We start from the raw sequence: 137,786 nt of genomic DNA, 5'->3' as shown, positions 1-137,786 counted from the left end.
TCCTCTCCACGCTCTGTCTGGCTGCTCCTCACCTCCCGAAGTGCAGACCTTTTGTGGCTTCGGTCGTCCCAACCAGTTAAACCAGCCTAGGAGGCCGGCCCAGCCTGCCGCTGGGTGGGGCATCTTCCCGGCCTTGGACTGGGTGGGGAATCTTTTGCTTGGGGTGGGGACTCTTGCTGTGGGCTTTCGTTAAAGGAAGCGCCGTGGGCCTCCGAGGAGAAACTTGGCGTAAAACTCTCTGTCGGGACCCTGCGAAGAATTCCTAAAATAGGTGTTGACAGGGGCCAGCCCTTGGTGCGTGCCGGGCTGCGGGACTGCCGTCTTCCGAAGCCGCCCTCTTTGGTTCAACGTTGGCAAGGGAACACCTGAATTAGCACTGTCCAGCCGCATGCTTAGGTTGCAGAGAGAAATAACAATCGTGGGGAAGGCTGAAAATAACTAAATTTCCCCCCAAGAATCCTAAACTTGAAGCTAGGATTCTGCTAATCCATGGCCGGAAATCGGGTCTTTTGAAGCGTTCTTGGTTTTTTTTGTTTTTTTTTTTTAATATTTTTATTTATTTCTAGGAGAGAGAGAGAAACAGCGTGAGCAGGGGAGGGTCAGAGAGAGAGAGGGAAACGCAGACTCTGAAACAGGCTCCAGGCTCTGAGCCGGCAGTCAGCACAGAGCCCGACGCGGGGCTCGAACCCACGAACCGCAAGATCATGACCTAAGCGAAAGTCGGACGCTTAACCGACTAAGCCACCCAGGCGCCCCTGAAGCGTTCTTGTTTTATAAGAGTTGGGTGGTTATTAGGGGAAAGACCGGATTTGGGATAAATGTCCTTCCCAATCACTTACATTCCTGCGTGCAGTACTGTCTTCAGAACTTCATTGTATAATGTAGACGAATCCATGTAATCTGTCCTGCCCTCTACCTCCCAGATAAACTGACAATAGGTCTCTCCCTTGTACACCGTGTTTTCTACTCAGTAAGGTTGAGCCCCCTCAGCCTGACTTTCAAGAGACTCCCACAGTTAGGTACCAGCATGGTCTGTGGTACCCATTGTTTTCTGGCTGCTTGGGAAGCTTTCTTCTTGCCCCTCTGGCAATAGAAGGGTGTCCTCTGACCACTGAGATGGATGGGCGTGTTACAATGTCAGTTAAATACTTTTCTAGCAGCACTGATGAGGCCAAGGGGTAGGCACTGAGCTGAGTTGGGCATTATTGAGCCCTTGTTTGAAATGGCTACATGGACAAAGAAAAGGGAAGGAAAACTTCCCTTTATTGAGGTAACTGCCGATGGCCGTATTCTTCATAACATAAGGAGCCTTTTCTGCGTTACTAGTGATGAAGCCAAAACAGGAGGGGAGGGTGGGATGGAAAGAGAAATCAATTGCTACAGCAGGAAGACTGTGGTTTTAGTTTCAGAGACCACTTCTTCTTTAAGTGCTTTGAGCATATGAGCCTTACTGGAGGAGCCGATACAGTTATTTATTTATTCTTAGGGCTAATTTGTGTGGCTGTATAACATTTGTTGGTTGCCTCCTGAGCATTCATTCGTCCCATTTAAGCCATACAGCAGCACCATTCCAGAACTCTGGTAGCTCAGAGTTTCTGAGATGGTCATGTAACCCAGTCAGAACCAGTGAATTCCACAGAGACCTGAGATGGATCTTCTAATAAACTGCAGCCTCCTTGCTCTTCTGGTATAGTGTTAAGTATATGAGGTCTGAAAGTGGGGCAAGTGTTTTGTTCCTTCAAGGGGAAAGCCTGAAGGGATAGCATTTAGGGAAAAGGCACCAATAAAGCATGAAGATGAAGTCAATACTGTCAAGTGAGTGCTGGAGGAGAACCATGTGTTTAGTGGCCTCATTAGAGCTGCACTATCAAACCTTGCCCGTCTGACTCTACTTATAAACTGTCCTATAGACTGTTTAGAATTGTGAGCCACAGGGACGCCTGGGTGGCTCAGTTGGTAACCGACTCTAGCTCAGGTCATGATCTTATGGTGAGTTCAATCCCCACTTGGGGTGCATGATCTCATGGTGAGTTCAATCCCCACTTGGGGTGCATGGGATTCTCTGCCTCTCTTGAGCCCTGTCTTTCTCTAAAAAATAAAAATAAACAAAAGAATTGTGAGCCATACATTTCCTATATTGTTTCAGCCAGTTTGGGGGAGGGGGAGGTTCTGTGACTCAAAACTGTTAAAGTCCTAATTTAGGTTGGATTTCTTTTACATGTCATTGAAAGGTCCTCATACAGGTCTTCACTTAAAAAGAAACTATGGAAAGGAGTGCCTGGATGACTCAGTTGGTTAAGTGGCCAACTTTGGCTCAGGTCATGATCTCGTGGTTTGTGAGTTTGAGCCCCATGTTGGGCTCTGTGCTGACAGCTCAGAGCTGGAGCCTGCCTCAGATTCAGATCTCCCCTTCTCTCTGCCCCTCCCCAGCTATCCCTCTGTCTTTCTCTCTCTCTCAAAAATAAATAAACGTTTTAAAAAACGTTTTAAAAGAAAAAAGAAACTGGAAGAATCAGCTGCGGCTATGTGACACAGTCAACAATTCCTCTGCACACAAAGCAAGTATATAATGGGACAAAATTGTTGAAAGAAACCATTTCAAGGCACTTGAAATCAAAGACAACAATTTGAGAAATAACAATTCTTGAAAAACTGCTAGAAATTCTAATAGAGATAGTAGATGTCTGTGACTGTCTCATCTGAGGCTGCTTCTGTCCTGCCTTGCCCGTTGCTCCAGAACTCTAGTTTTTACTGGTGTGGACTGGGCCAACCAAGAAAACTAGTACTTTTCTCCCAGAGGGGATGGACTTCATTCCTTCTAGGAGGTAAGAAACCCATGGCTTTGCCAGCTGGAGGGAATATAAAATGGTGCATCTGTTGTGAAGGACAGTATGGTGGCTTCTCAAAATATTAAACATAGAATTACCGTTTGATCCAGCAATTCCACTTCTGAGTATATACCCAAAAGAATCAAAATCAAGGACTCAAAGAGCTATTTGTACATCCATGTTTATAGTAGCATGATTCTCAATAGACATAAAGTGGAAGCAACCCAAGTGTTTATTGATGGATGAATGGGTAAATAAAATGTGGTATATATATATATATATATATATATATATATACACAAAAGGAACATTAGCTAGCTTTCAAAAGGAAGGAAATTCTGATACATGTAAAACAAAAATTATGAGAACTAAAAGGATAAATTTACAATTCACTTGTGGTTAGAGGTTTCAAATTCCACTCTCAGCAATGAAGACAGAAAGTCAGCCCAGACATAGAAGACCTGCAAACAGTATCAATCAACTTGAAATATTTGAAATGGAGAAAATTCCAACAGCCTAATACATATTCTTTTCAAACAAATGAAACACTATCCAGAATAGATCATATATAGTAAGCCACAACACAAGCCTCTCTAAATTTTAAAGGACTAAAATGTACAAGATGTGTTCTCTTTCTGTAATAGAATTAAATTAGCAAAAACAAGTATGAGAAACCCCAAATATCTGGAAGTTGACACATTTCTAGGGGTACCTGAGTGGCTCAGTTGGTTAAGTGTCTGACTTTGGCTCAGGTCATGATCTCAGTTTGTGAGTTCAAGCCCCGCTTCGGGCTCTGTTCTAACAGCTCAGAGCTTGGAACCCACTTCAGATTCTGTGTCTCCCTCTTTCTGCCTCTCCTCACTTCGTGCTCTCTCTCTCAAAATTAAACATTAAAAAAATTTTTTTAATAAATAAATAAATAACTCATGGGCCAACGGAGAAATCACAAGGAAAATTAAAAAATATCTGGAACTGAATGGAAACAAAAATACAACATATCAAATTTAAGGGAAGCAACCAAAGCTGTGCTTAGAGGAAAATTAATAGCACTAAGTGCTTATATTAGAAGGAAGACCATAATCTAAGCTTCCATCTCAAGAAGGTAGCAAAAGAGAAGTGAATCAAACCTAAATTAAGTAGAAATAAGGAAATAAGATAAAAATAGAAATCAATGAGTCAAAACCAAAAGGAAATAATGAAAAAGACCCAAAAGCAGGTTCTATGAAAAAATAAAATTAATAACCCTTTAGCTAGACTAAGAAAAAAAGAAAGGCATAAACTACCAAAATGAGAAATGAAAAGGGGTGGACAACTCTACAGACCTTACAAAAATGAAAAGTATTATAAGGGAATATTGTTATGAACATCATAATTCCAATAATTTTAAAAACAGTTGATGGGTGCCTTAGTGGCTCAGTCGGTTGAGCATCTGACTTCAGCTCAGGTCATGATCTCATGGTTTGTGGGTTCAAGCCCCACATCAGGCTCTGTGCTGACAGCTAGCTCAGAGCCTGGAGCCTGTTTCCGATTCTGTGTCTCCTCTCTGCCCCTCCCCCACTCATACTCTGTCTTACTCTGTCTCTCAAAAATAAATAAAATGTAAAACAAAAAAATTTTTAACAGTTGAAAATGGAGGCATTCCTAGAAAGAACAAATTACTAAAACTAACAAAAAAAAGAAATATGAATAGACATTTATCAGGGTAAAAGTCTTGAAACAGTAAATACAATTCTTCCACAAAGAAAAGCCCAGGCCAAATGTCTTAACTAGTGGATTCTATCAAATATTTTAAGGGAAAAAAACCCTAAATCTATCAATACCATTTTAGAAAATAGATGAGTAAACAACACACCACAATTCATTTTATGAAGCCAATATCACTCTGGTACCAAAACCCAACAGCAACACAAAAACATAGAATATCCTTCATAAATTGTACACTTTAAAAGGGTCAAGGGGCACCTGGCTCGTTCAGTCAGAAGAGCATGCAACTCTTGAACTTAGGGTCGAGTCCAAGCCCCACACTGGGTGTAGAGATTACCAAAAAAATAAATAAACTTTAAAAACAAAAGTAAAAGGGTTAGTTTTATGGTACATGAATTATATCTCAATAATGCTGTTAGTTTTTTTTTAAGATAGGAGAATTGAATTAAATATTTAATTGTAATTTGCTTGGATAAGCAAAGTAGAAAAACCCAATGTTGGGGTGCCTGGGTAGCTCAGTCTGTTAAGCGTGTGACTTCAGCTCAGGTCGTGATCCCACAGTTAGTGGGTTTGAGCCCCACATTGGGCTCTGTGCTAACAGATCAGAGCTGGAGCCTGCTTCGGATTCTGTGTCTCCCTCTCTCTCTGCCCCTTCCCTGCTCATACTCTGTCTCTCTCTCTCTCAAAAAATAAATATTTTTTTAAAAAAGGAAAAAAATCCAATGCCTATTGCCTGTATCCTTAGGACTGGCACCTAAACAGTTCATTGGATCATAGCACTATTACATGGTTGAAATTTCCTATTTTTATGTTATTAAATACATATCAATTAATTAATAAAATAATAAATATATCAATATATTAAATATATATTTAATAATATAAGTGTTATAGTTTATGTGTCATATAAAGATATAATATTTACAGCTCATGACAAAAACAGGTATCAGAACTATATAAGCACTGAAAAGAATTTGTGGCCATTTATTTGCAATCTATGACAAGCACTCTTGAATCTCCTTGGCTCCAAAAGGAATGATTTTATAACCTCCAAGGTCTGTAAATTAACGTGAACTGACAGCTTTTGGTTGAAACAATCATAAGCCAAATGTAGGTATAAACTGCATTCTGGTGTCCTCCCTCCTGTCCTCTAATCCTAAAGATTTTCTCAGAATAAATAAACTACACAGCTGACTCAGATAAAAAATGTACCTTACAAGCTTCCATCCAATATAGCAAAACCATTTCCATTTCCATCATATGCTGTAATGACAGTGCTTTGTTTAATCATTTCTGGGGGAGAAAGGGTAAAATTTATGTCATAAATTTAAAGTATAACATTTGCTTTTTAAATTTATCCATGATAACACCGAGAATATTTAGAATAATAATACTTTGGATCATGAGCTTATGGATCATAGTTTTGCTCTAGATTAATCTAGACATCTAAAAGTATTCTTCTGCTTCCTAGTGAACTGGAACAAAGGACTGCCCTCCACCCCCTCCCGCACCCCCACTCTGTGTTTCTGGGATCTGCAAGTAATAAATCTTGTGATTTACTTCTTTTTACTTTTTTATCTTTCTTTTTTTTTATCTTTTTTTTTACTTATTTTTACCTCTTTTTACTTCTTTTACTACTTTTACTTCCTTTCTAAACATTAAATCTGTGCTTTCAATCAAAAGGACTCCAGGTTTTCTCTTTCCCAAAGTGGGAGCTCAAATGGTGAGGGAGTTCCCTGTCAACCCTGTGTAGGTGGCTTGTGCCTCTTCACTCAGCAGGTCATAACCTGCATATTCTTAATTTAATACACTAGCTATGGCCCTCCCCCCAACACACCTTACACATTTTAAAGTATTTTTTTCTATGCTGACAATTAGCTGACTTGATTTGACCAAGTACAGATTATAAATCATTCTTACCTCAGAATATTGAAGACTTGGCTACAATTCTCCCAGCTTCTAGTGTTGCTGTGGAAAAAATTCAATGCTATTTTGATTTTTGGTCCTTTGTAAACAAACAAACAAACACCTTACATTTTCCCCTTAAGAAAAATTACTTTTCAATTCTCTATTTTGCCCATGGCTTTATGAAATTTCAGAATGATATGTCTTGAGCTGGGATTAATATTATTCTTTTGTGGTTCAGGCACTGCACTTCATAGACCCTTTCAATCTGGCAACCCAAACACTTCAGTTGTGGGATCTTTTCATGAATTACCTCATGGGGACCATCCACTTCTCTATTCTGTATTCCTGTAATTCCTACCATTTGCTGTTGAATCCTTATAATGCTCCTCTCCTTTTATTGTCTTTTACCTCCTATTTTTTGTCTCTTTGTCTTCTTACTTAAACTTCTGGGAAAATTTCTTCAACTGTATTTTCAACCTATTTTGAGGTCTTTCGTTTTGGTTTCATACTTGTCATTTCTCTTAAAATGTTCCCCTTAATTTTTTTTATACAGCATCCTATTCTATTCTTGGAGATAATAACCTATCTTTTCTTCCTGAGCCTCGCAGCAGAACCTATATTAAAAGTTTTCTTCTCCTTGAATAATCTCTGATTCTTCTTGGGTTGCAATTTGATGGTTTTGTGACCATTGTTCATGTTTGTTTCAGTCTCTGATTTTCAAATGAGAGATTTTCCTCATGTGTTCTGTGACTCTTGGCAGTCTAACTATATTTGAAAGTGTGAATCTAAAAAGGTTGTATACGTAGGTGGGGCTTGGGACTTGTCGACCTCGCTCCCTGTTGTGTGGTCTGGCTGGGCTATTTTGTTGAGTGTGTTCCACTGCTAGTTTCCCCTAAAAGATGTTTCCCCCGGAAGGAGTTAACTAACCTTATTGTGATAATGATTTTGCCATGTGTACATGTCAATAATACATATGTCATATATATGTGTCAATAATACATGTCAATAACACTTCAGTAAAGGCGGAAATAATTAATTCTTATTTTTAAAAAAAGGAGTTTCCCCCTTTTCCTTTGGCACATGAGGTACGATAGTGGAGGCATGTACCTCTTAGATCAGGTAGGACTGTAGGGACCCTAATTGATCGATGGTCCCAGATGATGTCCACCAGATACATCACTGCATTCTTCCCAAGGCCACACTTCCCACATTGGCTGCTCCCCAGTCAGTGACTAAGAGTGGCAGGAATACTGAGACAAGCCCATTCCTGCAAGATGCAGGATTCCTCTCCAGGGTGTATTTGACTTGAAGACACTCCTAGCCTTGCCAAAACTTTCTTAGAAGCGCACTGTAATCTATGGACATTTCTTCAATCTTCCCTCCTTCCTTCCTCCCTCTCTTCCCTCTCTTTTTTAGAGGGATCATACATATGTCATGATGATAGCTCTTCCAGGCTCCTCATTCTCTCTCATGGTTGTTTCCCCTAAGAAATCTCTTGCACATCTTATCCCATGCTGGCATTTGCCTCTCAGAAGACCTAGAGTGTTGCAAATGGTACAGAAATTGGAGTCTGAGAAAACAGATGGGAAGATAAGATTTGGAATGTATTGACTTACCACTAGGCAGGTGTTTAAAATGCTATCCTGGGGCGCCTGGGTGGCTTAGTCGGTTAAGCGTCCGACTTTTGCTTAGGTCATGATCTCGCGGTTTGTGGGTTTGAGCCCCGCGTCGGGCTCTGTGCTGACTGCCAGTTCAGAGCCTGGAGCCTGTTTCAGTCTGTGAATCCTTCTCTCTCTGACCCTCCCCTGCTCACGCTGTCTCTCTCTCTCTCCTAGAAATAAATAAAACATTTAAAAAAAAAATAAAAATAAAAAATAAAATGCTATCCTGAGTGGTATGTGGCCACAGATATGCCCAGCATGAGGTTGTGACCCAGTAGCTAAAGACTTTACCAATGGTGACCTGGAAAATTTTCCAGGGAAAGGAGAACATTCCTGCAGATAAAACGATTCAGGAATTAGAGAAGTATGAGGAAAACCATGTCTCCCAGGACAGTTGAATTAGATGGTTGCTGATAAATTGTGTTAATACCCTGCAGACGGATGATTAGAGACGGAGCACCATTAACAAGCAGTTAATGGCCAAGAGTCATAGGCCCTTCTGGTAACATACAGAGAGGCCCCCATCTCCTGTAGTAGACCAGCAGACATAGATGAGCTCCAGGGAGGTTTGAATTCTCAGCCAGAGGCCAGTCTGCTATGCTAAGGTCAAAGTCCTGGTTAGGAAAACCTGGGACTCTGAAATTTGGAATAAAGACAACTGGATGTATGCCATTGAGGATGCTGACTCTGCAGACCCCTCTTAACCCTATGACTCCCAAATGTTCCACCCTTTCCTAGTAAAAGCTGATTATTTCTGCCATGCTGGAAATCATTACAGACTACCTGCATACAACGGGAATACCCCTCAGGAGCTGCTCCACCACGTGTCCTGGGTGCTAGGCAATAACCCGGATGGGGGCATGCTGGGCCCTGATGATGGAGGAAAGAGATTCTGCCAAAAGAGTTGCTTGAATTGGCCGGCAGTGGAATAGGGCAGACTCGGTGCTCAGGCAGCAATCTGCAATCATTGCAAAAAGCATTGACCAACATTCAGGGAAGCGGAAATGTCTGAGTTTCCCTGGCAGATGGGAGAGGGAAGAATAAAGAGGCTGAGGGAAGGGGCACCCGGGTGGCTCATTCGGTTCAGCGACTGACTCTTGATTTTGGCTCAGGTCACGATCTCACAGTTTGTGAGTTTGAGCCTCACATTGGCTCTGCACTGACAGCAGGGAGCCTGCTTGGGATTCTGTCTCCCACTCTCTCTACCCCTCCCCACTCGTTCTCTCTCCCTCTCTCTCTCAAAATAAATAAAAATAATTTATGTTTGTAAATTTCTTTTATAAATTTTATAAAATTGTATAAAAATTGTATACATTTATTTTATAAATTATTTTAAGTTATAAAATAATATAAAAAATTAAAAAGGTTGAGGGAAGCGGGCATGTTGGAACAGATATATTAGGGGTGGCCAGAAGACCCTCCAGAGGGTTTTGGTCCACAGGAGGGTCCCAGAACACACCATTCACCAAGGCCATTGGAATTGTGCTAACATTGTTACAGGGGCACCGGCAACACTAAGGGGTTCAGTGATCTCTGCAGGCCAGGGATGGTGGTAAGAAAGCACAGAGCCAAGCTTATCAATACTCATGAGGAAGATGGGGCCCAAAGTAAGAGAGGCCAGGTGGCTGCCGTTACTATAGTGACCAATAAGGTCAAAGGAGCTCAGCTGGGGTGACTGTGGGACGATCTTTACACACAGACACTGAATTAACAGGTAAATGTGCTATCATCGAGACCACAGCACTCTGACACATCTATAAGAGGAACACTGTCAAAAACCTTGCAAAATTTGTACACACAAGGAGCAGGTATAATTAGACCAGGTGATTGGGTACTAATTATTTGGAATCTGACAGAACTGAATTTGAATGTTGACCCTAATTCCTACTGTATGTCAAGGTCGGCAAGTTTTTCTTCAAAGGCCAGATAGTAAGTTTGCTAGGTTTCCTCGGGCTACGTGTTCTTTGTTAGAACCACTCCATTTTGCTGGTGTAACACACCAAAAAAGCGGCCATAGACAATATGTAAACAAATGAGCGTGGCTATGTTCCAAAACTTCTTTATTTAGAAAAACAAGGGAAGAACTGAATTTGGCCCTTTGGCTGTACTCTGCTGACCTCTGTTCTATGAACATATTTTCTTAACTCAATTAGGTGAAAAAAAAGTTAGCCTAACACTAACTACTCTGTAAGGTTGTTCTGGCACCTATATAAAATAATATGCTAGCTCTTAACACTTGTCATCCCAAGAAAAAAAAAATTGTAACTCTGTGTGGTGATGGGTGTTAACTAGACTTACTGTGCTGATCATTTTGCAAATAGCAAATCACCTGAATAGTTGTACACCTGAAACTAATGTAATGTTATATGTCAATTACATAAAAATAAATTTCTTTTTAATCTGGTGGACAAAACGAACCAAGACAGTGATATGTGCCCCGAAGTCCAATAAATTTGGGACCAAGTCTGGGGTTTGTTGCTTACAGATGGCCCTGTGCAAGTTTCTAAACCTGTCTAAGTAAGCTCCATGGTCTTGCTGGATTGGACCGAACCTGAAAAGCATAATTTGCACAGGGTTGTTTCGTGGAGCAATGGAATTTCTGGTTCACTGGTATATCTACAGTTCTGGCTCTGGTTGTAATGACACCAATATGCCATTTGTGACTCAACCAAAAACATTCACTTTAGTTCGTCGTCTTTCCAAAGCACTTAATAGTTTTGTTTTGTCATTTGGTCAAACAGACCTTAGGTCGCTAAGCCTCCTACCCTCCCACGACTTCCCCTGATGCCTAGCATAGAGCTTTCTAAACAAGAGGAGAAAGGTCAAGGCTTGTTGAATGAATGCAGCATCTCAGCCCTGAGGGATTCAGCTATACTTGTGGAAACATGCTTTTAATGACTGAAAATCTAGTTTTCAAGCAAAGGAATCAGGTATTCCATCATTTTATTGAAGTTGAAACAAAAAGAAAAGAGCTTTAACCAAAACAAGGCTTTGAAGTTTGCCATCAAAAGGATTTCCTTAGAGTGGCTGTTGAAAGCTTTTAAAACTAGACAGGCTTTTAAAAATAAAGTGGGTTACCATCTCCTGGGAAGTTTATGTGTGGGTCTAATTACAACAAAGGAGTATCAATTGAAATAACCTTTATAGTCTTTGATTGAAATGGCTGGAAGTCTTTCTGGTAAATAAAGGATGAGAAATGTCCCTCCAATGAATATTTAAGAGTTCCTTTGTTAAATATTTTACTTTGCAAGACAGGAGTTGCAGGTTTCTGGAAGCCGAAGGAGTAGCTAAAAAACTCTTACACCATAGGTGGAAATGTAAATTGGTACAGCCTTCTAAGAGAGAAATTTAGGGCATCTAACAAAATTTAAAGTATGCATAAACTTATTCCCACATTATAATAGGACAAGTGTGGCATGGACAAGAATATTTATAATATTGTTATTTTTAGTAACTAAAACATTGAAACCTGAAGGATCATCAATAAGGAATTGATTAAATAAATGATGGTATATCCACTGCGGTAGAATACAGTGTATCTTTTAAAAATACTATGTATTTTTATTTTTTGGCATGAAAGATGTCCATGATATCCAGCAAACAGCAAACTTAGTTATCCGGACAGAATATGTATGAGAATGTGTTCACTGTCTCTGTATTGTTTGAACTATTTATGAAAACTATGCATTATGAAGGAGGAAAATAATGATGCTTTCTGTTTGGGAAAAAAAAAAAAGCAGCTGTGATTTGTGTTCTCATTGCTCAGAAGACAGAGCAAAGAGCAGACCATTATGCTGCACAGATCTATGGTCATCCTATCCAACTCCTCACATGGGATATAAATAGGAAGACAGTTATAAAACTCCTCTAATATAATTCTTTACTTAAAAATACAGGCAGTACAAAAAAAAGCAGTACATCTTTTTTCTAAAATGTGTTGTTGAGGACTGTGGTACAAAGTAAATGACATACTTTTCAAAGGAAATAATATAATAATTTATTCCAGCATCAAAAGGATTACAGAGGTGATTAAAGTTATGTCATAAGTTTAAAAGGACACACATATAATATGTAAAGGTAGAATAGTGTCATAAATCTGAACTACCCAAACTGAAACAATTAATATTTAATAAATGTCTATTACTTAGTAAAATTTTGATTGGTGTATTAGAATTTTGGTGGAATTAGGGGATGACTTCTATAAATCACGTTGCTAATAAACTTGTCCACAATCATTTTAAAAGACACTTCTTCTTTTTTAGTATTTATTTATTTTCAGAGATGAATAAATAAATATTTATTTTATGACCAGGGAAGCATCAGAGAGAAGAGAGAGAATCTGAGCAGAGAACCCAGTACGGGACTCAATCTCATGAACTGTGAGATCATGACCAGAGCCAAAATCAAGAGTCAGATGCTTAACCAACTGAGGCACCCAGGTGCCCCTCTTTGTTAGTAAAGTTTATGCAACTAATGGACACATTTGAAACTTTATTAATGGAAACCTTGCCTTTATCTTTCACTCTTCTCTATTTCTCTCTGTATCTCTTATCTGAGACATCTCTGGGTTTATACTGGATTTATACATAAGAACTGAAAAGACAGATGTATCTGGCATTGAGTAATATTTCCCAATATCATTTTCATTAACAAACTCCTTTAACAATAAAATATATCTCTAACCCCATTAGGATTTTTGTGTGTATTTTCCCCAAATTTTTTAAATGAAAAATGTTGCAGATACAGAAAAGCTGGGAGAATTATACAGTGATATACCCACTACTGGACTCTACAAGTATTAATATGTTGCTGTATTTGTTTGATCGCAAATCTATCTAGTCTTCACCCATGTATCTATACACCTACCAATCCATCTTATTTCTTAATGTATTTCTTTTTTTAAGATTTTATTTTATTTTTATCATTTATTTTGAGAGAGAAAGAGTGTGTGCATGAGCAGGGGAGGGGCAGAGAAAGAGGGAGAGAGGGAATCCCAAGTAGGCTCTGCACTGTCAGCTCAGAGCCTGACATGGGTCTTGAACTCACAAACCGTGAGAGCATGACCTGAGCTGAAATCAAAAGTTGGATGCTTAAACGACTGAGCCACCCAGGTGCACCTAAGATTTTATTTTTTCAAGTAATCGCTATACCCACTATGGGGCTCAAACTTACAATCCCAAGATCAAGAGTTGTGTGCCTCACTGACTGAGCCACACTTTTTTTTTATGTATGTCAAAGTAAACCACAAGCATGAGTATGCTTTATCCCTGAACACTTCAACTTGCATATATTTAAGTGGATCTTACTATTTGCTTATAGTTCTTTATTCTCTTAAGAGAAGTCTACATACAGTGAAATAGACAAATATTAAGTATACCACCATTTTATGAGTTTTGAGAAATGCAACACTCAATCCAATCCTTAACTAGCTCTGTCCTCATTTTACACACCATAGATTAGTTGTGCCTATCCTAGAACTGTGTAAATGTGCAGTCATTCAAGTAGTACTATTTTGTGAAAGCTTCTTCAGCTCAGTGTACTTTTTGAGAGTCATTCAAGTTGTTTCACCAGTTCATCCCTAGTTATCACTGAAGGATATTCCATACTGTAAGTGTATCACAGTTCAGTTCATTCATTCTCCCCTTGATGGACATTTGGTTGTTTCCATTTCAGAGTAATTCAGGGAAAAGGCTGCTGTGAACCTGCCAAGAGCTGTGTGGGTCTTAGGTTTTATCCCACTTGCATGATACAAACTAGTCCAACACAGTTTCAGGGATGCTGGCAGAAGATGCGAGATTGCTAAATCAGACACAAAGGGTTTTACTGCTCACAGCAATGGCAGTACCCAGAGTATCAGCATCCATACCACTTCCCTAAGCCCATCTCCGGGGGTGACATCCAGGGCCAAGTCACCCCTACAAACAGGTCTTATGTCACAGGGGACAAACCTTGAGCTTGGAGAACTTAAATCTGATGGTCCCGGCAGGAGACTTTATCTTCCAAGGCTGTTCTCTACACGAACGTAGCTCAGAACAAAAGACAGACAGCCAGTGTTTCGCTCACAAGCCTCACGCCATGCAAAACACCAGAGACCCATGGAGAATGGTCTCGTTACAAAACATTCCTGCACAACCCTTTTGTGAACGTGTTTTTAATTTCCCTTGGGTAACATCCTAAGAACTGAATTGCTGAATCATAAGATAGATGTTTGTGGAACTATCAGAAGTTTTCCCAAAGTGATTGCACCATTTTATACGCCCACCAACAAACAATGTATGAGAATTCCTGTTAGTTCAACTCTCCCTGTGTGGGTGTGGTTGGTGTTTTAAATTTAGGCCATTCCAGCTAGTTGTAGTGGTAAGTTAATTGTAATTTAATTTGCACTTTCTTGGTAACTAATGATGTTGAACCCTTTTTTATTTGCTATGGGCCATTAGTACATTTTTCTTTGGAAGGCGTCTGCTCAAATCATTTGCCTTTCCAAAAATATAGGTTTATTTGTTCTATTAGTGAGTTGTAGGAGTTCTCTATATATTATGGATGCACAACCTTTACTAAATACATAATTCACAAATATTTTCTTTTTGTTTGTTTATTTATCTTTTTAACTGTGAATTTCAGGGAGTAAGATTTTAAAATATTTGCTGATGTCTAATTTATCAATGTTTAATTTTATAGTTACTACATTCTGGGTGTTGTCTAAGAAATCTTTGCTTACTTCATGGTCATGAAGATTTCTTTTAATGTCTTATTCTGGAAGCTTCATAGTTTTAACTCAAGTCTAGGTCATGATACATTTTGAATTACTGCATAAGGATTAGGTACAGGTGGTTCATTTTTTCCCCATATGAATATCCACTTGTCTCAGCACCATCTTATGGAAAACTTTTCCTTTCCTCACTAACCTGCTTCAGTAAAAATCAAATAATTGTATAAATATGGGTCAGTTTTGGGGTGCCTGGATGCCTCAGTCATTTAGGTCTTCAACACTTGATTTCCTCTCAGATCATGATCTCACAGTTCATGGGTTCGAACCCCACATTGGGCTCTGCACTAACAGTGCAGAAACTGCTTGGTATTCTCTTTCTCCTCTCTGACCTTCCGTTGTGTGAGTGCTCTCTCTCTCTTTCTCTCTCAAAATGAATAAATAAATATATATATTTTTTAATGTGGGTCAATTCTAGGCTCTCTACTCAGTTCTACTGAATTGTCTATCATTACATCAGTACCACACTGACTACTATAGCTTAATAGTATTCTTAAAGTCAGGTAGTATAAATTCTTAAATTTTGTTATTCTTTTTCAAGATTACTTTGGGTTTTAAAAAAATTTTTTTGATGTTTATTTATTTTTGAGAGAGAGAGAGACTGAACACAAGCAGGGTAGGGGCAGAGAGAGAGGGAGACACAGAATCCGAAGTAGGCTCCAGGCTCTGAGCTGTCAGCACAGAGCCCAATGTAGGGCTTGAACCCACAAACGGTGAGATCATGACCTGAGCTGAAGTCGGATACTTAACTGACTAAGCCACCCAGGCACCCCAAACTTTGTTGTTGTTGTTGTTTTTAATATTTATTTATTTATTTTGATATTGGAGGTGGGGGAAGGGCATGTGTGTATGAGTGGGGTAGGGACAGAAAAAGAGGGAGAGAGAGAATTCCAAGCAGGCTCTGCACTGTCAGCACAGAACCAGATGTGGCTCGATCGTGACCTGATCTGAAATTAAGAGCAGAACACTTATCTGACTGAGCCACCTAGCCACCCCTTCAAGATTACTTTGGATAATCCAGGTTGTGTGCATTTTCATAGAAATTCTAGAATTGGTCCTTGGAATATAGATAGATGATTGATAGGTTGATAGACTGACAGTTATTTAATTTTCTTATTTTATGTGATAGAAATGTTATTTTAAGTATAATAGGAAAAACATTTAAATAACCACATTATTTTTTTAAATGTTTACTTATTTATTGAGCGAGAGGAGTACAAGTGTGAGCAGCGGAGGGAGGGAGGGAGAGAGAGAGAGAGAGAGGGAGAGAGAGGGAGAGAATCCCAAGCAGGCTCTATGCTGTCAGCACGGAACCCAACTAGGGGCTTGAACTCACAAACTGTGAGATCATGACCTGAGCTGAGATCAAGAGTCAGATACTTTACTAACTCAGCCACCCAGGCACCCCTAAATAACTGCATTATTATTTTATATTTCTAAATCCATGTACATAAGGCAACTTTAAATTTTTTTATTTGATAGGTTATAGATGCCATGTAATTTGATGAACATTAATTAGGTAAGAAAAACATGACAATATGATGTGTTTGTTTCGACTTTTTAGAATAGAATATTCTGATTAGTCTTATTGGACTGATTAGATTTGTCCAATTAGAATAGTCATGCTCTAGAAAGAGTAAGCATGAGGGGTGCCTGGGTGGCTCAGTGAGTTAAATGTACCATTGTGGCTCAGGTCATGATCTCATGGTTCATGACTTCAAGCCCGGCCTGAGGCTCTCTGCTGTCAGCGCAGAGCCCACTGCAGATCCTATCTCTCTCTCTCTCTCTCTCTCAGCCCAAACCCTGCTCACATTCTCTCTCTCTCTCTCTCTCTCTCTCTCGCTCTCAAAAATAAACACTGAAAAAAAAGAGTAAGTACAAAAAAATTAAAGAACAAATGAAGTAGTCATTGTGCTGTTAATTTAATTACAATACACATTTAAATCTCCTATTTGTAAAAAATTTTTAATGTTTATTTATTTTGAGGGAGTGAGACAAAGAGCAAGTGGGGAAAGGACAGAGAGAGAGGGAGGCACAGAATCTGAAACAGGCTCCAGGCTCCGAGCTGTCAGCACAGAACCTGACGTGGGGGTTCAAACCCACGACCGTGAGATCATGACCTGCGCCAAAGTCAGATTTTTAACCTACTGAGCTATCCAGGCACCCCTGAAACTCCTATTTAAAGTAGGATTTCTAACTCAATAATTCGTTCTAACTAAAGAATTACAAAACAAAATAGAAGAGTGAAATTATGGAAAGCCTTTGAAGAATTATCAGGAGTTAAACATGTTCTTTTGAAAGTTTAACAGTAAAAATATCTGAAAATCTTGAGAGAGATAATAGGCTAATATTAAAAATCTATTATAAATATCAAGCATACAAACAACTAAAGTTGGCTTATCACAAAGCTGATCTAAATATAAAAATTAGAAATACAATGTTAATGCAATTTTTTTGATTCACTTATACTGTTTAATATTTATTACTTTACTAAAGTTGCTTAATGCATATTTCCTCCCGTGTCACCTTAAAATTTCCATCATGAAAACAACAATTCATTTGCCTAAGTTTGAAATAGCAGACTTCTTAGTTATTATATTTATCTTATTATTGAATAACACTTATAGCCTCATGAAGTGCTTTTGTTATCTTAAAAGTTTCTGGGGATTTTGATACATTAACAATTCACTTTTGCTATCTACAGAATGTTGTAAAATGCGGAGGTAAGAAATCATGGCCTCTTGACTACAAAGCTTCTAGTACAGCAGGTTTAGGGTGATCTTTTCTGTCAGAGAAACATATTAATGGAAAATTGACTTGACTACTGAAAGGTCTCTTCTGCCATCTTGTAGTGCATGGCAACCTTTCGTGAAGAGGAGTTTCATGAATTGTACTGGGCCAAGGAGTATATATGAAAAATATGAATAAGGAAAATGCTAAAATAAACAGACATACTTATTTATTTTGGAGCAAATGATAAGTCAAGTTCTCCCAGCATTAATTTTAAATTATTTTCAATTTAAAATGCCATATACAGTCAGCCTACCAATTGAATGAGAAAGTAAATTAAGATATTTGCACACATACAGGAATTTTTAAAATATTCCTCTCACATACTCCTTTTCAGGAAGTTCTTGAGATGAAAGGAAAGCCAAGAAAAAGGAAGATGTGGGATAGGAAAGAGTGAAGCTGACCCAAAAGCCTACTGAGAAGAGGCATATTTCTTTTTTTCTTTTTTCCTTTTTTTTTTTTTTTGACAAGATAAAAGAAAGGCACTTAGAATTTCCAGAAAAAACAAAGTTGTACAGGATAGTCATGGTTCAAACAGGAAGCAACCTAGAAAGTAGCATAATTTTGAGCAATTGGTAGAGTATTAGGAAAGAAAATCTTTTTTGCTTTATAATCCTAAGAACATTCTTTCCAGTGACTGGAGTGCTGACATTGACCATGTACAGAAGGAAATAGGATCCTAGCATTTTTAAAATCTCAGAGTTAAAAATTCTACATAGCTATAATAATGTATAAGCTGTTTAATGGCTTTCAACTTCTAAAAATAACCTTTAGACAATCCACAGAAGACTTAGTAAGAAACTTAATTTGAGAGGTAAAATTTAGAGAAGAATTCTAATTTTACATCCCGGAGAGACAAGAAATATTGTATAAAATTACTGGAATAAGATATAGAGGTCTTGGGCACCTGGGTGGCTCGGTCTGTTAAACGTCTGACTTTGGCTTAGGTCATGATCTCACGGTTTATGGGTTCGAACCCATGTCAGGCTCGGTGCTGACAGCTAGCTCATAGCCTGGAGCCTGTTTCAGATTCTGCGTCTCCCTCTCCTCTGACCCTCCCTTGCTCAAGCTCTCTCTTTCTCTCTCTCTCTCAGAAATAAATAAAAATATTTAAAAAAGATATAGAGGTCTAAGTACATTATTTCAAGTTATAAAGGGTAAAAAAAGAACTAAAAGTAAAACAACTGTCAAAAATTGAAAAGAGAAGGTCAAATTGTGTAGGTTAAATCCTTATGCTTTGGAGCTGGGAGATGTTGAATAATATCTGTCTAATCTAGAAGTAGTGATATGGACACAATATTTAGAATTATGAAAGTAACTACCAGAAAGATGAAAAACAAAAAAAGTGACTGCCCATGAGAATAGACCTGGGGTGGGGGGAGACATGATGCTTTCCATCACAAATCCTGTGATTTTTTTTCAAAAATAATTTACATTTATTATGTTAATAAAATTTTGTTTAAATAAGAATAAAACTGAGATTGAAATGTACAGCATTGTGGCATTAAAAATAGACCAAAGCAGCTGTCTTAAAATGCTGCAGTTTTTGGTTAGAAAATGCCAGATGGTTTATTTTTACAAATTTTCTGCACAGCTTCAAACTGCTATTTGTTATTATTTGTTCAGAAACCATTCATTGTGAATAGAGGACTTTTTTTCTCTGTAAGTTAAAAGCCAAATTGGGCTTCTATTTTTATTAATTTTTATTTTTTTAAATGTCTATTTATTTTTGTGTGAGAGAGAAACAGAGTGTGAGCAGGGGAGGAGCAGAGAGAGAGGGGGACACAGAATCTGAAGCAGGCTCCAGGCTCCGAGCTGCCAGCACAGAGCCTGATGTGGGCTCAAACTCACAAACTGAGACAAAGTCAGATCATGTCCTGAGACAAAGTCAGACGCTTAACTGACTGAGCCACCCAGGCGCCCCATATTTATTTATTTTTAAGTAGGCTCTACACCTAACATGGAGCTCGAACTCACGACCCTGAGATCAAGAGTCTCATGCTCTACCCACAGAGCCAGCCAGGTGCTCCAAGAACTGTGATTAGATATAGACATGTTATTGATTGTGGAAAATATTTGTATATATTCTTTGGAGAAATGTCTACTAGAGATTACTATTTTTAATGAGGTTACTTGGTTTGTTACTGAGTTTTGGGAGTTCTTTATTTGTTCTAGATCTTGATTCCTTAGTCAGGAATATCTAATAGATACATGATTTGCAAATATTTTCTCCCATTCAGTGGATTTCCTTTTCACTCTGCTTCTCCACTTTACACGTAGTTTTATATAGACTAAGCAGTCTAGAACTAAGGATAAAAGAATGAAAACTACATAATGGTCTACCCCACCCAATGAGCCAGCTGTGTCCACTGAGTGGTAAACCTCCCCGAACAACTCATACACGATCTGGTTCATCTGACCTGCTCATTGGGTTAGCATTTGATGGCTCTCAGACTTTCTGTTTTAAGGATGACATTTTTTAGATTACTGAATTATTTTTAATAATTGAAATAGAACAGCAACCATTCTAACTTCTAACAAAGTAAGCCTCTTTAACCTTCAGTTGGGAAATGCTGCCCTGCCACAATAAATCTGATTTATGAAGTCACTGCTTTGAAACCATCCAGGCCTCATCAGGGGGCTCCCCCTCCAGGTGTGGAAAATACTGTTCTAGAATTTTCAGGCCTCCCACTTCCCGGATCAGACTCCCTGTCAGACTCTATGGGATGAGCCATCCATGTGAGGCCCTCTGTCACCCCACGCTGGTGAAGAGAATTAGAAAATACAGTTTTACAGTTGAAAAATGAAATTGGCATTATGCCAAGAGAATCACACTTTGTGAAATCCCCTCTGCACTGACTGGAGGAAGATTCAAATCTTGTCTCCCCATCTCTGGCTCCTAGATGTCCCCTGATGTCTTGGCAATTGTTAAAACAAGTGAATTCTAAGACAAAAAGGCAGAACTGTCCCGGGAAAGCTCCCAGCTAGAGTGGGGACCACAAAAGGCACATCTGCTTGGTTCCCTGCCCTGAGCCCTGCCCCAGTGTTAGTGGCATTTGTTCCACCTTATTAACTCACACAGGCTAACTACTAGAAAGATCCAGTGTCATTCTTATGAAAAACAAATTACCAGTCAACAGTACATTCGACGTTCTTTGAAAGTTCTGTGAAATAAAAGTGCAACTGTGATCTTGGGACGATTAATTTTAAGAAACATGATTTTCAAAGGCTATAATTCTATTTCAAGAATACTGCTGACCACTGACATTTGAAAATAAGCTCCTGCCCCCTGCCCCCCCCCTTCACAGAAATCATTCTGACATGTTTGCTTCTGGGAGTTTCTTTCTCAGCAACACATACAAAAGCATTGATCTGATGGAGTTGACATTCTAAACATTTGAAGTTTGTCTTTGAGTCTTTCCAAAAAAAAGAAAAAGAAATAAAAGGGAAGGGAAGGTCATTTAACATCATGAAAAAATCTCTGAGGGTTTGATAGGCTTGTGCTATGGGGATCTACAATGAAATGGAGATGTTTTTCAAAAGGACAGAATTAGGAGATTTTCCTCAGCTTTCCACACCCTCCTTTGTGGGGATGTAGAGGCTGAGGCCAAGTAACATTAGGGTCCCCCTGCCTCCTGACATCACTTGCTCAACAGCCAGCTTCTTTCCCACAAGTCTCCCTGGGTCAAGCACGTGGCCTCACCATTCTCTTTTCAGCCCTCTCCAGGTCATTCTCATTGCCTGCTCCTAATCCTAAATTAAAAACAACAACAAGAACAGCAAAACAAAACAAAAAAAATACAAAGCACAAAAAGCACAAAGAAACATCTTCTCATTATATTTTTTCAAGTTTACTTTTATTTATTTTGAAAGAGAGAGAGGATGCGTGCTCATATGTGCGGGAGCAAGTGGGGGGAGGAGCAGAGAGAGAGGGAAACAAAATCCCAAGCAGGCTCTGCACTGAATGGGGGGAGGGGCATCGCTCAGACTCATGAACTGTGAGATCATGACCTAAGCCGAAGTCAAGAGTCGGACGCTTAACCTACTAAGCCACCCAGGGGCCCCAACCATCCTCTAATTTTAAAAGATAGGTGTGTTAAAAAGGAGAGATGGCTCTACATATACTGACGTGGAATACTGTTATATATATTAGATGAAAAAAGCAAGCCACAGGAAAATAAATTATGTGAGTGCATTCGTATTTTTAAAAAATGCTCAGTCGGTTAAGCATCTGACTTTGGCTCAGGTCATGATCTCACACGGTTCGTGGGTTTGAGCCCACGTTGGGATCTGTGCTGACAGCTAGCTCAGCGCCTGGAGCCTGTTTCAGATTCTGTGTCTCCTTCTCTCTCTGACCCTCCCCTGCTCACACTGTCTCTCTCTCTCTCTCTCAAAAATAAAAAAATAAAGTAAAAATAAAAAATGTGTATCTATATGCATGGTTTAAAAAAATGGAATCATACATACATACATACAATACACAGAGACATATATATGCAAAAAAAAAAGGTTAAAAGCAAAACAGCAGGCTACAAATGGAGTCACTTATGCTAAGCCCCACATTACCAAAATAAGACTTAATTATACAGTTTTGGTTCTTCCAGAAATGGAATCTTAAAGCAGTCAACAAGGAATTGCCTGATCAGCACTAGTGAGGTAATCTCCCCGATAGACCCCTATCAGCCCCTAAAGGAGGGGGTCCTTGTAATACCAAATCTCATTTTTTAGCTGGTGTAACTTCCTTATTCCCACTCCCTTTTGCCTACAAGCCTTGCACTTTGTACAGCTACTCAGCGCTCCTTTCTATCTGCTAGATGGGATGCTGCCTGATTCATGAGTCGTGGACTAGAGCCAATTAGATCATTAAAATTCCACTCAGTTGAATTTTGTTTTTTAACAAAGCCCATAAAGAGGGGAGCTTCCTCCCACCCTCAAGGAGAGCCAGTGTCTGCACACTGTCCTCTGAGCATGCCCTGCTTGGTGACAGTCTCAGTCGCGTCCCTAGTGTTGCCATGAGGCCACCCCCTGGAGCCTGCCAGAACACTCAGTGACAAAGGGTCACCTTGGGTCTCCTCAAGCTTAGAACCCAAGGTGGCAGAGGATGGATACAATTACAGAAAGGAAATTAAGGCATAGGAGAATTCAAGTACTTGTTAAGTTGTACCTTCTTCTGGACCTGTAAAGATTGATTCTGATGATGGGGGCTGTTGCTTGGGAAGGTATGATCCATGGGTGCCCCAAACTTCATCTAAGCAGACTCCCCTCAGATTCTCCTCACTTGCTCAAACAGTTCTAGCCCCTGTATCAGACCCTACCCCCAACCCTCGCCATCTGCCCCCTCGAATGCACGGTAGTATTTGGGATTTCTTCCCCCCTCCTACTTTGTGAAATTGCACCTCCTTTTCCGCCTGAACAGGCACTCCAGAATAAAATTCTTTTTGGTTCTGTGATCTTAGCGAGTGAGGAGGAGAAGGAGGGACCAGTTTTTCTAGGGGCTAGAGTGGGAGGTTATCTATCAAATTTATGAATCCTCTGAGAGAAGTCTGGAAGGATCTGTGGGAGGGGTAAGATGGGAGAGGAGTGTGAAGAATCTTTCACTTTTCACTCCATATATTTCTGTACCGTTGCATTCTTTGGAATGATCATGAATTCGTGTTTTACTCATGTAATTACAAAAATAAAAATAGGGACTCAGTTGGTTAAATGAATTGTGGGTTTATGCATAAATTTTTAATTTGCCTTGTCATGGACCAGAAATACTCTCTAAAGTGAAGACATCATGCAAAATAATGGAAAATAATATGAGGGGACTGTCACAGGCATGGGGCTTTCTCATACGGGGTGGTGTTTGTGCCCTAGATAATTAAGTTTAGAGGCAGCTGGTGTTCAGAACCTCTTCGATGATATAAATATATAAGGAAAGCACCTAGATCAATTTTGTCTTACTGGCTGTGAAATCGTACAAACCTTAGCAGTAATCAGAAGAATCTGCTCACAATCATCTCTGGCTAAAGGAGGTCAAGGAGGTTATAACAATGTGAAGCCATCGCATGCGAATATCGCATATGAAGACATCTTTGTAGTCCTCGTTCATATTTCAGAATGTGGAATCTTATAATTTTCAAAAACAGCAAACAAAAGCTCCTCAGCCATAAGAGAGAAATGTTGAAAGATGATCCGTTTTCTAGTTTACACTGATGGGTGATGTGGATTAGGGAAGAGAAACCTTACATAATAGCTGAAAAATTAAAAACTTTGGATGTAAAGTGGGAAGGCATTATTCTCGCTGCTGAAACCATTAGCTAAGCCAAAGTGGTCTGCACAGTGTATTGTCACTACTCTTTGCTAATACAGCAACATTTGAATTAAAAAAAATTGAAAACATCACCTGAGGAGCATGAACCTAGAAAGTATATACAGGAGCACCTGGGTGGCTCAATCAGTTGAGCATCCGACTCTTGATATTCACTTAAGTCATGATCCCAAGGTTGTGGGATCAAGCTCCAAGTAAGACACCGTCCTGAGCCTGCTTAAGATTCTCTCTCTCTCTCTCTCTCTCTCTCTCCGCCCCCTCCCCTCCTTGCTCTCTCAGTATTAAAAAAAGAAAAAGAAAAAGAAAAAGAAAGTTAAATATAGCGCTTGCACCTGACAATTTAGTGAAATCAAACACAGAGGAAACAACTAACCTCCTGGTAAGTAAACTTAATTTAGTAAAACAAAATAAAAAGCCTGGAGCCGTGATTTGCAAATGTGGCCACTGTTAACATTGCCATGGATTATATCAGACGTTGCAAAACAAACAAACAAACAAACAAAAAACAAACAAAAAACTCCCACACGACTATGTTTATGTGCTATTTACATGAAGAGTTAAGACAAACGGGATTAGCAACAATAAGCCATTTTATTTATTTTTTTAATGGTTTTTTTTTTTTAATTTATTTCTAGGAGAGAGAGAGAGAGAGAGAGAGACAGCATGAGCAGGGGAGGGTCAGAGAGAGAGGGAGTCACAGACTGAAACAGGCTGCAGGCTCTGAGCTGGCAGTCAGCACAGAACCCGACGCGGGGCTCGAACCCACGAACCGCGAGATCATGACCTAAGCGAAAGTCGGACGCTCCACCGACTAAGCCACCCAGGCGCCCCAACAATAAGCCATTTTAAAGATGTACTGGATGGCACATCCCTTTACACCCTGGCATAAGGGACTTTGGTTTCTAACAGTGGTCTGTGGCAGTTAGAATAGGGACAGCCGAATTCCCTGAGCTAAGAATGTGAAACGCACACAAGGCAGATAGAGGTGGAACCGTCTAGAAAAGGAAGATTTGCTTTCTTGGAGTTGTTCACCATCTTGTCATTGGTCTCACTTGCTCTAAGTACCCACATCGTTCTGCATTCCTGGGTTTTCATCAAGTTCCAGGAACTGCTCTTTGTTTAGAGCAGTGTTCCAATGTTCGTCATGCAAATGTGGTTTTGCTTTGAATAAGACTTCAATGTGTTTGCTGCTTCACAGATGCTTTGAAGCATCTGTGCATCAGGCAAACCCAGTTTGGGGAACCTCATGAGTTCTGAAATGGGTCATGCTGTTAAACAAGGGAACTTGTCAGAACCTCTTTTGTACTCCTACTTCCAACTTTTTTTTTTTTTTTGCCATTTGCCAATATCCAAGCTTTCAGTAATTTTCCAGCTACTGAATGGAATTTCTTTTTCATGACCCACAAATACGCAACCTGAAAGGATGCTTGTCTTGACTCAACGGCTCCTCAAGGATAAGATAATAACAGCACCCCCCTCCCCACTCTAACACATTTTGGTACTAGGGTTTGGACAGCCTTGGCTACCTATCATAACCGGAGTCAGTGCTCTGTGTGCGCCTTTCATTTGGCACATAGAAAATCATAGGTCCTGCTGGGAGACATATGGAGCCTTTTTGAAGAAGTAAAATATTCCCAAAGTGCTAACAGTCAGAAGCTAACTGAATTCAAACAAAGCCCTGGCATTCCAAATCATGCAGTGGTGTGCAGGCCAAGAAGCCCCCAAGTGTGGGCAGCAAATTCAGCCTCGATCGCCCACCTGCATGAGAACAGCTCACCTCTGTTGCACATAGTTCACCAGAACACACAGTTCTCTGGCCTTCTTAACACACCAGTGCTGGTCACGTAGGATTGAAAGATAACTTGCCAACTACAAATATACACAGGCCATCGTGCACCACGGGGAGGGCCCCACACTGGCGGAGGCTTGTATCCATTTGTGAGTTATAGTCCCAGCATGATCTGCAGTGTTACATATTTATCTTCTAGAGGAATCTGACAGATCTCATTCCAAAATGAGAATCCTGCCCCCCTAGTTGAGGATCACTGCTTTAGGGAGCAGCAGAGGAAATCTAGGGTATGTGGAGAGGAGAGGAAAAGGGGAAGGAGGAGGAGGAGGCCTAGAATATGGATTTCTTAGTTTCTCAAGGGAGTCAAATCCTGAAGGACATGGTCTTTCAAAGGAAAGTTGGTATCAGATTCAAACCCACTGTTTTAAAATAAGAATTTTCATATAAATGCCTATAAACACTGTAAACATCTGCCCCATCAGAATCCTGACCACCTTAGTCAGATTGGATTATTACAACAAAACACCACAGATTTGGCTTAAACATTAAGTATTAATTTCTCACAGGTCTGAAGGCTGGAAGTTGAAGATTAAGGTGCTGGAAGATTCCTTGCAGGGGGAGGGCCCTCTCCCTGGCTTGTAGACAACTACCTTCCTTGGCATCACTTGGCCGGGGGGGGGGGTGGGGGGTGGCCCTTACAAGGCAACTAATCCCATCATGGGAGCTCCACCCTCACCACCTCATCTGAACCTGATCACTTCCCAAAGCCCCATCTCCTAATACCATCCCTTTGGCAGTTAGAACTTTAACAAATGAAATTTGGGAGATGCTTACATTCAGTCCCATAACACTGTTGAACTTTTCTTCCAGGGAAACAATCAAGTATTTCGAAGGTGGGAAAATTGTGCCCTAGATTCCTAGTCATTTCCCCTGGAGAATATCTGCTTTACAGAGACCTTGTCACACCACCGGATGTGCCAGCCCAGATGGCAAAGGCATGGAGCTCCTTCAGCTGAGGAGACACGTTGGGAAGTCAGATCTGTCTGCTCTTTCCCACCCAGTTTCACCCACTCATGTGTCCATCTCTGCCCTATGAGATGGGTTCTCTGGAGCAAACACTCAGCAAACTGCCACTGAGTCAGAGGAGCTGGGTCCCAGCCCTTGCTCCACCCCCATGTGCTTTTAAAAAGTTGTTAGCTATGGGCACCTGGGTGACACAGTCAGTTAAGTGTGTGACTTTGGCTCAGGTCATGGGGATCTCATGGTTCTTGAGTTTGATCCCTGAGTCAGGCTCTGTGCCGATCAGAGCCTGGAGCCTGCTTCATATTCTGTGTCTCCCTCTCTCTCTACCCCTCCCCTACTCACACTCTGTCTGTCTGTCAAAAATAAACATTTTTTTATTTTTTAAAAAATATTTTTTAAAGTTATTTTTTAAAGTTACTTTTTTAAAGTTTTAAATTTTTTAAAGCTAGCTTTTGGGGGCACATGCACCCCAATGTTTATAGCAGCACTATCAACAACAGCCAAAGTATGGAAAGAGCCCAAATGTCTATTGATGGATGAATGGATAAAGAAGATGTGGTCTATACATACAATGGAGTATTACTCAATGATCAAAAAGAATGAAATCTTGCCATTTGCAACTACATGGATGGAACTCGAGGGTATCATGCTAAGCCAAATTAGTCAGTTAGAGAAAGACAAATGTCATATGACTTCACTCTTACGTGGAATTTAAGATACAAAACAACTGACCATAAGGGAAAGGAAGCAAAAATAATATAAAAACAGGGAGGGGGACAAAACATAAGAGACTCTTAAATATGGAGAACAAACAGGGGGTTGCTGGAGGGGTTGTAGGAGGGGGGATGGGCTAAATGGGTGGGGGGCATTAAGGAATCTACTCCTGAAATCATTGTTGCACTCTATACTAACTTGGATGTAAATTTAAAAAAATAAATTTTTTTTAAAAAAAAGTTANGGGGGCATTAAGGAATCTACTCCTGAAATCATTGTTGCACTCTATACTAACTTGGATGTAAATTTAAAAAAATAAATTTTTTTTAAAAAAAAGTTAGCTCTTGGACCTGCGCTTCCTCACATGTAGAAGAGTTGGATCCAGCAGTGTCTCCAATGGGAGAGAGGAGTCAACCAACCTAAGGCCTTTGAGATGAAACCCAAAGAACCATACTGCTAGTGGGAACATTTCTTTTTGAAGACTTACCTTTTTATTTTTAAAACACGTGAGAATTTTGCATTCTACTCTATGACACATTCATGTTTAATATTAATGTCTTAAATCACTTCTCATGAAATAAAGTTACTGCTCCATGTTCTTTCTATGGCTTTGAAGATAAAGGAGGGGCTGCAAGCCAAGGAATGCGGGCAGCCGCTGGAAGCTGAAAAATGCAAGGAAACGGATTCTCCCTTGAGAAATGGAGGTTCCCCTAAGCCTCCAGAAGGAACTTGCCCTTGTTGATACTTTGATCTTAGCCCAATAAAATTAATTTTGAATTTCTGACCTCCAGAACTCTAAGAACAAATCAGTTGTTTTAAGCCACTGAGTCTGTGTGGTGATTTAAAACCAGCAATAGAAAACTATTACCATTGATACCAAAGCCCACATTTATTTTGGCAATTATCCCCAATGGCAGAAATTCTCATTTATATGTTCATTCCTTAATGCATTGCTAAGTTAATGGAAAAAAAAACAACAACAACAACAGCAGTTTTCATTGGGTGTGTACTTACAAAAGTCCATGTTCCTGATTCACAAAGGAAAATGCACTGTATGGGTGTTCATCTAATTCCATTTTACTGTCCCCATCCGGTTAATGGCCTGGCCTCTTCCACCTTTTCCCTAAAGGAGAGTTAGCGAGAAAAGAAGTGTCTGCAAAGATGGATGTCTAGTCAGTAACCCCAGGTGGCCCCGGCATGTCCAAGGACATGCTTGTCAATTGGCATTAGTGTTTCTGTTGACACACGTGGTCAAAAGAACAGCAGATCATGACCCAGCATGACTGTCTTAGCTGGCTTTGCCACTCAGCCGGAGCTAAAGGGGCCACCTCAGTTTGTTGTCATTGCTGTAACCGTACCGCAGAGTAGGTGGCTCATCAACAGCAGACGCTTATTCTCTCAGTTCTGGAGACTAGAAGTTTGAGAGCAAAGCACAGCATGGTCAGGTTCTGGTGATGACCCTCTTCTGGGTTGTCGATGCTGACTTCTCACTATGGCAGAAAAAGAGTTCTAAGGTCTTTTTTATAAGGGCACTAATCCCATATTCATGAAGGCTCCATCATCATACCTAATCATCTCCCAAAGGTCCCATCTCCTAACATCAGCACACTGGGGGGCAGGACTTCAACATATGAATTTGGTGGGGGGACACAGACATTCCCGGAAGGGGGCGCAGCCTCTGACTCCAGTCTCTTTCCTGGTTTCTCACTTTAATTCCTCTTGGAATAATTTAACTGATTCATCACATAGAACTTTCATTTTGTTTTCACTTATAGCAACAAAAATTTTAAGGAAAAGGTGAAATAGAGCAAACTTTTGTCACGTATGACTAATTTTAAGTGTGCTTTTCAACAAAATGAAATGTTTACTATTTAAAGTTTTTCATATTGAGACATTTGAAACAAATCTAAAAGTAGAAAGAACAGTATAAGGAACTCTCATGTACCCATCGCCCAGCTTTAATAATTATCAATACACAGCAGATCCTATTCATCCCCCTGGCCGCCACTGGAGTAGTTGAAAGCAAGTTCCAGACACCATATCACCAGCAAATACTTTAGTGATTATTTTAGAGTTTAGTTGATATAAACAACACAGAATTCAAAAGATAGAAAGCAAAATTGGGAAGAAGTTAAGTCATGATGCTCCCCCATCCTCCTCCTCCCTTCAAGCCTTGCTCCCAGAGGCAGTGACTATACCTAGTTTTGAACTACAGCTGATGCTTGAATGCAGGGGTTGGGGGCTCTGGCCCCCCACGTAGTCAAAGATCTGCATATAACTTTGGACTCAACCAAACTTAACTACTAATAGCCTACTGTTGACTGGAAGCCTTACTGAGAACATAAATGGTCAATTAACACATATTATGTATATGTATTGTGCACTATATTCTCATGATAATGTAAGCTAGAGAAGAAAAATGTTATTAAGAAAATCATAAGGAAAATACAGTTACAGTTCTGTAGGGTATTTATTGAAAAATGTGCATATTTAAGTGGATCTGTGCACTTCAAATCCATGTTGTTCAAGGGTCAACTGTAGCTCTTTTATTTATGTATGTATTTATTTAAGATTTTATTTATAAGTAATCTCTATACCCAACATGGTGCTCAAACTCACAACCCCAAGATCAAGAGTCACATGCTCCCAGGGGCGCCTGGGTGGCTTAGTCGGTTGAGCGCCGACTTTAGCTTAGGTCATGATCTCGCGGTTCGTGGGTTAGAGCCCTGCATCGGGCTCTGTGCTGACTGCCAGCTCGGAGCCTGGAGCCTGTTTCGGAGTCTGTGTCTCCCTCTCTCTCTGGCCCTCCCCTGCTCGCACGCTCTCTCTCTCTCCTAGAAATAAATAAAAAATATTAAAAAAAAAAAAAAAAAAAGAGTCACATGCTCCCTGACTGAGCCAGCCAGCCAAGCGCCCCTTTAGCTCTTTTAAATGGAGGCACCACTTAGGCCCGCAAAAAAGAGATTTCCCCTCAGAAATCGGCATCTAAATAGACAGACTAAGCTATCACTTAGTATATTTCATTGATGGCACTTCTGGTAAGAGCAGTTACATTGGACTACGCACTGGGCACATTGGTAGATCAATTAACATCTGTGGCTTGATGAATCCTGGAGCTAAATATGGATGTTACTCAAAACCCAAATTTTCAAGCACCCATTTTGCACCACTCTGTCTTGGCCATACAGAGAACATGAGAACCAGCAAGGCACCTAGCAGTTTAGTTGAGCCCTGGGAGATGGGGGAATTAAGCCCAGGGAAGTCAAGCTTGTGGCAGAGAATTAGAACCTCATTCTCCTGCATCTAGTGTTCTGTCCACTGTGCCCTGAATTCCTCCCCAGCCTGTCCATGTTAGAGCACATTAGATGTGTTCCCATTACCATCATCCATAATTAAGGCCAGATGCTGCATTCTTTTAAATGTGCCCTTGGAGAAGGACTCCTTATGGTATTTGACGAAGCAGCCAGTAGTGTGTTTTACGTGCCAGAGCTGGCCACGGAAAATTCTTCCCAGGATTCAAGACACTCTCAAACAGAACCCACCCAGCAAAATATTGCCAAGGGCCCACAACGGACTCTACTGCTTTCTGCTGATGGCATGCAGGTTGCCTTAAACTCACAACACATCTGTGCAGCACTGAAGAGTTTCTAAAGTTCCCTGATATCCAGCATTTCATGTGTTTCTCCTCATTTAAGGTGAATATTTATAACCCTGGTTTTACATAACAGAAAGTTAAGATTCAACCATCCTAAGTGACCAGCCCAAGGGCATGTAGTCAAAAAGGGGCAAAGCTAGCACTTAAATGATGGCCTGTGGCCCCCAGCCCAGTTCTCTACCTTCACAACTGCCTCAGATACAAAATGGGGTAAATGTCTCCATTTAAGGAGAATATATAAACTTGACCACTGTTTTGGAAGCCCACACGGTATGTGTTTGTCTTGGCACTGATTCTAATTTAGTAATTTTGGAAAAGGCAAGTCCAGCAGGGGGCAAATCGGGAGTGTGGGGAATTACAAGCAGTTTATATTTCTGGAGCATGAAATGGGAGTCGGACAGCAGTGAGCACGGGAGCTGGGGAGGTGGGTGGGAGCCAGCTCACGGAGGAGGGCTTTGTACATCATGAGGAACTTGCAGATGAGAAGTCACTGAGGACTTTAAAGCAAGGAATAATATGGAGATTTTTGCATTGTAGAGGTCATTTGATGGCCACCAGGAGGATGAACTGTGGATACCAGGACCAGGGGCAGAAGGATCAGCCAGCAGGCCACACGTTGGCCAAAAGCAACGGGGCGAGGGGCTGGGATGGGAAGGAACACAAGGCCCCAAGGTCCAAGTCACAGAGCCCATGGGAAAGGCGAATTTATTCGCACGCTCACATTACAGTGCAGGATGTGGCACTGTTCTTGGGTTGAACTTTTATTGAAGAAAAACCAAAGACATAATGAATATACAACAAAATGCACAGGTGTTGAGTGTTCAGCCCAATGAGTTTTGACAGCTGTATAACCTGTGTGACTACAAGGATGCTGGCTGTAATTCCAGGTACAGACACTGTGAAAAGCGAGCAAGTTTTCTTTGTTTTCCTGCCGTATACTTAAGACACACTGTCATGGAACAATACCAGCATGACAGCATTCCGAGTTCTTTCTTTTCCCCAATCTTCTGTACGAGTTAGGGAAAACAAAGGGAGAAGGGACAGGAACAAACACCAGTTGAGTAAACTGCATGCCTGGTGGTGACAAGTATCATGAGATTAACCCTCCCAATGATAGCCTGAGAATCAAACCATGAAATAGGAAGGATGGTAGTCAGGCAGAGAAGGACAAATATCATATGTTTGCACATATAGGAGGATTAGGAGGAACTTAACTGAGGAACAAGGGGGAGAAGAAGTGGGGAAATGGTGGGGGAAAGGGAGAGAGGCAAACCATGAGAGACTCTTGAATGTTGAGAACAAACTGAGGACTGATGGGTGTGGGGGGGGGGATGGGCATGGAGGAGGGCACTTCTGGGGATGAGCACTGGGTGTTTTATGGAAACCAATTTGACAATAAACTATTTGTAAAAAAAAAAAAAAAAAAAAGACTTCAATCCTAAAAAAAAAAAGAAAAGAAAGAAATAGGAAGGATGGTGCCTGGGAGGCCAACTTGTATTGTTAGACAAAGCAAACAGCTAAAGGTCAAATATAATGGACATTTCTTTTTTTAAAGAGAGACACACAGAGAGAGCATGAGTGATAGAGGGAGAGAGAATGTCAAGGTAGGTTCCATGCCTAGTGTGGAGCCCAATGTGGGGCTCAATCCCATGACCCCGAGATCATGATCTGAGCCAAAATCAGGAGTCGGCCACCCAACTGACTGAGTCACCCAGGCACCCCAACAATGGGCATTTCTTAGAAACTCCTAGCTCGCAGTGTTCACCCATGAGCGTTCCTGGCAAGGACCTCTGAAATAGTGACAGAGTGATGCTCATCATATCCCATAAGCACAAGATCGGGATGGAGTTTGGCCCAGGTAAACAATGGCCAGGGAGAGAGGCAACCTCTGCTTGGCTCAAGTGAAGAATACTTCTGAGTCACAGAGGGCTCAAGAGAGAGCTAGGGCCTCCAGGCAGGACCTGAAATGCCAGGACTCCCCGTGGTAAGGTCATTAGGTGAAAGCCACGGTGTGGCTAAAGCACCTCCTGGCTACAGCTGACATGGAAAAATGCTGCAGGAGCTGAAGTTTAAAGCCACAGGAGCATGACAGTTCTAGGCATAAGGTGGCTAAATGTTTAAATGGCCCATATTTCCTACTGGACAGCAACATGCAGAAAAATGAACCTGGACCACTTTCTTACACCATACACAAAAATAAATTCAAAATGGATGAAATATCTAAATGTAAGACAGGGAGCCATCAAAATCCTAGAGGAGAAAGCAGGTAAAAACCTCTTTGACCCTGGCCGCAGCAACTTCTTTCTCAACATGTCTCTGGATGCAAGGGAAACAAAAGCAAAAATTAACTATTGGGACCTCAATAAGATCAAAAGCTTCTGCACTGTGAAGGAAACAATCAGCAAAACTAAAAGGCAATGAATGGAATTGGAGAAGATATTTGCAAAGAACATATCAGGTAAAGGGTTAGTATCCGAAGTCTATAAAGAACTTACCAAACTCAACATCCAAAACACAATAATTCAGTGAAGACATGGTCAAAAGATACAAAGAGACACTTTTCTAAAGAAGGCATCAAGACGGCTACCAGACACATGAAAAATGCTCAACATCACTCATCATCAGGGAAATACAAATTAAAACCACAATGAGATACCACTTCACACCAGTCAAAATGGCTAAAATTAACAACTCAGGCAACAACAGATGTTGGCGAGGATGCAGAGAAAGAGGATCTCTTATGCACTGATTGTGGGAATGCAAACTGGTGCAACCACTCTGGAAAACAGTATGAAGTTTCCTCAAAAAATAGAACTACCCTACAACCCAGCAATTACACTACTAGGTATTTATCCAAGGGATATAGGAGTGCTGTTTCGAAGGGGCACATGCTCCCCAATGTTTATAGCAGCCCTACTGACAATAGCCAAAGTATAGAAAGAGCCCAAATGTCCACTGATGGATGAATGGATAAAGAAGATGTGGTACACACACACACACACACACACACACACACACACACAATGGAGTACTACTTGGCAATCAAAAAGAATAAAATCTTGCCATTTGAAACTATGTGGATGGAACTAGAGGGTATTATACTAAGCCAAGTTAGTCATTCAGAGAAAGACAAATGTCATATGACTTCACTCATATGTGGAATTTAAGATACAAAACAGATGAACATAAGGGAAGGGAAGCAAAAATAATGTGCAACAGGGAGGGGGACAAAACACAAGAGACTCTTGAATACAGAGAACAAACTGAGGGTTGCAGGAGGGGTTGTGGGAGGGGGTATGGGCTAAATGGGTGAGGGGTATTAAGGAAGACACTTGTTGGGGTAAGTACTGGGTGTTATACATAGGGGATGAATCACTGGAATCTACTCCTGAAATCATTATGCTAACTACCTTGGATATAATTTTTTTTAAATGGCCCTTATTTCCTGATAGCCTTGTGACATGGTTCAACTGCAGGGTTGTCTTCACTTGAGATGTACCAAAGAGCTCAGTTTTTTAGTTTTTTGTCTCAATGACAGATTTGCTATTTTTAAAATGTCATAGAACAAATAGAACTGTAAGTTATGCTTCCTGCTCTTTTGTGGCTCATTTCAGATTCTTTGGACAGTTCCAATATGTTTGTGTGATTGAGAAATTGATTTTGGACAGAGGAAGTAAGGATTATTGCAGGAAGTCACTAGGGGCCTGCTGAAACGGCACTAACTACCCAAGCGCTGGGGCCGGAGAGGCTGGAAAGAGTTTCTCTTGACTCCTCAATGGGTTTTTGTGTAGATACTTTTTTTTTTTTTTTCAGGAGGATGGCAGCAAATTGGACTTTGCTTTGTGATGACAGCTATTCAGGAGTTTGGGTACCTGGCAAGGAAATTCTATAAAGTTTCAGTGACATTTAGAAGAATTCTCACAACATATTGTCAAGTTAAAAATACCATTTCATTCTGATCCAGTTTTGTAAGAAAAAGTGTATAGGTGCATTTGTGTTGAGAGAAAAAGACCAAGAGAGCATTATGTTACTTAGGATTTGGGGCTGTGGAGAACAGAGGTTCACCAAGATTTCTCAAAAGAAAGAAAAGACAAGTTCATTGCAAGGGAACACCTGCGCAAAGATAGAGGGGAAGCTGGGGACCATTAGGAGTGAGGCTTACTCTGGAATCAAGGCAAGTCCAGAGGCCTCAGGACCAGGACCAGGAGCTATTGAGGATTTGCTCTGCTGTTGTGACTGGGCAGCTTTCTCATACCCCTTTCTGGAACTTCTCTCTCCTTCTCACACCTTCTTACATTTTCTGTTCCTTCACAATTTCAGCCTGCACAGAACCCATCAGGGCCACACAGGATCCATCAGGGTCCTTCTATTGTTATTCTATCAGCCCCCCACCCCCATCCTCACCCCCTGGAGCCACCAGTCTCTCAGCAGCTCCTGGTTCTAATACCCAGGAGAGAATAGTTATGACCCACCATGTCTGTGCCCAGCTGATGGAAATTAGTCTGCCTTGAGACACTTGTGCTCCCTGGTCCCCTTGCAAAGACCAAGGTCACACGGGTTACTTTGATTTAGCTCCTCAGTGCTGTAGCCAGTGAGGCAACTTAGGGTGTAATCAGATCATGCGTACGTTAGCCTAACTAAATGTGAATGATGGGAAAAGAAGCAATTCCGCGTTGGTGACGCGGCACCCTTCTTTGGTGCGCAGTCGCCGTTGACAGGCTCTGGACCCAGCAGATGTGCCTTCAGCGTCTGGCAGGAGGTGCCTGCGACCGCATGTTGCTCGCCGCTGTCATACTCCATGTCCAGTCCGGGTTTGAAGCACCCAGACGAGAACCCCAAGCCTCGACTGTCAGGCCTATCCACTCTGTTTTCCTGTTTTCCAGCAGAAATATCTGAAATCGAGACTGATTGAATTAGGAGTTGTTTTAGTTTTTATCTGTTTTACGAGCCCCGTATTCGCAGGAAAATCAAGCATTAAATGAAAAAGTGGATGTTTGGTTTTCTTTTTACCTAGGCATGGAAAACAGAAAAGGAATGAACGAAATGACAAAAAGCCACGATGTTAGGTGATCCACGTGCAGGAGAGGAAGTGAGCACCCCTCATTCCACCGATACAGACTTCCATGCAGTCACAGGGGAAGGCAGAAGGCCCTGCTGCTTGAATTTTTTCTCCAGAACTGCCGAACACCTGCACCTCTTGAATTTCATTCAAGATTCCTAATCAATAAGAGAATATGTCCTTTCAAAAGGTCACATCCATTTCTGGAGCCTGGAGCATGAGTGTGGCTGGCATCTTGCCACTGGCCCCAGGAATCACTTGAGAGTCTGTGCTCTGGGCCCTTCTGGAAGGAGCTCTTTGTTCTGCGCTCTGTGCTTGTGTGAAATGGTCCCTCGGAGGAAATCTGGTATGTCTATTCAGAACAGCTCACAAAAGGGAGAGTTGTAAACACTTGGATAGACAAGGTTTGCTTTAATAAATTAACAATTACCTAAAATGATTACGCTCTCGTGCTTCCTCCTCCCCACCCTGGGGGTTCTGGGTCCTGCCAAGTGCACTGAGCTCTTTAAAAAACTGGCAACAGCGAGGAATTCCAAGTCAAGAATGCAATGGAGGCCCCATTATTGGGGCGGGAGGAACAGGGGACATTAGAAAAACCGCGAAAAGGCAGTAGTCTCACAGATTATAAATGAAGCAACAGATGTGAACTACTGGTTAGTATGTTTTATATGATCACAAATACAGTTTTCCTAAAGATCTTCTCATGGAATTTTAAAATTAAGGTTTGGAATTTCTTGCTGGTGTTTTTATTGGTTCTGATTAGTTTGAGGAAGTGGGATGCTACTGTTGAATGCGGTGGGGGTTCCTGGGTGGCTCAGTAGGTGGAGCGTCTGACCATGGGCTCAGGCCATGATCTCATGGTTCGTGAGTTCGAGCTCGAGCGAGCCCCACATAGGGCTCTGTGCTGACAGCTTCGAGCCTGGAGCCTGCTTCGAATTCTGTCTCCCTCTCTCTTGGTCCCTCCCCTGCTCGTGCTCTGTGTCTCTCTCTCAAAATTAAACAAACATTTAAAAAATATAATAAATGAATGTGATGGACCGAACTCCTTTATAAGTAAATGGCGTAAGCCACATGACTACCTGTCCTAAAATCTTCCTGCTCGAATTTTAGATCCTATTTGGAAACTAGTAATTAGAATTTGAGAATGAAAATAGGTCATTATCCACCAAAGACACAACTAGATCAATAGGTGGAGGTTATCAGTTATAATCAAGACTCCCTATGAGCATTTTGTCATGTTAACATTCTTACTAGAGACTGTGGGTATCTAGTCACTCACAGAAACACTTTTTTTTTTGCTGCAAAACTGATTTTAGAAAAAATATCTGTTCATGTCTTTTAAAAATGTAAATTGTATTTAAGGCAATGTATTCTCATGGCTCACAGTTCAAAAGGTATAAATTGAAAGTCTCCATCCTACCCTGTCCCTCAGCCTTTCATTTCTTCTTCCTGGAGGCAGCCAATGCTTTCATTTTTCTTGTGAATCCTTCCAGATACTCACTGTTTCTTGTTTTTGCTTTTAATTTTTAAAGTAGGCTCCATGCCCAATGTGGGTCTTGAACTCATGACCCAAAGATCGAGAGTCTCATGCTCTACTGGCTGAGCCAGCCAGGCACCCCCAGACACTTATTTTGCATACAAGCAAATACGGACATAAATTTTTCTGTTTTACACAAACTGTAGAATATTGTATATAGTTCTATATCTTGTTTTTTCTGTTAACAAGTATCTTAGAGAATATCCACTATTCTTCATGGTTATTCCATTATAAGACAGTACCATCACTTAGTCAATTACCACTGTTGGGCACGTAGGTCCAATATTCTGTATTATAAACAATGTTCAGTGGATGCCCTTGTGAGCAATGTCTGTAGGAGAAACTTCTAAACATGAAACAGCTGGATCGGGGCACCTGGGTGGCTCAGTCGGTTAAGCCTCTGATCTCAGCTCAGGTCATGATCTCATTGATCGTGGGTTCAAGCTCCGCATTGGGCTCTGTGCTGGTAGCTAGCTCAGAGCCTGGAGCCTGCTTCATATTCTGTGTCCCCCTCTCTCTCTGACCCTCCCCTCCTCACTCTGTCTCTCTCTCTCTCTCAGAAATAAATAAAACACTAACAAAAATAGCTAGATCAATGCATATCTGCCAAATGCACCCTTCCTCCCAGAGAGATTGTGGAAAACTGCATTCCCGCCATGACACATGATTGGTTTCCCACAGCCTCCTCAATGTTAGGTGCTACATGACTCTTTGAACGTTGCAAATTTCATAGCTGAAAAGTGTTGATCGTTGTCAATTTGGCTGGATGAAAACGGTATTTCTCTGCTTTTATTTTATGTGTTCATATTCTAATTTGCATTTCTCCAATTTTGAGAGCAGTTAGGAATCTTTTTTCAATAGTCCATTTATATACTTCAATTATTTTATTACCAGGTTGCTACTCTTTTACTTCCTGATATCAAAAACATTTTCCAATTTATCATATCTTTTTCATTGTTTATGAATTTTTATTTTATTTCCCAAATTCAAGTTTTGACTTTGTAGTAAATGTATGTTTCTCTTTACTAGCTGTAAAACTTTTAAATTGTAATTAAAATGGTCTTTCCTACCCTAAGATTAAAAAGAATTCTCTTTTTGGGGGTACTTTTGTGGTTTAATTTTTTGTATTTATAGTAATTTTTAATGTTTATTTATTTATTTATTTATTTAGAGAGAGAGTCAAGCATGGGAGGGCCAGGGGAAAGGGGACAGAGGATCTGAAGCAGGCACGAACTATGAGATCATGACCTGAGCCGAAGTTGGACATTCAACTGACTGAGCCACCCAGGTGCCTTGCTAAATATACATTTTGGTATTGAAAAGTAAATGTTCAGACTTCTACCTTGAGCAGTTTAACAGCCTGGAAAAAAAATTCTAGATAAAAAATAACAATAAGTGCTGATCCAACATAACCACTTTTTAAAATATATATATACCCGCACTTGTGAAAAATTAAGGAAAGTCCCTACATTAGAAAAGAAAAACTTGATGCCGAAGCTAAAAGCCACACTGGCATTGATGCTACCCCTCCCCCTGAGAGTATTAGCTGATCTCAAGTAAACAGGAGACTCAAGTTTTAATGAGGTCAAAAGACAAGACAAGGGTTAGGCCTGTACAAAGTAGAGATTATAGGTTGGAGGCCCTTTCCTACCTCCCAAGATGCTGGGACTGGTCCAAGAAAGCAAGGACTGGAAAAAAATTCTCCCTCTGACAATAGGAAAACAAAGGACAAAAGAAAAACCGTCTGTATTTGTTTGGCATCTGGATGGGGCAAACATCTCCTGAGAGTTCATGACCATGAGCATGCCTTGGTGCTGCTCTGGAGTTCAAATTCTACCACCAATTTATGCTTACTCCTATAAATCTAGAAAATCACATCAAGGATTTCTGGGCTGGCAACATGCTGGAGCAGCTGCATAATTTAAAAAAAAAAATCTTCCCAGAAAGTATATACCCACAACCCAGGTCTCCTAGGAATGGCACAAAGCCTTTTTGAACACAAGTTTACCCTCCAAAATTATAAAACATATGCAGAAAGAGGCCATCATGAGTGAAATAGACATAAAAAGCTTAGCCACTGGAATCAAAAACACCAGAATACTACTCTAGCAGTCTTTACCTGCAGCAGCTATCTATGGGTACCATTACTGTCTGATTGTCTACTTCCTTTGACCATGCAACCCACAAACACACACTCCACAAGCTGAGAGATGCTCCGAATAAAACTGTTCCATCACTAAAAACTCAGAAACTCCCACAGCCTCCTGCCAATAACTGTCTGTACCGCATAACCAGTCTAGACGGTACTTTATTCCCCAATACCAAAAGGTATGGATTTAAAAAGCCTGATAACAAGTACCTCAATGTATTCTCTTAAGAAAATAAAAAATTCCTCAAAAAAAGTAGGTTTAGAGGAAACATACCTCAACATAATAAAGGCCTTAAATGAAAAGCCAAACGTAACCAACAACATACTTGATGGGGAAAAACAAAACTTTTCCCCTAAGGCAGAAACAAAACAGGGATGTCCACTCTCACCACTGTTATTTACCATCATACTGAACATTGTGTCCACACTAATCAGGCAGGAAAAAGAAAGAAAAGGCATCCAAATTGGTAAGGAAGAGATAAAACTCTTGCTATTTGCAGATGACATGATATTACATATAGAAAACCTGAAAGATTCAACTGAAAAAATTGCTAAAACAGATAAATGAATTAAGTAAGGGTGCAGAATACAAAATCAATGTAGAGAAACCTGTTGCAGAAAGAGAAATTAAGACAATAATCCCATTTACAATTGCACCAAAAAGAATAAGAAACCTAGAAATAAACTTAACCGAGTTTAGTTCATCAAGAGGTGAAAGACCTATACTCTGAAAATTGTAAAAAATTGATGAAAGAAATTGAAGACAATAAAAACAAATAGAAAGACATTCCATGTTCATGAATTGGAAGAACAAATATTGTTAAAATGTCTGTACTACTCAGTGGGGAAGATAGCGGTGGAGTAGGAGGACCCTAGGCTTACCTCATCTCACAAATACAACTAGATAACTATTCAACCATCCTAAATACCCCAGACATTGACCTGAAGACAGGCAGAGCAAACTCCACAACCTAAGGTAAAGAAGAGGCCACATGGAAGAAGGTAGGAAGTATAGAGATGCAGTTTGGGAGAGAAACAGATCATAGTTGCTGTGGTGAGGAGGAAGCCACGGTCACAGACAAGGGTGAGAGACAGACTAACACATAGGGGAGCACACAGGGAAAGTGAATTCCCAATAGCAACTGGCTTGGAAAGTGAGTGGGGCTTAAAGCCTGGAGTTTTAAAGGTCGGTGAGCATGACTGTGATAGAACCCGGAGGTAGGCAAACACCTGCAAGACGTACAGCATGGAAACAGCGTTCTGAAGAGCACCTGGGGCACACAGTGGGGAGGTTACTCACTCATCTCAGAGCACATCCCAGAGAGGCAGTGTTCACAGAGAGACCCCTCTGGGGACAAAGGAACTGGCAGGTACCATGCGCCTCCCCCTACCCCTCAGCATAAGCACAGGGCCACGTGCAGGAACCAGCACCAAGCCCTGCCACCCCTATGCTCCAGGGCAACCACCTCTCCCAGGCGTGCTTGCCTCAGTCCCAGTGCAGTCAACCCCAAAAGATGAGCCCAAATCCTCTGGACACCACATCTACTGATGGAGTTCTGCGGAGCCTCCATTCTGGCGGCAGTGGGCACAGGTCTCATTTCACACACAGACCAGAGCACACCTAGTTAAAATACCCCGCATTCAGACCAGGGACAAAACACTGCTCACAACAGGCAAAGAGAGCCTCCGCAGGTGACTGGCCTGAAGGATAAAGTGGCCAGGACAAAACAGCTGAGCAAACACAGCACACCTTGGAGACCCTCACAGAAGTCCCAGGCCCTGGGGAACAAGGGACTTGGCATGGCAGGACACTATCGGACTTCCTCTTCATAAGGCCATTGCCCTCAATAACAGGAGATGTAGCCGACTTTGCAAACACACAGAAATGGGCACAGAGACTTAGACAAAATGACAGAATGAGAAATGTATCCCAAAGGGAAGGACAAGACAAGACCACAGCCAGAGATCTAAGTGAAACAGATACAAGTAACATGCCTGATAGAGAATTTAAAGGAATGATCATAATGATACTCATTGGACTGGAGAAAAGAGGGAAGACATGAGTGAGACCCTTGATACAGAGATAAGGAATAACATAGCAGAGATAAAAGGCTCAATAAATGAAATGAGAAACATGCCTGATACCTGCAAATGAAATATCCAACTAAGATTTAGTATCCAATATATATAAAAACTTATACAACTCAATACCCAAAAAACAAATGATGTAATTAAAAAATAGAAGAAACAAACAGATGTTTCTCTGAAGAAGGCAACCATATGGCCAACAGACACATGAAAAAGAGGCTCAACATCACTCATCATCAGTGAAATGCAAATTAAAACTGCAGTGAGATATTACCTCATACCTGTCAAAATGGCCAAAATAAAAAATTCAAGAAACAACAGGTCTTGGCAAAGATGTGGAGACAAAGGAACGCTCATGCGCTGTTTGCAGTAATGCAAACTTGTGCAGCCACTGTGAAAGACAGTATAGAGGTTCCTCAAAAATTGGATCCTATGATCTATTAATTCATACTATAGGGTATTTACCATAAGAATACAAAAACACTAATTGAAAGGGATACATACACTCCATGTTTATTACAGCATTATTTACAGTAACCAAATTAGGGAAGCAACCAACATATCCATCGATAGATGAATGAATAAAGATGTGGTACACACACACACACACACACACACACACAAATATCATTTGACCATTAAAAAGAATGAAATCTTAGCATTTGCAACAACATGGATGGATCTAGAGGCTATAATGCTGAGCAAACTAAGCCAATGAGAGAAAAACAAATACCCTATGAGTTCACACATGTGGAATTTAAGAAACAAAAGAAATGACCGAAGGGGAAAAAGGGGTGGGGGGGCGGAATAAAGAGGCAAACCAAAAATAGACTCTTAACTACAGAAAGCAAACTGATAAACCAGAGGGTGGGTAAGGTGGGTGAAGTAGGTGGTTTTTAAGAGTACACTTCTCATGATGAGCACTGAGTAATGTATAAAATTGTTGATTTTTACCTGAAACATAGAACACTACATTAAGTACACTGGAATTAAAATAAAAAATAAAATAAATTATACTAGCAGTATTCAGAAGAAAATCTCAACAATAATCCAGGGAGAAGAGCTGCCTAAACAAGAGACAAATCCAAAATAGTTAAGACAGACAGACATGAGGTTTCCAGACTGCTCCAAGCTCTCTCAACTCCATATTTTGGTGCATTCTGCTGATCCTTTCAGGAATTTACTCCCCAACTCTCCTCCTTCAGCACAATTGGTGCATTCTGAATTGATCTTTGTCACAATTGTCCCTAGTCACAATTGTCCCTATTTGTCTCATCTCCTCTGGGAAGCCTTCATCATCTCCGAAGCTGTCTTAGGCTTCCTCACTGCAACTCCTTCAAAAGTCTCTCTTCATTCCCTCATGGCCTTTATACTTTGTTGTAATTGCTGGCTCCTTGAAGTTACAGATGTATCTTCTTCACCATAATATACTCAGTATATTAATATATAAGCAGTATAGTCTCTCCTATATGGGGTTATCAATATATAGTTATTTTAAAAATAAATTCATGACTAAACAAAAAAACCAAAAAACATAAAACAAGCAACCTGCAATTTTTAAAATTTGAGGTCTGGCAGGGTTTTTTCCCCCGATGTTAAAAATTCTTACTAATGGGGGCGCCTGGGTGGCTCAGTCGGTTAAGCGTCCGAATTCAGCTCCTTCAGAGCATGAGCAGGGAAGGCGTAGAGAGAGGGAGACACAAAATCTTGAAGCAGGCTCCAGGTTCTGAGCTGTCAGCACAGAGCCTGACGCAGGGCTCGAACCCATGAGCTGTGAGAACACGACCTGAGCCGAAGTTGGAAGCTCAGCTGACTGAGACACCTAGGTGTCCCACATCCTTTCTTTTTTGAATACAATTATTTAAAATGAGATTTCTGAGGCGCCTGAGTGGCTTAGTCAGTTAAGCATCCGAGTTCAGCTCAGGTCATGATCTTGCGGTTTGTGGGTTCGAGCCCTGTGTCGGGCTTTGTGCTGACAGCCAGCTCAGAGCCTGGAGCCTGTTTCAGGTTCTGTATCTCCCTCTCTCTTTGACTCTCCACTGCTCACACTGTGTCTCTCTCTTTCTCAGAAATAAATAAAAAAAAAATTTTAATAAAAATAAATAAATAAAATGGATTTCTAAGTCTAAAGTCTGCCTTGTATAAAAGCGTTTTTGTCAAGAGAACAACTTAATAAAGCTGAAATATTTCCTAGAGTTGACCCAATATAGACCTTTTAGTTCTTATGTATACTTTACCCAAGCTCCCTTTCCTGGGTAATTTCTATATTTCTTTGGAGACCCACTACTCCCCCACTCTGTCCATGTGATCTGGGAGGGCACCCTTGGACCCGGGAGTGCTGCCTGGGACCTCTTCCGGAGATATCTGCACAGTGATGAGCAATTCCTGCTGGCACTGCTGACTAGCACTCAGCCAGCCGCTGGGGCGGCTCTCTCAGGGTGTGCCAGCCTAGCACAGAGCTGCAAACAAGAGAGACCATTTCCTGTATTCAGCCACTCCTGTAGCCATGGTATCCCTGAGCTTTTGGGGTATGTGAACCTCCCAACATTCCCCACCCCCTGACCTTGAGCTGATTTGAATTGATTTTTTGCCACTCGCAACCTATCCTGTCCCTATAGAAATACTAAAAGGAGTCCTTTAGGCTGAAATGAAAGGACACTAGACAGTAACTTGAATCCACATGAAGAAATAAAGAACACTAATAAAGGTAACTAAAAAAGTAAATATATATTTTAAAAAGCATAAATATATTTCTTGTTTGTCTTTTTCCTTCCTCCTATCTGATTTAAAGACAACTGCATAACTGCTAGTGGGAATGCAAACTGGTATAGTCACTCTGGAAAACAGTGTGGAGGTTCCTCAAAAAAATTAAAAATAGAACCACCCTATGACCCAGCAATTGCACTACTAGGTATTTTTCCAAGGGATACAGGTGTGCTGTTTTGAAGACGCACATGCACCTCAATGTTTATAGCAGCACTATCGACAACAGCCAAAGTATGGAAAGAGCCCAAATGTCCATCAATGGATGAATGGATAAAGAAGATGTAGTACACACACACACACACACACACACACACACACACACTGGAGCATTACTTGGAAATCAAAAAGAATGAAATCTTGAGGTGCCTGGGTGGCTCAGTTAGCTGGGCGGCCGACTTTGGCTCAGGTCGTGATCTCACAGTTCACAAGTTTGAGCCTCACGCTGGGCTCTGTGCTGACGGCTCGGAGCCCGCTTCGGATTCTGGGTCTCCCTCTCTCTCTGTTCCTCCCCCACTTGCACTTTGTCTCTCTCTCTCAGAAATAAACATGTTAAAAAAAATAATGACATCTTGCCATTTGCAACTACGTGGATGGAACTAGTGGGTATTATGCTAAAGCCAAATTAGTCATTCAGTCATCTCATATGACTTCACTCATATGAGGAATTTAATATACACAACAGATGAACATAACGGAAGCAAGAATAATATAAAAACAGAAGACAAAAACATAAGAGACTCTTAAATATGGAGAACTAACAGAGGGTTGCTGGAGGGGTTGTGGGACGTGGTATGGGCTAAATGGGTAAGGAGCATTAAGGAATCTAATCCTGAAATCACTGATGCACCATATGCTAACCTGGATGTAAATTAAAAAATAAACCATTAATAAAAAATTTTTTAAACAATAAAGACAATGCATAAAGGAATAATTATGAATCTGTATTGATGGGCATACAAAAAATAAAGGTATAATTTGTATGATAATAACATCAAAAAAGAGGGATGTGATATTGTGATTTTTTTGGTCTTAAAAATCTTGGAATTTCCTAAGTGATAAAAGCCATAAAGGTGGCTTTTGTCATTCATAACCAACTCCTTTCAACCACAGCTGAGTTTATGTTGATACCATGACTTTTGGAAAGCACCTGGGGCTTCCCCACCCAGCCACCCCTCCAGTCCTACCAGCTGGATTGACTGAACTCAATGGTCACCAATGGTCAATGATCTACTCAATCTTCCTTATATAATAAAGGCTCCATAAAAACCCCAAAGGACTTGATTCAGAGAGTTTCTCGACTGGTGAATAATAATGGATCCATGTGTAGCCAGGGGTGGTGGGTGGTGGGTGCCTCCCAAACTCCATGGGGACAGAAGCTCTTGTGCTTGGGACCCTTTCGGACTTCACCTGATGTATGGCTTCATCTAGCTGTTCATTCGTATTCCCTAACCTTTGTAATAAACCAGGAATTTAGTAAGTAAACTGGTTTTTTTCCTCCCTGATTTCTGTGAGCTGTTTTAAATAATTAGTTAAATCTGAGGAGGGTATAGTGGAAATCCCTGATTTATAGCCAGTCAGAGGCACAAGTGACAGCCTGGATTTGAAGTGGGGGGCAATCCTGCATGACTGAGCTCTCAACCTGTGTGGGATCTAATGCTATCTCTGCAGAGAGTGTCAGAATTGAGCTGATTGTAAGAATACCTAGTTGGTGTATACCACAGAGTTGGAAAATTGCTTGATGTGTGGGAAAACCCTCATACATCTCATGTCAGAAATGAAACACTGAGAGTGGCGTTTAGTAATGAGTAAAGGAATCAAGCATTTTCTTTACAAGGCTAGGAAAAGCAGGGGAAGATGTAGAGCTACACAGAAATGAAGTTCTTGCACACTACTGAAATTAAATTGACATTAATCTGAGGTAGATAAAGTATACAGTATAAATTAATATTTTAATTGTAATCCCCAGTGCAACCATTAAGAAAGTCATTCAGAAGAATATATAGTAAAAGAAATGACAAGAGAACTAAAATGGAGGCTAGAAAATACATAGTTAATCCCCCCCCCAAATTTAAAGGACAGTAATGGAGGAAACATAGAAAAAAGGACATAAGACATATAGAAAAGAAATAGTAAAATGGCAGACATAAATCCTTATCAGTAATTACATTAAACATAAATGGATTAAAAATTCCAGTTAAAAGGTAGAGTTTTGTAGTATGGATTAAAAAACATGCTCCAACCATATGGTGTCTACAAGAGACAAACTTTATTTATTTTTAAGTTTATTTATTTATTTTAAGAAAGAAAGAGAGAAAGACATAATCCCAAGCAGGCTCTGTGCTGTCAGTGCAGAGCCCAACATAGGGCTTGATCCCACAAACTGAGAGATCATGACCTGAGCAGAAACCAAGAGTCAGACACTCAACCAGCTGACCCACCCAGGCACCCCAAGAGACACACTTTAGATTCTAAGACACAAATAGGTTGACAGTAATATGATGGAAAAAGATCATGCGAACAGCAACCAAAAGAAATCTGAAGTGGCTATACTAAATTCAGAAAAAAACAATTCTTAAAAAAACTGCTACTAGATGCTTTCAACAATAGCAAAATCATGGAAAGAGCCCAAATGTCCATCAGCTGATGAATGGATCAAGAAGATGTGGTTTATATATATGTAGTGGAATACTACTTGGCAATGAGAAAGAATGAAATCCTGTCATGTGCCACAATGTGGATGACACTGGAGGGTACTGTGCAAATGAAATAAGTCAGTCAGAGAAAGACAGATATCATATTTTCATTCATATGTAGAACTTGAGAAACTTAACAGAAGACCATGAGGGAAGGCAAGGGGAAAAAATAGTTTCAAATAGAGAGGGAGGCAAATCCTTTACAGACTCTTAAAAACAGAGAACAAACTGAGGATTTATGGAGGTGGGGGTAGGGGAGAGGGGAAAGTGGGTAATGGGCATTGAGAGCACTTGTTGGGATTAGCAGTGGGTGTTGTATGTAAGCAATGAATCATGGGACTCTACCCCCGAAACCAAGAGCACATTGTATACACCGTTTGTTACCTAATTTGATAATAAATTATATTTAAAAAAAAAGAATAGAAAAAAGTAGTAAAATGGTTGTTCCATTGTCATCGGACCTCCATAGTTTCTAATAAAAAGTCAGGAGTTTTTCAAGCCAAAAAAAAAATTGCTACTGAAAGGACATTTTTTAATGATAAAGAAGTCAATCCATCAAGAAAAGATAACAATTATATACATATATGCATCTAACAATAGAGCCCCAAAATACGTTAAGCCAAAGTTGACAGAATTGAAAGGAGAGATAAACAATACAACAATAGTTGGAGACTTCAGTACCTAACTTTCAATAAGTCTAGAACAATTAGAAAGAAGATCGATAAGATAATAAGTGACAGAATTAAAATGATATGATATGTTTGGTTTATTTTTGAGAGAGAGACAGACAGAGCAAGCAGGACAGAGACAGAGAGAGAGAGGGAGACACAAAATATGAAGCAGGCTCCAGGCTCTAAGCTGTCAGCACAGATTCCAATGTGGGACTTGAAGTCACAAACTATGAGACCATGACCTGAGCCAAAGCCGGATGCTTAAATGACTAAGTCATGTAGGCACCCCTAAATGTTTATTTATTTTTGAGAGAGAGCATGTGTGCATGAGCAGGAGAGGGTCAAAGACAGAGGGAGGAGAGAAAATCCCAAGCAGGCTCCAAGCTGTCAATACAGAGCCTGAAGCGGGGCTTAAACCCATAAACCATAAGATCATGACCTGAGCTGAAGTTGGACGCTTAACCAATTGAGCTACCCAGGTGCCCCAAGGACATGGTTTTTAAGGGCACCTTGGCTAAATCTTGGCTCAAGTCTTAACTTCTAATCTTTCCTCTGTCAGCTATCAGGTTCTCTGGCATCTGTTTTTACTGAGGTCATAGGAAACCTCAGTTAGTTGTCTTGTGTAATGGGAACCTTTTTTTTTTTTAAACCTTGGAATGATTTAGTGGACCTAGGATGCAAGAATCAAAACCATTATTATAAGTGTTTTTGTGTTATGAATTGGCATATTTAATTGCATGAGGATTGGCATATTCAATTGCAAATTGGAGAGGATTTCACTTATTAGATAGAACAAGGCTTCGTAACTCCAATCTAAAGTGTGTAATTGAGAAATTGAAGTTGAAATCTTCCTAAATTTGTGTGTAGAATTGGAACTTTCAACAGGTTCAACTTATAAATTTAAGTACCCAGCAAACACTGAAGGACAGCCTTGAAAACCAGATTGTTAAATATATACCTACATTGTTAAACTGTTAGCAATAACATTTGCTGTTTTTGAAAACTTTTCAAAGAACTAGGGTTTTTTAATGTTTATTATTATTATTTTTTTGAGAGAGAGAGAGAGAGTGAGAGCATGAGGAGGGCAAGGGCAGAGAGAGAGGGGGACAGAGGATTCCACTCTGCTCTGTGCTGACAGCAGAGAGCCTGGTGTGGGGCTCAAGCGCACAAATTGTGAGATCATGACCTGAGCCAAAGTCGAACGCTTAACCAACTGAGCCACCCAGGCACCCCAGAGGTAGTTTTTTTATTCTGTAAATCAAATAAATTAAACCTTAATTTTTAAAATGCACATTAATTTCTGATTAGGCCTTTCTGCAACAAAAATTCCCCTCAAGGATACCAAAAAACTTCACATCAACAATATGCATGGTTTTCTTGCTAGGTTGCTAGAGAAGTCCCCTAGCCCCCAACTCTCCTAGACTACTAGCAGTCTAGAAAGACCCTAAGCCACCGAACAAAGATGCATTTGCAACAACTGCACATGGCCCAGTGAAAACCCGGACACTGGCCGGCAGAGTGGCAATTCACAGTACCTGGTTCCTTCCTGACTAGGGCTGGGATGCTGTTGAGGAATCACCTGAGGTTAAAGGCTAAGCTGAGCCCTTCCTTAGTCGGCCGTGAAAGGGGAGAGGAGTAGGCACAAAGCGAAAAGGTGTTCCAGGCAGATAAAACCTCATTTACAAGGGGCCTGAAAGCAGTTCAGTAGGACTGTGAAATTGATGAGGGACAGAAGTAGGAAAATGTCTACCCTTAGCCAAGAAGATGGGCCTAAAGCCTGCATAGTTTCAATAAACATTGAATATATGCTGCTTGCTACATTCTTTAAGGGTCTCACCTATAGCTAACATCGAACTGAATGACAAGCACCAGAGGAATCTTGCAAAAGTAGTTTTACAAGTAGAAAGTCAAAGAAAGGTAAAGAAACTTCTGTAATCTGACACTTCCTGCCTGCCCCCTTCCCTCTGATTACTAAGTATGAAAACACCAGCCTCACATAGCACAACGTGTAGTTCTTTCTGCCTCCAAGTCCTGATCTTATGTTACTTAAATAAACTTACTAAGTTGCACCTTACCGTCTCAAGACTCTTTCTTGACCTTTGCGTTCAGTGACCACGCATCAAAAAGAAGAAGTCGGAGGTGGGCCTGGTTGGATGAGCGGGACCAGACCATGGGGCCCTGAGAGGCCTGCCGAGGAGTTGGACCTTTATCTGAGGAGCCACCATTTTAAGCAGAAGTATGAGCTTAAAACATTCATTCATCCCTAAAACATCTGTGTCTGCCCCATGTCCCACACTTAAGGGTGCTGGACAACTGTGTTCAAGGCAGTGATAAAAAAAAAAAAACACAAGTTCCCTACCCTGATGGGCCTCACATGCTAGTTAGAGGAGAATAGATAAGTCACCAATAAATACTTTCAGAGAGTTACCCGATATTTAAAAAATAAAATGGTAATAGGATGGGGTGACTGAGGAGACGCTGCGACTGGAGAGATGGTGGTAGCGATATTTGAGCTGAGACCTGAATAAGAACAAGCAAACCAAGTCTGCATAAAAAGCAGAGGGCAGCAGAGGAAACAATTCATGCAAATTCATCCCCAAGGGCAGAATAAATGTGGTTTGCTGAGGGAGGGCAAGGCCAGCGGGGGAGTGAACAGGAGAACAGGGAAGGGGGTGTGAGGCTGAGGAAAGAACAGTGAGGCCGCCAGTGGATGAGGCTGAGAGAAGAAAACGCTGTTCCACAAACCCAAGGATCCAACAGGTCTTCTCTCATTATTTTCTTCAGATCAAATAAAATCTGACCCAGAGTCCTATCACATCTGACATCTGCCAAAAGCAAGACTCTGGTACCTACCCTGGATCTCACAGGATCCTAGAGGCAAGTCTGAGGACCAAGACACTGAGGGCGAGCAGGGCTGCTAACAGCCATTAAGTTGAAACCTCTCGAAGGAGGCAACGGCTGACTTTGGAACCAGGGCATTTCAGGGCACACTGAGGCTGGGGCACAGTCCCCATGGTCTGGGAGACCCAGGCCTTTTCCCATTTTCTAGCAAATGCACTTGATCGCACTTGATTCCTCCCCCACCCCGATTTAGCAGAATCGGCTAAAGCAGAGGAAACTGCTGGAAAACAAAAGGCAGGCTGTCTGCTCCTATTTCCGATTAGGTAACACTAGCCCCTGAGGCAGAGGCACAAAGGCCTTGCAGTTCGCTGGGATTTGTCACTGGGGTTGGGGGAGCTATTACCTGCACACGTGTGTTAGAATGACCGCGCTGGCTGCAGCATCATGTACATCAGGAGGGCTCACAATGCAATCACTGTTGCCACAGAAGTGCTTCAGTGGTGACTGTGTCTAAATTCAGTGGTTAATTTCAATCAGATGAGGACATTTTGGTCCCCGTGACGGATGAGGGTTCTGCACTTTTCCAGGCTTCTTTCTGAGTCACGGCACCACACTGGGAGGGCAGAAATTTTTCTCTCTGCTTCTGCTCTGAGAATTCTCATCTCAAAAGCCGGACCCTGACTCAATCCTTTAAGCACAGACTTCGAAATAAAAAGATGTAAAATGATTTTTTTTTTCAAATGGTTAGGAACTATCAAAGAGGCCTAAGAGTCATAACTCCTAACACCTATCAGCCAGTGGGGTGTCTGTCAGCTTTAGGAACTCAAAGGATGCCTGGGGTGGGCTGCTGGGTGGGCCTGCCATACCGCAGCTTGCAGCCTGCTGACTTCCCTGGGCGGGAGGATCGCTCCCCACTGAGCATCTCCAGATCATGACCCTTTGCCTTCAGTGTCACATGACTCACTGCCCCTGGACAGCTTCAGCGAAAGAACAACTTTCATCATCAAATGTATGGTCCTACTTGAAATGAATTCTACCCCCGAATTCCTTAGATTTCTCATTCCGTTAAGTCACTCGGCTGGCAACCTGTCCTCTTGAACGTTCCGCTCTCTAGAACCCCTGTCCACCAGGCTGTCAGAATGTAGATTCTGGGAAACAACACTGAATCCACCATAAAGGTACCACAAAGGTTTATGGCTTTCAGTTCTAATAACATTATCCCATGAGGGTCACTGTGGGAGAGCAGGGAGTGATCTTCCTACCTTGACTTTCTTGTAACTCCTTCCAACCATCAGATAGATCTCCTGAGGCTCACAGAACAAGGAGAATGTTAGGTATTTCATTTCAAAGATTCCCCCATATTGGAATAAAGTGCAGGAAAAAGCAGAGAGCAAACTATTAAAGAGCCTTTGTTTCAACATAATATGCAAGGACATCCAGAAAGAAGGGGACAAGCTTCCCTTAAACTGTAACTTCACTAGACAGCAATGTCAAATTTATTCTGGTGTTTGTTCTAGGCTGAAGTTAGCAAAAAGAAGGACACACTCATTTCAATTTTTTATTAAAATACTCTTTTGCTTATAGGGACAACCAAAGAAAAATTACATAATTCTACATGTTGTAGATCATGTGAAATACAATTAACATAGACTCTGGGGAATGTAGAATAGATTTAAAAAATCTTCAAAGAAGCTTTCACAAAAACAAACTTTAAATATGTGGCTTATTCATATTTACCTCATTTTGCAGTATTTCGATGCTACTCTGCTTTATAAATAATTGTTCAAATATTCTAATATCTTACCCATTTTGCTTTCTGAAGCTTTAGAAATATTATTTCTAAATAAAAGCCTCTCTTTTATAGCATCCTATGTAAACAAAGACTTACTTTATTTGAATTATCATTTAATTTGGTGCCAGTATTTTGAGCACAATTTCTGCAATAATTAGATGTTATGTGGACAATGAGGGACAGGAAAACTAACCAGCAGGGACATGTCTTAATCTAGGAAAGAAACTTTTATATATGGCTTTTATAATACCTACTGATTTAGGGTTTTTTTTGATCTAGTTATAAAGGAGTTAACCTAATTTTTGATTAAAAAAAGAATTTTTACCAGAGTTTCAAAACAGAAGTAAATCATACCTAGAACGGTAATAAAGGCTCTAAAGTTTAGTGGAGTTACCAGCTTCTGAAATGTTATACTTCTGATTTGGAAAACATTGTTATTCAAAACCTGAAATACATTATAAGCTGATAATGGAATCTTTTAGGTAAACTCTGTCTTTCAACCCCTTCATAAACCACAAAAATTAAGCAAAATTGGATATGAAATTAACCATTACATTTAGGGATAATTTCTATTGGGAGAAATAGATGTAAGGAAAATGAGTTCAAATACAATATGGTTCAAGAAATTACCTTCCCGGTATAAGGGCAGAAGAGCTATTACATTTCAAAATTTAATAATGAAGGCCTAATAAAGATGATAAGTTGCAGTTAAAAAATGTTGTCATATTTAAGGCAACATTAGCTTGCTGTCAATAAACACAGAAGGATTTCTCTATTTATAGATATGAAATTATTTTGAAGAATAGCAAAGTGGAAATGAAGCACCTGGATGTAGACTCCTTTAAAGCTTTCTCTTTTTTAGTTTAAAAGGTTTTAAGAAAGCTGTTACCTTTATAGACACTACTGAAGAATAGGAGCCAAAATGTTGTCAAGGCACTTTTAAACAGAGGCATTTTAGTTAGAAGTAAGAGAAAGATATCCCAATGTTTTCCTATTAAGAAAAAATACATGTAAGAGGCTAAATTTTAACTTTTTTAAAAAAAGGCCATAAGTTTTTGGAAAGGCTAAAGTACCTTTAGTACTCATTGGAGTAGTCTGAAAGAACAGAAAGATATTAAGGCTTTAGATTTTATGACAGTTAATCATGATATTACATATGATCTTGTAACTAACTACTATTCATATAATGAATACAAATACAAAGTGTCTAAGAGCATTATCTATTTTTATGTACTAAAATACTTAGACATACAAAGAGATATTCCTACAAGTTACTTATAAATCATAATGTACTGAAAAATAATTTTGTATAGTTAAGAATTTCTGGAATATAAATATTTATGTTTTAGATTCATGCTTGGACACTGGGATTTTATTATGATGAAGGACACAAAGTAATTAAGCTTATCATTACTGAAACATATAAAACAAAATAGTCTGTAGTGTATTTGGAGTTAATATTGTCTTAAACAGAGATTTCTTTTTAATTTCATACCCTTTACCTTCCACTGTCTGATTATACTTTTGTAGTGAAAACATTCGATCCAGATGGAAACCTAAAGGAAAGATTACACTATAACAAAATAATTCATGTAAATAGTTTTAAGTTTACTGTCGGTAAGAACTGCCAGCTTTTTCAACCTTCCCTGCTCATATTGTTAAGCTTCTTCTTTATCTCCTCCTGTCATTCAGCTTAGGGAACGTGGCTCTGCCCATGCTCTCTGTACAATGGGACAAAGCATTTCCCTGGCCCTCTAAGCGGAGTCTGATTTGGCAGGTATTTCCCATTCCCAGTGTTCAGTAAGCTGGTACCTTAAGTCTGAGAAATGCTTTAACTTCCCAATTCTTTATACCCTAGCAGAATATTTAATGCAGTGTCATAAATGTGCCTTGCGATTCTTGTTCAGAATTCTTCATCACTACCTGCATCAGCACTCTGGGCAGGGGAATATAAGAAAAGGAGAAACTTTCCCCAAAGCTCTGTCAGCATGTGTATGACAGGATGGGTTCTACTATGTAAGAGTTTTGTTTTATTTTATTTTTAATGTTTTATTTATTTCTGAGAGAGAGAGAGAGAGAGGCAGCATGAGCGGGGAGGGTCAGAGAGAGAGGAAGATACAGAATCTGAAACAGGCTCCAGGCTCTGAGCCGTCAGTCCAGAGCCCAACGTGGGGCTCAAACCCACAAACCATGAGATCATGACCTGAGCCGAAGTCGGACGCTTAACTGACTAAGCCACCCAGGTGTCCCTATGTAAGAGTTTTAAATTGTAACATGTAGTAAGCATTTACTTTCTAAAACCCACATTCCGAGGCTTGAAATTAACCTTTTAATGGTGATTTTTATGTGAGTTCTCAGGGTGATATGCTGGACTACCAACTCTATTTATAGGAGAGATAAACGAGACAAGGCACCGTGAATGAAGACTGGTGTATGACTGGACAAACTCAGTGTCCCAGGAGTAAGTAGTAAATGAAGAAACTGTAACTTATGTTAACCTGCTCTAACGCTTTCAAAACCAAAGGCTTTTTGAATGCAAAGGAAAAAAATGACATCAGGTTTTATGTCAAAAACCTTAGATCTTTCAAGGAATTCTCTGTGTACTTGCTTCTCATATAATCAAAGTTGTAAAAGTATTTAAGAGGAAAGGGCTTATTGCCTTATTGCTCAACCAGAGCAGTTATAATTATAATTTGACACATTACTGGATTTGTCATACTTTAACTCTGTCCAAATTCTTTGTATCTTCTTAACAAGGTGGCATGCTGGTGGAACCAGTAGACCTCACTGAATAGCTTCTCATATCTTTCTTGTTGATTAGATTGCTTTGGTTTGCATTCTTCTTCTTTAGAACATGCAGTTCATACATTTGACAGTTTTACTACCATAGTCGATGCATTCTGGACCAATGCACTCACAGCAGGCGTTGTGGAACCAGCGGTATTTGGATGCTCCCATGGATTCGCAGGATATTTTACACTGATGTATGGACATGCAGTCGTCAAAATAAACCACAGTACACATGTGTTCTGGAAAAGAAAAAAAGAGCTCAGAGCAAGAAAGAGGAAAAGCGGGAAATGCTTTAATACCTGCCTGATATTAATAGTTATTCTTGGTTCTCTTACTGCTAGTCTACACAGGACAAAGGATGAGGTGTAGGAAAAAAGATCACATGTATTAATTATATTGAGAAGAAAGCCAGAGTTCCCCGCCCCAGCTGAAAAAGGCAAAAAGCTTCCTTAGTCAGGTTATCAGATTCTGGACTTTGATCTTGAAGTTAAGATTACTGGGCTTAACAACTGCTATGCTTCAGAGCTGTGCCTTATAAGTTGGACATTTCTTTCTTTCTTTCTTGTCTGTCTGTATTTCTTTCTTTCTTTCATCCTTTCTTTCCTTCCTTCCTTTCTTTTTCTTTCTTTCTTCCCTTCTGAAGTTTATATTTGAGAGAGAGAGTTGGAGGGGAGGAGCATGTGAGCAGAAGGGGCAGAGAAAGTGGAAGACAGAGCATCTGAAGTGGGCAGAGCCTGATGAGGAGCTCGAACTCAAGAACCATGAGATCATGACTTGAGCCAAAGTTGGATACTCAACCGACTGAGCCACCCAGGCACCTCAAATTGGGCATTTCTGATAAGATTTTCTTAGAGGAAAGAATTCTCCAGCTAAAAGAAGTTTGAAAAATACTGTTCTAAAGCTACACTGAGAATTTACAAAAAATAAATAAATAAAACAAACTTAATTCAAATGATGCAAAGTGGTTATTAGCAGTATTTGGCACAATTCCGCATTGGCTATTTAAAAATGCTCATATTATCAGTAGCAATTTCTAGTCTTGCTTTCGAATGCAACTATTTTTGATTGTTTCAATTTTTAGCTCTCCTGGTGGTTAATGTCATATAACAACCTAGCCAGGAGGACAAGGTATATGAAATAAGTAAAAGACAATAAAAACTATTAATAGAGAGTGCATGATTAAAGTCTGTTATTTTACAGAACCATTTATAGAATGGGTAAATTACCAGGTGCCTGAATAGTAAGGAAACATTTAATGGAAAAAAGTGGGCTTGTATTAGGAAGAAGAATTAAATGCAAAGTTACCAAGTAACAAAATAAGGAAAGTCACAAGAAGACCAGTGTAGTGTGCCTGGGGAATGGAGGCCAGTCCAACCACAGTGAATGGGTGGCATCAAGACACAGCAGAACCACCGTTGGGTATAGAAGATGGGGTCAGGTCAAGATGGAAAACAGGGAGGCCAGTACAGCATGAGACCAGGCAGACTAGGGACTGACAGTGAGCAGGACAGGGGAGCTTTGACTCTCCAGGTAATTAGTATCTACCAACTTTCGTTCACTTATTTATTCAACAAGTATTTATGGAACACTTACTATGGAATAGCCATTATGGACTCAAAGAGTAATCAGAGAATCCAAGGAACTAAGTACTAAACGGTAGACCTATAAGTTAAAAACAGACAACAAACCGAAACACAAATATTGGGAAATGGAATCAGAGGTAATTTGCTCTACCTGGGAGCAGGGGCACCTAGAGAAGGTGTCAAAAAGGAGAAACTTGAACTTTGTCTTCAAAGACAGTTGGTATTTCCCAGGAAACTTGGCTTCCTGCTAATTATTTTATTAAATGATATTTCAACAAAATTTATGAATTATTATTGAATATGTATTATACTGAATACATTTTAATGGAGAAAATGGTAGCAAAATATCTTAATAAGGCATATTCCATATATTTCTGATGTTTTCCCAAATCTACAATTTGTCTTTTAAAGTAGTCTCACCAAAAATCAATAAAAATGCTTACTCTGTGTATCATTAACAAATGCTGTTTTACTTTTACTACTGATGTCCAAAGGTCATACTATTTCAGATAGGCAGGATTGTAATGGAGGGCACAACAAGAAGCCAAATAAGAAAGACTACAAATTATACTTTTTATGCATAATTCATCTCATATTTTAAGAAATAAAATTTTCATCATTGCCTTATTCTTCCACAGTAAAATTGCGCAGAGTCTTTTACTTGAAAATATTAAAGATATTATAAAAGTTGCATGCCCTTTACATTAAGGAATGACCAACCCTCACTAATAAGTATTCTTTAATATGGTTCTCAAAGCTATTCAAATCATTCTTTCATTTCATTCCCCTTCTGACCAAGAGTACTGGGGTTACTTTATACCTGGAGATTAGAGGTCTATAATACCAACTTGCTCATAAAGAAATTTAGCTGATGACCTCAGTATCATTTGTAGTGCCAATGCTATTACAAAAATGTAGAACTTCCTAGAACATTCTGAATGTTACCTGACAGTGTGCAATGCTATATTAAGTAATCAGCACTGTTGCTATCTTATGGAAAGAACAATTAAAGCCAAACACAAATAAACACCAAAATTAGAACCAAGTTATCTATCTTCCAACACAACTTTTATCGCTGTGACTGTGAAGGAGTGGTGATAATATGCTTGACATGCCTCCTTATCTACTCAGGGATTAGGATCATTGAAGTCCATAATTTATTAAGATTAGACAAACTCAAAGATAATGTAGGTTTCACAGACCACACAGAAAGTGAGGGGGCAAGATAGAGAGTCAGCTGTGGGCAGTTACCTTTGTCACTGGAGTAAGGTGCGTGAACATTATTGCTAGGAACAGACACATTTTGATGGTGTGGCTGGTTCACAGTTTCTAAAAATGAAACCAGATTCTCATGATGTGAGAGTTCTTCTGCAACAGGGAAGGAAACAATGTTCCAGTTCAACTGAGTGTCTCCTTCTGTGAGTGCCCGGAAGAGAGAAGGGATTGGCTCGTGAAGCTCCTCCACTGTGCTCTTTGAGGTTGGAGGTGTGTCACTATAGTTTCTAGGATTACACATACCTGGAAGGGACAAAGCAAATAAAGTCAATTTTTCTCAGTAACTATAATATCATTCAATACTATCTTGCAATCAAAGCTCCAACATAGTAAAATTAGGCTGCTTCTACATATATGTAGATATTTTCCTAGCTTTCTTGGCTAAGAGGGCCTAGAAATGATGACACCCCTGCAGCATCGAGCACATCATGTGCCCAGATGTTGTTTTCTAAATACCTATCCTCTCCACTAAGAGGAACCAGAGCTATTTTGAGAAAAGACTGATTCCAGAGCTGGGTCAGGGAAAGTACAAAATGATCCTGGGATACTTTCTATGCCAAAAAGTACAGAAATGCTCAGTTATAATGGGACATATCAAAAAAACACAGGATGTAACTTGAAGGGGCTCTTACTGGCCAAATAGACAATTTTAATGTCAAAATAAATGATGATTGATTACCACCCGATAAATAAAATAGGAACTAATGAGTCCTTATATTATCAATAAGTGAATGAAGGAAAAGCTCCTTCTTTTAGTAGTGTGCCCAACTGATAAATATAGAAGGAATGAAGGAAATAGAAAATCACCACCTGGCAATTATCATAGAGGTGTTTGATTCAGAAGGGAGCCATCAATGGATGCCAAAGCTTATAGATGAGGAACATACTAAAGGAGTCTAGGATCATCTTATATTACACAAAGTCTATACTCAATAAAACTGTCAAACCAAAGATCACAGTACTGTTTCAGACTGAATGTCAGTCTAAACAGACATGACAACTAAATGGATCACATATTCTGGATAGGAGCCTAGATCAGAGGAGGTATCACAAGGGATACTGCTGAGACATTTGGCAACATATGAATGAGATTTGTGGATGGGGTGGCAATGTTGAAACAAAGTTGGCTTCCTTATTTGGAAGGAGCATGCTAGTTATACGGGAGAACGTTCTAGTTAGAAAATACAGACTGGAATATTTAGTAGTGATGGTATATCATGTATAAAGCTTGTTTTCTGAAGGTTCAAAAAAGGATGAATAATCATGCGCCTTTGGGTATGCATATATGGAGAGGGAGTAGTACTGAACAATGGAGCAAATTCAATAAAATGTTAGTAACTGGGGAATCTACGTGAGGGATATAGGAATCTTCACTCTTTTGGCAGATTTTCTCTATATTTGAAATTATTTCAAAACGAATTATTTCTGGGGTGTCTGGGTAGCTCAGTAAGTTAAGCATCCGACTCTTGGTTTTGGCTCAGGTCATGATCTCCCAGTTCATGAGTTTGAGCCCCATGTCAGGCTCTGTGTTGATGGCATGGAGCCCACTTGGGACTCTGTCTCCTTCTCTCTCTGCCCCTCCCCCACTGTCCCACGCATGTGCGCGCTCTCTCTCTCACGCTCTCTCAAAAATAATCATTTTAAGAAAAAGAATTATTTTTAAAAATAATCTTTTTTAAATGTTTATTTATTTATTTTTTCAGAAACAGTGACAGAGTGCGAGCAGGGGAGGGGCACAGAGAGATGGAGACACAGAATCCAAAGCAGGCTCCAGGCTCTGAGCTGTCAGCACAGAGCCCAACACGGGGCTCGAACTCATGAACCATCAGATCATGACCTGAGACGAAGTCAGACGCTCAACTGACTGAGACACCCAGATGCCTCTAAAAATAATCTTAAAAAGGAAAAACAGTAGAGGAGAATTAGGGATAGCGACTATAGAAAATGTTTCCAAGGTGTTTTGTTATGAATGGGAGAGCTGAGAAAATGCCTAATCATTTAGTAGCCCAATACCCAGCTGCTGTGGAGCAGAAGGGAATTACTCAGAATGCAGGTTCTTAGCTAATTAAATGATTAGTACTGTCTTAAGCCACTCTGTTTGAGGGTAGGCTGTTTAGTAGCAGTAATAACTATAACAGAGCCCTCTGGATTTTCTTTTGTGAATACCATACTTTTAAAAACTAAATTATAGGGGCGCGTGAGTGGCTCAGTAGGTTAAGTGTCCGACTTTGGCTCAGGTCATGATCTCACGATTCATGGGTTTGAGCCCTGTGTTGGGCTCTGTGCTGACAGCTAGCTCAGAGCCTGGAGCCTGTCTTCAGATTCTGTATCTCTCTCTCTCTCTCTGACCCTCCCCTGCTCACGCTGTCTCTAACTCTCTCTCAAAAATAAATACATAAAAAAATAATAAATAAATAAAAACTAAATTATATTGCATTTTGGTTTAGTACCTATTAGGTCTAATATGGAGTTTTTCTTTTTCCTTAGACCAAAATTTTGAACAGTTAAACCAAATATATAAATTCCTATATTTTACAAATTTAGGTGGAAGGAAAAACCACGTTTTCCACACTTTATTAGTTTAAGGAACATGGCAAGAACTGAGGATAACAAGGCTGTTTATATTCTTTATAAAATCTTTTAATATGTAGGAACCTTAATGATTTACACTGTGACACAGAATGATGGATTAAAGGGTCAATTGGACCCCTTTATTCATAAAAGAGGAAATAGGCCCAGATATATTAAATTATTTGTCCACTATTATATAATCTAGGATTAGAGCCAACATTATGATTCAGTCTGATTTCATATCCGCTGCTGATTATAATAACTACATTCTATAAATAATCATTAAGTGGCTTTGAAAAGCAAATAATACTTAGAATACGTGAATTATAAAATAAACATAATATATTCCTCTGCCAGGTTCTATAATGAATGAAAATTAGTAATCTGAGACGAAAAGGTAAACAACGGAGTTCAATGGTTGGAAGAGCTAAACTCAACATCTACTGAGACTTTAAACAAACTTCAGGGCTCATTAGCAGAGATTTCATTACATTCAAAAAAGTTTTGAGGGGAGAGTTTTATGCATTTAACAAACTTAGGCCAAAAACATTTGTAATTTAAATCTGAATACACTGCATTAAAGCCAGTACACATAAAGTAAATGCTTGCTAGATAATATTTTTTCACGGCATGATTTTAAAGCTTTCACATATCTTGCTCTTTTCAGCTAGGATTACATTCAGAGAGATCATCACTAGAGGCTTTTCTTAGGCAATGCGGATTTTGACCCTCCATTTCTTGCTGGAAGCACTCTTCAAATTCTGTGTTCTTTCTGCATGGGGAGTTATGAAATCTGATCTTTCAATGGTATGTGGGATTTATCTCACTCAGGAAAAGCAACCTTTTAAAATTTCTGGAAGCTATTTTTTTTTTTTTAATATTTTACAAATTTATTTTAGAGAGACTGTGTGTGAGGGGGCCAGGAGAGAGAGAGAGAGAGGGACACAGAGAATCCAAGGCAGGCTCTGCGCTGTCACCACAGAGTCCGACACAGGGCTTAAACCCACCATCCGTGAGATCATGACCTGAACCTAAATCAGAAGTCAGACACTCCAACAACTGAGCCACCCAGGCATCCCTGGAAATTCTTTAGTTGTCTGTATTCATTATGCACGGTGGATCAATTTCTGGGGAGAAAATTACTAACCACTCACAGCTTAAAATAATTAGGAAAACTTCTCTGGGAAGCATCTATCATCCTGAAGTTTATAATTGTTAGCTTTAGGATCATTGTCTTGAGGCAGTTTGTTACTTTGTGACATTCTATCACTACAGTGAAATTCAAAAACTAAAAATTTAAAGATACTAGCTCTGCACACGGCAGTCAGAGCGGCCTCAAATCAGGAAACAAATGGCAACCATTGAAAAGGTGAGCATTCCAAGTCCTTTAAGTGCAGAGAACTTTGATATAATTTGTTTCAGCAAGCCAGAATTCAGTACTATTGTGCTCTAGATCTACAAGTACTAAGTACAAAGAATTTTTCTGATGTGTGCTTAATTCTTTTATATATCTGACCTGAGTCTTCATACCTTTGAAAACTAATGTTAAAGTAGAGCTTACTTGATGAAACCACATTTTAGGGTAGTTATTAAGACTAAGGGGGAAAGTTACTACTTTCCTTAATAATGAATATGCATGGTTAAACAGCAACAAGAGTCCAGAAAAATGCACAACAAAGAAGCAACAGTGCTTTCCACTCTTCCCACCCCTAATTCCACTCCCCAGACACAGCCACTTTAAAAATGTTCTTGGAGGCCTGGGTGGCTCAGTTGGTTAAGCGTCTGATTTCAGATCATGATCCTGCAAGTTGGTTCGTGAGTTCAAACCCCATACGTCAGGCACTTTGCTGTCAGCACAGAACCTGCTTCGGATCCTCTGTCTCCCTGTCTCTCTGCCCCCCCCCTCAATAATAAACATTAAAAAAGAAAAAAAAGTCTGTTCTTAAGTTTCTCTGGTGGTTACCTCCATGAGAATTTAAATAATGATTAATTTACCAGAAGCAGTAAAAACATCTTAGACCTTATCTATTAATCCTCTTATATGAGAGATGAAGATTAAGTTCATTCACACTAACCTCTCTCCCCTGTATTTCTAATAATTATATTATTCTAATACTATAATTTGTTTCCTTTGCAGTCTGAAAAATACTTAAACTTCTGATTTTTATTCCATATCTCTTATCCTGCAGCTAAGGATGCCAGCAGTGTCTTCCCACTTTCCCCATCCAACTTCTCCTAACTTATGTTGACAAAATTAATTACAACATTCTGTTGCCTAAATACAATGAAGTCTTCTTGTCTTAATATACATTGATTTTGAAAGTTGAAAACCAGCAAACAGCAGTTTGCCTTAACATGACCCCATGAATATTGTTCACTGAAAAACAGACAGTATGATAGGATTTCCTTGTCCAGTGCTGTATTATCAGAGGAAAATACTTCTAATTTTAAGATAAAACGATTTTTTTCCACGAACTCCATAAAATACTGAAAAGCAGCTATATTTCACACAGCACTACTTATATCAGGTCTTCTTGCCCAAAATTTTAAACTGAATCCAGTCAAACTTTTAACAACTAGCTTCAAATTACTGAAATACAGATGAATAGAGGAATGAGTTAAATGACAAACTCAAGGAAGTAAACAGTCAATTCCTGAATATGGGATATTCTACAGGCAAATTGATACTGCTTCTTCAATATGTCAAATGGCATGAGAAGAAAAAACAACACATAACCAGATACCATATAAGCATTTTGTTTGGATCAACTTGAACGTATCAACTACGTAAACACGCCTTTGAGACAAACAGAGAAACTTCATTATGAACTGGAATGTTAGGATATACCAAGAAATTATTAATATTGTAGGTTTCATAATGGCATTATGATTTAAAAAGTAAATGTCTGGGGCGCCTGGGTGGCTTAGTCGGTTGAGCGTCCGACTTTCGCTTAGGTCATGATCTCGCGGTTCGTGGGTTCAGGCCCCGCATCGGGCTCTGTGCTGACTGCCAGCTCAGAGCCTGGAGCCTATTTCAGAGTCTGTGTCTCCCTCTCTCTCTGACCCTCCCCTGCTCGCACGCTCTCTCTCTCTCTCCTAGAAATAAATAAAAAAAAAATAAAAATAAAAATAAATAAATAAATAAATAAAAAGTAAATGTCTGTATTTTCTTTTAGGGATTGAAACTGAAGAATGCAGAGGTAAAAATTATTTACTGTCTATAGTTTGTTTTTAAATATTCTGTGCCAAGTAAGAAAAAAAAGGAAGGAAAGGATAGATAAAATGAATGTGGCATATTTTTCATAACTGTTGAGTCCAGTGATGGGTATATAGGAACTCATCATACTACTCTCTCTACTTCTCTGTTATGAAAATTTTTGTATGAGCAAATTAACTGCTATATTTAATTCCTAGGACTAATATTTTCTTATTGAACTTTTGTAGTGTACTTTCTATGCTACGAATTGTCTTGGGGGTGTGTGTGTGCACCACAGATAACAAGCTTACAACAAATCTTGAAAAACTATTCCACTTCTCAAGTGTATGCTAACTATGGAACTCGTTCTCTTCTCAGAGATAGGCTTCTCAGGGCCCTCACTTATTGCTTCAGGCAGCATAGTTGTCTCTTAAGCCTCTGTATTATTTATGTTTTTAATTTTCTGCAAATTACGATGTTTTGACATCTTAGAAAAAGCTTTGTGGCTGGGAAGAGACTGCTCCTTCCTAGGTTAGTCAATTATTTATTTTTTTTAAAGAGACCTTTTTTTTTTAATATTTTATTTATTTCTGAGAGAGAGAGAGAGAGACAGCGTGAGCAGGGGAGGGTCAGAGAGAGAGGGAGACAGAATCTGAAACAGCCTCCAGGCTCTGGGCTAACTGTCAGCACAGAGCCCGACACGGGCACAAACCCATAAACCATGAGATCATGACCTGAGCCGAAGTCGGTGCTGAGCCACCCAGGAGCCCCTGAGACCTGTGATTTATAAAGAACTTTCTTCCTCATTGAGCCTTTCCTGTGGCCATACCTGACTGACCTCAGAACAGCCTCCTGTGTAGTTATCATCTTCTGTCTTTAAATCACCTCCTGGTTAAAGCTATCATTTCCTTCAACCCATCTTTTTCTCTTTCTTGGTCTTCTGCCTTATTTTCTTTGATATCATATCAAATATGGTATGTGCAAAGTACACTTCAGAGTTCTTGCTGTCCCAAAATGCTTTATTTTTTTATTTTTTTATTTTTATTTTTTAAATGTTTTATTTATTTCTAGGAGAGAGACAGCATGAGTAGGGGAGGGTCAGAGAGAGAGGGAGTCACAGACTCTGAAACAGGCTCCAGGCTCTGAGCTGGCAGTCAGCACAAAGCCCGACGCGGGGCTCGAACCCACGAACCGTGAGATCATGACCTAAGCGAAAGTCGGACGCTTAACCAACTAAGCCACCCAGGCGCCCCTGTCCCAAAATGCTTTAATTTTATGTTCACATTCTTTTTTATTTAATGTTTGTTTATTTTTGAAGGAGAGAGAGACAGAGTGCGAGTCAGGGAGGGGCAGAGAGAGAGGGAGACACATAATCTGAAGGAGGCTCCAGGCTCCAAGCTGTCAGCACAGAGCCCAATGCGGGGCTCGAACTCAGGAGCTGTGAGATTATGACCTGAGCTGAAGTCATATGTCCAACCGACTGAGCCACCCAGGCGCCCTTACATTCACATTCTCCTTCAGAAACTCCAGACCTTTAAAATGCATGTTACTGAATTTTACTATCTGTTATCCCTCCTTTTGGCTATTAGCTTCTGTACACTCAGTCATACTTCTTCATCACTAACCAATAACTTCAATACCTGGATCACCTTTTCATTTCCACCCCTAGACCCATTGTCATTCTTGACAATTTCAATATGCACATTGCAAATCCACCTAATACCCTGGTCTTTTGTTGCTAGACCCCCTTAGTGATAGGATTTGTAGATCCATCCCACCTCAGTCACTCAACTCATAGTTCTAGCCCTAATTCCCTTCTTTCCTTATATCCTACATCCAAGTCAAACCAAACTCTGACAACTTACATCCAAAATATTCTCTGAATTTGAGCTGCACCATTTCCATTAATATCTAGTCTACTAGATATTAGTCTACTCTACTATCATCTATTACTTCAACTACTGCAACTGCCTTCTAACTGATCCCCATCTCTTCTCTTCATATCCTAAGGTCTGTCTTTCATACAGTATCCAGAATGATCATTTAAGAAATGTAATTCAGATATCACCAATGTATCCTCTCTAGTCAGTTTCCATTATACTTAGGATACTTAGGGTGCAATCCAAATTCCCTTACTGGGTTCCAAGGCCTAATCCTTACCCACTTCATGCATTCATCTCCCTCCACCTTTCCTCTTCATCACTAATACTGAGCCATACTGATCTGTTTTCAAACTTGGATCTTTAGTCACTGCACTTAAAACATAAGTTGCTATATTAAGCAGTTCACATCACTCTTTTGTTGATGGTGGTTAACTAAAGTTACTCATTTCTAGAGTTTGTTGGAGACAGACTTTTTTTAACTCTAAAAAATTAGAACTTTCCAGTACTAACAAAAGGAGAAAACAAAAGCTCTTTGAGATTTATCATTCACCTGTTTTCCCTAAATGAAAAAAGTATTAAAAGATGCCTTCTGCTCTAAGTAAAAATAATATTATTCTAAAGGTATTTTGGATTCAGGAGTGCCTGGGTGGCTCAGTTGGTTAAGTGTCCAACTTTGGCTCAGGTCATGATCTCACAGTTTGTGGGTTTGAGCCCCACATTGAGTTCTGTGCTGACAGCTCAGAGCCTAGAGCCTACTTCGGATTCTGTCTCTCTCTGTCCCTCCCCTGCCTGTGTTCTCTCTCAAAAGTAAATAAATAAACATTAAAAAAATTAAAGTTATCTTGGATTCTGTTTATTATACTTTTATTAAATAAAATGCCTTTATTGGAAGTATGTATGAGAAATATTTAACTTTAGGGAGAGGTATGGGTCATATAAGAAAGGGAGACATTTCATATATATACTTTCTTATATTGTTTGAATTTACTGTATGTAAATAGTATTACATAGTAACTACATAGTAAATACTCTATGTAAAATAGTAATTATAGTTTTTAAATTATATTTTAAAGGAAAATACAGCTGTGTGAATAGTAGTTGATATTGAAGGTCCTTCTTTTCTCTATTTTCCTAAAATTCAACACAATACTTTCACCTTAAGTAACCTACTTGGATATGCAAAATTATTACCTCAATAGGAGTTTTCTCTAAAAACTGAATATAAATATAATACTTCAGATATTTAAAAAAAGGATACATTTGAATAGCAGTTCCCAAAGAATAGTCTAAGAAGTTTGTGGAGTCTCCAAGATCCTTTCAGAGTCATACCATCAAAATAATTTTCATAATACTTGTTTGTTTTACAGGTCTGACACTGGCACTGATGGTCCAAAAGCAATGATGAGAAGAACATCTGGCAACTTGACTTGAATCAAGGCAGTGGTACCAAACTGTTACCAGCAGTCATTGTGTTCTTCACCACCAAATATAGTGTTGGGTGTTTTTAAAGGGCTCATTTCACTTAAGACAATGCTTAATGGAGCAAATAAAAATTATTAGTTTCTTTAAATAGAGACCCTTGAGTACATGACTTTTTAATATTCTGTGTGACAAACTAGGAACCACACAGAAAATACTTGCTGCATACTTAAGTATGACACCCGTCTCCAGGAAATCACTTGTTGAGTTGCAAGCTGAACTAGCCACTTTTTCCTTGGAACACTATTTTCATGTAAGAAAAATGACTATCAGACAAACTATGACTGTGAAGAATTGTGTATGTAGCAGACATTTTCTTGAAAATGCATGAAGTAAACATACCACTTCAAGGATACAACTCAGTGTTTGTTCGTGATGATAAAACACAAAGTTTTCAAACAAAAATTAGAATTTTAGAGAACTTCTATCTGAACTATGACCTGATAGTTTCCCAATACTTCCATACCTTTCTGATGGGATTGGTGGTAAAATAAACTAATGTGGGTTTTTTTTATATTGTATAATGTATGTGTCAATATTTGGAAAATCTACATAATTCAGTGAACTCATAATCTTCCAAATGACTGATACATAATGTTAGAAAGTTATACAGGGTAAAAATTATTCAAAGCTCGGAGTGACTGGGTGGCTTAGTCAGTTAAGTGTCTGACTTTGGCTCAGGTCATGATCTCACGGACCGTGGGTTCGAGCCCCACGTCGGGCTCTGTGCTGACAGCTAGCTCAGAGCCTGGAGCCTGCTTCAGATTCTGTATCTCCGTCTTTCTCTAACCCTCCCCTGCTCATGCTGTCTCTCTCTCTCTCTCTCTCTCTCTCTCAGAAATAAATAAGACATTAAAAAAAATTATTCAAAGTCCAAGACAGATCAATGGATTTTTATGTAACAGAGTATAAAGAATTTAAGAATCTGGTTTTAGATTCCACTTTGTAACTAACCTTTAAGAAATTATTACCTGTCCAGTTTGGGTATAAAATCAAAGAGGAATATACACAATTATCTGGAAAAGCTATTAAAATACTTTTTTCTTTTCCAATTATATAGTTGTGTGAGGTTGGATTTTCTTCACAGGTTTCAACCACACAAAGAATCACTAAAAATTGAATTTTTCAGAGTATAAAGGGGTTCTGAGATTTAAAAAAGTTTGGGAACAGCTGCATTAAAGGAACATATGTTAAGAGACTGTAGCCACTACTGCTAGATCTCTAAGGCAGAATGTATTTCATGATCAAAAAGACCTAATTTTGAGAGGGCAATAAGAGTGGATGGAAGTTGTCATCTCTTAGTTTCCTCAGCATGAAGATAGGCAGTAAATCAGAATCCCTAGTGAGTACATACAGTTTTAAAAAGAATTGATGCTTCGTCAATTAATACTATAATTACCGTTTTCTGAAAACAAACTCCTATTGTTTTCAAACTACAGCTTACCGAAAGAAAGAAAGAAAGAAAGAAAGAAAGAAAGAAAGAAAGAAAGAAAGAAAGAAAGAAAGAAGGAATTTGTCTGATGATATGTAGAAGATGCAGTGATGCAAAAAAGGACACTGGTGAGACAAATAATGACTGAAATTGAGAAACAGGGACATGCGTTGTCTAGAGCGGCTTTTCTTAATCTTTTAAAACCCATGCCCTGCTTTCATAAATATAAAAATCCCACCGCCATCTGTCCTGTCAAGAGTTGTCATAGCGATAGGATGCCTTTCAATGCAGACTCAACACATAATGGCTGGTAGGGCAGAGACAGCATTATGGAGAGCCATTAACAATGTAGTCTAAGTATACAGTTCTCAGATGGTCTGGCTAAATCTAAGAGAAAATTTGGAGTTCACAGAATACAGCTTTGTGCCTGAGCCCAATTACCTTTATAGAGATCATGAAAAAGTAGTAGTTATGTAAATAACTATTTACTAAATCCAACATCATATACTACCTTGAAAGTGATAGTTATAATGGCTACAAATGAAAGCTACTGTGTTATATGATTTTAGAATGACACCATCTTTGCCTTCATCTTGACCAGAAGCCAAGAAACATATAATGTGTAACATCAAGAAGCAGCACAGCAGAACAGGTCACAGAGCATGGACTTGAAACCCATACTGCCAGGCTTGAGTCCCAGCTTTCTTACAGACTAGCTGTCTAACCTTGGGAGGTCATTTAAACTCTCTCGCTTGTTTCTTCAACTGTCAAATAGATGAAGGATAATAACATTCTCATACTCCTTAGGTTTGTTTTAAGGGCCAAAATAATAGATGGAAAGTACTTGACATATAAAGATGTTATATAAGCATTAGCTATTATTTTTTTAGAAAGTATTCATTGACTGACTAGTAATCCAATTTAGATACTACAACACTGACATTTTTTTAAAGAATTAAGAAGTGTTCCACTATACAAAACTCTTTACGGAGTCATATAGTACATATGGAATGTGTGGTCTAAGAATCAAGACATCTTGAACTAAAGATGCACTAAGTTACAAATGTCTATAATTAATTCATTCAACAGCAGAATCTCATCTGATCTCTAAATTTTACAGTATCAACAAAACTACTCTCCTTTGTTTAATTCACTGAATAACATTTTAAACTTAATTTTTTTGTTTTGACAATAAATCTTTACTGAAAGACATTAAAGACATAAAGATACTAAATAGAAAGCAATACCATCCTTATGGGTAGGAAGATTCAATATTAAAACTATATTAACCCTCCAGGGCACCTAGGTGGCTCAGTCAGTTAAGCATTCAGCTCTTGATTTTGGCTCAGGTCATGATCTCATAGTCTGTGTGATTGAGCCCCGCATCAGCCTCTGCACTGATAACGTGGAGCCTGCTTGCAATTCTCTCTCTCCCTCTGTCTCTGCCCCTCTCCTGCATGCAGCCTCTCTCTCAAAATAAATAAATAAACTTAAAAAAAAAGCTATATCTACACACTCCAAAAATGTATCTGTAAATTTAGTGTATGCCTAACAAAACTCCTAAGGTTTCTCCATGTTGACATAAAGTCCTTTATTTTGATAATTAGATGCATGAATAAAATTTATATAAGATCATACCGTCCACGCTATTTTCTTCTGTAATCTATTGTTTAACAGACTTATTTTCTTTTACAAATAGTTTACTGTCAAGTTGGTTTCCAAATAACACCCAGTGCTCATCCCCACAAGTGCCCTCCTCTATGCCCATCTCCCCGCTCCCCCCCACACCCATGAGTCCTCAGTTTGTTCTCAGCATTCAAGAGTCTCTCATGGTTTGCCTCTCTCCCTTTCCCCCACCATTTCTCCCCTTCTTCTCCCCCATGGTCCTCCGTTAAGTTCCTCCTAACCCTCCTATAAGTGCAAACATATGATATTTGTCCTTCTCTGCCTGACTTATTTCGCTCAGCATAACACCCTCAAGGTCCATCCATGTTGCTACACATGGCCAGATTTCATTCTTTCTCGTTGCCATGTAGTATTCCATGGTATAGATAAACTACATCTTCTTGATCCATTCGTCCATTGATGGACACTTAGGCTCTTTCCAGGTTTTAGCTATTGTGGAGAATGCTGCTATGAACATTGGGGTACATGTGCTCCCATGCATCAGCATTTCTGTATCCCTTGGGTAAATTCCTAGCAGTGCTATTGCTGGGTCATAGGGGAGTTCTATTGTTAGTTTCCTGAGGAACCTCCACACTGTTTTCCAGAGGGGCTGCACCAGTTTACATTCCCACCAACAGTGCAGGAGGGTGCCCGTTTCTCCACATCCTCGCCATCATCTAGAGTTCTCTGATTTGCTCATTTTAGCCACTCTGACTGGCGTGAGGTGGTATCTCAGTGTGGTTTTGATTTGTATTTCCCTGGTGAGGAGGGATGCTGAGCATCGTTTCATGTGTTTGTTGGCCATCTGGATGTCCTCTTTGGAGAAGTGTCTGTTCATATCTTCTGCCCATTTCTTCACTGGGTTGTTTTTCAGGTGTAGAGTTTGGTGAGTTCCTTATAGATTTGGGATACTAACCCTTTATCTGATAATGTCATTTGCAACTATCTTTTCCCATTCCGTTGGTTGCCTATTAGTTTTGTGGGTTGTTTCCTTTGCCGTGCAGAAGCTTTTAATCTTGATGAGGTCCCAGTAGTTCATTTTTGCTCTTGATTCCCTTGCCTTTGGGGATGTGTCAAGTAAGAAGTTGTGCGGTGGAGGTCAAGGAGGTTGTTTCCTGCTTTGTCCTCTAGGGTTTTGATGGTTTCCTGTCTCACGTTCAGGTCCTTTATCCATTTTGAGTTTATTTTTGTGCATGGTGTGAGAAAATGATCTAGTTTCATTCTTCTGCATGTTGCTGCCCAGTTCTCCCAGCACCATCTGTTAAAGAGGCTGTCTTTTTTCCATTGGATATTCTTTCCTGCTTTGTCAAAGATCAGTTGGCTGTATACCTTTGGGTCCAGCTCTGAGTTTTCAATTCTATTCCATTGGTCTATGTGTCTGTTTTTGTGCCAATACCACACTGTCTTGATGATGACAGCTTTGTAGTAGAGGCTAAAGTCCGGGATGGTGATGCCTCCCGTTTTGGTTTTCTTCTTCAATATTACTTTGGCTATTCGGGGTCTTTTGTGGTTCCATACAAATTTTAGGATAGTTTGTTTTAGTTTTGAGAAGAATGCTGGTGCAATTTTGATTGGAATTGCATTGAATGTATAGATTGCTTTGGGTAGTAATGACATTTTAACTATATTTATTCTTCCTATCCATGAGCATGGAATGTTTTTTTTTTTTCTATAGTTTTCATCATACAGATCTCTTGTATCCTTGGTTAGGTTTATTCCTAGGTATTTTATGGTTTTTTGTGCAATTGTGAATAGGACCAGTTTCTTGATTTCTCTTTCTATTGCTTCATTATTGGTGTATAAAAATGCAACCGATTTCTGTACGTTGATTTTGTATCCTGCAACTTGGCTGAATTCTTAGATCAGTTCTAGTAGGCTTCTGGTGGAGTCTGTCAGGTTTTCTATGTAAAGTATCATGTCGTCTGCGAAGAGTGAAAGTTTGATTTCCTCTACCAATTCTGTTGCCTTTTATTTACTTTTGTTGTCTTAACAGACTTTTTTACAATAATTTTACAGAAAAATTGAAAACATGGTACAGAGTATAACTAATATCCCTACACTTAGTTTCCCCTATTATTAGTGTCTTAAATAGTATGGTACTTTTCTTATAATTAATGAACCAATATTAATACATTATTACTAAATGAAGTCCATACTTTATTCAGATTTCTATAGTATTTACCTAATATCCTTTTCCAGTTCCAAGATCCCTTTTAGGATGTCACACTGTGTTTAGCCATCATGTCTCTTTAAGCTCCTCTTTGCCGTGGTAGTTTCTCAATTTTCCTACTTTTTGATGACTTTGACAATTTTGAGTAGTACCAAGCAGGTATTTTGTGGAACTCTCCACTTTTAGAATTTGTCTGATGTTTTTCTCAAAATAAGATTCAGGTTATGGGTTACTGGGAGGGAGGCCACAGAGGTTTAGTGCAATTTTCATCAAGTTAAATCAAAGGTACACACTACCAACAAGATTTATGACTGCTGATGCTGACCTTGACCCCCTGGCTAAAATAGTGTATGGAAGATTTCTCCACTGCAAAGTTACTCTCCCCCCACTTCCCCACCACACCATTTAGAGGGAAGTGACTATGGGCAGCCCATGCCTATGCAAGGCGCAGTTCTGCTCCCGCTCCTTGAGGGCAGAGCATCTACACAGTTATTTTGAATTCTGCCTTGGAGATCTGTCTCTTCTCTTCCACTAATTAACTTATTAATCAAATATTTATATCAGTATAGACTCATGAATATTTATTTTATACTCTTAGGTATAATCCAATATTACTTTATTTTGTTGCTAATTTTTTCCAGCTTTAGCCACCAGGAGCTCTTTCAGGCTCCTGTGTAAATTTGACACTCACACATCAATTTGGATATTTTTTTTTTAGCACTTCCTTATCTTTCGGCACTGTAGTATGTTCTAGGCTTATCTTCTATATTTCCTGCCTTAGTGTTAGAGCCAGCTGTTTCTCCAAGTAGTCTGGTTTCTTAGTCTCTTATTGGAGAACGATATTAGAAACCAAAATCTGAGTGCAAAGTGTGCTCATTGTACTGGAGCAGTATACTCTTTTATAATGTCTTTTTAGGGGTGCTTGGGTGCAGTAGGTTAAGTGTCTGACTCTTGATTTCGGCTCAGATCACAATCTCACCCTTCACGAGATCAAATCCCATGCCGGGCTCTGGGCTGACAGTACAGAGCCTGCTTGGGATTCTCTCTCTCCCTCTCTCTGCCCCTCCCTTGCTCATGTTCTCTCTTTTTCTTTCTCAATGATGAGTGTACTTTAAGGCAAGCTGAAAGACCACAACCCCCCCCCCCCCACTCCTAGATGGGATATGTGTGATATTCCTCGGGCATTCCTGGCTGCCCACGAACAAAGCAAAGGTGAAAAACAAATGGTTAACTGATAGAGATCATAGACCTGCAGGACCTAAGTCTCCAACACCCTTCCATAGTGATGTGGGAAATGGCAGATGGAACTAAATTCCCTTATAACCTGTAGCCCATGGAGGAATACTTGAGGCAGGCCGAGCAAAATGTTTCGCTGGGAACTCCCTACTGTCTTAATGCTAATGCTTTGCTAGAGGGAAAACAACCTTGTTTGACAATAGCTAGGTCTCCACTACCCTATGAATCTTCTTTAGCATATGAAAATCTCACTGGAAACTTCCCCTGGACTGTACCGCCCCCAACTCCATAGTATATAACTAGTCTCTCCTCATGGTCTTGGGCAGCTCTTCCTGCTCACAAGTCCTGCCCCTGTGCTTCGATAAAACCACCTTTTTGCACCAAAGACGTCTTCAAGAATTCTTTCTTGGTCACCAGCTCCAGACCCCATGAACCCCACTATCACTCCAAAAACCTCATCATTAAAATAAATAAATAAACTTAAATTTTTAAATGTCTTTTTAAAAGGCAGAAGATATACAGACTTACACAACAAACAAACTCAAAGTTTTTTCTTAGATAGGGAAGGTGAACTACGGACATATAAGTGATTTTAAAATTCCTTAAATCAAAGCAGGCTCTTTGCTTTGTCTGGGGCTCATATACAAATACAAAAGCAAAGTAACTTCATTCCCAATTCACAAACCTGTTTTTATGACAACTTAAGGGACTTTTAAATAATAAGCAATTTACTCTAGAAATGTGGGACCAATTATTATTTCTAAGAATAATAGTCCAATGGGTATCACAAAAGGGAATCTTTTTTTTTAAAGGTTAATTTGGGATAAAGGTATAGCTATTCAACTTCTCAAAAAAAAACAAAACACCCTGAATTAATCAATTACTATTCCATTTTAGCAACAAAAAAAAAAAAACAAAAAAACACCCCCAAACACCACCTTAATTAGAAAACAATTACCTAGCATAGCTTATTTTGGAAAAAAAGGTAACTGAACTTGTTCCTGGATATTACTCTATTACTCATATTTGATATATGTAACAGATTATATATAATGTGTGGAAAGAAAAGGATATTTAATGAAGAAGAAAACTGAAGAAAATTCACACTAAAGAAGCAGCTACTATTACTAACAGAAAATTGTGACTGGAGTCATTTTGGGATTAGCTCCTGGGCTATTTGTCACATGGATAAATTAAACTCAGTTTTGTTGCTTATTCAGCTTTAAAAGTGAACTCTGAATAAGCACATATGACTCTAATCTTCAGTGTCCTTAATTACTTGTTGGGTAACAATTATAAACATCTGAGCCAATCAAACATTATTAGCAAAATAAAACCAAATTTAAAAAAAGCCTATGTCCCTTCACATATCAATTCTGGCATATGTATTAAGTCAAACGCAACACTTAAAATGGTTGGATCTGGCGGAGATCATGATGTATCTAAATAAGATGCATAGTTTTCGTAAATACTCTTAGTATTTTAAAAGGAAATAGAAAATGGAAATTTTCTGGAAAATGGAAAATCATATTTGTCAATAAGGATTTAAAAATAAACATTTACTGCAGGATACAAAATTAACGTATAAAAATCTATTGCATTTCTATACCCTAATAGTGATAAAGCAGAAAGAGAAATTAAGAAAACAATTCCATTTACATTTGCATCAGAAAGAATAAAATACCAAGGAATTAACTTAACCAAAAAGATTAAAGACTAATACTCTGAAAACTATAAAACAGTGATGAAAGAAATTGAAAAAGAGGCAAATAAATGGAAAAATAAACCATGCATTGATAGAATTAATACTGTTAAAATGCCCATACTACTCAAAGCAATATACAGATTCAATGCAATCCCTATCAAAATACCAACAGTATTTTTCACAAAACTAAAATCTTAACATTTGTATGGAACCACAAAAGACCTCAAAGAGCCAAAACAATCTTGAGAAAGAAGAACAAAGCTGGAGGTATCCCAATCCCAGATTTGAAGACATAACTACAAAGCTGTAGTAATCAGAATAGTAGGATACTGGCACAAAAACAGAAACATAGATCAATGGAACAGAATAAAGAGACCAAACATAAACCCACATCCATGTAGTCAACTAATCTACAACCAAAGGAGGTAAGAATATAAATGGAGAAAAGACAATTTCTTCAATAAATAGTGCTGGGAAAACTGGACAGGTACATGCAAAGGAATGAAACTGGTTAGCTTTCTCACAAAATCCACAAAAATAAACTTAAAATGGATGAAAGACCTATGTGTGAGACCTGAAACCAGAAAGCTCCTAGAAGAAAACACAGGCAATAATCTCTTGGACATTGCCATCAGCAACATTTTTCTAGGTATGTCTCCTGAGGGAAGGGAAACAAAAGCAAAAACAACTAGTGGGACTACACAAAAATAAATAGATTTTGCCCAGTAAAGGAAACCATCAACAAAAAGGCAACCTAGTGAATGGGAGATAATATTTATAAATAATATAACTGATAGGGTTTAATATCCAAAATATATAAAGAATTTATAGAACTCAACACCCAAAAAAACAAATAGTTCAATTTAAAAAAGGCAGAGGACCTGAAGAGACATTTTTTCACAAAAGACATACAGATGGCCAAGACACATGAAAAGATGCTGAATATCACTAATCATTAGGAAAATGGAAATGAAAACCACATGAGATATCACTTCACACTACTCAGAATGGCTACTATCAAAAAGACAAGGGTGGCTCAGTTAGTTAAGCATTTGACTCTTGATTTTGGCTCAGGTCATGATCTCATGGTTCATGGGATCAAGCACCATGTCACATCTCTCTCTCCCTCTCTCTCTGCCCCTCTCCCACTTGCATGTGCATGCACTCTCTCAAAATATATAAACAAACTTTAAAAAACACGACAAGAAATAATAAGTGTTGGCAGGGATGTGGAGGAAAGGGAACCCTCATGCAATGTTGCTGGGAATGTAAATTGATGTACAACTGTTGGAAACAGTATGGAGGTTACTCAAAAAATTAAAATTAGAAATACCAGATGATCCAGTAATTCTACTTACTGGACCAAAGAAAACAAAAACACTAATTCAAAAAGACATATGCACCCCTATATTTATCGCAGCATTATTTACAATAGCCACAATACAGAAGCAACCCAAGTGTCTCCTGGTAGATAAATGATGAAGAACAGTACTACATAAACACATATACACAATGGAATATTACTCAGCCATGAAAATGAATTGGAACATGGATGGACCTAGATGTTATTATGCTAAATAAAATATAAGTCAGAGAAAGACAAATACCATATGATTTCACTTATATGTGGAATCTAAAAATCAAACAAACACAAAAAATCAAAAACAGACTCAAATATATACAACAAACTGATGGTTGCCAGAGGGAAGGGTGGAGAGACAGGCAAAAATGGGTGAAGGGGAGTGACAGGTACAGGCTTCCAGTTATGGAATGTATAAATCACAAGGATGAAGATACAGCATAGAGAATATAGTCAATGGTATTTTAATAGCATTGTATGGTGACAGATGGTAGCTATACTTGTGGTGAGCATAGCATAATGCAGAGTTGTCAAATCACTATGTTGTACACCTGAAACTATGTAACACTGTGTGTCAACTACACCTCAATAAAAGATAAGTAAATAAAAATTAAAACAAAAAAACAATAACATAGGGTAGGGTACTAAAGTCCTTTATTTTCAACCAAAGCACTTTGTGCTGTACTCTAACTTTATTCATGTCTTCCTGAACTAGGAATGTAATTTGACTGTGCCTAAAAGTAACTTAAAAAAGGGGCTGCTTGGGTAGCTCAGTAGGTTAATCGTCTGACTCTTGGTTCCAACTCAGGTCATGATATGGTTTGTGAAATCAAGCCCAGCATCAGTCTCTGTGCTGATGGCATGGAGTCCGCTTGGGATTCTCTCTCTCTTCCTCTCTCTCAGCCCCTCTTACACTCTCCCTCTCAAAATAAATAAATAAACTTAAAAAAAATAAAAAATAAATAAAAACCTCCAATTTATTATACTAGTATTTATTATACTTGTATTTTGGTTGAATGCTTAGCACATTTATGCTCTTTAATATTAGAAAGTAATGTGTTGGTATGAAGCAACACAGAAGTCCATTCTGTGTGGTAGCCGAAGAGTACACTTTGATCTGATCTGTGCTATAAAAGTCACAGTCATGGGCGCAGGGGTGGCTCAGTCAGTAAGCCTCCAACTTTGGCTAAGGTCATGATCTTGCAGTCCATGGGTTCAAGCCCCATGTCTGGCTCTGCACTGACAGCTCAGAGCCTGGAGCCTGCTTTGGATTCTCTGTCTAACTCTCTCTCTGCCTTCCCCTGCTCATGCTCTGTCTCTCTCTCTCCTTCTCTATCTCAAAAATAAACATTAAAAAATTTTTTTAAAGGCAGTCATAACAAAAAGCATGGATTTCCCCAAAGAAAGAGGTCAAGATCCAGTAAAGTTGGTGCTAGAACTGTAGCTGGAAATTCAAAGTCAGAGTTCAAGGAATTCATAAGGCAAATAAAGGAGCAGAGGTGCAAAAGAAACGTGATCAACAGGGTGGCAGAGCCTATCTTAAAGCTCAATGTTGTGTTCCAAGTATCAAGTGCATAGCTGTCTAATCTTGTTTCCCTGGGTTTTCAGGCACTGCCTCTTATTTGACACCTTCTACCTTCTTTTGTCCTTCCCTTAGGCTTTTCTCTCACCTGGGTGAGATCTGGTATCTCTGACATGGTGTGGCATTTAACACTCAATGAGTTGTTTGTTAGTAAGCAGTTTTTCAGCAGGCTTCCCAGCCTAGTCTTGGAACCTGTAATACTTTTTTTTTTGAGAGAGATAGAGAAAGAGGGTGAGCAGGAGAGGGGCAGAAGGAGAGAAAGAAAGAGAGAATCCCAAGCAGGCTCCTTGCCCAGCATGAAGCCAGATCTCAAGACCTTGAGATCATGACCTGAGCCGAAATCAGTTGGATGCTTAACTGACTGAGCCACCCAGGCACCTTTTGTTTTGTTTGTTTGTTTGTTTGTTTGTTTTATTTTGCACATAATAGTTTCATTAAGTACTGGAAGTGACCCCTCAATATCAGAAAGAATCTAGTGTTTCCAAATCAACATTATCCAAACAGTGCACCACTGAATTCCAGTGTTCCATGAGATATATTTAGTATCTCGCTTGTTTAAAGTGTTCAAAGAGGGGTACCTGGGTGGTTCAGTCAGTTAGGCATCCAACTTTTTTCTTCTTTTTTAATGTTTATTTTTGAGAGAGAGACACACAGGGTATGAGCCAGGGAGGGGCAGAAAGAGAGGAAGACACAGAATCCGAAGCAGGCTCCAGGCTCGGAGCCGTCAGCACAGACCCAACTCGGGGCTTGAACCCATGAACCATGACCTGAGCAGAAATCTGACACTTAACCGACTGAGCCACCTAGGTGCCCCTGTGTCCAACTCTTGATTTCAGCTCAGATCATGATCTCACGGTTCATGGGATCAGGCCCATGTGGGATGCTCTGATATCATGGAGCCCAACTGGGATTTTCTCTCTCTCCCTGCCCTTCCCTCTCTAGTGTACTCTCTCTTTCTCTCTCAAAATAAATACTAAACTTAAAAAAAAAGTGTCCAAAGATGAAAAAGTTGATGGTTGCCTGGATGGCTTAGTCGGCTAAGTGACCCTTGATTTTGGCTCAGGGCATGATCTCTTGGTTTGTGAGTTCGAGCCCCACATCAGGCTCTGTCCTTACAGCAGAGAGTCTCTCTCTCCCCTTCTCTCTCTCTGCCTTTCCCAAATGATCTCTCATTCTCAATCTCTTTTTTTAAATAAATAAAAAAATAAACTTTTAAAAAATGAAAAAACAAAAACAAGAAAAAAGCATGCATGAAGCATAATGTTTTATGTAACAAATTAATGTTTTGTTTAACAAATATGAGTGCCTATGAAAGCTTTTAAAAATGATTATAGATAGGATAAAACCATTCATCCCAGTTTCCTTGAGCCAAGTCAGGTCAATTCAAGCTCAGATTTATCCTACTGCCCTAGTTTAACTCTCAAAAGTGTCGTAGTCTAGGTTTCAATTGAGGGGTGCCTGGGTGGCTCAGTTGGTTAAGCATCTGACTCTTGATTTTGGCTCAGGTCATGATCTTGGGATTGGTGAGACTGAGCCCCGCACTGGGCTGTGCATTGACAGAGAGGGCTCTGCTTGGGATTCTTGCTCTTTCTTTCTGTCCCACCCCATTTTTTTCTCTCTCTCCTATTATTTATCAAAATAAATAAATAAACTTTTAAAAAACTGTCCGAGTTTGGACAAAAAATTATGTGGTCACCTTGTCTATAGTTGAGGAAAGGAACAGAGTGGAAGTGACAGAGATGGAAATGAGCCATTTTGCCACTGTTATATACATTTGTCTTTCTAATTGTGTAAATATTTTACATAATCAAAGCACACACAAATTCAAAAAAGGAAATAAACAGAGGCACCTGGGAGGCTCAATCAGTTAAATGCATGAGTCAGGTGATGATCTCACAGTTCATGAGTTCAAGTCCCACATTAAGCTCTGTGCTGACAGTGTGGGGCCTGCTTGGGATTCCCTCTCTCGCCCTCTCTCTCTGTCCCTCCATGCTCACTCATACACACACACACACACACACACACACTCTCTCTCTCTCTCTCTCTCAAAAATAAATAAATAAACTTTTAAAAAAGGAAATAAACAATCCCTAAAAACTGAAAACTAACGCAAATAAACCTAACTTTATATCAAGTTGGTCATGTAACCACTCAGAAAATTACTCTGACTTTGGACGACAGTATTTGGGCTTACATCTTCATTGTATACGCAAGGAAAAAGCAATCTTAACTGCCAATTAATAGTCATATTAATGTATTATAAATAAAACATACAAATAATTCTATTAATGTTGTCAGAAACCAAAAATTTCAGCACAGGTTACAGATGTAAAATCAAAAGAAGATCCTATCATCTTAAATTTGAATTGGCAATATTACTACAAACTCAAAAAAGTTTTCCCTTGTAGCTATTATTAGCTCTGTCCACGAAAAAGGGCTAGAAGAAAGTTAATAGTAGCAACAAGTTGTCCTATTGCCAAGACTGTGGTCTCTACCTACTATCTTTTTCTATTGGAAACCAAAGCCCTCCACCCCACCCCCCGGGAAATGGCTAATTCCACAATTGAGGCAGAAGATGTATAACATAAGCCCAGGACAGCCCAGGAAGCTAACAAAAAGGACAAAAATCATCAAAAGGACTCAAGAGCCAAGTTAAAGAGGTTCCTACTAACCAAAGATGAGACAATTTGAGTAAAAGAATGACAGCAACTGATTAAAACACTAAATATATCAGAAAAATCATGAGTTTACAATGATACTTAAAACACCCCCACCCTACAAAACCTAATAAAAAGCAAAGCCAAAATGTATTAAACACTATTGGAATTTGCTAGGGCATAAAGTCAATACTGTGAAGATGAACAAAAATGGAGAATTATGTATTTATCTTACATTTTGTTTATATATCCTTTATCTCAGGGTAACAAAAGGACTCTAGTAGATTTAAGAAAGTTCTGTACAGAATAATTTCAGCTAATAAATGCAGAAGGAAAGATAATAATAGATGGTCATTATTTAATGAAACTGATAATTATCAATTTGAAGAGTGAAACTACCAAGTGAAAGACTGATGAAAAACTTACCACAAAAGGATCAGATTTTCATCATCTGAACCCACCAATCGTTTTGAACATCACTTAAGAACAACAAGATATGATGGCATATACTTCACCACTATATTCCTCCCCAAAACTGAATCTGAATCTAATCAGTCTTTAGATCTAATCTCCAATCTATAGGAAATAGGACAAAATAAGAAGTTAAATAAATATGAGAAGCCATCAATCAAATCCAAACTGTGATATATTCTCCTTCAAAATTCACGAGTTTCTTCAACAAGTCAATGGAATTTAAAAAATTCTTTTTTGTTTTAGTCTATTTTTTTGAGAGAAAGAACACAAGTGAGCAGGTAAAGAGCAGAGAGAGAGGGAGAGAGAGAATCCCAAGCAGCCTCCACACAATCAGTGCAGAGCCCAGTGTGGGGTCCAAACTCATGAGCCTGAGCTGAAATCAAGAGTTGGACACTTCACTGATTGAGACACCCAAGCACCCCAGTCAATGGAATTTTAAAAGGTGATGAGGGAAGGAAGAATTATTTTAGAATACATAAGAAACCTGCTTAGAAACATAAGAAACTTAACAGCTTAATACAGTAATAGGATTATAGGACCTTGCCTCCACTAAAACCACTATAAACAACATTTAGTCAATTAGCGTAATCTGAATAGGGACTGGTATTAGGTGTTAAGGAAGTATTGCTGGTTATTGTAGATGTGGTAACGACATTGTATTGCATAAGAAAATTTACTCTTTGTTTTTTTTTTTTTTTGAGATGTATAACTAAGGCACTTTGGAGATGTCGTGAAATCATTTCATAATAGTCCAACAACAAAAGGCAAGGGAGGAGGGGAGGCGGCGAGAGATACAGACAGATGAATGAAAGGATGAAACCAATATGGCTGCTGAAGCTGGGGAGCAGGTACCCAGCAGTTCATTGCACTCTCCAGTTTTGTGTGTATTTGGAAAAGTAAAAACAAAACAAACATGAAAACAAGACAACACAAAAGCTGTAGGTAGGCGATCTATGATCCCCAAACCACAGGATTTGAGGAATATGTTGAAGAGCAAGGATGAAAATGAGATGTGGTGGTTACTCTTAAGGAAACTTAAGGGGAAATTGGAAAAGAGAAACGAATTCTCTTATACAAGGTTGCTGGAGGAGAGAGCCTGCTAGACAAAGTATGTGCTGAAGTCCACAGAACAAGAGTGTAAGAGAAGGCTGCACTCTAATTTGGGTCCTCTCAGAGGCCTGTGCCCCACCCATGTAAAGTATGGAGAGTGTTTCAACTTAGAAGGGAGAAGCGGTCACAGGTTTATTGAGGACGTCACAAGAGCCTAGTATGGAAGAGAACTGCCTATAAGGAAGAGATGCTGCTGTACAAAAAGAACTAGAATATAGAAATTTTCTCCTAGAGAGCAGAAAGATTAACTGAAGTTTATTTTAATTTTTTTAAGTTTACTTATTTATTTGGGAGAGAGGGGCAGAGAGAGAGGGAGAAAGAATCTCAAGCAGGCTCTGCACCATCCTAATGTGGGGCTTAAACCCACATGAGAACATGACCTGAGCTGAAATCAAGAGTCAGACACCCAACTGACTGAGCCACCCAGGCACCCCAAGATTAACTGAATTTTAAATGAAGTGTAGGGGCACCTGTGTGGCTCAGTCAGTTTAAGCGTCTGACTTCAGCTCAGGTCATGATCTTATGGTTTGTGGGTTCGAGCGTCGTGTCAGGCTCTGTGCTGACAGCTAGCTCAGAGCCTGGAGCCTGTCTTTGGATTCTGTATCTCCCTCTCTCTGACTCTCCCCTGCTCACGCTGTCCCTCTCTCTCTCAGAAATAAATAAAACATTTTTAAAAATTAAAAAAAAAAGAAAGGTAAAGTTACATTATGAATTCACTCAAAGTTTAACACTAGTTATTAAATCCTTACAGGTAAATAGTATATGTTTTTAAATGGGAACTAGCCCAGAAGCATACTAGTTGCTTCTAGAATTGTAGAGATATGAGCCATGTATAAGTAGTCTCTCTCAGTAGAAGAACTACAGAACTCTTTTTCTAGAGGAAGAGCCTAAATGAATGGAGGTGCCTCGCTGGGTCAGCTGGTGGAACATGAGACTTTTTTTTTTTTAAGTGTTTATTTATTTATTTTTGAGAAAGAAAGAGAGAACAAGCAGGGGGGTGCAAAGAGAGGGAGACACAGAATCTGAAGCTGGTTCCAGATCCTGAACTGTGAGATCATGATCTGAGCCAAAGTTGGACCCTTAACTAACGGAGGCACCCAGGTGCCCCAAGCATGACTCTTGATCTCCAGGCTGGGTGTGATCACTTAAAAAAAAAATCTTTAAAGAAAAAAAGAAAAAGATGAATGGCACTGTTACCATTGTGTGATATGTAAAACACACACAACACACATATACACATACACATTATTTTAGGCAATGCTAGAAGTGTACTTGTGTATTTAGTATCCATGTTAAATTAAATGCTTATATATGTATTTAGGGGTTAAAAGACTTGTGTTCTCTTTTTTACTTTTTATTGCACATTAAATAAACTTACATTTAATGTTCTAAAATAATTCAAAGCTTCTTTTCTCCCCTGACAAAATTTAAAAAATTATGACTATCAAGGGCATAAACTGTCCATCTTGGGAGAATAATGCAGTAAAATTCATTTATTCGACAGTCGTAAAACACTGGAGTTTCTTCTATGTGCCAAACACTACGCCAGTAACAACTCTCTAACAAGAGATCGCAAGATGAATCTAAGACACAGAGGAAAAGACACCTCTGACCCAGTTCTCTCAGAATTCACTACAAAATAATAAGGAAAAACAAGAAAGTGAAATGCTAACTCCACCTTGGACGGACCTCTGAGTTCAGTGTAGCGGAGTAAGCAGTCTCCCTCACAGGCAGATACGTGGACATCACAGAACTCCGGGAAGACTCAGGAGTTGCAGACATACAGGTAAGGCAGAAGCAAGCTTATTCTGAGGATAGTTATGCCTCCCAATTGGTCCCTGCCTCTCTTTTCCCACAGCTGGAGAAGATGAGACAGTTATTCCCTAGAGAAGTTAAAATAAAGAGGCCTTGGACCGGGAGTACCAAAAACTGTACAAGGTGGAGATGAGGGTGGAAAGGAATAAGGAAAGGGAATGCTAGCCTGCTTTCTGAATACTGACATCACCCCCTCAGGACCCCAGAACACCTGCAGCCAGCCATATCACTCACTCCTACCCCAGGCAAGACACTCAAAAATTCTTCCCCTGAAAACCTGCATAATGCCAAAGAGAAAACTATAGATCCTGAGGCAGAGGGTTCCTCAGTGAAAAAGCCTGTAACTATCTGAGGATGAGGCAAACTAGATTCAATGCCCTCTGAGCACAAGGTTCCCAGTTAGCACTAGAGTACCTAACTTATATGTATCAGTAGATGGCCAAGGATCAGCAGGCATTTGAGGAAATGGAAACCATGCAAAGAGCAGAAGGGAAAACTTCAGCAACAGCTGACCTCTATAATTAACAGTCCCAGGAAGATAAGAAAAATATCTTATCTATAAAACAAGAAAAATAGGGGCGCCTTGGTGGCTCAGTCGTCCAACTTCAGCTCAGGTCATGATCTCACGGTTTGTGGGCTCGAGCCCCGCATCAGGCTCTGTGCTGACAGCTAGCTCAGAGCCTGGAGCCTGTTTCTGATTCTATGTCTCCCTCTCTCTCTGACTCTCCCCTGCTCACTCTGTCTCTCTCTCTCAGAAATAAATTAAATATTAAATAAATAAAACAAGAAAAATGTGCTCCCAAAAAGGACAAGCAGAGAAGGGTTCTTGGAAATTAAAAATGATAGCCAAAATTTCAAACACTAATATGAAGTCTAGAAGATTAAGAAACCATTCAGGAAGTATACTTCAATACAAAAAGACAGATAATAGGATTATCCATTTGATAAATGAGTTTTCATACTATCATGCGTCAAACTAATATGTAGCACTAATTTATTCAATGGATTGCTAAAATAATCACTGGTTTAACTAGAAGTAGTGATAGAACTATACTGGGAAGAAAGAGATAAGAGAGCTAAACCATCATCTACCATAATGAGAAGTCAGCGAGTAGTTTCTAAAATTAAAGAATCAAGGGAACAGCATAAGGACTTTATTTTAAATTATGGAAATAAAACAATACCAAAGAGCCAGAAGCTATTTTCTCTGATGTGGGAGATCAAAGGATTGGGAAGAAGATGGCAGGGGGTTGTTTTAGTGCATGTACCTCAGGTTATGTGCATAGATCCCACTTTGATAAAAACAGAGGTTGGGGCGCCTGGGTGGCTCAGTTGGTTAAGCATCTGACTTTGGCTCGGGTCATAATCTCACGATTTGTGAGCTCAAGCCTCGCGTCAGGCTCTGTGCTGACAGCTGGCTCCGAGCCTGGAGCTTCTTTCAGATTCTGTGTCTCCCTCTCTCTCTGACCCTCTGCTGCTCATGCTATCTCCTCTCAGAAATAAATAAAACATTAAAAAAAAAAGAGGTTAATTTTAAAAGATCAATATGACACCATCCCTGAACTGAAGGAGTGTATACTGCTAGAAGAGACGTGCAAAACAACAATTATAGTAGCAAGCAATACACAACCCAACAGAAGCAGACAATCTGAATAACACAGTGGATCTTGTCTCAGCCAAAAAAAAAAAAGGGCATTTGTGAGGCAAGGGGACACCTGAACTGTGGTTTCAGAGGATGGAAAAGGGTTCACAGGTTGGAGGATGATGAATGCTTCTCCTATCAACAGTCTATACATGTAAGTTTTCTTTCTTTTTTTTTTTTTTTTAATGTTTTATTTATTTCTAGGAGAGAGAGAGACAGTGTGAACAGGGGAGGGTCAGAGAGAGAGGGAGTGACAGCCTCTGAAACAGGCTCCAGGCTCTGAGCTGGCAGTTAGCACAGAGCCCGACGCGGGGCTCGAACTCACGAACCGCGAGACCATGACCTAAGCGAAAGTTGGACGCTTAACCGACTAAGCCACCCAGGCGCCCCTGTAAGTTTTCTTTCTAAAACACAAGTGATATCATTTCATAAACACACTTTCACACATTTTGCTTTTTATTTTACTTAATACATCTTGGAAACTATTCCTCAGAAAGCCCTTAAAAATAGTTTATTTCTAAAAAAAAAAAAAGCTTTTAGTTTCTCAACAATCTTTTATTGAAGGCTTACATAAAAGGAAGATACCTATTTTTAATATACACTAAGTACTTATTTTTATTTGCAACTACAACACATACTTATCAAAAATTCAACACAGTGAAAATTTAAAAATAAAAAGTAAAAGAATTTCCATTGTTCCTCCACTCCTACCTCCCCAAAATAAAGTACTTTGGATTTCCTTCCAGACCTTTTTCTATAAAAATAAAAATGCACGTATTTGTAAATTCTATTCAACACAAGCAAGTACAGTAATGTTCCATACATCTACTACAACTTACACCCACACTAGTCTATACACATAAGATACATTTACGTTCTTTTTTTTTTAATAGTTTATTGTCAAGTTGGTTTCCATCTGACACCCAGTGCTCATCCTCACAAGTGCCCTCCTCCAGGCCCATCTCCCCCTTCCACTCCCCCCCCACCCCCAACACTTACGTTCTTTAAAGTCTCTTAAAGTCAAGGATTCTGTGATAAATTTTAAGCTTTAGTGCATGTCAACTTACCAACGCAATCACAACACTCATCCCAAAGGGTCCCAAGACATAACATACACTCCTTACAGCAGGAACAGTTCCCTTCTCCAGGTCGGCACTGGCAGAGCTCCTGGAAACAGACCGATGTGCAAACTTAAAATCTCAAACAACTATATTTTAAACTGTTAGTTTTTTTTGCAATGACCCCCTCCATTTGCGTTTACGGTCATTTACTTTTTACACAATTTTTATTCAAGATCATTAACTCCTTGTAAGAACATAAATATCTATAATGTCAAGTAGATTTATATTTTCTTTTGGATGCATTCAGTGATCTGTTTTGGATGCTTTTATTGTGAAACCCAAGGAAACTTCTTATGGCCCGTTACTTTACCCCCTATGTTACCTTGAAAAATAGTTCAGCACAAGCACAAAACCTGCTTTTCGGCTATCAGATTCATTGTCCAAGTTAAATGAATAGCCAGCTTGTAGCTGGAGCTGTGCTTTCTCAATATGTGGAGTATGAATAAAAGCATCTTTCAAAAACTGCTATTTTTATTGACCTACAGCATATTAAAAGAGTATGCTTGGTGTGGAAGACTATTTAAAAGAAGGCAGCAATTATTTCCTCCCTATGTCCACCCACCCTCTTTGCAGCCCTTCCAATCAAGGGACAGTGTCTATTTCCAGACTAGCTTTAATCAACAGAAGTTGGTGGAAATGACATCATGTCAGTTCTGAGTCTGGGTCTCCACAGCACTGAGTGCTTCTACTCTTCCTTTTAGAACTTTTCCCAGCTGCTATGTGTAGCCTGGAAGAAGGCCACATAGGCAAGCCGGTCCACTGGAAGCCTTCCTCTCTCATCTAGCCTCCAACCAACCAGCAGCTGACATAAGAAGGAGACCAGAAAAACCATACAGTTGATACAGGCCCAGATGGCCAACCCACAGGAATAAGAGCTAAACAAATGGTTATTGTTTTAAGACACGAAACTTTGGAGTCGTTTGTTACTCCACAAAAGCTAATTAATACAGCTTGCTTCCCAAATGAAGCTTCAAGGTAATTCCTCTAGCCCTTGCTACCAGACAACCACTCCTAAACAAACCCAACTTGAAGAGAATTCCTGTAGCCACCATTGCCTACTTAGTTTTCTCTGGATTATGAGATCTCATATATATTTTTATTTTTATTTATTCACTTATTTTGGAGAGAGAAAGACAGAGTGCGAGCAGGGGAGGGGCAGAGAGAGAGGGAGACACAGACTCCAAAGCAGGCTCGAACTCACAAACCATGAGATCATGACCTGAGCCAAAGTTGGACGCTTAACCAACCCACTGAGCCACCTAGGTGCCCCAAAGATACCACATACATTTTGAAAAAAATTAAACATAGCACTTAATATTTATTCCTATTAAATTTATCTTCTTATATTTCTAGACTACTGGAGTCACTCCATCATTCTAATATGATATGATGGTTTGCACCATTGATATTTAATTCCATTTTTCTTCTTCTCTAAAAGTCCCCTAGCAATTTCACAGTATTTTCAAGAATCAACACTTGTACTATTTTCTAATTAATTCATTAGTTTGATATCAATATATACCTATGACCTGATGATATATGCAGGTAGTAGTATTTTAGTTCTTCGGAACTCTGTACAATCAAATTGAATTCATTTACTACAGACCTTAGGTAACTTTGCTAGGCCTATTAGAAAGAGAAGGACTGAAAGGGAAGGGACTTCCTGAGAAGTACAGATGCTTCATTATAGAACTGGGGATGCTTGGTCCAGAAAAGCTCAAATATGCTTGGAAATCTAGAAAATCAGAGTTGCCAAAGATCTATTTTGTGACTGCTTTCTCCATAAAAACCTGTCTGTCCTGTCTTTGGAATGAGAGAACATTTTCGGAGTACACATGGTGTTTTTAGGATACTTTTTATTTTTTATTTTTAGAAAGGTTGCCACTTAGTCACAAGAAATAAAGCTTCTTTCAAATATTAATTTAATTATGCATAATGTCCTTTGTATCTACATCATTTAGTTCAGGAGAAGCAAACTAGAAAGTAACAAATGTATTCAAAGAATAAGTCTCTCCTTTTTCTACATATGGAAGCTTCCAAATAGTAGCTTATTAAATGAATTACTGTATATCATGCTAAATAATGTGAAAATGAATGTCAATGTAATGGCTTCCAGTCTGAGTCATTCAAGTATTCATTATGCTTTTTTACTGCCAGGTATCTGCAAGGTGTTTTAAACTGGAATGAAAGGGTGGTGATACCTTAAGATTACTGGGAACTAATGGAAGGCTAAAACTAAGTCATTTGAAAGCTGCCTTAACTTGCCTGGATTATGTAGCCCTCAAGATTAAATCTATTTCACACCCTCTTAATAGATAGATGCCTGTATACTTTTACATGTCAGTGTGATGGAATAAGGTACTCTAGCAATATGCTTACTGATTTATAATTTACTGATAGAATATAAAGGGAGAGGCTATAGGAAGCCAAAGCATGAGGGAAATAACTTGTAGATAAGCTTTATTTCTGCACTATTAAAATAACACAAATGCAGGCTAAGACTTTCCTGGTAAAAATTACTGCTAAAATTGGTTGAATGCCAAGTAACAATATGCCAGCTAACATTTTTCTTTCTTTCCATCTTTCTACATAAATGACTGAAAAGTCCTTGTCTTAATAAAACAAACTTAATTACATAAATTAAGAGATTTTACAGAGCAAATAGGCTCAAAATATATCAAAACATTTCTATTCTTCGTAGCTCATGTCAACATTCTTTTCAGGAGACTGAAAAATAAAGAAAATGAGATCAGATACTCAAACCAACCTTTTACTCAGCATTTATACCTTTTCAATTTTCAAACACAGACCTAAGTTCTCATTTTCCAGGAGAAAATTCCAGGCAAATTTAATATATGGCATTTAGGATTTCAAAAACCTCACTTCAGGTCAAGAGAGCAAACATATATGGAAACCATTTGCTTTATGACTATTGTTAAGTCAAGGAAAAACAGCAATGAATTTTCCATGTGTAAATAATGATGAATAACAACCATGTGTGGCTCACCAAGTAATTTATTCTTTCCTAGTCACTTTACATGTCTTCCAAAATCACATTATTGAATGTTTGGTCATAAACATCTTTGGAAATGTACACTATAATTTTCTTGACAGCACAAGAAAACTATGGTTAGGATGAATGTTTCTAAATATAAAAAGCACTTCTAAAGTGCTTTGAACCCAAGTATCAGAAATACAAAAGAAAAAAAAATCAACTCAGTATGTAATTCTGTGATGAATCAAGGATCACAGAAAACCATTAAAAATTCCATTTAAATTAAGCTGTCTTACTCACTTAAAAAGAAACATTTATCTTTAACAGTTTTAGTTATGAAGACATAAGTGAATCTTCAGTAACCAGAAAGGCTTTCCCAAAGAGGCTACAGTAAAGATAACAGAGATGCTTTAAGAAAATTTAAGTATTTTGGGGTCACCTGTGTGGCTCAGTTGGTTAAGTTTCTGACTTCAGGTCAGGTCATGATCTCACTGTTTGTGAGTTTAAGGCCCGTATTGGCACAGAGCCTTCTTGGGATTCTCTGTCTCCTTCTCTCTCTGCCCCCCACCCCCTCAAGACAAATAAGTAAAAATTTAAAAAGATTTTAATGTTTTAATGTTTATTTATTTTTTCAGAGACAGAGTGTGAGTGGGGGAGGCGCAGAGAGAGAGAAGGAGGGAATGCAAAGCAGGCTCTAGGCTCTGAGCTCTCAGCCCAGAGCTCCACACAGCTCCAACTCACTGACCCTGAGACCATGACCTGAGCCTGAGCCAAAGTCTGATGCTTAACTGACTGAGCCAGCCAGGTGCCCCAAAAACTTCTATTAAAAAATTTAATCATTTTTAAATTATAAAAGACTGAAAAATATATACCAGAGTAGAAGGAAAAACACCCAAATTCCACCCACTCTGGCAAATTCCTACACATTTCTAGCAAAATAATGATTGTATACTCTCCTGATGTAAAAAAAAAAAACAATAAGCATTTCCCTATTGTAAAAATCTGTCAATATAATTTAATAATTGCAGTATCCTCTGCAGCGTAATTTAATATAACACTATATTCTATGTACCCAAATTCAGAAATAGACCTTAAATCCCGATCCCTTCCACATCTTGTTCATTTTTTTTTAAATTTAAAGTGTTATTGTTTTTAAATACCTGCCACGAGGGTGCAGCACCTCCAGAACCACGTGGCAGCTCGGCCTGGGGCCCAGACACCTCGAATGACCCCACATGTAGGTCAAGGGGGTCGAGAAGGTCCAGGAGTCTCTGTAAACAATGCTCCCAGGAGTCAGTGCACAGGCAGATGCAGATGCAAATGCACGTGGGACCTCTTCAGGGGTCCCAATTTCGTATTCTTTATCAAAAACTTTATCACTATCTTTTATTTTCCTATTATTTTAAAGTCTCTGGTACTTAAGCAGAAAATACGGTTGACTTTTCAGATGTGGAAGTTTTCTGTTTGGACTGGCTATTTACATATTTTACTAACCTTACCTGGCCAAACTTGAGTACCACTCAATTGAATGGATTATATGATCACAGCCTAACACAAAGTTCACAGAAGTCCAAAATAAAGACTGATTCAGTTCTTCCACTTGCTTAGTAGTGGAAGTACTACCTCCCCTAAAGGTCCTAGGCAGGTTTTATGTGACAATAACAGGCACTGTGCTAATAAGCATTTTATATGCATTATCTCAACTCTCATAAAGCCCCTTTCAAGGCAGTTATTATAATCTTTAAAATAAGATCATAAAATTTGTATACTGTTCACATAGTAAGAAGCTGAGATTTGACCCCAGTTTTGGTTAGTCTTGCTTTTTAAACATTGCAATGAGAACTACAAAGCTTATTTCTTATTAATTTAGCATCTCAATAATTATAGTTATTACTTTCTTAGAGAGAATGAACCCATAATTAAACTTAGATAATCCTTTAGGATGTTCAATCAAAGGCATTATTATATCTTTCACTCTCTACCTGAATACAATTAGAAGTGCTATTGCCCAAGTTTAATCATTGTTTGTAAAGGTAAAGTAAGTATCACTGGCTAAGAGTTGCAAAACCAGTGAGTTGGAATTTAATACTTAATTCTTTTGTTGCTTCAGCTAGTTAATGACCACATCATCTGATTCCCTAGACTGCAAGTCTCAGAGAAAGTGTGGATGTTGCTCATGGTACAGATGAGAAGGCTGAGAAGGAATAGATTAGCGATTCGTCTGAGTTCCCACAACTGGGGCACTGACATCAGGTCTTCTGACTCCAGGCTGTTCTACCAGCACTGCTCACGCTAGAGTCAGAGTAACATAGGATAAGACATCTGTTCTCTGCGTCAAGTACTGTGCTAGATATTCATAAAGTAAAATAATCACACTGCCCAATAAATTTATGATAAAAAAAATCAAAACTTTATACTAATGAGGAAACAGAAATGTATATATTTAGGCTATTCTATATTGACCAGCATGAGTATTCAGCCAGAATTTGGTCAGCTGCTTAAAAAGTTTATATGAAATGGAAATCTGGCGGGATGAAAAGTTTCGGGAAAGAGTCTAATGGTTTCAAATGCATTTTATTACCTCTGTTTTAGAAACATCTTGAATATCTCAGAGAATTTCAAATCTTTGAGCACCGGAATTCAGAGGTTTTTACCTAATTATTCAATCAAGAGTCAATCAAGTCTATTGTCTACACAATAAAGGTTTTGGTGAGACCTTAATCCTCTATGCAAAATAAATGAGGAGACAGGGTAGTATTCATCTAAGACTAGACTTGAAGAGTTAAAATTTATTTAGAACTTCCAAATTTCCAGGCCAGCAGTGAAAGCTAATAACTTGAGGAAGAATCTTATTTATATCCTGCTGTTGATACTGATAAATATTTCCATTCTCTGTTGCCAAGATCTGGAATTCTATTAGCACTGGGAAACATCATCACCGAAGAGAACACGAAAGCCACAGACAGGAAATGACTTGGATTTACAGGATCTAGATTTAAGTCCTAACCCATAAACTGTCACGTGTAACAGCGAGTCTTAGTTTTTCAGTCATAAAAAGGGGATGGGACTGCTAGATTTTCCCTTATAGGCTTTGGCATCCAAGTGAGATCTATCAAAGGGCTTTGGTGACCCAGCAGTCCCGCTCCTTGGTATTTACTCAAGAAAAATTAAAACATATGACCACATAAAGGCCTATAAGTGAAAGTAAATATCAACTTATTCATAATCACCCCAAACTGGCAACAACTCAATGTGCATCCGTTAGTGAATGGTTAGTACATCCACATCCACATACTGAAATGTTACTCAGCAATAACCTGATACAGGTAAGAGAATATTTCATCTTTGAAAAACCAATGTGGTATAATGTGGCCAATAAGTTTCTTATTTTGATAAGCCTGATTTCAAAATATATGCAAGCTGGTATTTTAAAAAGCAGTGGAGAAGACAGTTCTTCTAACTCTGAAAACATATTTCTCTATTTTACGTTTAGGCTAAAACGAAACTGGTCTAAATTAACATACTTTTCTTTTTACAAGAAACCTAAAACAATGCTAGTGAAAGATGGAAAACACAAAATATATATATAATTGTTAAAAATCACCTAAACAGGTGCTCCTGTCTGGCTCAGGTGGTAGAACACACAACTCTTGATCTTGGGGTTGTGAGTTCAAACTTCTTGTTGGGTGTAGAAATTACTTAAAAATTTAAAAATCTTAAAAAAAGATCACCTAAACATACAATAAAAACCTAGAAGGGGCTATAACAAAGTATTAAAGATAGTCAATGTTTGGAAAATAGTACAATGAATGATTTACTTTCCTTTTTCTACTTCAATGTATTTTGTGAATTTCCTCACAAATAATTTCCCATTTTGTGAGTATAAAAATATTTTTATAATGGCAAATAAACATTTAATTTATTTGGGTACTATGACTTCTTAAGCCAGTGTAATGTTTGTACAATAAAAGAAAAAAGGGATTCTCAAGAACACAAGCCAAGATTCTTAAATATTAAATTAAGCCAACTCTAGGAATTTATAATATCTTGATCTGAACCCCCACCCCACCAGGACTTCCAGGGAAGATGGCAGAGTAGGAGAATCCTAAGTTAACTTCATCCTATGGATACAACTAGATAACATCCACTTCATTGTAATAACTCAGAAAATGACCTGAAGACTGGCGTAACAGACTCTCTACAGCTAAATATAGAGAAGAAGCTACATTGAAGAGAACAGGAAGGGTGGGAGACAGTGGGCAGCTAAATGGACCTTTGAAGACTGTCCACTAGAGGGAGCATTGCTGTGGGTGTGGAGAAGGGACAGAAACAGACCTTCAGGCCAATCACCCTAGGCACAGGGAACCCTCATAGGGAAGACAAATCCTTAAAACATTTGGATTTGAAAACCAGAGGGGCATAATTTTATGAGGTTTTTTTTTGAAGTTTATTTATTTTGAGAAAGAGCATCTATGGATGGTGTGAGGGGCAGAGAGAGAGAGAGGAGATAGAATATTCCAAGCAGGCTCAATGCTGTCAGCATAAACCCAATGAACTTTGACATCACAACCTGAGTCAAAATCAAGAGTCAGACAGTTAACTGACTGAACCACCCATGCACCCCAATTTTGTGAGTTCTTATAATTAGTGAGGCTTAATATCTGGAATTTTAAAACCAGTGGGGTCAGCTCTGAAAAAGACAAAGGGCATAGGAAATTGAGTTGCTGCCCTTACAGATACAATAAAAAGCAGTGCTTTGAAAAATGCCTGGGGTATAAGAAAGGGAGATTTGTTTACTAATCTCGGAGCCAGTGCAAAAGGAGCTGATGTGTTGAGAGGCTTCACCAAGAACAAAAGAGCTGGCAGGCATCATTTGCCTGCCCCTCCCTCCAGCCGAGATGCATGGACACCTGTGAGGACACCTGCAAGGACATCTGCAAGAACCAGCATAAGACAACACTCTCCAGCTAACTTGTATCTCCTGCAGACCTGCCTCCTCCAATATTCCCTTGACTGGAGCCCATCCAAAATGGTGCCACAAGCCTGGCAGTCTGCAAAGAGCCCTAACAGGGGCCACCACCACTCCACAGTGACTCCTGCCCAGGGGAGAGGGGAAGATAACCTCACACCAGACTGCAGCCCCAGTGAAAGAAAACGAAAGCTTCTCAGGGGACAACACAAGAAAAGAATGTGGCAGTTTGGTGCTACTGCATCTCTGGCAAATGTCTGGTCTGACTTAACTCAAGCCCAAGGCAGCTCCAGAATGGCCTACTAACAACACAGGGGCCAAACTCTGCCCACAACAGGCAAAGATAGCCATTGTAAACCACTGGATTGAAATAAAAATGGTTCAGTCACAACAGTAGGCCATATACAACACACACAGGAGATACCCTTGAAGTACCAAATTCTGATGAACAGGGGACACTGCCTTGGAGGGCACTATAGGACCTCTTCTTCATAAGATTGTTACTTTCAAAAGCAGGAGACATAGCTGACTTTCCTAACACGTGGAAATAGACACAAGAGTTAGTCAAAATGAAGAGACATAGCAATATGTCCCAAATGGAAAAAAAAAGGACAAAATCATATAAGATAGTTCAATGAAACAGAGATAAGTAATATACCTGATAGAGAATTTAAAGTAATGGTCATAAATGGGCCACCGTGGTGGATCAGTCGATTGAGCATCTGATTTTGGCTCAAGTCATGACCTCATGATTCTTGGGTTCAAGCCTCATGTTGGGCTCTGTGCTGACAGCTTAGAGCCTGGAGCCTGCTTTGTATTCTGTATCTCCCTCTCTCTGCCCCTCCCCTGCTCACACATACTCTTTCTCTCTCAAAAATAAATAAACACTAAAAAAAATTTAAGGTAATGGTCATAAAGATACTCAGTGCACTTAAGAAAAGAGTAGATGACCTCAGTGAGACCCTCAACAAAGAGACAGAAACATAAAAAGAAATACAAAACGTAAGAAACATAAAAAAGAACTAATCAGAGATGAAGTACTCTAACTAAAATTAAAAATATTTCAGATAGAATAAATAGTAGATTAGAGGAAGCAAAAGAACAGATCAGTGACCTGAAGGACAGAATATTGGAAAGCAACCAAAATGAACAGGAGAGAGAAAAAATAAAAATAATAATAAATGAAAATACATTAAGGGAACTCAATGACCCCATCAAACATTGTTAACACTGCTCTGGGATCACAAAAGAAGAGAAAGAAAAGGAGGCAGAAAATTTATTTGAAGAAAAAATAGCAGAAAACTTCCTGAATCTGGGGAAGAAAACAGAAATCCAGATTCAGAAGGCACAGAGAGCCCCCAACAAAATCAACTCAAAGGAGGTCCATATCAAGACACATAGTGAATAAAATAGCAAAAAGTAGGTATAAAGAAGGAATTTTAAAAGCAGCAAGAGAATAGAAAATAGTTACATACAAGGGAAATTCTATAAAGTTATCAGCTGATTTTTCAGAAGAAACTTTGCAAGCCAGAAGGGAATGGCATGATATAGTTAGTCAAAGTGCTGAAAGAGGTGGCTCAGTCAGTTAAGTGTCCAACTCTTGATCTCACTTCTGATCATGGTCTCACAAGCTCATGAGTTCAAGCCCTGCATTGGGCTACACACTGTCAGTGTGAAGCCTGCTTGGCATTCTCTCTCTCCCTTTCTCTGTCCCTCCCCTGCTCGCTCGCTAGTTCTCTCTCTCTCAGAATAAATAAACTTAAAAACAACCCTGCAACCAAGAATAGTCTATCTAGCAAGGCTATCTTTCAGAATAAAAGGTGAAATAGTTTCCCAGACAAATGAAAGATAAAGGAATTAATCACCACTAACCCAACCTTACAAGGAATGTTAAAGAGGACTCGCTGAATGGAAAGGAAAGACGATATGTAGGAGAAAGAAATGTAGGAAGCATAAAAGAAGCAAAATTTAGCATGTCAATAAAAATCACTCAAGGGGTTCACAAAATAAAAGGGTGACAAGTATGATACCATATACCTAAAACAGGGAGAAGAGGAAGAAACACTTAGTACTTTTAGAATTACGTGGTCATTAACTTAATATAGACTGCTATATGCATAAGATGTCACATGCAAACTTAATGATAACCACAAATGAAAAACCAGTAATAGATATGCAAAAACACAAAGAGAAGGGACTCTAAATATCTCACTAAAGAAAGACAGCAAACTGTGAAAGAGTAAGAGAAGGAATAGAGAAGAACTACAAATACAACCATAAAACAAGAAACAAAATGGCAGTAAATATATACCGATCAACAATTACTTTGAAAGTAAATGGAATACGAAACACTCCAGTCAAAAGACATAGGGTGTTGGAATGATGGGTGATGGATGAGCAAGACTCATTTACATGTTGCTTGCAAGACACTCATTTCTGACCTAAATATAGATGCAGATTGAATGAAAGTGAAAGGGCGGGAAAGCATTTATCATGCAAATGTAAATGAAAAGAAAGCCAAGGTAGCAATACTTATATCAGACAAAATAGACTTTAAAATAAAGACTATGACAAGAGACAAAGGACACTATTTAATCACAAAGGGAACAATCCAACAGGAAGATACAACAATTATAAATACTTATGCATCCAACATAGGAGCACCCAAATTTATAAAGCACCTAATAACAAACATAAAGGAAATAATGAATAATAACACAATAATATTAGGTGACTTTAATACCCCACAGAAGTCAATGGATAGACCATCCAAACAGAAAATCAACCAGGAAACAGTGGCTTTAAATGGTATTTTGGACTGGATGGATCTAAAAGATATATTCAGAACATTCCATCCTAAAACAGCAGAATATAACATTTTTTTTCAAGTGCATATGGAACTTTCTCCAGAACAGATCATATATTAGGCCACAAAACAAGTCTCAACAAATTAAAAAAGATTAAAGTCATACATGCATCTTTTCCAACGACAATGCTAGGAAGCCAGGAATCAACCTTGATTACAGGATCAAGTAATCAAAAATTTCCCAGCAAACAAAAGTCCAGGACCAGACAGTGTCACAGGTGATTTCTACCAAATATTTAAAGAAGAGTTAATTATCTATTCTTCTCAAACTATTCCAAAAAATGAAAGATGAAGGAAACCTTCTAAATCCATTCTATGAGGCCAGCTATACCCTGATACCAAAACCAAATAAAGACACTACAGAAAAAGAGAAATATAGGCAAGTATCTCTGATGAACACAGATGCAAAATTACCAACAAAATATTAGCAAACCAAAACCAACAATACATTAAAAAAATTATTTACCATGATCAAGTGGGATTTATTCTAGGGATATAAGGCTGGTTCAATATTCATAAATCAATCAACATGATATATCACATCAACAAGAGAAAGAATAAAAACCATATGAGCATTTTAATAGATGTAGAAAAGGCTTTTGACACAGTACAATATCCATTCATGATAAAAACCCTCAACAAAGTAGGTCGAGAAGAAATATATCTCAACATAATAAAGGGTATACATGAAAAACCCACAGCTAACATCACACTCAGTGGTGAAAAACTGAGAGCCTTTCCCCTAACATCAGGAACAAGACAAGGTTGTCCAGTCTCACCACTTTTATTCAAACACAGTAATGGAAGTTTTACCCACAGCAATTAGAGTAGAAAGAGAAGTAATAGGAGGCATTCAAATTGGTAAGGAAGAAGTATAACTTTTACTCTTTAGATGGCATGATACTATACATAGAAAACACTAAAGACTCCACCAAAAAACTGCTATAACTGACAGATGAATTCAGAAGGTGTCAGGATGCAAAATCAATATACAGAAATCTGTTATATTTTGATACACTAATAATGAAGTATAAGAAAGAGAAATTAAGAAAATTTATAACTGCACCAAAAAGAGAGCCTCTACTACACAGCTGACATCATCAAGACAGTATGGTACTGGCACAAAAACAGACACATAGACCAATGGAATAGAATAGAAAACTCAGAATTGGACCCACAAATGTATGGCCAGCTAATCTTTGACAAAGCAGGGAAGAGCATCCAATGGAAAAAAGACAGCCTCTTTAACAGATGGTGCTGGGAGAACTGGACAGCAACATGCAGAAGAACAAAACTAGATCATTTTCTCACACCATACACAAAAATAAACTCAAAATGGATAAAGGACTTGAATGTGAGACAGGAAACCATCAAAACCCTAGAGGAAAAAGCAGGAAACAACCTCCTTGACCTCAACCGCAGCAATTTCTTACTTGACACATCCCCAAAGGCAAGGGAATCAAGAGCAAAAATGAACTACTGGGACCTCATCAAGATAAAAAGCTTCTGCATGGCAAAGGAAACAATCAATAAAACTAATAAGCAACTGACAGAATGGGAAAAGATAGTTGCAAATGACATATCAGATAAAGGGCTTGTATCCAAAATATATAAGGAACTCATCAAACTCCACACCAGAAAAACAAATAATCCAGTGAAGAAATGAGCAGAAGACATGAACAGACACTTCTCCAAAGAGGACATCCAGGTGGCCAACACACACATGAAACAATGCTCAGCATCCCTCCTCATCAGGGAAATACAAATCAAAACCACACTGAGATACCACCTCACGCCAGTCAGAGTGGCTAAAATGAACAAATCAGGAGACTCTAGATGCTGGCGAGGATGCGGAGAAATGGGCACCCTCCTATACTGTTGGTGGGAACGTAAGCTGGTGCAACCTCTCTGGAAAACAGTATGGAAGTTCCTCGAAATATTAACAATAGAACTCCCCTATGACCCAGCAGTAGCACTGCTAGGAATTTACCCAAGGGATACAGGAGTGCTGATGCATAGGGGCACATGTACCCAATGTTCATAGCAGCACTCTCAACAATAGCCAAAACATGTAAAGAGCCTAAGTGTCCATCAAGTGATGAATGGATGAAGAAGATGTGGTTTATCTAAACAATGGAAACTACATAGCGATGAGAAAGAATGAAATCTGGCCATGTGTGGCAACACGGGTGGAACTAGAGAGTGTTATGCTGAGCGAAATTAGTCAGGCAGAGAAGGACAAATACCATATGTTTGCACATATAGGTGGATTAGGAGGAAGTTAATGGAGGATGAAGCATGAGAAGAAGGGGAAAAATAGTTGGGGAGAAGGAGGGATGCGAACCATGAAAGACTCTTGAATGCTGAGAACAAACTAAGGGCAGAGGGGAGGTGGGGGAGAGGGGAAGGGGGTCATGGACGTAGAGGAGGGCACTTGTTGGGATGAGCACTGGGTGTTATATGTAAACCAACTTGACAATTAACTATAAAAAAATATTTTTAACATTTATTTATTTTTGAGAGACAGAGCATGAGTAGGGGGGAAAGAGCAGAGAGACAGGACACACAGAATATGAAGCAGGCTCCAGGTTCCAAGCTGTCAGCACAGAGCCTGACACAGGGCTTGAACCCATGAACCATAATATCATGACCTGAATTAGTCATACACTTAACCAACTGAGCCACCCAGGGGACCCCCTGCAGCATTATTTACAATAGCCAAGATATGGAAGCAACCCAAGTGTTCACTGATAGATGAATGAATAAAGAAGATGCAGTACACACACACACACACACACACAATGGAATATTACTCAGGAATAAAAATGATGAAATCTTGCCATTTGCAACAACATGGATAGATCTAGAGAATATAATGCAAAGTGAAATACATTAGTCAGAGAAAGACAAATACCATATGATTTCACTCCTACACAGAATGTAAGAAACAAATGAACAAATAAAAAAAGAGACAAATCAAAAAACAGACTCTTAACTGCAGAGAACAAATTGATGGTTACCAGAGGAGAGGTGGGTGGGTGGGGGGTGTGATTTAGGTGAAGGGGAGTTAAGAGTACACTTATCATGATGAGCATTGAGTAATGTACAGAATTGTTGAATAACTATATTGTACATCTGAAACTAACACGGTATGTTAACTATACTGAAATTAAACTTTAAAAAAATTATAAAAATAGAAAATACCCCTCCAGCAACATAACAAAGCTAATTAAGTAAATGCATAGCATGTAAGCATTAGTAATCAACAAAGCTTTTTAAAAAAAATTTTAATGTTTATTTTTGAGTGAAAGAGAGAGAGCATGACGGAGGGCAGGGAGAGAGGGAGACACAGAATCTGAAGCAGGCTCCAGGCTCTAGCCATCAGCACAGAGCCCAATGAGAGGCTTGAACTCATGAACCTCAAGATCAGACCTGAGCCGAAGTCAGATGTTTAACCGACTTAGCCACCCAAGCACCCCCAGTTACAACAAAACATTGAGTTGTACCTATGCTGATAGTACTGTTACAAACTTTATTAGGACAAATGGATATTTAAACACAAGTACATAAAATAAAACATTCTCAAAAAATTAATTTTTATTCAAAAGAATAAGCATAATTATTATTAGGTTACAATAAATGTTTCAATATATTAGCCCTCTTTAAGGAGGACATCAGACAAACTTTCAAACTTGGAACAGAAATATCTAAACTGAATCTTATTATCATGGTGCTCTTTATAAATTTTGACTTGTAAACCTTTCCCCTGAAAATAATAGAAACTTAAGTGAAACACTAATGGAAACAGAATTCATTCTTTTAGAGGCTAAATAAATCCTCAAACAAGTTTATGTATGTACACGAACTACCTAAATATATCTAATGGCACCCATTTCTTATATAAAGAAACATAGTCACAAAATTTTAATCCTACTTACTTTTTTTTTTTTACTTTTTAAAAATGTTTTATTTATTTCTGCGAGAGAAAGAGACAGTATGAGCAGGAGAGGGTCAGAGACAGAGGGAGACACAGAATCTGAAACAGGGCCCAGGCTCTGAGCCGGCTGTCAGCACAGAGCCCGACACGGGGCTTGAACCCATGAACCGTGAGATCATGACCTGAGCCAAAGTCAGACACCTAACCAACTGAGCCACCCAAGTGCCCCTAATCCTACTTACTTTAAAAGCACCGCACTAAATGTCTTTCAGATAATCCAGATGGGGTCAAAAGAGACTGGACTGGCTACATGTGGATCACTGTTGAAGATGATTGATAAGTAAACTGGGTATGGGGGGTATTTTACTATATTCCCTATTTTGTGCATATTTGAACATGTCCAGGTGTATCAATGAAATCCTCATCTTTGTTTTAATATAATAATTCAACAGGTGAAAAGGCTGATGAAAATAAAATTTAGTTCATTTTTGTAGCTACTCTTAACTGCATTAAACATTTGAAGAGAGAGAATGACTTATTCTTCACTTAAATTACATCGGGCCTAAGTCATTACTTTTGGACATTAATTTCAAAGATTTCCATAAGGTTTTAACTGAAGCAAAACAGTACAACCCAGCAGTAATACTACTAGGGATTTATCCAAAGGATACAAGAGTGCTGACTCATAGGGGCGCATGTACCCAATGTTTATAGCAGCACTATCAACAACAGCCGAATTATGGAAAGAGCCCAAATGTCCACCAACTCATGAATGGATTAAAAAAAAAGATGTGGTTTATATATACAATGGAATACTACTTGACAATGAGAAATAATGAAATCTTGCCATTTGCCACAGTGTGGATGGAACTGGAAGGTTATTATGCTAAGTGAAACAAGTCAGTCAGAGAAAAACAGATCTCATATGTTTTCACTCATATGTGGAATTTGAGAAACTTAACAGAAGTCAATGGGGGAGGGAAGGGAAAAAAACAGTTATAAACAGAGAGGGAGGCAAACTGTAAGAGATCTTAAATACAGAGAACAAACTGAGGGTTCAATAAGGGGAGGGAGGATGGGAAAATGGGTGATGGGCATTGAGAAGGGCACTGATGGGATGATCACTGGCTGTTGTATGTAAGGGATGTATCATAGGAATCTACTCCTGAGGCCAAGAACACACTGCATACACTGTATGTTAACTAACTTGACAATAACAGTACAAAATGATTTGCCACCATAACTTTTAAGAGCAGTGAAGCAGAAGAGGAAAAAACACTGTAGGGAAATAAGGTAATTTTTTTTTTGAGGAAAGAAAAAACACTGTATAATGAAAACCAAAATATTACTAGTATAGTAAAAAAATCAAGGTAACTGTAGCAAGAGACTAATGTGGAATTTAGCACTGAATAAAAAAACAAGGGAGAGAAAGAGAATTTTTTTAGTTTACTGTGATTAAGAAGACCTGAAGTTATCTGAAGTACTTACACATATGTGTGTGTGTATACACATATATATGTATGTGTAAATTTATATATATTTTAAAATATTGCTTCATGCTCAGCAGAGAGCTTGAACTCATGACCCTGAGATCAAGACCTGAGCTGAGATCAAGAGTCTCAGCTCTTAACTGACTGAGCCACCCAGCTGTCTCTAAACTACTTATATTTTTAATGTAGGACAAAATACACTTGTAGAAACTAAATTAATAAAAAGTTACTTAGGGTCATCTGGGTGGCTCAGTTGGTTAAGTGTCTGACTTTGGCTCAAGTCATGATCTCACAGTTCGTGGGTTTGAGCCCCACATCATGCTCTGTGCTGGAGCCTTCTCTGGATTCTGTGTCTCCCTCTCTCTCTGCCCCTCCCCAACTTGCATTCTGTCCCTCTCTGTCTCTCAAAAATACCTTTAAAAAGATTAAATTTTTTAAAAAATAAAGTTATTTAAAAATCATAACTTAGTTCAGAAAATCTAAGATTTGACAGTTAAATCAGTTTTTAGAATAAAAAGCATACTGCTGACTTAGTACATGAAAGTGCAAAATATTCAGATAACCAGTAAAGTGCTAAAATAATGCATCAGTGATCTCTGAACACAAGTTTGAGTATATGTTTTAAATGTTTTAATGTTTTTATTTATTTCTGAGAGAGACAGAGAGAGACAGCGTGAGCAGGGGAGGGTCAGAGAGAGAAGGAGACACAGAATCTGAAAACAGGCTCCAGGCTCTGAGCTGTCAGCACAGAACCCGACGCGGGGCTGGAACCCACGAACTGCGAGATCATGACCTGAGCCAAAGTCAGATGCTTAACTGACTGAGCCACCCAGGTGCCCCAAGTTTGAGTATTTTTATGAAACATAATGTTTATATCATGTCCAATATGACCATTAATATTAGCCAAAAAGCACTCACAAGTCAAAAGGAGTTTCTGTTCATAATACAAAATAGGTCTTGAGATTACTGGGGTAGAAGAATACTATGAATACAAATTTTAAATGTCCTTTTCACAGAAGAAGAAAAACTAGTAGAGGTCTTGTTAAAAACAAAATCTTACATGACCACTTTTTCCCCTGAAATAGTACAGCTAAACCACTCATTACATGAGCAAGGAAATACACCAAGACAACAATTTTACTTTCTGGACGTTTAAAGTTAGTTTTCTGTCCTGCCAGAAGCAAAAAATAAATATTTATATAGGGACCACCCTTCTGCATAGCAACTCGTAGGAGTGGCAGGAATGACCATGCTGCCTTGCAACCATGCTGGTAAAAAATATTTACATGACCATGAACTTCCAGGGAAAATATTTTAAACTTGGTTATTTCATGAGCTGAAGATGCAGAAGGCTCAAACATAAACAAATGTTCTGACTTATCCTGATAGCACATCATTTCAACACTACAGATGACATTCAAACCAAACCAAAATAACAAAAAGAGTATCTAAATTCCCTTGACAAGGGAAGTAATATCTTTCTTTGAACTTCTATAGCATTGCCACTTTTAGAGTACTTATTTCCCACCTTCATTTCTGTACCTGTTGTTCTTCCATACTTTAAAGAGAAAAGTTACTATTGTCATCTAAAATGTCAACATGCCTCGTAGTGTGCTGAATTAGAAAGTACACTAATGATAACTTAGCATGTGCAATGGAAAGCAAAATGTCCATAATTCTCAACTTTTCTAGGGCCATCAACCACTTTGAGAATCTCCTGAAAGGTATGGACATTTTTTCCAAGAAAACTGTATACATACAATTTTGAATATAATTCTGGGTATCCCATGAAGCCTTCAAGGGATCCAATGACCCCAGTTAATAATTCTTGGTACATGAAACATAAGTAGCCAATCTGTTCTTCAACTTAAGAGAACAGGAATAAAAGAGGACATTAAAGCTCATGTTTCTATCAGACAAGTCAGGTTACCCCACATACACACACACACACACACACACATAAAAGAGCAAAAAGATGAGAAATGATTACCCACCCATCACAAACACAGCAAGAAAACCAGCCAATCAAAACTAACTAATGAAAAACTTCTTTTCACGAAAATGATCAGCCTTAGAGCAGAGAACACATTCCAGCACCAAGAGGTTCCCTGTCCCTGAAGTGATACCCTCCAGTCTATGTATGTCAGCCCTGCCAATGCACACAGTCTCCCAACCAGGCTTTTATTGCCTCATTCTTAACTATAATAGACAGCTAAGGAATACCATACATTTGAGGAAAGCCTGCCACATGAAAGAGATATAAACTAAAAGAAAAAAACAATCTTAGAAGAAAAAGAAATCCAGGTAACAAACTGGGGAGGGAGGTGAGAAACATACATACTTTCACCTCTGCAAACAAAAACTGTAATAAGTATCCTCAGAGCTATCTGAGAAAATATTGCATTCAAAAGCAAGTAAAAAACTGACAAGTAGAAAACAGGAGATTCTTGAAATTTAAGAGTTATTGCTAAAACTTAAAAATTCAATTCAAAGAGTTCAAAGGTAAGGTCAAGGAAATCTCACAGAATGCAGAATAGGAAGGTGAGAAAAGATTTAAGATCTACAACAGTATGTATATAAGCAATGAACAACCTGAAAATGAAATTAATAAAACAATTCCAGGGGGCCTGGGCGGCTCGGCTGGTTAAGTGTCAGACTTTGGCTCAGGTTATGATCTCATGGTGTGTGAATTTGAGCCCCATGTCAGGCTCTGTGCAGACAGCTCAGAGCCTGGAGCTTGCTTTGAATTCTATATCTCCCTGTCTCTCTGCCTCTCCCCCATTTGCACTCTGTCCCTCTCCCTCAAAAATAAAATACTTATGAATAAATTTAACAAAAGAAGTAGAAGACTTGTACACTGAGAAGCTACAAAATATTGCAGAAAGAAATTAAAGAAAAATCTAAATAAAGGAAAGACATTCCATGTTCATGAATCAGAAGACTTAACACTGTTAAGACAACAAGACTTTCCAAAGTGACCTACAGATTCAATGCAGTCCCTGTCAGAATCCCAGCTGGCAACAGCAAAGGCACAATTCATGAAAGAAAAAATGGATAAGTTGGACATCATTAAAATTAAAAACTTCTGGGGGCAGCTGGGTGGCTCAGTTGGTTAAACATCCAATTTTGGCTCAATTCATGATCTCTCAGTTAGTGAGGTTGAGCCCCATTTAAGGCTCTCTGCTGTTAGCACAGAGAATCTATTGCTGCAGAGATTAAAGACCTAAGAAATAGTCACATTGAATTAAGAAATACTATAATTGAGATGCAAAATACACTAGATATAGTGACAGCAAGGATGGAAGAAGCAGAGAATGGGTGAAATAGAAAATAAAATGATGGAAAATGATGAAACTGAAAAAAAGAAGAAAAGGAAATTACTAGACCATAAGGGGAGAATAAGAGAACTAAGCCATTCAGTGTAACAAAATAATATCCATATAATAGGAATTCCAGATGAAGAAGAAAGAGAGAAAGGGGCAGGAGGTTTATTTGAACAAATTATAGCTGAGAACTTCTCTATTATAGCTGAGAACTCCTCTAATCTGGGGAAGAAAACAGGCATCCAAGTCCAAAAGGCACAGAGAACTCCCTTCAAAATCATCCAAAACAGGTCAACACCATGATATATCATAGCAAAACTGGCAAAATACAAAGACAGAAATCTGAAAGCATCTAGGAAAAATGGGCCGTAACCTACAAGGGTAGACACATAAGGGTGTAGCAGACCTGTCCACCGAAACTTGGCAGGCCAGAAGGGAGGGGCAGGAAATATTCAATGTGCTGAATAGGAAAAATATGCATCCAAGAATCCTTTATCCAGCAAGGCTGTCATCCAGAACAGGAGAGATAAAAGCTTTCCCTGACAAAAACTAAAGGAGTTCATGACCACTAAACTAGTCCTGTAGGAAATCCTATGGGGGACCCTGTGAGTGGAAAGCAGCAAAGATTACAAAGGGCCAGAGACATCACTACAAGCATGAAACCTACAGATAACACAATGACATTAAATCCATATTTTTCAATAATCACTCTGAATGTGTAAATGACTAAATGTCCCAATCAAAAGATATAGGGTATCAGAATGGATAAAAAATTAAAATAAAAAAACAAAACAAAAAAACAAGAGCCATCTATTTGCTGTCTACAAGAGGCTCATTTTAGACCTGAAGACAACTGTGGATTGAAAGTGTGGGGCTGGAGAACCATCTATCATGCCATTGAAGGTCAAAAGAAGGCCAGAGTAATCATACTTTATCAGAAAAAATGGATTTTAAAACACAGTCTATAAGAAGAGATGAAGAAGGGCAATATATCATAATTAAGGGTCTATCCATCAAGAAAAAGCTAACAATTGTAATCGTTTACGCCCCAACATGAGAGATTCCAAATATATAAGTCAATTAATCACAAACATGGGCAAATTTATTGATAATAATACTGTAATTGTAGGTGACTTTAATATTCTGCTTACAGCAATGGACAGATCATCTAGGCAGAAAATCAATAAAGAAATAATGGCTCTGAATGACACATTGGACCAAATGAATTTAACAGATATATTCAAAATTTTTCATTGAAAATCAACAGAATACACATTCTTCTTGAGTACACATAGAACATTCTCCAAAATGGATCACATACTGGGTCACAAAACAGCCCTCAACAAATATAAAAGGATTGAGATCATACCATTCATATTTTCAGATCACAACACTATGAAACTTGAAATCAACCACAAGAAAAAAATTGGAAAGCCCCCAAATACATAGAGGTTAAAGAACATCCTACTAAAGAATGAATTAAAGGAAATTAAAGAAGAAATTTAAAAATATATAGAAGCAAATGAAAATGAAAACATAACTGTTTGGGATGCAGCAAAGGCAGTCATAAGAGGAAAATACTTTGCAATCCAGGCCTATCTCAAGAAGCAAAAGAGGTCCCAAATACACAACCTAACTTCATACCTAAAGGAACTAGAAACAGAGCAGCAAACAAACCCCAGAGCCAGCAGAAGAAGAGAAATAATAAAGATTACAACAGAAATAAACAATATAGAATAAAGAAAAATCAGCAGAATCTAAGAGCTGAGTTTTTGAAAGAATAAACAAAATTGATAACCCCCTAGCCAGACTTCTCAAAAAGAAGAGACAGAACCCAAATAGATAAGATCATTAATAAAAGAGGAGAGATCACAACCAACACCACAGAAATACAAACAATTATTAGAGAATATTATGAAAAACTATATGCCAATTGGACAATCTGGAAGAAATCGACAAATTCCTAGACACTCATACACTACCCAAACTCAAACGGGAAGAAACAGAAAATTTGAACAGACCCATAACCAGGGAAGAAATTGAATCAGTTATCAAAAATCTCCCAACAAGTAAGAATCCTGGGCCAGATGGCTTCCCAGGGGAATTCTACCAGATATTTAAAGCAGAGTTAATACCTATTCTTCTCAAGCTGCTCCAAAAAACAGAAATGGAAGGAAAGCTTCCAGACTCATTCTATGAAGCCAGAATTACCTTGATTCCCAAACCAGATGAAGATCCCACTAGAAAAGAGAATTACAGGCCAATATCCCTGATGAACATGGATGTGAAAATTCTCAACAAGACACTAGAAAAATGAATTCAACAGTGTATTAAAAGAATCATTTACCATGATCAAGTGGGATTCATTCCTGGGCTGCAGGGCTGGTTCGATATTTGCAAATAAATCAATGTGATGCATTGTATTAATAGAAAAAAGGATAAGAACCATATGATCTTGTCAATGGATGCAGCAAAAGCGTTTGACAAAATACAGCACCTTTTCTTAATAAAAACCCTCAGGAAACTCAAGATAGAAGGTACATACCTTAACATCATAAAAGCCATATATGAAAGTTCCACAAGTAATATCATCCTCATTGGAGACAAACAGAGCTTTCCTCTTGAGATCAGGAACAGGACAGAGATGTCCACTCTCACCACTTTTGTTTAATATAGTGTTGGAAGTCCTAGCCTCAGCAATCAGACAATAAAACAAAATAAAAGGCATCCTAATTAGCAAAGAAAAGTCAAACTTTCACTCTTTGCAGATGACATGATATTCTACATGGAAAACCTGAAAGACTGCCAAAAAGCTGCTAGAGCAGACACATGAATTCAACAAAGTTGCAGGATATAAAATCAATGTACAGAGATCAGTTGCATTTCTACACACCAATAATGAAACAACAAAAAGGTATCAAGGAATCAATCTCATTTACAATTGCATCAAGAACCGTAAAATACCTAGGAATAAAACTAACCAAAGAGGTAAAAGATCTGTATGCTGAACACTACAGAAAGCTTATGCAAGAAACTGAAGAAGACACAAAGAAACGGAAAAACAATTCATGCTCGTGAATTGGAATAACAAATATTGTTAAAATGTCGATACTACCCAAAGGAATTTATACATCCAGTGCAATCCCAATCAAAACAGCACTTTTCTTTACAGAGCTATAACAAACAATCCTAAAATTTGTATAGAACCATAAAAGACTCCAAATAGACAAAGTAATGTTGAAAAAGAAAACCAAAGCTTGAGGCATCACAAATCTCGGACTTTAGCCTGTATTACAAAGCTGTAATCATCAAGACAGTATGGTACTGGCACAAAGACAGAAACACAGACCAATGGAATAGAATAGAGAACCCAGAAACGGGCTCACAAATATATGGTCAACTAACCTTTGACAAAGCAGGAAAGAGTATCCAATGGGAAAAAAACAAAACAAAACAAAATAGTCTCTTTAGCAAATGGTGCTGGGAGAACTGGACAGAAACATGAAGAATGAACCTGGATCACTTTCTTACACCATGCTCAAAAACAGACCCCAAATGGATGAAACATCTAAATGTGAGACAGGAAACAATCTTTGACCTCAGCCACAGCAACTTCTTACTTGACATGTCTCCAAAGGCAAGGGAAATAAAAGCAAAAATGAACTATTAGGACTTTATCAAGATAAAAAGCTTCTGCACAACAAAGGAAACTTCAACTGGCTAAAAGGCAACTGATAGAATGGGAGAAGATATTTGCAAATGATATATCAGATAAAGGGTTAATATCCAAAGTCTATAAAAAACTTAACAAACTCAACTCCTGAAAAACAAATAATCCAGTGAAGAAATTGGCAGAAGACATGAATAGACACTTTTCCAAAGAAGATATCCAGATGGCTACCAGACACATGAAAGGATGCTCAACACCACTCATCGACAGGGAAATACAAATCAAAACTACAATGAGATACCACCTCATACCGATCAGAGTGGCTAAAATGAACAATTCAGGAAGCAACAGATGTTGGCGAGGGTGTGGAGAAAGGGGAACCCTCTTGCACTGTTTCTGGGAATGCAAATCCCTGCAGCCACTCTGGAAAACAGTGTGGAGGTTTCTCAAAAAATACTACTCAGTCGGTTAAGCGTCTGACTTCAGCTCAGGTCATAATCTCATGGTTTGTGGGTTCAAGCCCCACATCGGGCTCTGTGCTGACAACTCAGAGCCTGGAGGTTGCTTCAGATTCTGTGTCTCCCTCTCTCTCTGCCCCTCCCCTGCTCACTCTGTCTCTCTTGCCCTCAAAAATAAATAAACATTAAAAAAAATTAAAAATAGAAATACCCTATGACCTAGCAATAGCACTACTAGGAATTTATCCAAAGGATACAGGAGTGCTTTTCAAAGGGGCACATGCACCCCAATGTTTATAGCAGTGCTATCAACAATAGCCAAATATGGAAAGAGCCCAAATGTCCATCAACTGATGAATGGATAAAGAAGCTGTGGTATAGATATACAATGGAATACTACTCAGCAATGAAAAAGAATGAAATCTTGCCATCTGCAACAAAGTGGATGGAACCGGAGGGTATTATGCTAGGCAAAGTAAGTCAGCCAGAGAAATACAGATATCATATGATTTCATCCATATGTGGAATTTGAGAAACTTAACAGAAGACCATAGGGGAAGGGAAGGAAAAATAAGAAAAAAAAAAGAGAAGGAGGCAAACCATAAAAGACTCTTAAAACCGAGAACAGAGATTTGATGGGGTCAGGGCTGGGGGGTACAGAATATGTGTGATAAGCACTGAGGAGGGCACTTGTTGGGATGAGCTATGGGTGCTGTATGTAAATGATGAATCACAGGAATCTACTCTTGACCCAAGACTACACTCTATGTTAGTTGACTTGACAATAAAAAAAAAAAGGGGGGGGGGACACTAATATACTCCTTTCAGAACGGCTAAAATTCAAAACACTGACAATGCTAAATATTGATAAGGATATAGAACCACTTTGGAAGATAGTTTGGCAGTTTCTCCTTTTTTAAAAATGTTTTATTTATTTTGAGAGACAGAGAGACAGCAGGAGAGGTACAAAGATAAAGAGGAAAAGAGAGAATCCCAAGCAGGCTCCACACTGTCAGCACAGAGCCCAACCAGGGCTCTGAGATCATGACCTGAGCCCAAATCAAGAATCAGATGCTTAACCAACTGAGCCACCCTGGTACCCTGTTCGCAGTTTCTTAGAAAAGTAAACATACTCTTAGAATATGATGTAGCAATTGTGCTTCTTAATATTTACCACGAGCTGAGAATTTATGACCACACAAAAATCTGCACATGAATATTTGTAGCAGCTTTATTCTTAATTGACAAAACTTGGAAACAGTGGACAAACTATGGTATATCTATAAAATGCAATATAAATCAGCAATAAAATGAAATTAGATATCAAGCCACAAAAAGACATGGAAAAGCCCTAAATGCATATTGCTAAGTGAAAGAAAGCTATCTGGAATGGCTATATACTATATAATTCCAATTATAGGACAAAGTGGAAAGAGCAAACTATAGAGACCGTAAAAGAGATTAATGGTTGCCAAGGGCTAGGGAGGGGTTTCCGGGAGGGGTAGGAAGGGAGGATCAGGTGGAAGCACAGGACATTTTTAGGACATTGAAACTCTTCTGTAACCTCAGATATATGACATTATGCATTTGTCAAAACTCACAGAACTATATAACACAGAGAGTGAACCCTAATGGAGTTTAGTTAATAATAGTGTGTCATTACTGGTTCATCATTTGTAACAAATGTACCAACCAATGCAAGATATTAATAATTGGGAAACAGTGGGTGTGTGCAGGGGAAAGAAATATATTGGATCTTTCTGAACTTTCTGTTCAATGCTTTTGTAAACCTAAAACTACTCTAAAAAAGAAAGTCTATTATTTAAGAAAAAAAATCCAAGGCTTGTTTTATTGCAGAAATTGACAAACTGATTTTAAAATTCATATGGTAGGAGTGTCTGAGTGGCTCAGTTGGTTAAGTATCCAACTTCAGTTCAGGTCATGATCTTGTGGTTGGTGGGTTTGGGTCCTGAGTTGGGCTCGGTGCTGACAGCTCAGAGCATGGAGCCTCTTTAGATTCTGTGTCTTCCTCTCTCTCTGCCTCTCCCCCACTCACGCTCTGTCTCTCTCTCTCTCTCAAAAATAAACATTAAAATTTTTTAAATTCATAGGTTAGTATCAGGGACCCAAAATAGTCAAAACAATCTTTTAATAGAACAAAATTGGGAGGGGGCTGCTAGGTGGCTCAGTCAGTTAGGCGTTGGACTCTTGATTTTGGCTCAGGTCATGATCTCATGATTCATGAGATGGAGCCCCAATTTGGAATCTGTGCTAAAAGTACAGAGCCTGCTTGGGACTCTCTTGCTCCCTCTCTCTCTGCCCCTCCCTCACACACACACTCTCTCTCTCTCAAAATAAATAAACATTTTTTTAATAAGAACAAAATTAGAAAATTCATACTTCCTGATTTCAAAATATACCACAATGCTACAGTAATTAAGAGAACATAGAGATAAACATATAAATCAATGGAATAGAAGTGAAAGTTCAGAAATAAACTCTTATCCTTTTAGTGAAATTACTTTCAACAAAGGTGCTAAGAAAATTCCACAGGGAAGAAACAGTCTTCTCAACAAATGGTGCTGGAACAGAATAAACTTGGATGCACAAAAATCAACTCAAAGTAAATCATAGACCTAAATATAAGAGCTAAAACTATAAAATTCTCAGAGGCAAATATACAAGTAGATCTTTGTGACCTTGAGTTAGGCCCATAGTTTCTTACCCAAAACACCGAATGCACAGCAACAAAAGAAAGAAATAGACACATAAAACTGTATCAATACTTAAAGTTTTTGTATTGCAAATCATATTATCAGGAAGGTAAGAAGACAACCCACAGAATCAGAGAAATTCCTTGCAACTTATATTTCTGATAAGGGATTTGTACCCATAATATACAAAGACCTATCATAACTCAACAATGAAAAGACAAGTAAGCCAATTTAAAAATGGGCATAGGTTCACTGGAATCCTCATACATCAGTGGTGGAAACGTATGCAGTCACTATGGAAAATACTTTAGCAGTTACTCAAAATGTTAAACACAGAAAATATGACCCAGAAATTCCACTCCTAGGTATAAACCCAAAAGAAATGAAAATATATATCTACATTAAAAAACTTGTACATGAACACTCATGGCAGCATTATTCACCATAGCCAGAAAGTGAAAGCAATCTAAATATTCATCAACTGATGAATGGATTAGTTAAATGTGGTATATCTATTCAGTACAGTACTATTTGACCATAAAATAATGAAGTACTGATAGTTATAATAACATGGATGAGTCATTAAAGAATTATGCTCAATAAAAGAAGCCAGACATAAAAGATAACACATCATATGATTCCATTCATATTACATGTCCAGAACAGGCATGCAGAAAGATAGAAAGTAGAACAAGGGTTGCCTAGGGGTAGGGAGGAAGGAATGGGGAGTGACTGCTAATGAGTATGAGGTTTCTTTTTAGGGTGATCAAAATATTCTAAAGGTAGATTGTGGTGATGGTTGCATAACTCAGTGAATACACAAAAAATCAGTGAGTTGCACATTTAAATGGCAAAATGTATAGTATTAGAATTATATCTCAATAGGGGCGCCTGGGTGGCTTAGTCGGTTGAGCGTCCAACTTTCGCTTAGGTCATGATCTCACGGTTCGTGGGTTCAAGCCCGTCGGGCTCTGTGCTGACTACCAGCTCAGAGCCTGGAGCCTGTTTCAGTCTGTGACTCCCTCTCTCTCTGACCCTCCCCTGCTCACGTTGTCTCTCTCTCTCCTAGAAATAAATAAAAACATTAAAAAAAATTTAAAAAAAAAGAATTATATCTCAATAAAGTTGTTTTAAAAAAACTAAGACTTAGAGGATCTATCTTAGACTTATAGTAACCAGAATTGTAGGAAAAAAAGGAGAATATTGTATATAAAAATAATAAGAGGGAATATTCCAGTTTTTGTTAATGTTTTATTTATTTTTAAGAGAGACATAGAGACAGCATGAGCAGGGGAGGGTCAGAGAGAGAGCAAGACACAGAATCCAAAGACAGGCTCCAGGCTGTGAGCTAGCTGTCAGCACTGAGCCCGACATGGGGCTCGAACCCATGAATTGTGAGATCATGACCTGAATCAAAGTCCGATGCTTAACCGACTGCGCCATCTAGGTGCCCCAGAATATTCCAGTTTTAAGCTCAAAACAAAACCCCTGTTCCCTAAAAAAATTCATATGGTATCTGTCACTCCGCCCACACAAAAGACTCACACCAAGGATAAGGAGATGAAACTAAATATTTCCAGGGAGAAGAAACAGACTAACAGAGTCACCTACAGAGAATAAAAACCAGACTGGTATCAGACTTCTTACTACTATTATACAATGCCAGTAGCATAAAGATAGTTAGGAAATGTCTTTGAAGTTCCCAGAGAAAATAATGTAACATAGAATTCTTATTCAGGCAAATCATCAATCAGTTATAAATAAGGTGAGAGAATAAATGCACTTTTTAAAAATTTATTTCTTTATTTTGAGAAAGACAGAGACAGTGTGAGTGGGGAGAGGGAGGGGAGAGAGGAAAGAATCTCAATCAGGCTCCATGATGCCAGAGCAGAGCCTGATACGGGGCTTGAAGCCACAAAGCTGTGAGATCATGACTTGAGCTGAAACCAAGAGTCAGACATTTAACCAAATGAGCAACCTGGGCGCCCTGAGAACAAATGCATTTTTAAGAGAGGTAGCACCCAAAATGTGACCTCCCAATATTGCCTTTGTTAGAAGATACTCTAAGGCTTGTTACAACAGAATGAGAGTAAATTTAGAAAGAATAAGACATGGAATCAAAGAAATAATGAAACCAACTTGGGAAAGTAACAATGGGGATGCACTATAGGACACTTCGAATCAGACCTAGAGAGCAATCAGTTAAGTATAGAAACAACACTGAAGCCTCCCTCCCTTGGGAGGAGAACAGGCTAAGAATTTAAAACAACATAAGATGTTAATGATTAAGGATGCAAATCAAAAAAGACAATTAGAAATTCAAGAACAATAGTCATTCAAGACAGGAAATGTAGGGGCACCTGGATAGCTAAGTCAGTTAAGCATCTAACTCTTGATTTTGGCTGAGGCCATGATCTTATCGTTCATGAGTTCAAGCCCCTTGTTGGGTTCTGCTCTGACAGTGTAGAGCCTACTTGGGATTCTCTCTTTCTGTTTCTCTCCTGATCATGAATGTGCACTCTTTTTCTCTCAAAATAAATAAATATATAAATTTGTTTTTTTAATGTTTTATTTAATTTTGAGAGAGAGAGAGAGAGTAAAAGCAAGAGAGGGCAGAGAGAAGGAGACAGAATCTGAAGCAAGCTCCAGGCTCTAACCTGTCAGCACAGACCCCAACTCAGGGCTTGAACCCACAAACCATGAGGTCACAATCTGAGCTGAAGATGGATATTAACTGACTAAGCCACCTAGGCGCCCCAATAAATATATATATTTTTTAAAGTTTATTTATTTTGGGGCACGTGGGTGGCTAAGCCAGTCAAGTATCCAACTTCGGCTCAGGTCATGATCTCAAGGTTGGTAGGATTGAGCTTCATGTGGGGATCTGAGCTGACAGCATGGAGTGTGCTTGGGATTCTCTCTGTCTCCCTGCCCTTCCCCCACTCACACACACACATGCACATGGTCTCTTTTGTCTCTAAATAAATAAATAAATAAATAAATAAGCATTAAAAAAAAGAAGTAAAAATCGAAGCTACCACTTGGAAGATTAAAAGTGGTTCAACTTGAATAACAAAATGAAGAGTAGAAAGTATCATGCAAGGAATTGTTTTTCATCATGCATCCTTCTAACAATTTGACTTTGTAAAAAGAGACCTTTAGGAACTACACAAACAGTCAGAAAGTAATGAACAAAATGGCAATAAGTACATACTTATCAATAATTACTTTAAAGCTCCAATCAAGAGGGACCGGGGTGGCTCAGTCGGTTAAGCATCTAACTCTTGATTTCGGCTCAGGTCAGGATCTCATGGTTCATGGCTTCGAGCCCAACATGGGGCTCTCTGCTGTCAGTGCAGAGCCTGCTTCAGATTCTCTGTCCCCCTCCTCTCTCTCATATGTGTGTTCTCTTTCCCTCTCTCAAAAATAAATAAAAAACGTTTTTAAAAAGCTCCAATCAAAAGACAAAGGGTGACTGAATGAACAAAAAACCAAGACTCATCTATATGCTGCTTATAAGAGACTCACATCAGACTTAAACACATGTAAAGACTGAAAGGGAAGGGGTGAAAGCCACAATGCTTTCACCCACAATGCACACGAAAATGAAAAAAAGACAGAGTAGCAGTAGTTTTATCAAACAAAACAGCAAGAGACAAAGAAAGCACTACACAATGATAATAGGATCAATTGAACAAGAAGATGTAACAATTATAAATATTTATGAATGCCACATGGAAGCACCTAAATGCATGAGGCAAATATTAACAGATATAAAGGGAGAAACTGATAGCAATACAACTACCTCAGGGGACTTTAATACCCTACTTACATCAGGGGGTAGATCATCCAGACAGAAAATTAACAAGGAAGCAATGGCTGTGAACAACACATTAGACTAGAAGGGCTTAGCAGACATACATAGAACATTCTATCCAAAAACAGCAAAATACACATTCTTTTCATGTGCACATGGCACATTCTCCAGAACAAATCACAAAACAAGTATCAATAAATTTAAGAAGACTGAAACCATATCAAACATCTTTTCTAACCACAGTGAAAACTGGGAATCAATTACAAGAAATAATTCTGGATAAACTGCAAACACATGGAAGCTAAACAAAATGGTACTAAAGAACAGATCAGTCAATCGTGAAATCAAAGAGGAAATCAAAAAATACATGAAGACAAATGGAAGTGAAAACATAACAGTCCAAAATCTTTGGAATGCACCAAAAGCAGTTCCTAAAGGGAAGTTTATAGCAATATAGGTTTATCATAAGAAACAAAAAAATTCCAAATAAGCAACCTAATCTTACAACTAAAGGAGCTTAAAAAAGGAACAAAGCCCAAAGCTAGTAGAAGGAAGGAAATTATAAAGATTAGAACAGAAATAAATAAAATAGAGACCAAAAAAACCCAACAGAAAACACCAATGAAACCAAGAATGGTTCTTTGAAAAAACAAATATTTAGCCAGACTCATCAAGGAAAAAAAGAGGGTGGGCTCAAATAAATAAAATCAGAAATGAAGGAGGATAAATCACCACCACAGAAATACAAAGGATTATAGTATGAAAAATTATATGCCAACAAATTGGACAACCTAAAAAGAAATGGATTAATTCCTAGAAACATACAATCTTCCAAAGCGAATCAGAAATAAATAGAAAATTTGAAGAGACTGATTACTACTAAGGAAATTGAATTAGTAATCAAAGAACTCCCAACAAACAAAAGTCCAGGACCAGACGGCTTCACAGGTGAATTTTAACAAACATTTAAAGAAGAGTTAATATCTATTCTTCTCAAACTATTCCAAAAAATAAAAGAGGAAGCCAGCATTAGCCTGCTACCAAAACCAGACAAAGATACTCCCCAAAAAGAAAACTATAGGCCAGTATCTGCGATGAACATAGATGTAAAATCCTCAAAAAATATTAGCAAACTAAATTCAACAATACATTAAAAACAATAGTTTACCACAATCAAGTGGGATTTATTCCAATAATGCAAGGGTGTTTCACTATTTGGAAATCAATCAACATGATACATCATATCAACAAGAGGAAGGATAAAAACAATATGATTACCTCAGTAGATGCAGAAAAAACATTTGACAAAGTACATCCATGATGAAACTCTACAAAGTGGTTTTGGAGAGAAAATGTTTCAACATAAAAAGAGCCACATATAAAAATCCCACTGCTAAAATCACATTCAGTGGTGACAAATGGAAAGCTTTTCCTCTAAGATCAGAATCAAGACAAGGATGTCCACTCTCACTACTTTTATTCAACATACTACTGGAAGTCCTACCTGTAGCAATTGACAAGAAAAAGGAAGAATAGGCATCCAAATTGGTAAGGAAGAAGTAAAAATCACTTTTTGCAGATGACATGATATTATACACAGAAAACCTAAAGATTTCACCAAAAAACTACTAGAACTGATAAATGAATTCTGTAAAGTTGAAGAATACAAAATTAATATACAGAAACCTATTATATTTCTATACACTAATAATGAGGTAGAAGAAAAAAGAAAATAAGAAAACAATCCCACTTACAATTACGTGAAAAGAATAAAATATCTAGGAATAAATTTAACCAAAGAGGTGAGAAACCTATACTCTGAAAACTATCAGAAACTGATGAAAGAACCTGAAGAAGACACCAAAGATGGAAAGACATTCCATGCTCATGAACTGAAAGAACAAATATTGCTATATGTCTATATTACCTAAAGCAATCTACACATTTAAAGCAATCCCTATCAAAATACCAACAGCATTTTTCACAGAACTAGAACAAATAATACTCAAATGTGTAGGGAATCACAAAAGACCCTCAATAGCCAAAGCAATCTTGAAAAAGAAAAGCAAAGGGAAAAAGCAATCTTGAAAAAGAAAAGCACCACAATTCTGGACTTCAAATAATATTACAAAGCTGTAGTGATCCAAACAATATGGTAATGGCACAAAAACAAACACATAGATCAATGAAACGAGATAGTGAGCCCAGAAAGAAACTCACACCTATATGGTCAATTAATCTACAACAAAGGAGGCAAGAATATACAATGTGGAAAAAAACAGTCTCTTCAATAAATAAATAAATAAATAAAAAACAGTCTCTTCAGCTACATGTGAATGAAACTGGACCACTTTCTTACAGCATACATAAAAGTAAACTCAAAATGGATAAATGTGACTTAACGTGAGGCTTAAGTATGAGACCTGAAACCATAAAACTCCTAAAAGAAAATATAGGCAATAATGTCTTAGACGTCAGCCTTAGAGACGTTTTTCTAGATACTTCTCCTGAGGCAAGGGAAACAAAGCAAAAACAAACGAGTGGACTACACCAAAATAAAAAGCTTCTGCACAGTGAAAGAAAATACCACCAACAAAAAAAGGCAACCTACTGAATAGGAGAAGATATTTGCAAATAGTGTATCTGATAAGGGGTTAATATCCAAAATATGTAAAGAACTCATACAACTTAACACCAAAAAAACCCCCCAAATAATCCAATTAAAACTGGGAAGAGGACCTTAAGAGACATTTTTCCAAAGAAGACATACCGATAGCCAACAGACAGATGATAAGATGTTTAATGTGACTAATCATGAGGGAGATGCAAATCAAAACCACAATGATGGGGCATCTGGGTGGCTTAGTCGGTTAAGCGTCTGACTTTCGCTTAGGTCACGATCTCGCGGTTCATAGGTTTGAGCCCCGCATCGGGCTCTGTGCTGACTGCCAGCTCAGAGCCTGGAGCCTATTTGGGAGTCTGTATCTCCCTCTGTCTCTGACCCTCCCCTGCTCATGCTGTCTCTCTCTCTCTCTCCTAGAAATTAAAAAAAAAAAAACAAAAAAACACAATGAGATATCACTTCACACCAGTCAAAAAGGCTATCAACAAAAAGACAACAAATAACAAGTGTTAGCATAGATGTAGAGAAAAAGGAACCCTCATGTACTATTGGTGGGAACGTAAGTTGGTACAGCCACTGTAGGAAACAGTGTGGAGGTTACTCAAAAAGTTAAAAATAGAAATACCATATGATCCAATAATTTCACTACCCAAAGAAAAGGAAAACGCTAATTTGAAAAGACATATGCACCCCCATATTTATTGCTGCATTATTTACAATAGCCAAGATATGGAAGCAACCCAAGAGTCCACAGATAGATGGATAAAGAAGAGTAGTATGTAAACACACACACACACACACACACACACACACACACACACACACACGAATATTATTATTCAGGTTTATAAAAGAATGAGACTTGGCCATTTGCAACAACATGGATGGACCTAGAGGGTATTATGCTATGTGAAAAGAGTCAAACAGAGAAAGACAAATACTATATGATTTCACTTACATGTGGAATCTAAAAAAACAAGGCAAACAAACAAAATAAGCATTCTTTTTTTTTTAAATATTTTTATTTATTTCTAGGAGAGAGAGAGAGACAGCGTGAGCAGGGGAGGGTCAGAGAGAGAGGGAGATACAGACTCCGAAACAGGCTCCAGGCTCTGAGCTGGCGGTCAGCACAGAGCCTGACGCGGGGCTCGAACCCAAGAACCGCGAGATCATGACCTAAGCGAAAGTCGGACACTTAACCGACTAAGCCACCCAGGCGCCCCAAAATAAGCATTCTTAAATACAGAGAACAAACTAATGGGGGGAGGGGGTTGTGGGAGCAAAACAGATAAAAGGGATGAAGAGGTACAGACTTCCAGGTATAAAATAAATAAATGACAGAGATGAAAAGTACTGTATAGGAAATACAGTCAGTAATGTTGTAATAACATTGTATGGTGACAGATGGTAACTACACTTATCATAGTGAGCACTGAGTAATATAAAGAATTGTCAAATTGATATGTTGTACACTTGAAACTAATGCTGCACTGTATGTCAATTAAACTTTGATTAAGAAAAAGAAGGGGGGAAAGGCCTTCTTACTCTGATTTTTTTAAAAAGCGGAGGGTAGGGGGCGCCTGGGTGGCTCAGTCGGTTAAGTGTCTGACTTCAGCTCAGGTCATGATCTCCCAGTTCAAGAGTTCAAGACCTGCGTTGGGCTCTGCGCTGACAGCTCAGAGCCTGGAGCCTGCTTCAGATTCTGTGTCTCTCCTTCTCTCTGCCCCTCCCCCACTCACACTCTGTTTCTGTCTGTCCCTCTCAAAAATAAATTAAATTAAATCTTAAAACACTGGGACACCTAGTTGCATCTGACTCTTGATCTTAGCTCAGGTCATGATCTCACAGTTGGAGAGTTAGAGTCCTGCATTGGGTTGATGGCATGGAGCCTGGTTGGGATTCTGCTTCTCCTTCTCTCTACCCCTCCCCTGCTTGTGCTCTCTCTCTCTCAAAATAAAAATAAATAAATTAATTAAAAAAAAAAAAAGAACTAGAAGAAAACTTTGAGATCTCCTAGCCAGCCAATTTATTTTACACTTAATACATCCAAAGATGCCCATGCATCCATGTGGATGCCATCCACATCCATGCACTTCTTATGCTCCTCAATCAGAGGCAGGGCCTGTGTTTCCTCCACTTAAACCCAGGAGGACTTATGACTATGGTAGGAGCAGTACGGAACCTCTCAGCTGAAGCCACGAAAGGTAATACAGATTCCTCCAGCTCTCTTTTATGATACACATACCTTGGGAGCCCTGAGCCAACATGTAAGATACTGGCTAGTCTTAAACCAGCACACTAGAGAGGTCATATAGAGACAGAACTGAAAGTGAGTGAGAGGGAGGGGGAAGGGGAAACAGAGGGGGAGAGGGAGGGGGAGGGAGAAAGAGAGAGAGGGAGAGGGAGAGAGACAGAATGAGCATGCTGAAGAATCTTTCTAGCCCAAGTGTTAGACTTATCAGTGAGCCTTCAGATTTGTGAGATCCAGTACAGCAACCACCAGTCACATGTAGCTACTTAAATATAAATTAAGTAAAATGAAACAAAATTTAGAAATCTATTCTTCAATCACACGAGTTATATTTCAAGTGCTCAGTAGCCACACATAGCTGCTAGCTTCTACTTCACTGGACAGGGCAGGTTTAGACTGTTTCTATCTTGTAGAACGTTTTAGAGAACAGTGTTGCTTCAGATAACTCCCTTCCCCAGTCTTCAGTCTGCCATAGTGCTGTGTGGTGCACAGATGAGCTATCCCATCAAGCCCTACAGAATGCAAATTCATGGCCAAAATCAATGTTGTTTTCAGCCACTGATTTTTGGGGTGGTTTGTTACAGAGCCATAATAAAAGAAATACAAGGAAAGTAAAGCTCAGAATGTGAATAATCTGTTGGAGTTTTGGAGTCCACAAAATCAGTCAAATATTGGGAATAACCACATTTTACTTCAAAGTCCAATAAGTGCTTATGAATAAATGAAAAAGAAAATGCCCGATTCTTGAGCCCACAATGTTTTTGTTTTACCTTATTAAAAACTGTTTATTTATTTATATTTGAGAGAGAGAAAGTGAGTATGCACATCAGGGGCAGTGAGAGGGGGAGATAGAGAATCCCAACCAGGCTTTCCATGCTGAGCCTGATGCAGTGTGCAAAGTCACAAACTATGAGATCATGACCTGAGCTGAAATCAAGAGTTGGACACTTAACCAACTGAACCACCCTGGTGCCCCACGCCCACAATATTTTTAATTTCAAATACTTGCCACTGTGCACCAGAAGCGTTGTCTCTGCTACTCTAGCAAAAGGTTTGATGATTCCTGGCTCTGAAGGAATAAGATCCTGAGAAATGTTAGCATCGTGAAATCAATGGCTCTGAAGGAATAAGATCCTGAGAAATGTTAGCATCGTGAAATCAATGGTAAAGCAAACAAGTCCTAGCTTCTTTCTGGTGAATTTACTAGAGTCACCATTTAACAGGTGAAGCTCATTTGATTTTCCAGTTTTATACTCACACAGTACCCTTTACTTTTTTAAGTATTTTATGTCACATATTTTAAAAATTTTTTAAATGTTTATTTTTGAGAGAGACAGAGAGAGACAGAGCATGAGTGGGGAGAGGGGGCAGAAAGAAAGCGGGAGACACAGAACTGAAGCAGGTTCCAGGCTCTGAGCTGTCAGCACAGATCCTGACGTGAGGCTCAACCCCACAAACCGTGAGATCATGACCTCAGCTGAAGTCAGATGCTCAACCAACTGAGCCACCCAGGTGCCCCTATATTACATATTTTTAAACCTAAAAGCAAAAGAAACAAACCAAAAACCTTTGATGGCGTTTCTCAATATCAACCAAAAGCTATCTTTTGATTGATTGATTGATTGAGACGGTATAAGTGAGCCAGAGACAGAGAGAGAAAGAGACCACAAGGAGCAAAGAGAGAAAATCTCACAAGGGGCAAACAGAGAGAGAGAGAGAGAGAGAGAGAGAGAGAGAGAGAGAGAGGTGGGGCTCACTCAGGGCTTGTATTTTACCTGAAGCGGGGCTTGGACTCACCCACTGTGGCACTCAAACTCATAAACTATGAGATCATGACCTGAGCCAAAGGTAGATACTTAACAACTGAGCCACCCAGGCACCCAAAAGTATCTTTTAAAAATACTATTTTACCAAGCAATTCATTTTAATTAAAAACCAATTTTAAATTATTTGAACTGGGGCACCTGGGTGGCTCAGTCGGTTAAGCGTCTGACTTTGGCTCAGGTCATGAGCTCACGGTTTATGAACTAGAGCACTGCATCAGGCTGTGCTGACAGCTCAGAGCCTGGAGCCTGTTTTGGATTCTGTGTCTCCCTCTCTCCCTGCCCATTCCCTGCTCATACTATGTCTCTGACTCTCAAAAATAAAGAAATGTTAAAAATGTTTTTAAAATAAATCACTTGAACTAATGGAAATTATAGATTTGGCGAGTCAAAAATAACTTGGGATTTAAGTGAATTTCCACCTAAACATGATTATAACAATCACTGTGAGACTTTATTTCCTTTTTTTTTTTTTAGTTTATTTATTTTGAAAGAGAGAGAGAGAGGAGCACAGATAGAGGGAGAGAGAGAATCCCAAGCAGTCTCTGCACTGTCAGCACGGAGTCCAATGTGGGGCTCGATCCCATGATCTGTGAGATCATGACCTGAGCTGAAACCAAGGGTTGGATGCTTAAAGGAGTGAGCCACCCAGATGCCCCATGAGACTCTATTTCTAATGATCAATTATGAAGCTACATTGAAACAACCTGTGAAGTAGCAGCACAGCTTCCCCATCAGACCAGAGCACAAAGCTGGACTTCATGTACAGGCTACAAAATGTTCTGCTAGCATGAGCCTAAGCAGACATACAGTATCAAAACTTGCATGTATAAAAATTAGATGATATTTAAAATTACTGTTAATTTTTAACTTTTTTTTAAGTAATCTCTATACCCAACATGGGGTTCAAATTCACAACCCTGAGATCAAGTCACATGCTCTTCCAGGCCACCTGAGTGGCTCAGTCAATTGAGTGTCTGACTCTTAATTTTGGCTCAGGTCATGATGCCAGAATCATGAGATTGAGCCCTGCATCAGGCTCTGTGCTGAGTGTGGAGTCTGCTTTAAGGTCGGGTGGGAAGGAAAGGGAAGGAAGAGAGAAGAGAAGAGGGAAGGGAAGGGAAAGGAAGGGAGAAGAGGGGAAGGGAGGGGAGGGGAGGGAAGGGAAAGGGAAGAGAAGGGAAAGAAAAGAAAAGAAAAGAAAAGAAAAGAAAAGAAAAGAAAAGAAAAGAAAAGAAAAGAAAAGAAAAGAAAAGAAAAAGAAAAGAAAAAGAAAAGGAAAAGAAAAAAAAGAAAAGAAAAGAAAAGAAGTCACATACTCTTCCAACTGAGCCAGCCAGGCATCCCTTAAAACAGCTACATGTTTTAAAGAGTTCTTAGCTCTAAAATGTAGAGATTAGAATTGTGATAAAATAGTACCAGGAATTTGCCTAAAGTTAAGATGTAGCTGGGGTGGGCAGTATAGGGGAATGCAGATGAAACAAGGGCAGCCCTGAGTTAATGACTGCTGTCACTACTGTGCATTATACTCCTCTCTTCTACTTATGCTTGAAAATGTCCACAGTCAAAAAATTGAAAAAAAAAAAACCCAACAACTTCTATATTTACATGTTTTGGTTTGAAATGCAACGCAGAGAGTGTGAGACAATGGCAAACTACACCCAGATAAAGGCCAGGCTTCCTAGACTTTCAACTATTAATGAGAAGGACCAAAATATCCAAAATAAATACAAAATGCCTCAAATCTATAAAAACCCTATCTCTTTGAGTACATACACCCAACTGCTCCATGTTGGGATCATAGCCAAGACATAGCTGACTCATACATTACACAGAATTCTAATATGTGTGGTTACTGGATTTCTTAGCCAACAGCCAATAACTGAATAGGAGGCTAATAAACACAGACACACAAAAGGCACAAGACCGCTGACGGCCTAATAAGATGGGGGTAAAAAGAGAACAGCTATATAAGACGTGAAGTTCACCACTAATTAACACAACTTTATGGAGTAATAACCAGTATGTTTAGTGGGAAGGCCACGGGCTTTGGAGTCAAAGACTTGGTTCTACAGCCACTTGCTAGCTATACGAACCGAACCAAATTACTTAACCTCATTTTTTTTCTTCAGAAAAATTAAAGTAGTAGCTACACCACTAGGCTTATCCTGATGACTGAAAGAGAGGTAACTGCTGAGTACCTTCGAAGCAGATTCTCCAGTCTCAGCTGACAATCTGCCTACAACCTTGTGAGAAACCCTGAGCCAGAACTACCCACCTACTTGCTCCTAGACTCCAAAGCCTCAGACACTGCTGGAAATAATAAATGTTTGCTGCATTAAGTTGCTACATTTGGGTAACTTGTTGCACAGAATAGACAACTATTATATAAAGGAAAAATGTGTCTATTATTTGACTAGCTATTTTTTTTTCTAAATATAGCAATTGAACTTCTTTGGTATATAAATTAGATAATACAAGGGAACCCTTTTCTTTATCTGAACGGTCTGCTCATCACTTTGTAATGGCATATTATGAAGCTGGATATTATTTTCAAAACCAAACTTCTTGAATCTGACATTGCTCATATGCAAGAAAACTATGGGGCTAAAAACCCAGACTCTGTGACATGGTTCAATACCTCAGACCCAATACTCAGGCCTTACTCTGTAATATACATATGCTCTATACTTGTATAGATGCATTCTGTATCTACTCTACATTTTTTTAAATGTTTATTATTTACTTTGAGGAAGCACAAGCAGGGGAGGGTTAGAAGAAGAGGGAAAGAAAGAATCCCAGGCAGGTTCAACACTTAGGACTGAGCCTGATTCGGGGCTCAATCACACAACTGTGAGACCCTGACCTGAGCCAAAATCAAGACTCAGATGTTCAACCCCACTGGGCTACCCAGGTGCCCCCACATTCTAATATTAATAAAAAGTACGCTTAATCCTACCTGAATGAGGCATTTGCTCACATCACTAGCACAGAGTGCTTTGTTACAGCTCAGTGACTCAGGGATCCAAGTCAGGAACACCAGAATGGCTAGAGAAAGCATAACAACGGAGTGGGACTTCATGATTCTTCAAAGGCAATCAACTCCCAGGAAGCTAAACCAACGAACAAAAAGAAAAACAAAACAAAACAAAACTTTAATTCAAAGGCGAGGGCTAGGCTAAGAACAAATACAGAAATAAAAAGCAAAACAAATAAACCAAGACTCATTATTTGTATTAAATGACTTTTGAGTGATCATTTAAAGGACATTTTCAATGAATGGTTAAACAGTAAAAACAAAGTACAATTTTTATATAGTAATGTCTTGTCAGCAAACTGTAAATACGCGCGCGCACACACACACACACACACACACACACATACTTAAACCATCAGGTTACTGAAGCAAATAACTAGCTTTAGTACTGCACCGCTACTATTCAACTTTAGTTTTAGGCCCATTATTCAACTTTAAACCCATATAAACCCTATTAATATAGTATAATATACAACACTTAACAAATTTAAAAAAATTTTTCTAATGATTATTTATGACTATCTCGTTTTATGTTTTCACATATTTGTCCAGAAGCTATGGGCTGAAGCAACTCAGAGAAAGAAGTAGAGTTGCCAGTCATTTCTTAAATAACTTAGCAAATAACACAGGGGGTAGTAAATTACCAACTGCATTAAGAACTCTGAGTAATTTATTAAAATGTGAAGATATTCTTTTAATTCTATACCATAGGTACCACAGATTCTACAATGTTATTAAGAAGAGGGTACATTTTAAAAAGGAAAAGGAAAACAAGACCAGCACAAATCCTGATAGTGGTTAAACAGTGGTTAAGCGAACATGGTTAGTAAGCTTTTTGAAAAGATGTAACTTCCTACAGTTAAAACACCCCCCCCATAGAATCAGTTAAAATAAATGATTACTGATGTAAGGTAGATAAAAGGTGAGTTTATGGTGCCTTTATGATTACTGTAAACTTTTACTCCAAGTATTACAAAATACAATAAGGCAAAAGCAATAAGAATGTGACAAGAATAAAGAGCATTGCACCCGGTATGACTCAATTTTGAAAGAGAAAGCCCTGGCGATGGTTACTGAGGCCCACAAAGTGTTCCTAAAGACCGTTAATAACCCAATTTTCTCATTTATTTAACAGCACATACCAAGTCGGATGATTTCTGGTGCCGCCAGTACATATTCGTAGAGGCCAAAGAAGGTATTTTGAAACGTGATTTTTTTTTTCCAGAACTAGTTTTCATCCTACACTCACTAAAAATGGGATTTTTCCCCCCATCTCTTATGGTTGTCTTCATCCTACTCCCCAAACCTTACTGGCAAAAGTATTCAAGTAAATGCACGTACAAAGCAGGTAACAATTGTTTAAAGGGCTTCTCCTTTTTCCCTAAGGAGTCAGGAACGATGCCGCATCGAAACTGTTTTCCTGCGTCGGGACCAGTTTCTCAGGCTCTTGGCGACCTGTGTGTGGTCCCCAAGGGGGACGGCACTGACAGCAGCCTTTGTGCCGCGGGACGGAGCCCCTGCTGCCGGTTGAGGAGGCAGAGGCCACCGTGGCTCTTGAACCCTCGCTCACCCACGCGCCGCTGACCCGCGAGGCAGGGGAGGGGGCCGCAGGGGGGCCGCCAGCCTGCGCGCCCGCGCCCAGCACCCACCGGGCGGCGCCCCCACTTTGTCCAGCGCGTAGGCAGGCCGCGCGGGAGCTGCTCCGCTCCTCCGGGCCCCGAGAGCCCGCCGCGGCCTCGGCCTCCAGAGGCCGGAGCTCGGAGCCCGGACCCTCCCTGGCCGCAGACGCTGCCCCGCCTGCTCCCGCTCACCGTGCGCCGCGGCGCCGTCAGGCCGCCTGGCCCTCGCTTCCCCGCAGGTCACCCGAAACCTGGGCGCGCCGCCGGGCTGTGCGGGAGAGGCAGGCCGCGCCTCCGCGCCTCCCTCAGCGCTGCGCCCGCGAGCCTCGGGCACCTTAAAGAGACAGGCCCGTCACTGCCCTCCCCCCAGCCTCCCCGGTCCCTCCGCCCGCCCTCGGCTCCCAGCCGCCGCCAGCTCCCGACAGGAGGCGTCTCTCACTCCCGGGGCGCTCCTGTCAGCTCACGCCCCGGCCCCGCCCCCGCCGGGCCCACCGCCCAGTCGCCAGTCCGGCCCCCGCCCCGGCCCCGGCCCCGGCCCGGCCCCCGCGAAGGCCCCTCCCCCCCAGGCCCCGCCTCCGCCAGGCCCACCGGCCCCGCCCCAGCGAAGGCCGGGTCCCAGGCTGTGGCCCCACCCCCAGCGGGGCCCCGCCCCGCCCACGCACGAAGGCCCCGTCCCGCCCTCCGGTCACGCCCAACAGCGGCCACACTCCCCCCCCCACCCCCGCCCGCCCGGGGACACACACCCCGGCCCGCCCACGCGCGCTTTCCCTCCGCCCTCTTCCCCGCCCCCATCTCAGGCTTCTTTGTCCGCCCACCTGGCCCCTCTGTGAGGCCCAGTCTCCGGGCTTAGCAAGTGCACGTCGCGCAGCCGAGAATTTGACGTACAAGAGCTCAGAGACTGCACAGCAACCGCAGGAGGCAGCTGTGATTGTCCCGCTCTGGGGATGCAGGACAGAGGCACCTAGTGGTCGAGTAGCCCAGCCCGCTGTTGCAGAGCTGACACTCGAACTCTTGTCTCACGTCGGAGGCCGGACTTATTAAGAAGGCAGGTTTCTGGGCTCAGTCTCAGACCTGCTGAATAAGGATCTGCTAGGGCAGGACCTTCGTTCAGCAGTTCGCTGAATTTTGCTGCGTCCTTGGCGAGTGCCTGGCACTGTGCTTAGCACTGGAAATAGAAGAGAGGAGGCAAGGCGGGTGCTGGCCGGGAAGGAGGCCACTGGGCTTGGGAGAGGATGGACAGACAGCTAGACAAATGGTTACAGCGAACCACCCCAAGTAGGAGAGGGCTCCCTGAGCATGGATGACGCAGCACGCATTTCAGCCTGTACTTTAGAAAAGGAATTCCTTCCATCAACAGCATGTACAGCAAGGCATTTGGGAATTGCGCTCAGATTTTTCCAACAACCCTAGGAATTTGCTTTTTAAAAAGATTCCAGTGATTAAGTTGGAGCCCATTGGGCTAGATCATCCGCAAGGCACTTTCCCTTTGGAAATGGTGACATAGTAGTGATAAGAGTTTTAAGCTAGTAGGAGGCTTAAATGCCTTATATTCCCCTTTGTTGCTTGGAAGAAAACGGAAATAACGGATGGAAAGACTTGATTGGCCAAGGGCGTGGATTACATTAATGATGTTAGTCCATTTTTGTATAGTAAGTAAATAAATATGCATTTTATTTTATTTTTTTAAGTTTTCTTAAGGTTTTATTTCTGAGAGAGAGAGAGAGACCCAGAATCAGAAACAGGCTCTAGGCTCTGAGCTGGTTGTCAACACAGAGCCCGACGCGGGGCTCGAACCCACGAACTGTAAGATCATGACCTGAGCCGAAGTCAGACGCTTAACTGACCGAGCCACCCAGGCGCCCCTAAATATGCATTTAAAAAATCACCCCTGAAATTTGTCTTTTCAAAATGTTCTTATTCAGTTTTGAGAGGGAGGGCATGAGTGGGAGAGGGGCAGAGAGAGCGGGACAGGTGATCTGAAGCAGGCTCTGTGCTGACAAAAGCAAGCCTGATGCGGGGCTCGAACTTAATTTACAAGCTGCGAGATCATGACCTGAGCTGAAGTTGGATGCTCAACTGACTGAGCCATCCAGGCGCCCCATCCCTGAAAATTATCTTAAAGAAATAATTGAGAATATATACAAATTTAACTTTAAGGTCTTATCCTTTGGCATTAGTTATTGGTTAAATGAGTTATGACACTCCAGTGCAATGGACTAAGTCAGCTATTAAAACATAATATTGTAGGTCAGAAGTTCTACACTTACTGGTCTCAGGACCCCTCTACACTCTTGAAAGGTACTGAGGGCTCCAAGGAGGTTTTATATGTGCTACATCTGTCAAAACTTTTGAAATTAAAACTGAGAAATTTAAGAACTATTTATTCATTTATTTCACTTAAAAATAATAGACTCTATTGTAAAGTAACATGAAAGACATATTTTATGAAAAATAAGTATGTATTCCAAAACAAAGAAATAGAAAAATGGCATTATTTTACATTTGTGCTATTCTCTTTAATGTCAAAGTTAATAGAAGGCAGCTGGATTTTCATATCTGCTTCTGCATTCAAACTGCTGCAATATCATGTATTATGTAGCCTCTAGGGGACTACTCTAAACTTAGGAGAATGAAAAAGGTAAATAATGTATTAGAATTAAAATAAAAATTTGAGCTCATGAACCCCCTGAAAGGGTCTTGGGGCTCCTAGGGTCCCTAGATTACACTTCGAGTACTACTATTGCAGATGAATATTGTTGGCATGGAAAGATATTCGTTATATGTCAACATTTTAAAGTGGTATACATATTTTTAGAACGATTAATATTAAAAATTGTGTATACAGGGGTACCTGGGTGGTTCAGTCAGTTAAGGGACCGGCTCTTGGTTTCTGCTCAGGTCATGATCTCATGATTCATGAGTTCAAGCCCTAATGAGTAAGGCTCAGAGCTGACAATGCAGAGTGGGCTTGGGATTCTCTCTTTCTCCCTCTTTCTCTGCCCCTCACCTGCTCGCTCTCTCTCTTTCAACATGAATAAATAAACTTTAAAAAATGTTAGACAGCTATTAAAAAAGGTCTGGAAAAAGAACCATGGTGTTAGCATTGGTTATTTCTTGGTGAGATTACAAATGATTTTTGTTGATGTGTTTTTTTGTTGTTGTCGTTCATCTGCATTTTCTGATGTCTTTGCTTCTGTTACTTTGGTCATAATCTTTAAAAATACAGGTTTTTAAACATTTTAAATTTATTTTTGAGAAAGAGAGTGTGCAAGCAGGGGAGGTGCAGAAATAGAGGGGGATAGAGGATCCAAACGGGGCTCTGCACTGACAGCAGAAAGCTGGATGTTGGGCTCGAACTCACGAACCATGAGATCATGACCTGAGTCAAAGTCAGATACTCAACCAGTTGAGCCACCCAGGAGCCCCCAAAATTTAGTTATTTTTAATTTAAGTTTAAGATCCTCTTTGTTACATCCTAAAAGGTCAAATGGTGACTGAGCCCCCAGGTGAACATCAAGTGGTTCTGGCTCTGTGGTTAGCAGTTTGGGAATCTGAGACCTATACTGCAGTGGCTATTTTATTTTATCAGAAGCCTTTATAATCAGTGCAGTAAAAGCTCTTAGTTGGGTTATTGGGCACCTGGGTGGCTCAGTCGGTGAAGCATCCAACTTCCTTCAGCTCAGGTCATGATTTCACCACAGCTCATAAGTTCGAGCCTGGTGTTGGGCTCTGTGAGCCTGCTTCAGATTCTGTCTCCATCGCTCTCTGCCGCTCTCCAACTTGCACTCTGTTTCTCAAATATAAATAAACATTTTTAAAAAACCCATAATTGGGCTTGATTAAAGGGTCAAATATCACTGAATCACCTAACCTTCACTCAGATATGACTCTCAGCCAACTGCAGTAAAGGGATGTATTAGTGTCCTATTGCTGCCTTAACAAATTACGATAAATGTACTGCTGTAAAACAATACAAATTTGTTACCTTACAGTTCTTGAAGACAGAAGTCCTAAAATCAGGGAATCAGAAGAGCTGTGTTCCTTCTGGAGGCTCTAGGAGAGAATCCATTCCTTGCCTTTCTAGCTTCCAGAAGTCACCTGATTCCTTGTTTTGTGCCCAGCAGCATGGCATCTTCGAGTCAACAGCCCTCCCTTCTCTCTCTGTCTCTCTCTCTCTCTTTTCCTCTCTCTGTGTCTCACTCAACTCTTCTACCATAGTCTCATCTCCCTCTCTAACTCTGACCCTCCTGAATCCCTCATGTAAGGCCCCCTCTGGTTACACTGGGGCCACCCGGATAACCCAGGATAATTTCCCATCTCAAGATCCTTAATTTAATCACATTTGCAAAAAGTTCCTTTGTCCATGGAAGGTAATTAACATCCACAGAGTTTAGGGACTGGGATGTGGACATCTTTGAGGACTGGACTGGGGAGGTGTAGTGTGCAGGGGTGCGTGGGTGGGGGTAAGGGTGGGGGCATTATTCTGTCCAACACAGAGGTATAACCAGGAAAATTATAATTTGTAAACTTCTGGTCCAGAACTCATCCTTTATGTAGTGGGTTATATACTCTCACCTGTGGGCATCGCCTCACCCTGCCCGTCTTCCCTAGAAGAAAGGAGCAAAGAGACAGCCTGACGCACAGGTTTTCGGTACCCCTCCCAGTTTGATTTGGATTCTCCACTTCTGAGTTTCACGTTGCTGATTCCCTAAAGGAGAGTGGGTGGGGCCCCTGTCCTCACGGGCGGGAGGCCGGGCAAGGGCCCAGGAAGGGAAGCTCGGGCATGGCGGGAGGAGGCTCCCATCTTGTGCACCTTCCAGCCCAGTGGGCACGGGAAAAGCAGGCTGTCTGCCAAAGGGCCAGCACTTCGGGGTCTGAAGATTCTGATTTGGAGCCCACTATCCCATTCTTAATGTCTCTCAACTTGGGTAACTCAACTCAATAAGCTGATCTGGTTTTACAGATTTGAATTTAAGTGAGCCGCAATTCATCCGTCTGCCAGCTTGCTCTTGGGAGGGAAGGTCTTCTGAGGATGGAAGGCCCATTTGAGGAGATTCCTCCTTTGTCCATCACTCTCTCCCCCTTCCATCCTTCCTCCCTGGTCTGTTATGGTCTACTGCAAAACTATCTAAAGAACGAAGAAACGAAATGGATTTCTTGTAAAGGCCTCTCAATTCTTCCTGTTGTAAACAAAAAGAGGGTGCCTGGGTAGCTAATTGGTTGAGCATGAAGCTTGCTTGGAATTCTCTCTTTCCTCTGCTCCTCTCCCCACCATGCCCCTCCCCAACGCTTTCACACACACTCTCTGAAAAGAAAAGAAAAGAAAAGAAAAGAAAAAGAGAAGAAAAAAGAAGCATAGGAAATCTTGAGTGTATACATATATATGTATATGTATATGTATAGAATATATATATATATATATATTCTAAAGTTCCTTGTCATTTCCTCTGCTATGAATGGTTATTGATCCACCATGTAAAAGTAACATTCAGGCAGGTTATTCCCGACGTGGGGATAGGGGGTGGGGAATATGGTAGGGGTGGGGGGTAAGGTAGGGGTGAAGGGGTGCCCAGAGATGGCAGGATGCCCAGTAGACCACTGAGGAAGCTTGCCGACCACATCTGCTGGAAGAAGATACTATTTCTCCAGAGGAGATTTGCAAAGGACTATCAAGAGCTATTGAGATATTTATAAAATGTTCTCAAAAGCCCCTAAGACTTCCCAAAATTCAATATTTACAAGTGTAACTAGTAGGCTCACACTTGCCTACCAAATTAGGTCCAAGCTCTGTAGCTTATTTATTTAAAATATTTATTAATTGACTTTCATTTACTTTCCCTGCCCCCACCACAGAAATAATACATGCTTAGGTGGGGAAATTTTTTAAGTTATGGGACTTCATAAGACCATTTTAGCCCCTAGCAATTGCTCTTAGCTTTGTGTATATTTCTTCTGTCTTTTTCTTAAAGTTTATTTATTTTGAGACAGAGAGAAAGAGAGAGACAGAGAGAGAACAAGCAGGGGAGGAACAGAGAGAGAGGAAGACAGAGACAATCCCAAGCAAACTCTAAACTGTCAGTGCAGAGCCCGATGCGGAGCTCAAACTCACAAACTATGAGATCATGACCTGAGCTGAAATCAAGAGTTGGATGCTTAACCGACTGAGCCACCCAGACAGTGCCCCTTCTGTCTTTTTTTAGTAGCATACATTAATATATGTTTGTAAAAAAATGAAATTATGCTAGGAATACTTCACTACAAGTTGCTTTTTTCCACTTAGCATATCTAGACCATCTTTTCATGCCAGTATATGCATATCTTTTTTGATGTTCCACAGATCCTCTCCATAAGTCAAGCTGGTCTATTTTCACTTCATACTTTTCCAATCTTGTATTTCTGCACATTCTTTTTGCTCAGAACAGGATTCTTATTTTTTTTCTAGCTACATAAATCCTACCCACTCTTTAAAACCTGTTCAAATATTACTCTATCAGATACCAAAAATCACCTTCCATGGTTCAACACATGGTGCCTGGCACATAGTAAGTCCTCAGTGAATAATTGATTAAATGAATGGCTTCCCTGGCTCGAGTCCCCAATAGCTCTGAGCTCTTAAAGCATTTATTTGCCCTGATATTTCACAATTAGTGCATATATGTTTTGTTTCCTCAACTAATTTTAGGGCAGGAATTATGTCATTAATGTATCATTTCACTGTGTGCATGGATTCTGAGGCCCTTGGAAGGTCCATGAAAACTAGGACCTGTGGGGGCGCCTGGGTGGCTCAGTCAGTTAAGCGCCCGACTTCGGCTCAGGTCATCATCTCACGGTTTGTGGGTTCGAGCCCCGCATCGGGCTCTGTGCTGACAGCTCAGAGCCTGGAGCCTGCTTCAGATTCTGAGTCTCCCTCTCTCTCTGACCCTCCCCTGCTCATGCTGTCTTTCTCTCAGAAATAAATAAAACATTAAAAAATTTAAAAAAAAAAAGAAAACTAGGACCTGTGACTTCATCTGTATTAGCCAAAAAAGACAATAGTAATGAAGAGGTGAAAAACAATTAGTGAAAAAGATAAGGCTGCATAGAGTCAAGAGCTTAAAGTAATTAAGAAACAAGGAAAAGCAGAAATCAGTGGGGCTAAAATAATCAGAAAGACTTCCTGAAAGCTTTGCTTGGTCAGAAGGGGAGGTCAGACCTGCAAAGGTAGAGAGGAAGACTTTGGGGAGGTGAGTGACTGCCGGGTGGCTGCCTGGGAGGAGGGATGTCCTAGCAGCAGACCACCCAAGAGAACCTCAGAGCCACACCACCTTACAAGTGAGGAGCTCCAAGTACCCAGGAAATTAATGCTCTGTGTGTGTGTTAAATTCACGTAACATAAAGTTTACCATCCTAACCACTTAAAAGTATACAACTTGGTGGCAGTTAGCATAGTCACAATTTTACACAACCATCACCACTATCAAATTCCAAGAACATTTCTCTCATCCCATAAAGGAAACCCAGCATGCATTAAGCCATCACAACCCCCTACCTCACCCCTACCTTGGCAATCACTAATCTATTTTCTGTCTCTATAGGTTTGTCTATTCTGGACATTTCATTTAAATGGAGTCAGACAGAGGTGCCTGGGTAGCTCAGTCAGTTAAGTGTCTGACTTCGGCTCACAGGTCATGATCTCAAGGTTTGTGGGTTTGAGCCCCGCATCAGGCTCTGTGCTGACAGCTCAGAGCCTGGAGCCTGCTTCGGATTCTGTGTCTCCTCCTCTCTCTGCCCTTTCCCCACTTGTGCTCTCTGTCTCTCAAAAACTAATGAATAAACATTCAAAAAAATAAATAAATGGAGTCAGACAATATGTGGCCTTTTGTATCTGGCTTCCTCACTTAGCATAATGTTTTCAAGGTTTGTATGTCACAGCATCTATCAAAACTTCATTCTTTTTTGTGGCTGAATGATATTTCATTGTATGATACACCACATTTTTTATTGAGTGTTTTTATTTTTATTTTTGAGAGAGAGCCAGCTCAGGGTGGGGAGAAGCAGAGAGAGGGAGACAAAGGATCTGAAGCAGGCTCTCTGCTGTAGCAGGGCTCCAGCTTACGAACTGTGAAATCAGGACCTGAGCTGAAGTTGAACGCTTAACTGACTGAGCCACCGAGGCACCCTGATATGCCACATTTTGTTTATCTAGTCATCAGCTGATGGACATTTGGGTTGTCTCTACTTTTCGCTCTTGTAAATAGTATTGCCAGGTGCATTCATGTACAAATTTTTGTTTGAACACTTGTTTTTGATTCCTTTGTGTATATAAGTAGGAGTGGAATGGGTCATATGGTAACTCTGTCGTTAACTTGTTGAAAAACTACCAAACTGCTTCCCTCAGCAGCTGTGCCATTTTACATTCTCACCAGCAATGTATGAAAGCTCCAGTTTCTCCACATCCTTGCCAGCATTTGTATTTTCCATTTTTTTGATTATAGGCATCCCAGTGGGCACAGAATGGTATCTCATTGTTGTGCCTGTTTATTTTTTTCATGTACTTATGTCTCGCTTTTTTTAGGAAGGATTGGAAGAAGCTTACAAAAATATGAATGATACAGCAAGCGTCAAATAAACAGCGACTTTGAAAGGAAGGAGAGTAACACTGGGCACAGAGTGGCGCAAAATGACTCGCTGAGATAAAGGCAACAAATTGATCCTAAGCATT

At 39.4% G+C, this 137,786-nt stretch overlaps 1 protein-coding gene across 3 annotated transcripts; it reads right to left on the bottom strand.

Annotated features, from left to right (window-relative positions):
• Positions 1-54,937: 54,937 nt before the first annotated feature.
• TWSG1 (twisted gastrulation BMP signaling modulator 1) lies at positions 54,938-130,235 on the bottom strand. 3 transcript variants are annotated; one of them, XM_039219077.1, is made up of 5 exons: positions 129,971-130,235; positions 127,389-127,542; positions 87,440-87,539; positions 58,372-58,638; positions 54,938-55,776 (listed from the first exon to the last, which is right to left on the bottom strand). In XM_039219077.1, exons 2-5 carry the CDS (start codon positions 127,509-127,511, stop codon positions 55,595-55,597), a joined length of 672 nt encoding a protein of 223 aa, XP_039075008.1. In that variant the 5' UTR covers positions 127,512-127,542; positions 129,971-130,235; the 3' UTR covers positions 54,938-55,594. The 3 variants fall into 3 exon arrangements, with proteins under 3 accessions (XP_039075008.1, XP_039075006.1, XP_039075009.1); XM_039219075.1 differs by lacking the exon at positions 129,971-130,235 and adding an exon at positions 129,278-129,427; XM_039219078.1 differs by lacking the exon at positions 129,971-130,235 and adding an exon at positions 128,808-129,252.
• Positions 130,236-137,786: the final 7,551 nt, after the last annotated feature.

This window comes from Hyaena hyaena, unplaced genomic scaffold (genome assembly GCF_003009895.1).
Source record: "Hyaena hyaena isolate Hyena2069 unplaced genomic scaffold, ASM300989v1 scaffold_786, whole genome shotgun sequence".
NCBI classification, from domain to species: domain Eukaryota; kingdom Metazoa; phylum Chordata; class Mammalia; order Carnivora; family Hyaenidae; genus Hyaena; species Hyaena hyaena.
The sequence above is the reverse complement of the archived record's forward strand: the minus strand, read 5'-3'. Positions and strand labels throughout refer to the sequence as shown.

What these genes read in the sequence shown, in the direction of transcription:
- TWSG1 (XM_039219077.1), bottom strand. Translation starts at nt 127,511, where the DNA reads ATGAAGTCCCACTCCGTTGTTATGCTTTCTCTAGCCATTCTGGTGTTC. An exon ending in TGAGTGTTGTGATTGCGTTG is followed by an intron (nt 58,639 to 87,439) that starts GTAAGTTGACAT and finishes TGTCCCTTCCAG; the next exon opens with GTATGTGTAATCCTAGAAAC. An exon ending in ACCTTACTCCAGTGACAAAG is followed by an intron (nt 55,777 to 58,371) that starts GTAACTGCCCAC and finishes TTTCTTTTCCAG; the next exon opens with AACACATGTGTACTGTGGTT.